Raw genomic sequence first — 135,694 nt, 5'->3', positions numbered from 1 at the left:
GTGCTAGCTCCTGAAGCAATTTTAGTGGTGCACACTGGGGGCCACGCCCCTTTAGTTGTGATACTCACACATCTGGTTGTGGTGCTGCCAGAAATTATTTATGGCTCTAGAGGTCACAACAGCAGAGTTTCTGGGCTCAAATAGCCGAACTGCCAGAATAGCACAGACAGCAGCACTGGGGACTGAATTTGCAGTTAAACTTACAAGATAAATGATTGGAAGCCACCACTAAAGGCTTTGGAAGCCACCAAAGCCTTTAACTTTTAGGAGGCATTGATCCATTGATTGTATTCTTTCTAATACTACAGCTGAGAATACAAAGCATTTTGGAGGGTTGTTACTGGAAGCTTTCAGGATCTTAGTTAAAATGCCAAGATTACACGCCTTGGTATGGTAATTTTTTAAACACTGGTCTAAGGTGTTTGTTTTATGTGCGGTATCATGTCCTTTAGACAACCGCTGGACTAGAGCCATTACTGATTGGATTCCATGAGACATCAAAAGATCACGTGGACGCCCACCTATAAGATGGTCAGACTTCTTCGTCAAGACCCTAAATGATCGGTTTGAGGCTCTACATGTTCCTAAAACGAACAGATACCATTGGGCTATGCTAGCACGCAACCGGGATGAATGGAGACGTTACTGGCACCCGCTCGAATAAATCGATGAATAATGGGGATTAAGTGATTAAGTGATTAAGTGATCATGTCCTTTAGTTCCAATAAATGCTCTTTTCTTTTTGAAATAAATGTCCTCCCCTCCATTTTCTTTAATTTCTCTTTTAGAATTACTATTATTTTTATGTTGATCACTCGATCACTTGACATCCCGTTACTCATCGATTTGCTCGAGTGGGTGCCAATAACGTCTCCATTTCCACGTCCCTGTCGCATGCTAGTGTAGCCCAACGGTGTCTGCTCGCTCCAAGAGCACGAAGAGCCTCAAACCAATCATTCAGGGTCTTGACAAAGAAGTCTGACTATCTTGTAGGTGGGAAGCCATGCGATATTTTGACATCCTGTGGAGTCCAGTTGTCGGCTCGAGTCCAGCGGTCATCTCCAAATCACATTACGTGTCCAGCCCATCTGATTTTTGATGACTTGGCAAATGAGACAGTGTCCCTGATTCTCAATTATTGACAGAGGTTGGAACTCCGGATTCTTTCTCTCAATTGAGTGAAGTGTGATACTCCAAGCATAGCTCTTTCAATTCCTCTTTGGGACACCTGAATAGCATTCTCATCCTGTTTTCATAGGACCCAGGTCTCTGAGGGGTATGTTAATGCAGGAAAAACAGTGGAATTGAAGAGATGTGGCCAGAGCCGGAGGTTCTTCATCCTCTTAGCTATTTCTTCGACGCTCTTAAAGGCGTTCCAAGCCGCTCTCTTCCTCCTGCACAACTCAGGTGCCAGGTCATTCATCATGTTGACTTGTCAACCTAGGTACACATAACTGTTGCATTTATGTTGAACCTCCTAAAATCTTCTTTTTATCTCATTCTTTTGTTCTACTTTATGGGAAATTTTGTATACTTTTTCTTTTAACTTTTCTCTCCATTTCTTTAACAATTATATCTCTATTTTCCAAGTATTCTTTCTTATTCTGATTAGTCCTTATTTTTATCTAGCAACTTTAGCTCACTTCTCGATATATTTACAGAGTCATCATTACTATCAATTCCTCCTATTGTATTACCACTCCTTTTCAGCATCTTTCATTACTGCTTATACCTCTGCACACCCTATGGTATATATATATACTATATATATCATATACCATATATATCAAGGGGATGCTCTTCTGGAAATTCTTGGTCAATTCTCTTCTGGAGAGTCTTGGTCAATTCTTGGGCCTGTGATTCAGTGCTAGCACTGAGAATATGGTGCTACCAAGGCCTTGCTTGCCGGGGATTACCTAGGTCACTACATCAGTGCTGGAGATTCCCTAGAGTCACACATAACAGTGCTCAGCGGCTTTCAGTGCTGAACTTGTTCAGGGTGACCAAGTGTATGGTCCCAGTGATCAGTCTGGGGTTAGCCATATTTAGTACATGTGCCTTGACCCTGTACTATCTCTCTGGCCCCTGCAGATATTTTTAATTCTAAAAGGTTACTATTTTTACTATTTACTATTTGGACTTTGGACTCTAGACTCAATGGGACTGGGAGCAGAGATCCTCTGCCTGCTTCCCCTAGTCTCTGGTGACCCAGGGATCACACCCATAAGCTACACCCTGCCGGCACCAGATAATCACCAGAAGAGGCCACACGACACATTATAAGACACTTCCTATCCATTTTCATAATTACCACACCATATTTGATGGGGTTCAGACAGTAGGCAACAAATCATAGAGAGAAATATATAAATATGTGCCTCTCAGAGAGCCCAGTAAGCTACCAAGAGTATCCCACCTGCATGGGCAGAACCTGGCAAACTCCCTGTGGCATATTTGATATGCTAAAACCAGTAACGACAACAGGTCTCATTCCCCTGACCCTCAAAGAGCCTCCAATCATAGGGAAAGATGAGAAGAAGAAGCTGTTGAAATCTCAAGACTGGAAGGAATAGAGATATTACTGGTGCCCGCTCAAGTAAACCAATGAACAAGGGGATGACAGTGATACAGTGATACAGTAATATTAATTTCAAGTGAATATTCCCAATTTTATCTAAGGATCCATTTCTCCTATTACAATTCAGAATGTAGAGTTTTTAGGCAGTGCCAGGGATCAAACCTAGGGCTTCAAACATGCAAGGCCATGTGACATGCACTCTCCCACTTATGCCACATTCCCTAGCCCCACCGCCCTAAGAATTAAAAGGCTGATTTATGTAAATCATCTATTCACCCAAGCAGGCACATCAACAGCTTCCTTACTTCCTTTACTATTTGTTTGAAATAACCAAAAATAAAATGAAAAGGCACAAAGATTTCTTTAGAATGTATTATCTATATTAAAATATTACTAATAGGAATTGGAGTGATAGTACAACGGATAGGGCACTTGCCTTGCATACTCTCCTTCCCATGTGGTCCCCAGAGCCCTGCCAGGAGTAATCCCTGACCACAGAGCCAGGAGTTAGCCCTGAGCACTGCCAGGTGTGGCCCATACACCAAATTTTATTTTAAAAATATCAGTAATAAATAATCTACAAAATTATCAACCCACTGATGACTTTCCTTGGCAGGGGCAGTGGAAGATGAAGTTGTGGGCACACACTATGTGGTACTTGGGGGATGCAATGGGGGATACACTGGGTAGAGCACAGTACTCAGGGGCTGTTCCAGTGTGGTGTGGGGGATCCAGTCCTTGAGATGCTTGAGGAACCATCTGGTGCCTGAGGATTGAACCCAGGGCTCCTGTATGCAAAACATGCACATCAACCCTTTAAGCCATTTCCTAGACCCTGGTTAATTTTTTCCAGAAATGTTAAGTGATTAAAGCATAAGGGAAAGAAAAAGTCTCCTGAACACTAATTAAAGCACTGTTACTCAGGGCATTACAAAGCTGAATAAAGAATGTTCATTCTTAAATAGGGACTTAAACGTTGTTTCAGACTGGTTTACTTTAGTCTGATTTTATTTTCTTTTTCAAACTACACCCTACTGCCAAATCTTACATTTTTTTCTTTTTCCTGTTGAACTGATGTTAAGATATAAGCACAAACATCTCATAAGTGTTTTAAATGCATCCAATTGTTTGAGAAGGCATACGTGCTGGGCTAATGAAGCCAAAACATTAGAGCTAGGAATTTTGATGAAGATAATAATTGCTTACAGACCAGCTTGTTTTAACTTGCTGAACAAAGAGCATGCTTTTATAGTACATCTCATCACAGGCTTTTTGCTCTACATAATCACCTGTAATGAGAGCTTTAAAAAGAAAGATTATCTATAGGTGAAAGAGTAAGGAAATTATCAATAAGATTTCATTATTTTCAAATTTTCACTTACTTCAACTTTCAAAATATTTCTTGCCAGAATAAGCACTGCTTTGAATTTTGATAAGCTAGTAGTCCACTGTGCATAGCATAAATTTAATTTTATCACTATCTAAATGATTCTAAAGTCTTTAATAAGTCAACTTCTTTGCACCTACTTTACTTCAAAGACATAGCAATACCTTTTCTGCTTAGCAATACATTTCTACTTTTCTCACATCTGAAAGCTGTGCTCAGACTCCTTGTGTATGCAGTTACTCCCCTTACTCATTCTTCTGTTCAGTTATTTCCATCACCTATAGATTCTAAATAAATATGCAACTACTATTTCTTAAGAACTTATTTCTCCATAACAGGTAATGCAATGTGGGTAGGGGTCAGCTCAGTCCCTGACAGAACACTAAGGTCTTCTGACTAATGGAAAGGACTGCCTCAGTAAATCTGTTACCTGTTCCACACTGATGCTGAATTTATTACTCTATTTCTTCTACAATATATAGCTGGAAGAGTTCTAAAAAATAAGATGGGGTAGATTCACAGAATTCAATTAAGGTAGTTGTTTGGTGATCAAGTGGTTACTGGATCAGGCAATCCAAAAGTAAACATGGTTTTAAGGCAGAGATAAGTTATGGAAGGAACTAAAATCAGCAATTCACAAGACCAAGATAAATCTTTGCATGTGGTATCAGTGGTGACCCTAGGATTTTTTGGTTTTGTTTTGTTTTTAAATCTTTTTGCCTTTAAAATAAAACTCTGTGCTGGAGCGATAGCACAGCAGGCAGGGGTCTGCCTTGACAGGCAGTGCCTTGACAGGCAATCGACCTGGGTTCGATTCCCAGCATCCCATATGGTCCTCTGAGCACCACCAGGAGTAATTCCTGAGTGCAGAGCCAGGAGTAACCCCGGAGCATCGCTGAGTGTGACCCAAAAAGCGAAAAATAAGACAAAATAAAAATAAAAAAATAAAATAAAACACTAAGGCAGAGTTCTGAGGAACTCAGCAAGCTATGTCCAGTTCTAATTCATTTAAAGCAGGGAGCCATTCATCTCAGTACATAAGCCTTCACTATCAGTCTATAAAGAAAGCAGCATCATTCTTTCTAGGTCTGAAACTATAAATTAGAGATGTGGAACCCAGAAATTCTAAGGAACCATATTTTTAATGTCAGACCTTAAATTTGAGACTCTAAACTCTAGACATTTACTACTCATCCTTCCCTATACACCCATCCTGTTGACATCTGTATGCTACTCTCCTATACTCTTTGTTTCTAACCTATTGCTTGCACTGATCCTTGGCATTTAGAGATTTTCCTTTTCTGATCCTTGGCCTTGCTCTAATTTTCAATCATGGATATTCTTCCAATCTGAAAAGTTTGTCTGGCTCTAGACTCTGGGCCTATATCACTGTCTGTCCACTGTCCTCCCGTTGTTCATCGATTTGCTTGAGCGGACCCAGTAACATCTCCATTGTGAGACTTCTTGTTACTGTGTTTGGCATACTCTCGGTAGCTTGCCAGGCTCTCCAAGAGGGGCAGAGGAATCAAACCCGGTTCGGCCGGGCTGGCTGCGCACAAGGCAAACGCCCTACCACTGTGCTATCACTCCAGCCCTATATCAGATCACAAAATAATTTTGTTCTCTTGCCACCTCCTCCAGTACTATTCATGTAGGTCTTATCACAGTTTGTGGCCTTTTTCACCATCCACTGCTGCCTATCATCCTGGTGCAGGCCAGAATTATAGACTCCTTTTTTAGCTCCATCTTGGCAGGAGAAAGAAGGGAAGAATTTGTTTAATGATACTATGCAGGGAAGACTTAAATTTGTTCATATTCAACTATAATATATACATAAAATTATTCTATCTTGCTGTACCTAGCTTCTCATCTTTAAATTAGTACATCTGTCACCACAGTCTCTCAAAGACATATTTATAGCTAATTAAAATAACATGCATTCAAGGATTACAACAAAGCTATAATATGCTCCTTCATTCTTAACTGAATCATGAGTATTAAAAACATCTAGAGGGCCAGAGGTATAGTTCAAGTGGTAAAGCACAGCTTTGCATGGAGATCCTTGGATTCCATCAACCACATACCACTATACCCTTGAGCACCATCATTTATATTCTTCATGGCTCTGAGTGCTGGGCCCTTACACAGCCAGAAGAATCCCTATACCCCTAGCACCTAGGTGTGGCCCCTCAAAATATTTAAAGTAAAACGATCTAGAAATAAATTGGCTCCTTAAAAGAAGTTTTTTAGAGTAATTTATTTATTAAATATAGTATCTATCACTTTGTAAATTGCTTTCAAAATGCTAAAAATAAATATATTATTTTTAATCAATTTAAGTATACTAATTTTTCATTTTCATTTCATCATCCTGTTAATCGTCGATTGCCTCGAGCAGGCCCCAGTAACGTCTCTTTCATCCTAGCCCTGAGATTATATTCACGGCTCTTTAGGAGAATGAGACTCATCATTGTTACTGGTATTTAGCATATTTGGTAGGCCACGGGGAGTTTGCCAGACTCTGCCCTGTGGACAGGCTACATTCGATAGCCTGCGAGTTTGTCCAAAGTAGGAATGAGATAAAAGATGTCATAAAGAAAAGTTCTGATAAGATGTTGCACGGCCGCGAATGCGGCCGCGCGGTTCTGGGATCTGGATTTTATAGTCTCTGAGTCTTGGCCGCTGATGGGATTACACGGCGCCAGGGGGCCAGGTGGTGGGTGTGACCCCCGCCTACTGGAATTTGGAGGATCTGGGTGGAAGATGCTCGACTCCAATTCGAGTAGGCTTGGAGGTCTCGGCCCGGGAACCCGCGTGGCTTTGTCCCTCTGCCAGTACCTTCAGGTGTGCGGAGAGTGGTCTCAGCATGGTGGTGGCTGGTCCTGGAGGTCTCCGGCTGCCGTAGCCCTGGCCGGGGCGGGGAGGAAAGCTCAACCCGCTCCCCTCCAAGGGACTCCGGGAAGGAACACCGAGGCGCGGGGGCAGAGACTGCACTGCTCTCGTCCGGGATCTGGATTTTATAGTCTCTGAGTCTTGGCCGCTGATGGGATTACACGGCGCCAGGGGGCCAGGTGGTGGGTGTGACCCCCGCCTACTGGAATTTGGAGGATCTGGGTGGAAGATGCTCGACTCCAAGTATACTAATATTTATAAGTATTTTTAAACTTGTAAGTATAGCAATATTTAAATGTATTTCAGTTTCTTCACTTAAATATAAATTAACTAAAGCAACTCAATAAAGGATTATTGATAAAGAGGATTATGAATATGTTAATGATTATTCTATAACTAATATATTCTATATATTCAGATATAATTACATTGAGTTTTCTGGAAAAGAGACTAATTGTAATCTTTTTTAAATTAAATCACTGTTAATTAAAAGACATTTATGATTGAGTTTCAGGTATATATTGCTCCAACTTCAATCTTTTTACCATAGTTCTAATCTTATGGGAAAGGAATCGCTTTTTAAGTACATTATATTGGGTGAATTTTTTCTAAAACTTTAACTTTTCTACTAGTTACTTACTATAACGGAAGCAAAAATTTTCATGATAGGGGCTGGAGCAATAGCACAGTGGGTAGGACGTTTGCCTTGCACGTGATCGACCCAGGTTCGATTCCCAGCATCCCATATAGTCCCCTGAGCACCGCCAGGGTTGATTCCTGAGTGCATGAGCCAGGAGTAACCCCTGTGCATTGCCGGATGTGACCCAAAAAACAAAAACAAAAGAAAAATAATTTCATTGTACCAGTATGAAGAGAATATTCTTCGGTGTTATATAAAGTGTGCTTCTGAAATTCTAAAGAGTTAAAGAAGATTCCTCATTTCAATTCCTAGGAGATTCTGTATGTGGAAAGGGTAAACAGAAGCAAATAGTTTCCTGAAACTATGCCAAAGCTCCGTGTCCACTGCCTGGCAGGAAATGCTTTTGGAGAGCCTAGATAAACAGACTATTATCTTGGTTTTTTTTTTTTTGAAAAATATTCTCCTTTGGTTTCTTACAAAGAAAATGCACTGAGTTCAACTACCATCATAAACACAACGAGCATAAAAGAGCATTGTGGAATTTGAAGTGATGTGAAACTATAGGATTTATGACAAAGGATCTTCATTTATAACACACTTGAACTCACTGTGCTACAAGTCTGTGTTAAGTATGTTATTCTTGAAGGTTTGCGGTAAATGAAAGCTTATCTTTATATTAATTTTTATAATTATTTTTGGTGAAGACTTACTAAAAATTTTGGCTTAGCAACAGCTCTTAATTTTACAGTCTTTTGCAGTTAAATAAGAAATAATTTTTTAAATATTTGACATCATCTTGTTAATTTTTATTCTTCTAACATCTCATTTTATAACTTCTAGAAAGTTTGTAAGGGGAAGAGACATAAAACAAACTAACCCAAAACATTTCCTAATACATATTTCTCTATCTCTCTGTCTCCACAAAGATATCAGAAAATAGATCCTAAAATCCTACTAGGTAGGCCCTGAAACCAGAGATAAATTAAAAGAATCAACAAAACGGACCAGAGAAAGAGAAAGAACAACAGGTAAAGTTCTTTTTTTTTTCATTTTTTATAATTTTATTTATTGAATCACCATGAGACCAGTTACAAAGCTTTTGGGTTTAAGTCTCAATCATACAGTGAAATACCCGTACCTTCAGCAGTGCCCATTATCCACCACCAAAAATCCCAGTATACCGCCATTCCACACCCTCCCCCTACTTGTGGGGCAGATGATTTCCACATTACTCTCTCTGTACTTTGATTACATTCAATATTTTGACACCAGATCCACCATTATTATTTACAATTTTACCCCAACACTCAGATCTGTTGAAAAGGCAACCATAAACAATTTGTTTTCTATTGCTGGTTATGAATAACATATGATGTCACGCGGCTGCAGTAGTGGCCACACAATTTTGAAATTCTGAAATTTTAACAATTAAATCTGGAGGGATTTCTGCCAAAATCTGCTGGGTTCCAAGATTTGTTCCTGAGTCTCTGGGATCATGGCCATTAAGCACCTTGATCAGGAGCCAGAGAGGCTGTTTGTGGGCAGTGACTTGGGGTCTTGTTGGGACAGGGAGGAAAGGGCCGGTTCCACCCCCATCCCATGAGGCCCCACGTGCCTCGTCACTGCAGGCCCAAATCTGAATGTCCAATGGCCTCTGGTGGATGGCGGCTACCGAGCTGCCAAGGGGGAGCAGATGGAGGGACAGCACCCTTTGCCCCCTGGGGTGGCCCGGTGACAGTAACCAACTGCGGGGTCTGGACGCATTTCTGCCAAAATCCACTGGGTTACGAGATTTATTTCTGAGTCTCTGGGATCATGGCCATTAAGCGGCTTGATCAGGAACCAGAGAGGCCATTTGTGGGCAGCGACTTGGGGTTTCATTGGGGTGGGGAGGAAAAGGCAGGCTCCACCCCCATCCCATGAGGCCCCATGTGTCTCGTCACTGAGGGCCCAAACCTGACTGTCCAATGGCCTCTGGAGGATGGTGGCCACCGGGGGGAAGAGAACAAGACACAAAACCTATTCCCACTTGGGGTAGCTTGGCACCGGTAACCTCCTGCAGGGACTAGATGCATTTCTGCAAAAAGCCATTGGGTTCTGAGATTTGTTTCTGAGCCTCTGGGATCATGGCCGTTAAGCAGTTCAATCAGGAACCAGAGAGGCCATGCCTCCAATTATATAGCTGAGCTGGAGGTGGTTTGTGGGTATGTCTCTCACATACCTAACTTTTGGTCATTTACTTTCTTGGTAAACATTGCCCCAAGTTTTTGGGGTCTGGCCAAAGGCCCAGTAGCAATTTTGGGGTATCTGGAAGTCTGAAGGCGCCATCAGGCTGCTTATGCACTTGCCTCACAGGTACAGATTGACCTGCTGGCAGCATCATACTCCCCAACTTGTAAAGTTCTTGCCTTCACAAGGCTGACCAAGTACAATCTGCAGCACAGCACACGAACCCAGAACCCTGAGAGGAGTGATCCCAAGCACAGAGCCCTGAGGACAGATGGATGTAGCCAAAAAAAAAAAAAATCCACAACTACTAATAAATGAATGCAATAAGATCACAAACATGTCAATATGCAAAAAACCCTCTAATTTATATTAGTAATGCAAAATTGAGAAAGCAATTTGATTCAGAATCAGCATTTTAAATATGCTTAATTCAGGGCTGGAGAAAGAGCACAGCAGTTAGGGTGTTTGCCTTGCACACAGATGACCCAAGCCCAATCCCTAGCACTACATATGGTCCATCAAGTCTGCCAGATGTGATCCCTGAGTGCAGAGCCAGGAGTAACTCTGGAATACCCCCAGTATGGCCCCTAAATAAAACAAAACAAAAACTTTATTTTAAAAACCGCAAGATGTATCCTCAATAAGTACATAATATTTCTAAAACTTAATATATTGATAGATAAAAAAAACACTGAAATATATATTCTATGAATTTAAAAACTTAATATCTTAAGATTCTAATTCTCCAAATTGATCTTAGTCTCTCTACTCAGCTCTAAGAGGAAGACATAATTTAAATCTGCGTAATGATCTTAATTCTGCTTACTGTGCTTAGCCTGTAACTTCCCTAAATGACCTTCCTTTTTTCCCTCTCAAAGCCCTTTTTGTTGAGCTACTTAAGATGGCATTTAAAACCTTGTAGGAGAGCTAATTCATTTATTTTGTTTTTATTTTGTTTTTTGTTTCTCCCATGTATACAAAAGATATACATGTTATCAGGAAAATTCACTTTCTTTTATTTAAAAAAAAAACAACAGGGCCAGAAAGATAGTTTAAATGTTAGAGCACATACCTATGCATGCAAGGTCCTGAGTTATATCCCCAGCACCACATAACCCCCACTCCTGGGAACTAGAGGGTTCAGCTCTGGTTCAGTTGTGCAGACCACAACTCAGGTACCCAAGCACTTGTATGATTGCTCTGAATATCACACGGGGTAGCATCTGGCTGCTGAATTCCTGAATGTGGCGCCAGGCTCCCTGGCACTGCTGGGTGTGGCCCCTATAAAAATATTTTTTTTCAACAAATCATCCTGGAACAATTGAACATCTAATTGCAAAAGGATGAATTAAGGGACAGGGATGTGGCTTAGTGGTACAACATCTGCCTTGCATATGTGTGCCCCTAGGTTTGATCCCCTAAACCAGAGGGGCCAGAGAAATAGAATAGGAGGTAAGACACATGCTTTGCATGTAACCAACGATGGTTCAATCCCCAGCACTATATGCAGGGTGCCCCAAGCATCACAGGGCCCTTGAATTGAAATGTTAGCCTGGTTGCTAGAGAATCACCAAGAGGACTCACTGGCCTCCTGAGCACCACTTGGGGTAGTCAGAAAAAAAGACTCTAACCTGATTGATAACATACATAACAAACGAATGAAAATGACATTAACCTAAATGTAAAACTAAAATATAAAACTTTGACCCTACCCTTTTTGTTGTTGTTGTTTGATTACCAAGGGTCACATACAAAATTGGTGCTTACATATCTATTTGCAGAGCTCACACAATAGGCTGTGGTGCTTGCAGAAGGTCATCACACACCTTTAGTTGCAACGCTTGCACATACCTGACTGTGGTTCTTCAGAGATCACACACACAAATGGTTGCTGTGCCGGGTTCCCAAACAGCAGAGCTGCCAGAACCACACCTCAAGCCTGTGGATAGCACCAGGAATAAAATTTGAGGCCTCATGCTCACAATACAGGTGTTTTTTGCAAATGGGTCACCCCCTGGTTCCTAAAAGACTTTTAGAATAAAATAAAGAAAAAAAAGTCTTCATGGCCTTAATTTAAGTAAAGATATATTAGGCATAATACAATCCACAACTCGGGAAAAAGACCCTTAAAGGTTGGACTTCATTAGATTTAAAACACTGCGGGGTCCAGAGTGATAGTACATTGAGTAGGGCACTAGCCTTGCATTCAGCTGACCCAGATTTGGTCCCCAGAACCAGGTCCCCTGAGCCCACCAGAAGTGATTCCTGAGTACAGAACCAAGGGTAAGTTCTGAGCACCATTAGGTGTGGCCCCAAAATTTTAAAAATAAATAAATAAATATTTAAAAATCAAAGACATTTTGACTTCAAAACACTATTAAGAAAATAAGACATGACACAGATTGGGAGAAAATATTTATAAATCACATATATGATAAGGAATTCTTATTCAGAACAAGAACTTTTATAATGTCATAATTTAAAAAATTCATTTGAAAAATTAAAAATCCATTTGAAAATGTACATATTTGCAAAAAAAGATAATTACAGGAAGATATCCTTGATGAACATGGATGAGAAGATCCTCAATAAAATATTAGCAAAGAGAATCCAACAACTCATCAAAAAGATCATACACCACAACCAAGTGGGATTCATACCTGGGGATGCAATGATGGTTTAACATTCACAAGTCAATGAACAATCTATCATATCAATAAAAGAAAAGATAAAAACCATATGATCATATCAATGGATGCAGAGAAAGCATTTAACAAGATCCAGCACCCATTTATGATTAAAACTCTCACCAAAATGGGAATTGAAGGAACTTTCCTCAATATAGTCAAAGCCATCTACCACAAGCCCTCAATGGAAAAAAACTAAAAGCCTTCCCGCTAAGATCAGGAACAAGACAAGGATGCCCACTCTCACCAATTCTATTCAATATAGTACTGGAAGTACTTACCATAGCAATTAGGCAAGAAAAAGATATTAAGGACATCTGGATAGGAAAGGAAGAAATCAAGCTCTCACTATTTGCAGATGACATGATACTACATTTAGAGACCACTAAAGCCTCTACCAAGGAGATCCTAGAAACAATAGACTTGTATAGTGAAGTCACAGGCTATAAAATCAATACCCAAAAGTCCATGGCTTTCCTATATGAAAATAATAAGAAAGAAAAAGGTGATATGAAAAAAAATCCCATTCACAATCATGCCTCAGAAAATCAAGTACCTTGGAATCAGCTTAACTAAGGAGGTAAAGGACCTGTACAAAGAAAACTACAAAATGTTACTTCAAGAAATCCCCTACTCATGGATTGGGAGAATTAACATTGTCAAGATGGCAATACTCCCCAACGCATTATACAGATTTAACATGATCCCTATAAGGTTACCCATGATATTCTTCAAAGAAATTAATCAAACACTCCTGAAATTCATATGGAACAATAAGCACCCACAAAAAGCTAAAGCATTTCTTGGGAAAAACTAGATGGATGGTATCACCTCTCCAACCTCAAACTGTACTACAAAGCAGTAATAATTAAAAAAGCATGGTATTGGAACAAAGAGATCCACAGACCAATGGAATAGGGTTGAATATACTTACACACACCCTCAAATATATGATTATATAACCTTTGATAAGGGAGAAAGAAATATAAAGTGGAGTAAAGAAAGCCTCTTTAACAAATGATGCTGTAAAGACTGGACAGCTACATGCAAAAGAATGGGCTCAGATCTCTAATACCATGCACAAAAGTCAGATCAAAATGGATTAAAGACCTTAACATCAGACCAGAATCCATAAGGTACATTGAAGAAAAAGTTGGCAAAACCCTCCACGACATTGAAGCTAAAGGTATCTTCAAAGATGAAACACCACTGACCAAACAAGTGGAAACAGAGATAAATGGGACTATGTTAAACTAAGAAGCTTCTATACCTCAAAAGAAACAGTGACCAGAATACAAAGACAATCTACACAATGGGAAAGGATATTCATCCAGTACACTTCTGATAAGGCGTTAACATCAAGGATATACAAGGCACTTGTTGAACTCTACAAGATGAAAACATCCAATCTCATCAGAAAATGGGGAGATGAAATGAACAGAAACCTTCTCAAAGAAGAAATCTGAATAGCCAAAAGACACATGAAAAAATGTTCTTCATCACTAATCATCAAGGATATGCAGATCAAAACAACAATGAGATATCATCTCACACCACAAAGACTGGCACACATCCAAAAGAACAAAGCCAACCAGTGCTGGCGTGGATGTAGGGATAAGGGGACTCTCTTTTACTGATGGTGGAAATGCCGACTGGATCCGCCTTTTTGGAAAACAATATGCACGTTTCTCAAAAAACTAGAAATTGAGCTCCCATTTGACCCAGCAATACACCTTCTGGGACTATATCGATTCCTCCGCCCCTCTCGGAGAGCCCGGCAAGCTGCCGAGAGTATCTCGCCCGCACGGCAGAGCCTGGCAAGCTCCCCATGACGTATTCGATATGCCAGACACAGTAACAACAAAGTCTCCAATGGAGACGTTACTGGGCCGCCTCGAGCAATATCCTGCAGATGCAAAAAAATACAGTAGAAATGACATCTTCACATGTATGTTTATTGCAGCACTATTTACAATGCCAAAATCTGGAAAACACCCGAGTGCCTGAGAACATATGGCTGGTTAAAGAAACTCTGGTATATCTACACTATGGAATACTATGCAGCTATTAGAAAAGATGAAATCAGGAAATTTGCATATAAGTGAATCAACATGGAGAGTATCATGCTAAGTGAAATGAATCAGAGTGATAGGGACAGACATAGAATGACTGCACTCAATTGTGGAACATAAAGTAACAGAATGGGAGACTAACATCCATGGATAATACCAAGGATATTAGAGATAAGGGTCAAGAGAATTGCTCCACAGCTTGGAAGCCAGATTCACATGCGGGAGGTAGGGGGGCAGCGGGGAGGCAGCAGGAATAGAGAAGGGACTAAGTGCAGGGCTCGCTCAGGATGGGAGATGAGTGCTGAAAGTAGACTATAGACTAAACATGATAGCCACTTACTATCTGCATTGCAAACCATAACACTCAAAATAAGAGAGAGATTAAAAGGGAATGTGCCTGCCACAGAGGTGGATGGAATGGGGATGGCGGGAGGGATACTGGGAACATTGGTGGTGGAGAATGGGCACTGGTAGAGGGATGGGTACTCGATCATTGTATGACTGAAATGTAATCACCAAAGTTTGTAAGTCTGAAACTGTATCTCACAGTGATTAATTTAAAAATATTTAAAAAATAAAATAATAGGATTAGGAAATACTTATCTGTTATTAAGAAATTATCATGATTTTGAATTTCTTCATGTTTGTCTCTGTTGATCATGAATACTGTTGAATTTTCAAATAAGTTTCTTCAGAATGTATGATGATAATCATCTGGTATTTGTTCTTAATTTTACTACTATGCTGACTGATACCAATGCAATTCCTAAAAGAACAAATATATATTAATAAAATAAGCTCTAAGTGGGAAAAAAAGAAAATGTGCATATTTAAATAGCAGTTTCACAAAAGAATAAGAATGGCTAATAACTAAATAAAATACAACCATACTTAACAGTATTAGTCATTAATAAAACACAATTCAAAATCATAGCAAGATATTATTTCATGCCCTTTCTGACAATAACAAATATTAGGGAGGATGTGGGAAAAATTGAACTTCATACAACAGTCATGGAAATATAAAATGCTAATCCACTTTAGAAAATAATTTTTTAGTTTCATAAAACGAAACTAATATTTACCATATGATCCAATAATTCCACTTCTAAGTGGAATTTCAAGAAAAATGTAAATGTGCATCTTCATAAAGTCTTGTACCCAATCTCTTTAGCAGCATTATTCCTAAGAGTTCCCCGATAGAACTAATTAAAGTGACAACCAATTGGTTATTGTATATATAAAATGTGGTAAATCCATATAACAGAATCAAAAGTAAAAAAGTAATATGACTGGAAATGTAGCTCAGTGCCAGAGATATACGAGGCCTGGGGATCAATCCCAGATCCCAGAAAACTGAAAAACATCAAAACACCTACACATCTAAAAAAGAATAAAGTACTGAAGCATGATAAAGGAAGAATGAGCCTCTTTTCACTTCATGTAGCATAAAAGAAGTCATAAAAAGGTGACTTCATGTTGATTGCCTTTTTTTAAAATTTGGTTTTGTTTTCTCAGTTTTATTTAGTTACCATGAAATCACAAAGTTATTCATGATTAGGTTTCAGGCATACAACGTTTCAATACCAAATGTCTGATTTTTCCCAGTCTGCTTTTATATACATGCACTGCACTGTAGCACTGTCCTCCTGTTGTTCATGGATTTGCTCGAGAGGGCACCAGTAACATCGCCATTGTGAGACTTGTTGTTACTGTTTTTTGACATATTAAATACTCCACAGGGGGCTTGCCAGGCTCTGCCGTGCAGGCGGGATACTCTCGGTAGCTTGCCGGTTTCTCCGAGAGGGACAGAGGAATCGAACCCGAGTCAGCTGTGTGCAAGGCAAATGTCCTACACTCTGTGCTATCACTCCAACCCACATACATACATATATATGTGTGCGTATACATGTAATGTATGCATATATGTATATATATTATTTGTTCATGCAGTGTGATTTACAGTACTGTTGCTGATAAGGTTTCAGACATAACACTTTACCATATTTCAGTACCACCTCCTCTTCTCTCCACCATGGATACTGCCCCCATGTCCCCACCCTGTCCTATACCCAGACCAACCAAGTGGCATGTTTCCTACTGAACACTAGTTCTCATGGGTTTTCTTCCACTGCTTGTGAGTATTCTTTACATGTATGATTACTTTTTATGAGCCATTCATCAAGACAGCAAACAGAATATTGGTGCCTGAGTTTAGATATTAGACGCAGCATACGGTAACACCAGACATCTTTTTCAAATAATGAAAATGTTCCCAAATTTATGAAATTGCTTGCACAATTTTGTAAATCTACTAAAAAGGTAGTAGAATAAGTGAATTTTATGATATGTAAATGATATATAAAGTAGTTTATTAAAAACTCTACATAGATATTTATAAGAATATAGCTCAGTGGCTGAGTGAGCTAAAATTGCCATCATACTTATTTTTGAATCCGAGGTTTTAAACCTTTTTTTCTCGCTCCCTTCATCTTCACTTGATCACTTGATCCCCTGTTATTCATCGATTTATTCGAGCGGGTATCAGTAACGTCTCCATTCATCCCTGTTGCGTGCTAGCGTAGCCCAATGGCATCTGTTCATTCTAGGAACATGCAGAGCCTCAAACCAATCATTCAGGGTCTTGACGAAGAAGTCTGACCATCTTGTAGTTGGGCGTCCACGCGATCTTTTGATGTCCCGTGGAATCCAGTCAGTAATGGCTCTAGTCCAGCGGTTGTCTGTAAACCTCATTACGTGTCCAGCCCATCTGATTTTTGATGCCTTGGCAAATGAGACAGCGTCCCTGATTCTTGAGCGTTGACGGAGATCAGAACTGTGGATTCTATCTCTCATTTGAGTGAAGCGTGATATTCCAAGCAGAGCTCTTTCGATTCCTCTTTGAGAGACCCGAATAGCGTTCTCATCCTGTTTTCGTAGGGCCCAGGTCTCTGAGGCATATGTTAATGCAGGAAGAACAGTGGAATCGAAGAGATGTGCTCGTAGCTGTAGGTTCTTTGTCCTCTTAGTTATTTCTTCAACGCTCTTGAAGGCATTCCAAGCCGCTCTCTTCCTCCTGCGCAACTCAGGTGCCAGGTCATTCATCATGTTGATTTCTTGACCTAGGTATATATAGCTGTTGCATTCTGAGATGGTGGTTCCGTTGAGAGTGAATGGAGCGTCAGGAACGAGGCTGTTTCTCATAAACATTGTCTTCGTAAGATTCAGCTGTAATCCGACCTTTCCACACTCACGGTCGAAGTTGGTCAGCATTTGTGCTGCTTGGCTGATGTCTGGTGTTATTAGAATGATGTCATCAGCAAAGCGGAGGTGGTGTAGTTGCCGACCATCTATCTTCACTCCCATTCTTTACCATTCCAGTCGTCGCATGATGTTCTCGAGGGTGGCACTGAAGAGTTTTGGTGAAATGGTATCACTCCCTTCATATAGAGAACAAAAATGATTTTTTTTTGTTTTTTTGGGTCACACCCAGCGATGCTCAGGTGTTACTCCTGGTTCTGCACTCAGGAGTTACTCCTGGCAGTGCTCAGGGGACCAGAGGGGATGCTGGGAATCGAACCTGGGTTGGCCGCCTGCAATGCAAATGTTCTACCCACTGTGCTATCACTCCAGCCCTCAACAACAAAAATGTTTTATTGAGCTAGAAGAATACCATGAAGTGGCTTAGAGAACCTGCTTTGCAAGCGTATGGATAGTCATGAGTTCAAATCCTCAGTGTCCCTTGTGCACTGAGTACAATCCAGCAGCTCTGCTTTCTGCAATGATAAAAGATATTTCTAGCTGAATCAAATCCAGGTTTGTGAAAGTTAAAAGGAGTACAACCCCTAGAGAGCACTACACCTTAAAATGTGCAACTACCACAGCCAAGTATGTGCACAACCTCTGGTCACTGCGATAATATCAACAATAACAATAAAACAGGGAAGAGGGGGGAAGAAAAAAGAAAACCTTTAAAAAAATTATTTTCTCTAACCCATCTACCCAAAACATAGCCTAGACAAGTAGTTTTGTTCTGTGTCATATACTTACTTGTGTGAAAGAGAAATCATGAAAGACATTATCAACAAACACTTTCTCCATCAATGACAAGTTACCTTCCTGGTTATTTGCCTTCTCTCTGTTTGCTGTTTCATTCCCAAATATCACTAATGGCTATTAAATGTCATTGGTATGGGTTGTGTTAGAACCATGGGAACTGATAGTAGGTCATTATTATTCCCATGCAATCTTTTTATTTTTTTTAAGGTTTTTGGGTCGGAGCGATAGCACAGCGGTAGGGTGTTTACCCTGCGCGCAGTCGGCCCAGGCTAGCCAGGTTCGATTCCTCCGCCCCTCTCGGAGAGCCTGGCAAGCTACCAAGAGTATTTACCAAGAGTATCTCGCCCGCATAAGCCTGGAAAGCTACCCGTGACGTATTCAATATAATTGGTTTATTAAGGTTTATTGGTTTATAAAGGTTTATTGTTACTGTGCCAAACACAGTAACAATAAACCTCACAAAAGAGACACTACAGGGCCCGCTCAAGTTCATCGAGTTAAATGAACAAAGGGAGGACAGTGCTACAGTGCTACAGTGCTGCAGCTTTTTGGGTCACACCCAGCAATGCACAGGGGTTACTCCTGGCGGTGCTCAGGGAACCATATGGGATGCTGGGAATCGAACCCGGGTCAGTTGCGTGCAAGCCAAATGCCCTACCTGCTTTACTATAACTCCAGCCCCTCCCATGCAATCTTAAAAGAGAAGAAAGTTGGAGAGATAGAATGAGGGTAAGATGTTTTCTTGTACATGCGACTGACCTCAGTTCAATCCCTAGAACCATATATACTCCCTTAAACACCACCAGGAGTGATCCATGAGCAGAAAGTCAGGAATAAGCCCTGAACTCTACTAAGTGTTAGGAAGAAAAACCCACCAGAAAGAAGCACTGTAGCACTGTCCTCCCATTGTTCACCGATTTGCTCGAATGGGAGCAACAGGGAGCTTGCCAGGCTCTGTCGTGCGGGCAGGATACTCTCGGTAGCTTGTGGGGCTCTCCGAGAGGGACGGAGGAATCGAACCCAGATCGGCCGCTGTGTAAACTCAAAACGAGCATAGCAACGGCAGCAGTCTATCTGTCCCGCCGCCCACGTTCGGTAGTTTCACACCGTTTCCCCCACCCCAGGGAGGTCGATGGCGATGGGCAGGCGAAGGAAGAAAACGAGGGCCAGGCTGGTTGGTTTTAGTCGCAGTGTATTCCAATACTCTCTCCATTCATTCCCGTCTCTCTCCTCTTCCTCCTCTCCTGCTTCTTCCTCCCCCATGCTACTTCATTCTCCTACTCAGTCCCCTTCATCCTCTTTCTCTGGAGTCTGGATTCTGATCCCCCAACCCACTCTTACATTACAGTTAAATCCCAAAGCATGAGGGGTTGGGGTAACAATTACACATAGGTGCGATCACAATCAATAGGGGTAGAATTCTTTCCCTCGGGGAAATCCGCTCCTAGGACAGATTCTCATTATCAGATCAATCCACCCTAGAGCGGAATCCCCTGGGTGTGTTTCTCCTCTCCTTGTCTAACAAACATATAAGCATATATAATATAAATCATTTTGTATGGATACAGTAAGAAATACCTTAAACTTATAGAATTGCCCTCCTAGGGCCATCTCTATCTCAGACTACAGTGCTCAGGCCAGATAGTCTTTCCTATCCCTAGCATGGTCCTCGTCTCGTTGTTACTTTTGGATCATGACAGCATTTGTCTACAATCAAACTCTTAATTTATAGTTAAGAATTGTGGCACTTTGGCCTGGCCCACTTCGATGACAGGATAGCTCACCACTTGCCCTGGGTCCATTCAGTCCCTCGTCAGGACCCTGCTTTTGGGGTGTTAGGAACCAAGGGTAACTGAGGCTTAAGTCGAGAAAGCAGATGCCCAGGAGTGAATAATATTCAAAGCCAATTAAATCCTAAGTTACAAAAGCATAATATTAACTGTCTTTCTGTATCTATACAAAAAGGACATTTCATTGAAGTAAACTATTCAAAAGACATAAGGAGAGGAGAAAGGCAATATTTCACTCATACATATAAAATCATAGATTTCTGAGGAATCTAACTTTACAAGTTAACAGAGTCTGATTAGGGGGAAAGCTGATTAACTGGTTGGGGAGGAGAGCAGAGAGAAGTGGTTACAGATAAACGAAGGAATGGGAGTGACTCAGGAGCACTGTGATGGGTGTAACCTGATAAACCTAAGCTCCTGTGGCAGGGGAGAAAGGACAAAGCAGTGTAATCCTACAAGCCTCCTGCAAGGCAAACACTCTACCTGCTGTGCTATAGCTCCAGCCCACCAAAAAGAAAACAAACAAAAAAGATTCTTTCAGTCTATAGTTGACAGTATTAAGTGTGAAACTATTTTAAATATATAAATATTTGTAAATATAAATAAAATGCAAATATTTAATGTGAGTTTTCAGACTTCAGTTTCTTTTCTTTAGGGAGGGAGCCACATCTGGCAGTTTTCAGGAACTATTCTTGACTCTGTGTTAGATGTGGCCCCTGGCAGTACTCATGGGCCCATATATAGTGCAGGAATTAGAAACGGGGCCAGTTACATGTAAGGCAAGCACCTTACCCATTGTACTATCTCTCTTGCCCTCTAGGCTTCAGTTTCATTTCAGCCTTTTACTTTCCCATTTATATCTAAATGTTAAATTATGATAAAAATTAGTCACAACTAAATATTGATTCTACTCATTTAAATGTATCACTGTATCACTGTCCTCCCGTCGTTCATTGATTTGCTCCAGCAGGCCCAGTAACATTGTGAGACTTGTAACTGTGTTTGGCATATCGAATACGTCACGGGGAGCTTGCCAGGCTTTGCCGTGCGGGCAAGATACTCTTGGTAGCTTGCTGGGCTCTCCGAGAGGGGCGGAGGAATCAAACTCAGGTCGGCCATATTGGCTGTGTGCAAGGCAAACGCCCTACCGCTGTGCTATCGCTCCAGCCCATTTAAATGTATAATAGATTTTTTTTAAAAAAAGGAAACAACTCTTAAACAATGATGTGTTAATATTGAAATCTGGGCTGGGAATCTGACACAATTGGCAGAACATGAACCTGGCATGTGTGAGGCCCTGGGTTTGATTCCTGGTACTAGGCCTTAGAGTTCAACTGGGTGAAGGTCCTAAGTCCTGGGACCATAATAACAATAATTAAATCAATGATCTATTGGAAAAAAGGTTCTGACTATGTAGGGACAAAAAATAAAAAAGAAGCTTTCACCTTCAAGTTCATAAACTGTTGAGTGAGAATAAACCATAATTACACACAATTTCAATAAGATAGGGATAAACTCTTTCTCACACACACACGTACACACAACAGACAACACACAATTTTTTATTTATATTTTTTGGGGGGGATTCCACATATCTATTCCCGGTTTTGTGCTAAGGTATCACTCCTGGCAGGGCTCTGGGACCATATGGAGTGACAGGGATTAAACCCAAGTCTGCTACAGGCAAGGTGTACCTCCTGTACTATTTCTCCAATCCCAACCATTTATTTTTTTTAAAGTCATGGAATCAGAGGCTGCACCTGAGAATAGCTGAAGATTTCAATTACAACAGAACAGAAAGGGAGTAGTAATAAGGGAAAGAACCAAGGGAACCTGTGATATGACTGTAGTTTCAAGGAAGTGAGCACATATAGACAGACTAGGCTTAAGTCTCCCAATTAAGTCTGATTACATTTCAAACTAAGTTTGTTTAAGATAATGATATCAATCTATATAGATAGAGCATATACTATGTGACAAATACTAATCAAAGTACTTTACGTTTATTAACTTATTCCATACAACCCTCTGCAGAATGTTCTATTATTTTCTCACTTTATAGATAATAAAACAATATAGAATGATTGAGCATTTGCTCATGGTTACAGAGACACAGATAAAAATTAAGGGGCTAGAGTGATAGCACAGCGGGTAGGGCATTTGCCTTGCACGCGGCCCAACCCTGGTTCGATCCCCAGCATCCCATATGGTCCCCTGAGCATGGCCAGGAGTCACTCCTGAGTGCATGAACCAGGAGTAACCCCTGAGCATCGCCGGGTGTGACCCAAAAAAGCAAAATAAATAAATAAATAAATAAAAATAAAATAATTAATTCTGTTTTGCTCCTAATCATATTCATAAGAACCTCTTTGGGTCATAAACCCTCAGATTATCCTTCAAAGTTGTGCTCAGGGATCCCCAACCGACAGCACTTATCCCAGTGATGTGGTTCAACGCGAGGGCCAAGGATGAGTATTGCTTGGGCTCTACAGTGCTGGGGATTACCAAAGCTTCTCAATGAAGTTGCAGCCTCATCTGAAGGTACTCTGGGGACCATGTGGTACTTATGATCAGACTGAGAAATGTACTTTAATGCCTGTACTATCTCCCAGCCCCAACAAAACCTTTCTTGATCCCATAAATTGAAGAGTATTTCTTTCTCTAAATTTCACAATACTTTTATCAGTTTTATTGTAAACCACTTAAGGACTAAACATTTACCCCCCACCAACACACACAACACAATACAGGGTTTATGTGCATTTCCCGCCCCCCACTTTTAAAAGTCTTTCTTTAGGCTGATCCACTTTATTTTTGCTTTTTGTGCCACACCCAGTGGCTCAAGGCTTACTCCTGGCTCTGCACTTAGGGATCACTCTTGGTGCTACTTGGAGGATCATATGGGGTGCCAGGATCCAACCCGGTGTCCCTGTGTGCAATGCAAGTGCCCTAGCCCCTGTATTACTGCTATCACTCCACAGTCTGATACACTTAATTTTTATTCTTCACAACTCCTAGGAAAGTGCTTGGCACATTTATAATTCTAGTTAAGTCTTTGGAGCCTGTATATCTGCAAGACAAGTGAAATAAGCATTTTGCAGGAATTCTCATATATATTCTCATTATAGCAACCCGCATTACACATTCAACAGCTATACTTAGTCACTTCTGTGACTGATAAGATACATCTTAAACTCAGAAAAACAAAATAGCTCTGGTTCCGAACCTAGGGAAAAAACTCAGTCTAGTGAGAGTCGGGCAATTGATATCCCTGAGTATAGCGATGAGGACAGCTAAAAAATCAAAGAATATGTTTGTCCAAAATCACACCACACGGCCCCCCCCCAAAAAAAACCCTTGGGAGAACTCAAATTCCAATCCACTTCTCACTAGTACTTGGAACTGCGTGCATATAACTCTGTGTTCTAAAGGAGACACATGACTAACACGTTGAATGAAAAGTCTTAGAACACCGCAGCGATGGCAGTGTCGCCAGGATAATGAAGACTTCCACGGGCTTGAGAGGAAAGACCCAGGAAAGACGCGAAGGCGCGCGCGCGGGCAGCGGGCGTCGGTCCCTCACCCACCCCGGGAGCTAATCAGGGTCCCTGTGGAGAACACCGACCGCGCGGTGAGCGTTTCCCGTGTCCCTGCGGGGCTTTCCCTTGCGGATCACCGCGCTGCCGCACCAGGGGGAGTGGAGTGGGCGGTCAAACCCAACGCGGCTCCAAATGCCAACCAGGTGCAGTCATCCTCGAAATCCCCAAGAGAGAGCGCTCTCCTCCTGAGGGGCCAGGATGCTGCCCTGAGGGGGATTAGTTGGTCCCTCGGACGACTCAGACTTCTCTCAGGCCCTGTGCCTTAGAGACCCCTGCCTGCCACTGAGGGCTGCGCGACTCCCCGCCGGCTTCCTCCCGGGGTGCTTCGACAGCTGCTCTGAGGCGTCGAGCTTAACCCTCCACAGGCAAAACGGCGATTTCGTCAAAATATCAGCGACATCTCCAAATAGAGTCCGGCCAGAAAGAGGCGCCGTGGAGGCACTTGTCTGGTTCCCCGCGATTCTTTAACCCCACAAGAGCCCACGCGAGCACACCAACTTCACCACCCCGGGCTTTCTGGACCGCGCGGGTCAGCTCCCCTGCCCCGCCTGCTGCCAGGCCACGCCCCGTCTCCCGCGCTCGGCGGTTGCTCGGTAAGCCGCGCGCAGGGGGCGTGGCCTCGGTCCACGGGGCGTGGCCAGATCAACCTCGCCCCGCCTCCTGCTCGTCTTCTTCCCGCCAATGGCTGGCGGCGTCACCCCGGAGCCCCAGGCCCAGCCCTTCCCATTCGGAGCGCGCGCGCACGTAGAGCGCATGCGTCTTGAGGAAGGCCGGGTGCGGGGCGGGAGGGGGAGAATGTTGCTCCAACGGAGGGACGGGAGGGCTCGGAAATGGTTGAAGGGGTCGGCTTGCAGCCGGCGTCCGCCAGAGAGCGCGTTGGGGGCGGATCGCGGGGTGGTGGCCCCCGGGGGAGTGGAAGGCCCGGTTCCCACCCGGAACTGGAGCGGCCCTGGGCTGCAGGTTGACCCGCCCGGGTTTGTGTGTCTGTGCCGGTGCAGGGAGACATGGACAACTGGTTGGTGGCGGCCGCGCTGAACGGGATGGACCGACGGAGCCTGCAGCGCTCTGCGAGGCTGGGTCGAGAAGTGCTGGAGCGCGCCAAGAGACGGGCGGTGAACTGGCATTCGCGGGAGCTGTCCGCGGGCAGTTTGGGGGTCCTTTCCCGCGAGCGGCCCCACCGAGAGAGCCGGCCCGCAGCCGCCTCCCAGCGCCCTCTCGCCCGAGAGGTGAGGAGCGGGTGCTGGGACCAGCCCGTTCATTGGCTCTGCGGAGGCCGTGGGAACCAGGGCGTGGCCCACTGAAGCATCTTCCCGTTCTGTCCTCCGCGGAGTAGACTGTAAAGTGGCTGGGACAGTGAACGGAAACGCCCTTTGAAAACTAACTTCGAGGGCTGGAGCAATAGCGCAGCGGGTAGGGCGTTTGCCTTGCACGCGGCCGACTAAGGTTCGATTTCCAGCATCCTATGTGGTCCCCCATCACCGCCAGGAGTAATTACTGAGTGCAGAGTCAGGAGTAATCCCTGTGCAACGCCGGGTGTGACCCAAAAAGAAAAAAAAAACTGACATTGGACACGCTCTGATTGGGTAGTTTTAGGGTACCGCATACTAGTTTTTACTCAGCCCTACTTAGTTGGTTTTTTTTTTAGTTTTATTTATTTATTAAAGTGTATGCGTTACCCTTTTCACAGAAAAGCCATTTCTTGGATAAATTGCACGCCCCTGTCTTCGTTTTCGGGTCGTAATTTTTAGTAAGAATTTATTCTTAATGAAAGAATTGGCAGAGGCCTTTCCCAGAGTAAGAAGGAAGCTCTTCCCTCTCCTGGGGGAATACCAGCTCTCACCCGTGACTTGTCATTTGTTCAAATAGAGGGAAGAACGACGCCCAACCCTCAGTGCTTCCTTCAGAACAATGGCTGAATTCATGGACTATACTTCGAGCCAGTGCGGCGTAAGTTGATGTGAGCCAAAGTCGTGCCCCTGATCTGCCTGCTGATGGATCAAGAGTAGATCTTTCTTTAAGTTCTGAACTAAAGTTGCCCCCAAACCCAAAAGGATCATTGTAAGCTGGGCCTGCTGTCAAAATAGGTTGACATTAAAACAGAATTCCTACACTGGATTTTAATTAACCTATGTGTCAAGATCCTGGTCACATAGTTTTTAAACATGTTTCTGTGGGTCCATGTCTGTTGGTGACAGATGTTCATGTGAAGCTGATGCTGCACCCATGTTGGAGGGAGGGGGCAAGAGCACCATGAGAGGAGCAGGCCTCCCAGGAAACAGGGAATGGACACCCATTTCTGTCTTTTACTGCCACATGCCATAGGCCATTTTTTCTCTTTCAGCCTTAACTTCCCCATCACAAAACACAGGTCTCAAGTCCTTTCCAGCCTTTTCTATCATTTTGGTTTCCATTGGAAAATGAACACCAGAAAGTTTTCGTAAACCATAGAAGCATAAGGAACTTCTGTGAAATTTGGGGGATTTTTTGGAGGGTTTTGGGGTGGGGGTTTGGGTTCACCCCCTGCAATGCTCAGGGGTTAATCCTGGAAAAAATATATAACTGCTTTCTGATCCTTTGACTTATTATAAAATCAGAGACCTTTTCTTTTCCTCCTCCATGTGAGTAGAAAAGCTGCATAATGATTAGATTTTTTATATTGCATTTCTGGGTGTGTGTGTGTGTGTGTGTGTGTGTGTTTTATCTCAAGGAGATGCAACCCTTTTGCCTTGACCTTATCTGAGACTTAAGGAACTGTGTTCATCAGAATTTGTCAGGAGAGATGGGAGGGCATTTGATACCAGGACAGAGATGGGAAAAATTTTAGTCTAGCTTTCATGGATTAAAATTCCTGCCCTACAGAGGCAGCAGATGGCAGCAAAGGAATGTCAAATGCAATTGCCTTCTCTGCTGCCTTGTACGTGGGCTCCAATCAATTAGCTGGATAGTTTATCTTTGCTTTCTTGCCTCGCCCTCTTAGCTAATTCACAGAGTGTTTGTTTTATTCATTTATCTGAAAATTTTATCTGATGATTTGGTTGCCCGATATCTTTCTAGAAATATTATTCATCCGTGCCAGAAGAAGGAGGGGCAACCCATGTCCACCGTTATCACAGAGGGAAGTCAGAGGTGCACAAGTGTTCAGACATAAGGAATAGTCATCAGGTATGTATCCTTGTTTGATCCACCCTTACCTTCAACCTCCCAAGAAAGCCTGTTGGCTGTGGAGCACCTGCTGAAGCTGTATTGTTGGATGTCTGCATGCTTCAGCGTGATGGTGCTCAGCAGAAATACTAGCTTTATCTCAAACCAGCAACAAACCCTAGACTTGAGAACTGAACAGCAATCCACACGGGATTCTTGGACAGGCTTAAAGAAATCTGAGCTTCAAAAAGTATCTTCTAGATTTAGATTTAGGGATGGGTATTTTAATCATCATATATTTTAATCATCATATATTTAGATTTAGAAATGAGTATTTTAATCATCATATATTTTACTTAAGATAGTGATAACTGTCATTACTATGTCATTACTACACACAAACGCAGGTAGGGCGTTTGCCTTGCACGTGGCCGATCTGGGTTCGTTTCCCAGCATCCCATATGGTCCCCTGAGCACTGCCAGGGGTAATTCCTGAGTGCATGAGCCAGGAGTAACCCTTGTGCATCGCCAGGTGTGACCCAAAAAGAAAAAAAAAAAAGTAAGCACAGGAGGGTGTCTCAACAAAATACATTTGCTAAAGGTTATTAACATTTTCATGCCACCCTTTACAAAATTACCTGTTTTTTGCACCTATCATTCTGAGGAAGCCAAAGATTCTGTTCTCTTGCACCAATGATCAGGACTCCTATATTGTTTCCGGGCGAGTGGGGGTGATGGGGGATGTGTGTTTTGTTTGTTTGAGGGGCACACCCAGTTGTGGTCAGGGTTTACTCCTGGTTCTGTGCACAGAAATCACTCCTGGTAGGGCTTGGGGATCATATGTGGTGCTAGGGACTGAAGGGGGAAGTTGGGGGGAAGCATGCAAGGCAAACACTTTACCCATGGTGCTATCTCTGAAGCCCATGTTATTGCTTTTGAGGAAGGTAAGTATTTGTGTGTGTGTGTACGTGTACACACACACACACGCCTGCATATATATATGTATAACTCTACTAGTTATACTCAAAGATAGCAAACTTAAGCAGAGTCTATCTACAAATTGGATTCCTGGCTTCTGTTAGGTTTAGAGAAGGAGAGAAGGATGGCCACAGGGAGCTGCATAAGGGCTGAATACGGAAGCCCATCCTGTTTCTCTGGCCTGGAATATGAAGGGCAACAGGAGTCAGTGGTTCCCTTTTCTGGCCTGACTTCAGACTCTGTAGTAGGTCAGCTTGATGTAAGGAAGGTGAGCAGGAGTCATTCTTGTCTCTTCTCTTTCTTGCCTGTTTATAATACCCCATAAAACGAAAGTTGATCCCTTAGAGGAAAATTTTCTTTGTCATTTCAACCTGTTCTCTTCTCTTTCCTCCACTCCTGAGAAACACAGAAGAGAATTCTATTTCTAAGAGACTGCTAGGGCTCAATTACTCTCTGTGGGAGGGACCTCGGGGTTGAGCTCAGGACCTCATACATGGCCACATCCCTGGCTCAAGTGTCAGTCTCTTTTGTCCCCTTTCCCCTGCAATCTAACATCCCTAAAAATATTAAGGCTCAAAAAAATTGAGCTGTCTCATTCAGTAAATTGCAAAGATAGCATTGAAAGCCCAGACTTCAAAGCCCAAATATGAATAAAATGTAATCATGTGGACATGTAGAGTGTCACGCTGTGTTCAATGAGTCAGGATGGGAGGGACAGGTATATAATGGCTGCATTCATTTGTGAGATACATGAGTGTGTGTATATTCAAGGCCAGAGTAAACGGGCCAGGAGGACTGGTTGGAAGACTGCCACAAGAGTGTGTGTGGGGTGAAGGGCAATTAGGATAGAGAAGGGACCAACATGACTATAATAGTTGGAAATGATCATTTTGGACAGGAATTGAGTGTTGAAAGTGGGTAAAGGGATATACCTGATAATCTTTCATTATCTGTTGCAAATAATAAGGCCAAAAGGAGAGCGGAGAGAAGAGAGAAGTGGGGTGGGGAGGGGTGAGGAAGAGAGAGAGGGAAGAAAAGTGCCTGCCATAGAGGCAGGCAGGGTTGGGAAATGGGAGGGAAACTGATACCATTGGTGGTGGGAAAAATACACTGGACAGATGTTATAACTTTATATGACTGAAATTCAATCATGAACAACTTTGTAACTGTGATTCAATAATTATTCTTATTTACAAAAGTAATAATAAAAAATTTTTTAACCTAAAAAAAATTAATCATGGATGGGCCAGAGTGATAGTACAGTGGGTAGGGCAATTTCCTTGCACACAGTCAACACAGGTTTGATTCCCAGCACTCCATATAGTACTTTGAGCCCTGCCACAATTGATCCCTGAGCACAGAGCCAGGAGTAAGTCCTGAGCACTGCAAGGTGTGTTCCAAACCCTCCTCCCCCCAAAAAGAAGAAGTAATCATGGGAAATATCTGACTAAATATATTTTACAGAATTTAAGAGCCTTAATATGTAGGTGATAAAGTGGTGTGTGGGGGCAGATGGGGTGAGGTGAGGGAAAGTGGGGGAGGGGTGGAGAGAGGTGATGTGGCAGGAGGTAAGGACCTGACAGAGCAATTGTCTATTCCTAATAAGATAGTAGAGTTCAAAAATCAAACTTGGGCACTAATCACTCTTCAATGTTCCAGTTGTCTTTTCAGAGAAAAGTCACATCTTTTGACCTTGGGAACATCTATCAACCATCTGAGTATGCTTCTGAGGCATCCCAGCCTGTGAGTGTAGAACTTTGCAATTCCATGAGCCACTTGACCTGATTTTATTATATAGGGCTCCTTGTATTAGGTCTGTAGGATTGTTGAGATGTTCTTACCCTTGGACAGAGTATAAATATTTTGCTTTAGGACTGGGGAGCTAGTTCCAAGGGCTAGACCGCATGCCTGGCATGCCCAGGGCTCTGGGTTTAATCCCCAGCACTGCATGGCTTCCCAGGCGCCCCCCAAGTATAGTCCTAGTGAACCCCAAGACCCCTGGGGAGACTGAAAAAAACAAACCAAGCAATATTTGGATTGGGTTTGCTACAAAATTGTTTTCTTAGTATCCTCCCTTCAACTGAAGCTCCAGGGTTATTCTTTTTGCCTGAACTCATAGTTGTGGTTAAAAAGAATGTTAAATATTCACATGTCAGTTCCTGCAGTTCAGCTGGGCTGGCACAAAGTCCTGCTGGAATTTCACCATCTGTTCAAGTATGAGAAGGAGCCCAACCTCCTGCTTTCGTAGTGAACCCCATGGCTGAACCTTTGAAACATATACATTGGGGCAGATCAGGTTCCAAAACAGTTGATGGAATTTATTCCTATTTTCCACAAATGTTTCTCTATAAAAACATAAATAGTGGTTAGTTCATGAACCCAGGGACTCTTTTGGAACATGGAAGGGCTGGAATTTTGATGGGGGGGGGCAGAGGGGAAGACCTACAGAATGTTGCTATAATAATTTGCTCAACTTTGTTTTTAGACAATGTGTTGCTAGTCAGTATTCACAATATTCTAGAGTTTGTAGCTACTAAGAGTATTCTGCTTTTAGTTCAAATATAAGTTGTTAGACTTCCAATACCATTAACACTTGCTGAGTTCTAGTAATATTGTTCATGGTGTTGGAATCATTGTTGTTATTCCTGATCTTTTTCCTCCTGAACTTCAATAAACTATGGTCTTTACTAAGATACCATAAAGTTATTTTATGAGGTATCATAATTTGCATGCTAGGGTCGTTATTTTATCATTGCAGAGCACTACACCAATTCCTCCACCAGTGTTTCCAGATCCTTCCACCATTATTTCACTGACCCTTCCCCCTCCCCCACCTCCCAGTATATTCTTGATGTCAGTAGGCATCCTTGACTTTTTGCAATTGATGTCTGTATTTCTTGAGACGTGCTTTTATTTATATAATTATATCCTATATGAATAGTGCCATTGACACATTCATGCCAATTAAACAATAAGAGCTCCAACTTTACAGTAAAGTTGGACCTGAAAGAATAGAATGTTTCGGGGCCCGAGTGATAGTACAGCAGGGAGTGTGTTTGCCTTGCATGCAGCCAACCTGGTTTCAATCCCTGGCATCCCATATGGTCCCCTAAGAACCACCAGGAGTAATTCCTTAGTGCAGAGCCAGGAATAACCCCTGAGCATTGCCACATGAGACCCAAAAAGAAAAAAAAGAAAAAAGGAAAAAAGAATATAATGTTCCAAAGCAGCTTTGGGAAAATCGACTTTGAAATCTATCAATCTATCAACAAGGTGAGAGGGAGAGAGAACTTTCATGAAAGTACAGATACCATATGTTCCTCCTAGTGGAATTTGATGGCTCAACCCCCCACCCAGTGTGGAGGTAGATAGGACACGTCAGCTATGGCTCCTCGGTCACACTGAGTGAGCCAATGCTGGTACCCAGCTGTGGTGCAGTTGCTGTTGCTCTTCACCACAGGCTCTTTTTAGTCTTTAACTTTGTTCTTGTGCCGCTTGCACTAAGGTCCCTTTTTTGGCCTGCACACCTGCCACAGCCTACTTCCTAACCCTGTGTCAGTTCCACCCTTTGACAGCTTGACATGACTTGTGCTCAGCCCAGCCCTAAACAGAAATCCATCAACTTTACCCCCAGTGTTTTATATATAGAAGGCCTCCGAGCAAGGGCTTGTGCCAGCAGCTGACTTGCTAGACAACATGGAATCTCCTTGGAATTTGAACACTTCTAATGATTCCAGTGTCTGACTATCACTGTTTACTTTCAGTCCTCCAAACAATGACTACTAGTGTTTATCACCCCAATTCTTATATTTTAATCCTTTTTTTTTTTTTGCTTTTTGGGTCACACTCGGCAATGCTCAGAGGTTACTCCTGGCTCTGCATTCAGAAATTATTCCTTGCAGTGCTTGGGGGATCATATGGGATGCTGGGGTTGGAACCCCAGTTGGCCACATGCACGGCAGATACCCTACCCGCTCTGGGCCCCTGTCCAACTATTCTTACAACCCTTCATATTTTCTATAGCACCTAAGCACCTAAGCATTTGCAAAGTGTTTTCGTACGTGTATGATGAGTCTCAGCAAGAAGGCACAAGAGAATTAAGCCTATCTGACAGTCCTATGGCGTGGCCCAGTAGAGCCTTGAAAGAAGGCCTTCCATCTCCCACTGTGGTACTTCGTTCCCTGGCACTCTGGCATCCAAAGCTAGCTGGCGGCAGCTGCTGACGGTGTAGGATGTAAGAGTCTGATCTCTGCTGTTACTCATTTTCCTTTCAGACTGAGACCATCTCTAAGGACCTCTACATAGAAGTATATCCAGGGACCTACTCTGTCACCGTGTGTTCAAAAGGCTTAACTGGGAAGACTCACGTGGTGGCAGTGGACTCAGGCCAGAGTGTGGACTTGGTCTTCCCCGCCTGACGTTGCTAATCAGAGCCGTCCTGTTACCTGTTTTCAAGTAGCAATAATAACCTCCTGTTCTGCTCTTCCTTACATGGTAATCCTGCTTAGTGCCGACTCTTGACGGTCAGCCTTCCTGAGAATGGAGTCTTGTCTTTGTCAAAAGTGCCTATTTTAACTTAAAAGTGTAGAAGTTACCCCCATCCTTCTTGTCCAAAAGTAATAATGTAATGATACTGTTTGTGCAGTTCTCACTGCTTGCTTTTTAAGGAAAGGTTAATTATGATAATAAAGGGAGAGATTTGGAAATGAACAAAATTTTCTTTTTATTGGTATTTAGGGGGAATAAAATGTCACTCAGGTACAACTGTAGGTTTTATGAAAGTAATGGCAGGAAGCTTGGGAACACGTTTGCCCACTGCAGGCCAGCATGCACTGTAGCTTCTGTGCAAGAGGATCCTCAGGCTGATCTCTCTGGTCTGTGGCGAGGCGTGAGTGCTGGCTACATGCTCTGGTCTCTCTTACACATGCAGGCAGGTGTTTTCCTGCTCTCAGATGTGAGGAAGTCTTGATGTTGCTTCTTACTCGTTGGTCACCTGTAGCCAGCTCTCCTATTCTCCATTATAGAAGGTCTTACTAGTCACTTTAACTCCTCGATAGTTCCGCCTCGCCCCCCCCCTTCATATTTAGCATCAAAACCTAGCACTGAGCTGCATCCCCAGCACATTCTCCCTCTCTCCCCCTCCCTTCGTTCCTCCCTCCACTTCTCTTTCTCTCTCTCTCTCTCTCTCTTTCCCTTCCTCCACCCCTCTCTTTCTCCCCTCCAACCCCTTCCCTCTCAGTTTCCAATGAGAACGGAAGGTTTTAAGGTCTAATTGTAAGGGGTGTCGCTCCCTTCTGCCTTTTCCCCCCTGCGTAGCAAGATGGCAGCCGCCTCGGAGCTTTTTGGAAAGCCAGGTATGAGCCGGCGGTGACGGGGCAACTGCAACCTCATGGGAAGTGGGGCGTTCCGGGCTCGTCCTTCACACCCTACCGAGGTCACGAGTTCCCCCGCCACGAGCGGCTCTCCTGCACGGCCATGGCTCCAGAGGCACAAGGACTTAATACAGAGCCCGGCAGCTTGGAGCAGAAAAGTGAACGGACTATGCATTAATCCATGGTACCATGCCTCCCCGGGAGGGAAGGGGTGTCGCCCCCTTCCGCCTTTTTCCCCCTGGGCAGCAAGATGGCAGCTGCCTCAAAGCTTATTGGAAAACCAGGTATGAGCCGGCAGTGTCGGGGCAACTGCAACCTCATGGGAAGGGGGGCATTCCCGGCTTGTCCTTCACACCCTACCGAGGTCACAAGTTGCCCCCCACGAGCGGCTCTCCGGCACGGCCATGGCTCCAGAGCCACAGAAACTAATCTCGTAATTATCTGGCTCCTGGGTGAAATCCCTCCAGGCCTAATAAGTAAAATATCAGAAATCCAAAATCATATGGTTCCCATAACCAGCTGTAGAAAACAAATTATTTCACAATGCTTTTTCAGCAGTTCTGCTTATTGGGTGTAAACTCTAAACAATTATGGTGCATCTTTTGTCGAACTAATGAATGTAATTAAAGTAGATAGAGAATTAAGCAGAATTCATCTGCCTCACAGGCATTGGGAAGGATGGGAGGGGCGGTATAGTGGGGTTCTTGGTGGTGAAAAATAAGTACTGGTAAAGGGAAAGGTGTTTAATCATTGCATGACAGAAACTTAAACCTGAAAGCTTTGTAACTTTTCCTACAATGATTCAATAAATAAATATAAAAAATTAAAAAAGGTCTAATTGTGACTTCAAGGATCAAAAATCAGGACCAGAGAGATAGCACAGGGGTTTAGGCATGCCATGCATGCCACCGACCCTGGTTCGTGGCACCCTTTAGTCCCATGACCATCACTAGGAATGAACCCCCCAACCCCAGCACTCCTAGGTGTAATCTAAATTTTAAAAATTGTTGAAAGCAAAAGTGGGGGGTCAAAGAATTTGCCTTGCACATTACTGACCCCAGTTCAATCCCAGGTATGACATATGGTCCCCTGAGTGCCACCAGGAGTTCCTGGGCAATGCAGGGTGTGGCTCAAAAAAAAAATAACCAATTTAAAAGTTACTGATGTGACCTAAAGATCTTTAAGCTATCATATCAACATTGTTACATTTCTGTTTTTTTGCCTGTTGATTCATGTTATTTTGAACACTAAAACAGCAGCAGCACAGGGGAGGGGAAAGAAAATGACTGGAGAGGTAAGAGGCTGAAGAGTGGTGATAAGAGCAGTGCAGGCTTCCAGCCAAGGACTTAAGTAGGTTTGGACCAGGCCAGAGAACTCTGGAGAAAGTCACTGTGGCCACCCAGACTTACACCCGGGGGCGTGTCCAACCACCATGGCCTCTCTGGTTACCCCCACTGGTATTCTTCTCTCTGGCATTGGGCCTGACATAGGCTCGGTTGCCCCCGCCCCCCCCCCCCCCACACACACACACATGCTCCACTCTCTATGGGGTAGGTACTACCTTTTGTTTTCCAAGCTGGGCTAAAGCAGAAGGCAGTGGACGCTATAGAGAATTTTGCATGGAAACAAAATTTTAGAACCATTTCCTCTACCACTAGATGAGGGCAACTCTGGTAGAAATTGCTGTTTCCACATAGTTTCTGCCAAGGCCTCCCACTATAAGACCCCATTGACACATCACAAAATCTTGAGATATCTTCCTATTTCTACTAAGAAAACCTCTCTCTTTTCAGTATAAAACTTCCACTGAAAGGGGAGGATGAGCTCAGTTGTCAGCTCCATTCTGGTTCCTCTAGTTATTTCCTCGTGGGGGTGGGGGTGAGGACGAGAGAGGGTGTTGGAGATCCCACATTTTCATCTTTCGCAGAAAAAAAAGAGCAGTGAACCTGGATCTATCCCCATCCTTATAGCCCAGGGGTGTAGGGAGTCACCTGAAAGTTTCTCTTTGTAGAAATAATTCCACTTTCTGGAAACCAAGACATATAAAATCCTTACCCCCTTACTAAAGCCCTCTGTCTGAGCAGCTGTCCTAGAAATGGGATTTGGGCTTTAAACAAGGACTCACAACAGGTCCCAATGTGATCAGTGCCTAGAATTTATTTTTCAATTTTTTTTTTTAAGAATTTCTTAAACCCTCGACTGTGTAGACTTTTTTGGGTGGGGGGTGTGGGCAGGGGGCTTCCCAAGCATTTCTCAGGAGGCCCAGGGCCTCACCAACCATTCTCAGCCAACGGGGCATTGGCTCAATGCAAGGGCCCAAGGTGTGATGCCACTTGGGTCCTGCTGTGGTGGGTATTCCTGGGCCTTTGCAGGAATACTGCAGCCTCCAGGACCACATCTAGTAATGCTCGGAGACCAGGTGATGCCAGGAATCAAACTACTGAGATATCTCCTTGCTCCTACAGTGGTAGATTTGAACCTTGCAGAGTGAGTAGTCCTGGCTTCGTTGAGCTTTAGTGTTCTCAGGGAGTCCAAGGAACTAGTCTCCAATCAGACTTATCAGAGCTGCTGCCCCTGCCTCCTCTGCCAGATGGCCCTGGCCGCTGCTCTTTCAAAGCCCCCCCTGGGAATTTAGACAGACAGGGCACCGGGTATATCATGACACACTCCGCAGCCTACGAGGCCTTATTCCATGGTGCTTAGTGAAAGGCAAAGAAGTGGAGGGGAAGGGCCAGTGAAATGTCTCGCGGAGCTTTGCACACGGGTGCCCCAAGTTCAATCTCTGGTGTACCATGGCCCCCTGAGACTTGGGACTAGCGTTTATGAGCCTCACTGTGAGATCTGCTCCCCTCCCCCAGCAATAAGTTTGAGGAACAGCTGCAGATTACCAATGACAGCTCCGCTCTGCCGTCCATTAAGTTGTAAAGGAGGAGCTTCCCAATGCAACACATTACTTTCCCAGCTCGTACTAAGGCCCCGTCTGGGAGAGAAAGACCAATTATTCATGTTTAAAAAACCAGTTTCTATGTTTCTAAGGTGCTTACTATATGAAGGTGCTTTGACTTCGTTTAGAGAGAAAAATCAAGCCTTCCCCTAAAAAAAGTGGGGACCCAGGAGAACCAACAAAAGTGGACAATAGCAGATCTGCCTGAGTCTAACAGACGAAAAGCAGCAGCTAAAAGCAGACATGACAGCAAACATCCGTCCATCCTTTCTGGAGCTTTATTGCCTACACGGGGAACTCCCACCTCCCTTCTAGACCAGCCCCTCCACCGGCCACCACCCAAAGGGTTCCTGCCAGTCCCCTCACGGTGGCTCTGCTCTGGGCATCCTCTTTGGAGCAGCGGGGCTCAGCCCTGCTTCGGGGAAGGTATGCCTGGCTTCCGCGGAGGCGGAGGCGGCTCAGGCCTGTTTCTCCTCCAGTACCTCCACTCGGGCTGGCGGAGGCCGCCCTGCCTGGCCGGCTTCTCCAGAAAGAGGGGGTCCGTGTTGACTGTGCTGTCCACCATCAGTCTCTGGGGGAGGCCCACTTCCAGATCATGCTCTAAGTCATCTTCATCCAAAGAGGAGGAAGAGGAAGAGGAGGAGGAGGAGGAGGAGGAGGAAATAGCCAAGGGTGCCATCGTTCCTTCCTCCTCTTGGAGGCTTCTGAGGGGCAACAGCTGTGCTAGGGGCTTTGGCGCCACCTCTGGGTGTTCTCTGGAGGTGACCCGTGGGGGCCTGCTTAGAGGCCACCAGCCAGGTCCCACCCAGGGACAGCAGCAGTGGCAGCCTTGGCACAGCAGCTGGCAGCACCTGGCAGGGGGGCCAGGGGAGCCCAGGAATGGAGGGCCCAGAGGCAGCCTGCTGGTGACACAGCCAGAGCAGCGAGGGGCCCAAGGGAGCGGGCCAGCGCCCCTGAGCAGCTTCTCCACAGCTCTCCTCCAGACGGCTGGGGGCACTCCCCGGACCCCAGCCACAGGCACTGTAGCTATCTTGCCATTCCAGAAGCAGACGGTAATATCTTCTGTAGTTGCTGCATAACACAAAAGGGCAATGATGACTATTTCTCAGCGGTGGGACTAGGGTCCTTCCCCCAAAGACAGAGCCTTGAGAGGTCCCCTCTCTGGAGCGCCCACCCGGAACATTCCCGCACTGGCTCCAGCCCCCCGTGTCCTTGCAGGAACCCTCCCGCTCAATGTTCATGTCACAAGGCCTCCCGGGGCTGGGGGAGACGCCTTCCTAGACACAGGGCATTTCTGTCGTTCTCTGGATGACAGCAGGGCTGACTGACTGAGGGAGGAAGCACCTGTTCTGTCCCAGTGCTCAGATCACTGGGTGGGGAGCAGGTTGAAGGAGGCCACCACCTCGAGGGTCAGCTGAGCAACCAGACGCAGAGCCTTAGGCGACCTTGTCCTTATAGTTAAGAAATATAAGGAAGCAGGGCTGGAGTGATAGTACAGCGGGCCTTGCACGCAGCCAACCCGGGTTCGAGTCCCAGCATCCCATACGGTCCCTGAGCACTGCCAGTAGTAATTCTTGAATGCAGAGCCAGGAGTAACCCCTGTGCATCACCAGTTGTGACCCAAAAAGAAAAAAACAAAAAAAACCCAGAAATACAAGGAAGCGGGTAGAGCGACACCTGGCGGTGCTCAGGGCTTATTCCTGGCTCTGCTCAGGGAGCACTCCTGGCAGAGCTGGAGAGATTATATGGGGTGCTGGGAATTGAACCTGGTTCAGTTGTGTGCAAGGCAAGTGGTGCAACCCCTATACTATTATCTCTCTAGCCCTTTGATTTATTTTTTTTAATTTATAATCCGAAAGAAAGATTTGTATATCCACTGATATCATTGTGTATCACCCTCAGGATCAAACTCCATGTAAGGACAACTTTCCCAGAACTGTGGCAGTCCCTGCTGCACCCTGCCACATGGCTCCTTCCCAAGACCGGGGCTGTCAGAACAGCCTCCCTCACCTCTGCGTGGGCCTTTTGCCTCCAGGTCCAAGAGAACGGTGCCGGGGCCATATCGCAGCTGGCCTGGCTCCCATGGGGCCATCACCTTGTCCCCAGGTTGCAGGGCGTATTCCAGGGGTGGTGAGAACCGAATGACATCTTCATCTAAGACCAAACCCCGCTGCTGGGCTGGCAGCTCTGGGGCTGGGACCAGGGGAGCTTCAAACTCCACCAGCATGATGCCCTGCCTCTCCAGCTGCGGAAAGAAGAGACTCAGACTGAGAGCTGGCGTCGAAAGGTACAAAAGTACAAAAAGCAAAAAAACGCCCCCAGCACCGAGCTCAAGAACTCCCTTCTGGACAGTGATGGTCATGGAGAGAATGATAAGGACAGGGGCCGAGGTAAACGCGCTTGGCTCTCAGCAGTCTCTTGTCATGGGCAGCTCCCATGTGGCACTTCCTGTCTTTCCCTTCCTTTACTCCCGGCTAGAGTTTTGGCCTGCAGTTTCCAGGAGCAGCTGGTTCTCTGCGGCTTTCCCTGACATGTATCGCACTCTCCACAGAAATGTCCTTGATGGTGAGATGCAGCAGCACTGACATATTCATCCCCCGTGGCCCACATGGGCAAGGAGTGGCTATGGCCCTCAGCAATGCCACAAAGCATGGGAGAAAAGGCAAGTGAAAGGCTTAAACCAACTGTAAATACAGATTTTTTTTTTGAAGAGAAAGTTTGGTTATACATTACTTTTTTGTCAAATGACTAGACAGAACCTACATTTGAGCAAAAGTCTACAAACATTTCATTTGAATTCACGTATTTGTTACATGAAAGATGACTTTCGATGGGAAATTTTGTAATTCATCCTTTTTTTTATCTTTTTGGTTTGGGGTCAAACCCAGCTCTACTCAGGGCTTACTCCTGGTTCTGTGCTCAGGGATTACTCGTGGCATAGCTCAGGGAACCATATGTGGTACTGGGGATAAGACCCAGATTGGCTGCGTGCAAGGCAAATAGTGATCTGCCCATTGTACTATCTCTCTGGGCCCTCATCAATATTTTTAAAAGTCACACAAATCTTCCTTCCATGTAACTGCATTTATAAGTCTGTTGGAGTGACCACAAGCAGAGTCGGGAGTAATTCCCAAAGAAGTCTGACTCTGAAAAGCAGATGGAAATGGCAGAGAAGTGAGGCCAGGCTGGCATGAGCCCCCCGGCAGCCCCCAGGTTTGCTTTTGTGTTCCAGGACAGACACATTCCTCTTTTCCTCCAGCTGCTGTCTAATATTCAACACCCTGAATTGTCCTAAACAAAGCACTTTAACTGAACATTTTCTTCATCGTTGCAGGTTGACTATGTGGTACAGACACACACATGTGTGCACAACACATACTTTTGTGTGTGTGTGTGTTTCTTTTTGCAGGGGGTCAAAAACTTCATAGAGTGCTCTACCACAGTGCCCCAGTCCCAACCCCCATGCCACCAAACCCCCAAATATTCCTGTGTTGAAGTCCTAATTCCAAATACATTTGAATGTGATCTTATTTGGGCATAGGGTCACCGCATATGCAATTACTCAGTACAAGGCCATACTGAGTATGACTGAGTTGTTTGGGCCCCTGACTCCAATGATTGATGTCTGGATCAAAAGGGGAAACTCGGGGGCCAGAGTGATAGTATAGTGAGTAAGACACTTGCCTGGTACATGGCCAACCTCTGGTCTATCCCTGGCACCATACATGGTCCCGTCCCCACCCCCAGCGCCATCAGGAGTGATCCCTGAGCAGAACCAGGAGTAAAGAACACCAGGTGAAGATGAGACAGAGGCAAGGGTGATCCACAAGCCTAGGAATACTGAAGATTGCCAGCAAACCACCAGAAACTCGGAAAGGTACATGGGACAGGTTCTCCTTCACATGACTCAGAAAGAAGCCACCCAGCTAACCTCAAGACTTGCAGTCTCAGTCGGGGCTGGAGCCATAGCATAGAGGGTAGGGTGTTTGCCTTGCACGTGACCGACCCGGGTTCGATTCCAGCACCCCATATGGTCTCCCTCAAGCACCTCCAAGAGTAATTCCTGAGTGCATGAGAGCCAGGAGTAACCTCTGTGCATTACCGGGTGTGAGCCAAAAAGCAAAAAAAAAAAAAAAAAAAGACTTGCGGTGTCCAGAACCAATAGGTCACAGTTTGCTGTCCTGTAGGCCACTCGGCTTGTTCTTGTTACACATCCCTAACCCACAAGCAAACTCAATGATACTGCATTGTGACTTTTACCTTCTGGTCCCAGAAGATCTGTGTTTAGCCAAGACACCTGCCAAGGCACACTGGGTACAAGAGGGACCCTCAGAGGAGTGTGCAGGGATGTGTGGGGAGCTAGGGACTCACCTCTGGAGCAGCCTTTATCTGAGCTGGGTAATAAAAGCCATCCGGCTCCCTCTGTGCCAAGACTCGTGTGTCAGCGACGTCTCCAGCTCTTCCCTGCCATGCTGGGTTAGCCATGTGGAGACAGGGATGATAGGATGCATCCCTGGGGTGAACAGAATTAGGGAGAAGGGGAGGCGAGTCTTACAATCATCAGATCTTGCCGTTGAAGCTGAGGAGCACCCCAGTGCATGGACGGCGTACACAGGCATGTGGACCAGATAGCACAGCCTCTGGGTTCTGGTGAGAACTGCCTTCGGGAGGCTGGGACAGGGAAGGGGATTGCTTCTAGGTCATCAAAAGAATGATGCACCTGGGGCTGGAGCGATAGCACAGTGGTAGGGCATTTGCCTAGCACGCGGCTGACCCAGGTTTGATTCCCATCATCCCATATGGTTCCCAAGCACCGCCAAGAGTAATTCCTGAGTGCAGAATCAGGAGTAACCCCTGTGCATCACTGGGTGTGACCCAAAAAGAAAAGGAAAAAAAAAAGAATGATGTGCCTGAACAGAGTTAAATTGATGAATGCTGCATCTGAGACTAGGCAGCAAGCAGGGAAAGAGGACCAAGGTGGTGTCATGTGGGACTGGGGATGAGGTGTGAGGTATGAGTGTTACTGGCTCAAGACGCGGTGGGGCCAGAGGGCAGAGGAAGTGATTGAGAGGGGAAGTGCAAAGGGGTTGACTAAAGGATGATGGAACAGGAAAGGGAGAAGCTAGTTCTGGGGAAGTATGTGGGCAGGGCCAAGCCAGAGGAACTGTTGAGTCAGGGTTTGCATTTCTCAAGCGGCTGTTTCCTACAGGAGGCAAACCTTGATAGAAGGTTGCTCAGGTCTGGCTTTGAATGAGGTACTCCCGATGAGTGAACCAAGAATGAGAGGCTGGGAACTGGTGTATCCCTAAACTTGGCAGACCGAATTACGGAGCTGAGTCCCTGAGATACACAAATCCTATGGGCTTCCAGGCTGCGGTTCCTGGTTCCTTCCCCCAACTGCCTTTCACACTTAATTGACAGAAACTCAATTGTATCATGTGGTTCTGGGTCAGTTCATAGCTGCCAGTAAAAGAAACTAGAACCACTGATGTACCTAAAGTAGCACACGTGTGTTTGGTTTTAACATACTTGCTTGTATTCTTGTAGAGATGAGCTTAGATGGCCCCAGAATGAAATACAACAACCTTCACACACTTCCCTCTTATTGTGGTGGGAAGATGCTCACTGGTTGGGTGGGTGTTTCAATATTATCTGTAATGAACTATTGTGAACTACTTTATGAAAATAAAATGTATAAAAATCATTTTTTAAAAAAAGAAGAAGCAGCTAGAAACTTCTTCACTGGGGCGAGGCCTAACTACCTTATACTTGTCAATTCTGAAATCTGCCACTCTAAGGTGGGGGACAAAAGTCAGGTGAACCTTGATATCACAGGGCGTTGCCTTGAGCCTGGGGTCCATAGGAAGGAGCCCTCTCAGCCTCCCCAGACGCCTCTTTCCCTCCCAGTACCTGTACCTGGTGAGGGGACTGTGTCTGCCGAGCCAGGGCGCTCGCAGGGCAAAAGGGCAGGTGAAGGAGAAGTCCCAGGGAGGAGCAGCGCCAGCCCAGGCGGGGGCCTTCAGGGTTGTGGCCACGCTGCAGTACTTGAGCAAAGGCATCTCAGACCTTGAGGAAGATTCCATGGCCTTGGAGAAAGCACCTGCGAACAAGCCCGAGCATCACGGCGCCGCAGCGCAACAGCCCAGCAGAGGGCGCTGTGTCGCCGTCCGCGCCGCCCGGCCCCGCCCCACCCGGCAACCCCGACGCGCAGGGCAGCTCAGCTCAGGGCTGGGGGCGTCGAGGGGTCAGGAACGAGGACGAGACCTGTGCGTGTAGACAGCTCCAGCCTTGCATCCTTCCCCCCAGCCTGCTGGCTGGGTGCTCACTTCCCCTCTGCACTTCGATTAGGCTCCGTTGGTAAAATATGGGAACCCCGGACCTGGCTCGTTCTCCCCTAGAGCAGGGACCCAGAGCGTGGAAGGACCCTGGTTCCTCTCACTCAGCCCTAAACCAGGATAAATTGGCCCCATCCCGAAGACCACCCTGCTCTCCCGACCCGTTAGCTGGGCGCGGAGGGCAGGGTGGCTGCCTCCGTAGACTTGTTGGTTCAGAGGTGGTGGCACGTATGTTGCCTCCCTCTCCAGCCTACTTACTGTCCTTGCCTGCCCGTGTCACAGGTCTGACCCCCAGGGGGACTTACCCACAGCCTTTCCTGCAGCCTCAGCCCGACCCTGCTGACAGTTGGGGCTCCAGGCCACAGCCCAACCGACTCCCCGTTGCCAAGCAGGTTGCCATGGATGTGGGGACGCTGCGGTCCCAGCGAGGGAAACTGAGCATGTGCAAAGAGGACCAGGGTGCCTGGAGGGGACTTCGGAAGTCCGGCGTGGGGTGGGGGTGCGGTTGAGGGTGGTTCTCCAAATTCAAGGCTACAGGTTAGCTTCCACGTGGGTAAGCTGGAGACTTGGGTGAGGGCAAAGTCTGCAAGATGGAATTTGACCACAGTTTGAACAAAATCACCTAAAGGTGTGGACATGTTTGTGTTCACAGGCTGGGCTGGCTCTGCTAAGAGCACAGGTCTGGTGACCCTGGTCGGTATTGAAGGGTTACTGGTCAGTAAGAGACAAGGGCCAGGAGGATCACTCCATGGTTTGGAAGTCTGCCTCACTTGCTGGGGGAGAAGGCAGTTGGGTAGAGAAGGGATCACTAAATCAATGACAGGTGAAGGGATCGCTCTGGATGGGAGATATGTGCTGAAAGTAGGCCAAACATGATGGACTCTCAGTATCTGTGTTGCAAACCATAATGCCCTAAAGTAGAGAGAAAGTAAGAAGGAAGGTGCCTGCCATAGAGTGGGGGAGGGTTGGGAAGGTGGGAGGGATATTGGGGACATTGGTGGTGGAGAATGTGCACTGGTGGAGGAATGGGTGTTTGATCATTGTATGATCATTGTATGACTGAAACTCAATCATGAAAGTTTAATAACTATCTCACGGTGATTCAGTTTAAAAGAGGGGGAGGTGGTCACTGGTGACCAAAGAAATCAACCCGCAGTCTGGATTCGGATCCTCTTTGAATTGAATTGAATTCAAGGGAGGAGCCGTAAGAAGTGTCTGTCAGCCCTTGAGCACCAGTGTGGCAGGACTGGGTTGGATGAGGACCACCACTGTGGGCGTCTGTCCTGTCCTTCTGGTTGCTGTTTGTTTGTGGATCCATGTGGTTAGCAGAGACCAACAGTACCGGGGGTGGAATGCATGTCAGTCAGCACATTCCATCGCCCTGACCGCAGGCGTGGGCTTGTTACCAAGCGTCTCCACTCAGAAGGAATCTCCTGACTATGTCGGGAGTGTAGGGTTCTAGACTTCCCCTTCCCTCCTAGGCTTAGATAAGAAAGCCCAGATTCTGGGAGCCTTCGGGGAATACCAGCGTGATTTCCACAGAAAGACAAGCTTCGACTAAAGAAAACAGGTTCTTGTTGACAGTATTGAACACTGCCTGAAGGAAGGCCTATTGCTGGTAACTTGAGTCATGTGAACCAAAATTTCTCTCTCTCATACAGACCAAGGCATCTTAACTGAGCAGAGCTTCGTGGGCAGGAGAATGTGTGTTGTCTGGGATCACATACCCATTTGTATAGAGCCCAAGTAAAACCAATAAAGTCTTTGGTTGTGAGAAAAGGGTTCTTGAGTAACACAGGCAAGATTTCAATGGTGGTGGGGGGAAAGAAAGACTATTCCAAGGCTAGGTAGGAAGAAGTAAGGGGAAAAGATGCACTTGCAAGACTAATTTTCGGGGGCAGAGGTGATGATAGAGTGTTATCGGAAAATCTAAGTTGTAGATATTGAAAAGAAAGCAGACTGGTGGGAGCCTGCAAAGCCACGGAGATATATTTGCAACATGGGATGGTCATCAAGTACTTGAGCAGCAAAAATAACATAAAATGGTTTAAGGAATCATTAGAGGGAGCATGGAGTTGGTTGATGACTGCACCCTGAGACCAGAGAGAAGACTGTCATTAGTGGCACAGAGACAAGGGTTGGAATATGAAAATAATTGCATTATCTATTGACTGACACAGCTGGGTGCTTGAATATAGGATTAATAAGACTGTTCCTCTTCAAAGAGCCTACAGTACACTGAAGAAGGCAGAAATGGGTGAGTAAAGGGAGCAGGAAATAATTTTTAAAAAAATCTTCCACAGATTCTGGAGCAATAGTACAGTGGGGAGGACATTTGCCTTGCATGAAGCCAACTTGGGTTTGATCCCTGGCATCCCATATGGTTCCCAGAGCACCACCAGGAGTAATTCCTGAGTGCAGAGCCAGGAGTAACCCCTGAGTATCACTGGGTATGACCCAAAAAGCCAAAATAAAGACTTCCCTTAGGAGCGGAGGACTTCACAGAGATGGAAATGGGCATGAAGAGCACAAGCCCTGACTGACCTTGGTGACAGGTGAGACCCAGAGTTAGGTCTGAGGAAGGCTAATGCTATCAGGGATTAGGAGTGGGGCTGGTCTGGAGGCCGCAGAAAGATGGGGAGTAGGGGCTGTCTTGGCCAGGAAGGAAGAGCTGCTCTAGGGCAAAGCTGGAGATGACAGCCACAGATAAAGGTTTTGAGTCCTTCTTACTCTCATCATCCTTCTCTGCGGTAGTTTGCTGTTTTCACTCTTTGCTTGCAGCCAGAAGGCTGTGAAAAAATTAAAGCTGGTTTCCCTAAAATCTCAGCTCCTGCTTCTGGACAAAAGGCAGCAGAATCATAATTTAAAGCACTGATTCCCCAAATGGGCAGTGTCCCCAGCCCACCCCAGGGGCAACTGGAAGGATTGGGGTAGCCATAGAAACCCAGGGTGCTTGGTAGGAGGGGCACTTCCTGTTTGTTCTCTTAAAGAAGGCAGATTTCCAGGGAAGCTCTGTGTGATTATTATTTTTATTATTATTTTTTAAAGAGAGCAGAAAGCCAAATAAGTTTGAATACCTCTGGTTTAATCAGAGGCAGCTTGACTCCAGAGCGATTGCCCTCTTCAAACTCTGCACTGAGCCTCTGAGGAGATCTTCAGCTTGCAGGAAAGACAAAGCTAAAATAACTTCAAAGGGAGACAGTTAGGTTGGAGAAGGGACCACTACATGGCAATAATAGTTGGAAATGATCACTCTGGACAAGGACTGAGTGCTGAAAGGAGGTAAAGGAATAAACATGATAACCTTTCAGTAACAGTATTGCAAATCATAGTGTACAAAAAGAAGGGTTGGGGGAGGGAAAAGTGAGAGAGAGAGCGAGAGAGAGAAAGAGAGAGAGAGCGAGTGAGAGAGAGAGAGAGAGAGAGATTAGGCCAGCTGGGGGTGGGGGAAGGGAAGGAGAGGGAAACTGGGAGCCTGGGGGCATCTGTGGCAGAAATTGTGCACTGGTGAAGAGATGGGTTGTTGGAATACTGTATGAGTGAAATCCAATCATGAACAACTTTGTAACTGTGTATCTCATGGTGATTCAATAAATAAAACATCCAAAGGCATCAGATTTGGTAACTCTTTGTGTTTCAGTGGCCTCATCCTGACATGGGTCAGGTGCAGAATTTTTATCAACTCCAGATCATAGAAACCACCAGTGTGGGGGCATCACCCAACGGTGGAGTCCCGGCTTGCATGTGTGAGGTCCTGGCACCATAAGAGTAAATAAGTAAATAAATAAGCTGGGATGTGGCTCCATGGAAGAGCTCATATCTTGCCTGGGGAAGGCCCTTGTCTGATCCATATATTGCACAACCCATAAATTCAATAACATAAATAAAGCCCACCAAGTTTAACAAAGCAAGGGCAGTTCACAGGGACTGCTTAGCATGCAACTGCCCAGTACAATGACAAGCATTGAGTAGTCATACTTTACAGGTCATACTTTACTTTTGTGAAAATGGCAAAATCCGAGAAGGGCAAGATGACAGGTCCAGAGAATGTTGTGTACTCCCGATCCCCAAAAGTGTTTCTAAAAAAAAAGTGTTTCTTTTTATCACACCCCCAGTGCTCAGAGCTTACTCCTGACTCTGTGCTCAGGAGACCATGTGCAGTGCTGGGGATTAAACTGGGGTTGGCTGCATGCCAGGAAAGTGTCTCATCCACTCTACTTTCTTGAGCCCCTTAGGGCCCTAAGGTTCTTGAAAGAAATTACCAAAGCTTAAGAAGCATCTTCTCAGTCTCTATAAAATCATGTTTCAATGCATCTGAGACCTCGATAAGAAATAGCATAGGTTAGCCTTTGATCTCCTACAAGCTCACACAGAAATCACACTCAGGAAAAGCTATTGAATATGCTGTAGAGACCTCATTTTGAGGAGGGAAAATTTTATTTCAGAAACACTGAATCAAATGATTCTAAAAATGGGGTCTGTGTGACGGTTGGGGTTGACAACGCTGGTGGGAGATTTCCCAGGGTTATTCTTGGTCTCAGCCTCTTTAGGGTACAGAAGAGACTGCAGGTAATTGATGTACTTAATGGCGGCTCTGAGGGTTTCCACCTTGCTCAGGCGTTTCTCCAGATACTCCTCCGGCAGGTGGTGTCGCAGCTGGGCGTAGCCTTCGTTGACGCACTTCACCCGCTGCCTCTCCCGCTCGTTCCTTTTCCGGATGAAGGCTGGCCCGTAGGAGTAGTCACACCTTCTGTAACTCGGGTAAGGCATCGGGAAGGGGTAGGGACACTGGTCACCGTAAGTGTCCATGAGCAGGGAGTCACTGGGGAAGGACAGCAACGGCAGCTCCTCAGAGTAGGGGCTTGGCACTGGGGCCTCGGGGTACAGGTGGAAAGTGACCATGGGGTCCAGATAGAAGGACCTGGTCAGGGGCAAGTGGGCCGGATCAGAGAAGACAGACAGTTTGTCTGGCAGAGTCGAGTAACTTCTATTGTCCATTTCCTCCGTAGCCTGGAAACAGAACCAAGTTTATTAATTTGGCCAGATGGAAAGAATGCAGCTGTCTCTGACTTTCTCAGGAATCTGTGTGTGTGTGTGTGTGTGTGTGTGTGTGTGTGTGTGTGTGTGTGTGTGTGTTTGATTGGGTGGGGGCAGGGGCAGCCCCCAGACAGTGCTGGATGACGGAAACCACTGGAGTCCACTCCCAGTGATCCTGAGTCTGGCAATCAGGGACCACCAAGGCTATGCCCCATAGTAGCCCAGAAGGCACGGAGTTTGAGGAATCACACTCAAGGTCTCACACATGCCAGGCATGACCCCCAGCCCTTTGTGCGAGCTTCCCAGCCCCCACATTAATGTTTGAAAGATTGTTCTACTTTGGGGAATAATCTCTGAGCTCATTCTGAAAGCTGGATGTGTCCAACAGTCCAACATTCTGTGAATAGTAACAGGGAGACTCACGTACATGGAATTCCCTTGTGAGAAATGGATTCCATTTGTTGGGCTACACGGAGAAGTCTTAAGTCTGGCAAGTGTCTTCAGTTCAGGAACGTTTTCTAACCCCCCTTAAAGGAGGTCTTCAAGTATCAAGTTAGAACTTAATAATACTTGTAGGGTTGTACCGATAATACGGTGGGTAGGGTCCTTTTGCCTTGATTGCGGCCAACCTGGGTTCTGTCCCCAGTATTCCATATTGTCCCCTGAGCACCAGCAGGAGTAATTCCAGAGTGCAGAGCCAGGAGTAACCCCTGAACACCACTGAATGTGAACACCACTGAATGTGACCCCAAACAAACAAAAATGTTTGCTGAACATTGCTATATTTTGTGAATTGTACTGAGGTCACATTTACCCATAGAGATATATGGCTCTTTTAAAAAAAATAAATCTATTGGAGAAATAAAACAAAGGGGAATTAATTTAGAGAAATATGGAAAGTGACTAACAGAACAGGCAGAACATGGAGATCATGAGGATGTATGCAAATAGTGAGGTTTGGGAAACCTGAAACACTGCAAGATTCAAATGAGTGTTGGAGAAATGTTAATGATTGTGCAGTAGCACATACAGAGCCTTCTTGAACCCTACCTGATATGCCAAAACAGAAAACAAATATCAGAAAGGAGCCTGATCACACCCAGTGGTGCTCAGGGGTTATTCTTGGCTCCGTGATTGGGGGTAGGGGTTGGGAGAAGTGGGGAGAGGATGGGAGTGGGGGGAGAATAAACATGGGTGGATCATATGCAGAGCAGCTCATTAACCATTCTTATTACCTTTCCAACTCATAGAAATTAGCCTTTTGTCCTTAAAAATTTGCTAGGAGTTTTAGAAAAGAGAAACTTCTCTAACATTTAAAAGCCAATTTACAGGGGCTGGAAATAGCTCCAAGAGCAAACCCACCGGGATTTTCATGCTGAGCACTGTAGTGTATGCTAACCACCCACCCCAAATAAAAGCAGATAGTTTAACTTAGAACTTCAAACATATTGAGTTAAGATAACCTGCATTAAGATTCTCTTTCATTTTTTCCTAATTTCTGTATCTTTTCTTTCTTTTTATTGAGATAATGAGTTTACAAAATGCTATACATTTTAGGGTACAATTTCAAACCTCTTCAAAATATCTTACCCTACCCACCACCAAAGTTCCAGGATTGTTTTCTCAAAAATGAAGTAGGTGTATTTTCCAAGATGTTCCACATCAACACATTTCCTTTTTCTACATCCAACTGACTCAACCCAGCACTATTTTTCACCTTTCAATGATTGTCATCTTAGATTTTCAGGGAAACTACAATTTCCAGTTAAGGGAAAGCAAGGTAGTACTTTAGAAAAAGAACACTTTCCCTGTTGCATTAACCTTGGTTTATGAAACAAAAAGTTTCAGTCTTGACTTATTCCCTTCTTAGCTATGCATTCATAGGTAAGTTTGTTAACCTCTCTGACCTCCAGTTTCTCTCTGTGACCAAATGAGTACTAACAACACTACGGTGATTGGATTAAAGAGAAAAAAATTAAAATAAAAACAAACCAAAAACCAATGCACCAGTCATTAGTACTCTTCTGTTTCCTGTAACAGATGGATATTTGGGCCGTATTTAATCTCTCAACTGCACCTGATAAAAAACCTCACATTTTCTCAAAAACTGGAAATCAGCCCCCATCCCCTTCATCCCATCCTGCCTCTGTGGTGGTGGGAATTGGGCACTGGTGGAGAGATGGGTATTTGATCATTGTATAACTGAAACCCAAGCACAAAATTTGTAAGTCTATAACTGTACCTCATGGTGTCTCACTAATAAAAATTAAAAAAACTGGAAATCAGAACAGTGAGAGGGTAGAGCAGACCTAAAACAGAACAGGAAAAGCAACATGAAATGCTCACTGTGACCCCCCAGAAAAATGACTTTCTTCCTCTGATAAAACAAAAACAAAACAAAAGAACAACAACAAAAACAGCCCTAACATTTATGAGAAAATTAGTGAATCAGTGAATTTCAAGTCTCAAGGAAAAGCCTGGCTAGTCTATCTTGGCTGACTTTGTTTTTGTGGTGATAGAAAAGGCAGCAGCAGGGGTGTATGTTGAGAAGAGAGGGTTGGAAGGGTTATAAGAAGTCACGGAGAAGAAGGAAGTAACTGGAAAAGAGCAAATGCCAGGAAAAAAGTTCACCCTAATAAGTGGGTGGGGGATGAGATAAGTGTGACTGGTCCAATTAAAAATCATAATAGAGGCACAGGAAATGAAAGATTCCAAATTACTGACCCAATGGCCTAAAATAACTAACATGAAACTAAAAAAATCTCTGGAAGCTGAAAAACTCGCCAAGATGCTGTCAAAAGAAAATGGCGAAATGTTGCTGAGAGAAAAGAGTCAGGAAATTCCCAAGCCAAGAATTCTAGAGGGTAAAGGGCATTTTTAGGGTGAAAACTACAAAAGTGGCACTTTTGGGTATGGAACCATATTACTCCAGTTCTGGCCACATCAGAGCTTCTCCAGCCTATAACTCACCAGTCTGAACAGAACTCCCATGGCAGGTCTCATTAAAACCAACCACACACACTATTAGGTATGGAAATAGCCTGATGATTTGTATATGATCTTAAGCTTTGATCCAGATGAAAACTCAGTCATTTGAGCTTGCCATGGGTAATTAAAAGGTTTTAATAAAAATTAGGAAATAATTTTTGGGAATTAATCTCAGAAAATGTATAAGCACACTTTTTAGGAAGAGAGACTAGTATCTCTGGAGAGCCACCAAATGAGTTTTTATCTATTAGGCATTTCTAATAAGTTCATCTAGCATTCACATAAGATCATCATGTGTTCACAGTAGCCATGTCACCACAACAGAAGGAGAGAGTGAAAACTGTATTAATCGGGTCAAAATCAGAAACCTCAGGCTGGAGTGATAGTACAGCTGGTAGGGCATTTGCCTTGCACATGGCCGATCCGGGTTCGATTCCCAGCATCCCATATGGTCCCCGGAGCACCGCCAGGAGTAATTCCTGAGTGCATGAGCCAGAAATGACCCCTGTGCATCACTGGGTGTGACCCAAAAATCAGAAAAAAAATTGGAAACCTCAAGAAGTCTGGCTGTCGTGCTCAAAACTGAGGATGTGGTTTTCAGATCAAGCAACTGCACGCTTAATGCCCAGCTCTGTGGGGACAGCTACATGCATGCTTGGCTAATGCTTCCATCTTGGGAAGACTTCAGGTTTCTGGATTTCAGCTTTTCTGGGAAATAAATGATTTTACCTTTAATGATGGGCTGGAGCGATAGCACAGCGGGTAGGGCATTTGCCTTGCATGCAGTCAACCCAGGTTCGATTCCTTCGCCCCTCTCGGAGAGCCTGGCAAGCTACCAGCATATCCCAACCACACGGCAGAGCCTGGCAAGCTCCCCATGGCATATTCGATATGCCAAAAATGGTAACAAGAAGTCTCACAATGGAGAGGTTGCCACTCGAGCAAATTGATGAACAACAGGAGGACAGTGCTACAGTGCTACCTTAATGATAAAATCTTAAGAGATTCCAGATACTCTGCTAAGCACAAACAATTCAACTCTCAGGGATGTCAGCGATTTGATACTGCATGTTAAAGACAAAAAGCTGCAACTGCACTCATGGTGATTGCATGATACAAATGTTAGGGCTGAAAGGGACTTTAGAAACCCAAGATTCAATCCCGCATAGGATGTGCCTGGGCAAGGTTGCAAAGCTCACAAGAGAGCAAGGAACATACCCCAGTCCTCTGACATCTAGACCTAAGCCATTTTCCCATGCCTCCAGATGATTAAATCATTTACAAATGCTCAATTATTTAGTCTTTGGGTGTATTTAATAGTTTAAGACAATGAAACCATCTAGTAACTCACAAAATGCATTATCAGCTTGATTAGTGATTTTCTTAAAAAAAAAAAATCATCTTAATCCCCCCCATGTGTCACCCTGGAGAAGTCTCTTACCTGAGTTTTACAGTCAAGATGCTGTATTTTGGGCTGGGTCAGACAATGTGATTTATAGGTGATCATTTAGTAACAATATGCAAAGCAGCTTACAGTTAAACAGAACTGCATAGTTCTGGTTTAGCTGTGTTTTTTTCCCCCTACCTAATAGATATGACAACACATAACAATACTAAGTAGAAAGGTTTGTTTACAAAACTCAAGTCTTGTAACAAATTTTTCTGTTAAAGGAAGGCTCCCTGATATGCATATAGATGATGTCATTTTATAACAAAATTATTCGTGGAAACTTAAGTTCAGTCTTAAAATGTACTAATCTTGTCAATAGTTAAGTAGATTAAGGGCAGAATTGATAAGGTTAATGTAAACCTACATTACAAAAAAAATATTAACTGACCTTGGACCCGAGAGATAGTGCAGGGGTTAAGACACTTACCTTGCAACAGCAGACACTGGTGCCCCTGTGTTCTCCTGAGCACCATCAGGAGAGATCTCTCTGCACAGTCCATGAGCAAGCCCTGAGCACCGCTGGTATCACCCCCAAACCAGTAAAACAAATAACATTTTAAATGCCTATTCAAAATAGTCTCTTCTAAATGGATTGCATTTTAGAGCAATTTTAGAACATAGGAAAACAGAACAGAAAGTACAAATTTCCCATGTACCTCCTCGCCCGATACATGTATATCCTCTTCTACTTTAACAACCCAATCCACAATGATACATTTGTTATCATTGATGAACCAATGTTAACACATCATTATCGAAGGTCACAGTTTACATTACATCCATCCTTAGTGCTCTACGTTCTATAGCTATTGACAAGTGTACAGTGACACGTCTTCACCACTATAGTGTCATATAGAAGAGTTTCCCTGCTCTAAAAAGCTTTGGTGTTCCACCCATTAATCCTTCCTTCCTCCCAAATCTGAGAACCAGTTTTTTTTACTCCAAAATTTAGCTTCTCTATAATGTCATAGGGACTGGAGCAATAGCACAGTGGTAGGGCATTTGCGTTGTATGCGGCTAGCCAGGCCGGCCCGAGTTCAATTCCTTTGCTCCTCTCGGAGAGCCCACACAGCAGAGCCTGGCAAGCTACCCGTGAAGTATTTGATATGCCAAACACAGTAACAACAAATCTCACAATGATGGAGACGTTACTGGGCCCGCTCAAGCAAATCGATGAACAACGGGAGGACAATGCTACAGTGCTATAGTGCTATAATGTCATATCATTTGAATCCTATAGTGCAACCTTTTTCAGATTGGCTCCCCTCACTTAATAATATACATTTCATATTCCTCTATATCTTTTATATTATTACTAATCACTCTAATTGTGCTCAGGCCCTGCAGTGTTAGGGCCCCCTGGGCACTCTGCAGTGTTGGATCAGGGTGGGCTTGTGGTGCTCTGGATTGAATTTAGGGCTTTGGACATGGTTGCCATGTGCTCTACACTTGAGCCCTATCCCTGTGGTGCGCCGAAGGTTGCATTTGGGGCACTGAGAAATCCTGCTGCAGTGCTAACAGTGAGCACGGAGAGGGCTGCTCTGGGGTTCTAGCCTGTGACCTCACACTTGCAAGGCAGATATCATTTCCGATTGGTACAGACTACTAATATGACCCATTCACCTGTTGAAGGCCATCTTATTGCTTCCAAGTTTTGGGAATTAAGAGGAAAAGCTGCTATAAATATTCATGAGCTGGTTTTTGTGTGGTAATAAGATTACCAAGCCTGCTCAGATTGGGACTGGGCCTTCTCCACCCAGACCCCCCCATCTTCCAGTAGGTAGGCGTCACACCCACCAGCTTCCGCCAGTGCCAGGTTGGTCCCATCAACAGCCAAGACGCAGAGACTATAAAATTCAGCTCCCAGAAGTGCATGGCCACAAATGCGGCCGCGCGACATCTTATTATTTCATTTTTCCTTTGGAGAAACTGGCAGGCCACCAAAAGTATCCTGCCCGCACGGCAGAGTCTGGCAAACTTCCCGTGTCGTACTCAATATGCCAAATACCAGTAACAATGATGGGTCTCATTCTCCTAACCCTGAAAAAGCATTGAAATGGCTCTTTTAAAATCTCAGGACTAGGAAGGAGATGTTACTGGTGCCTGCTCTAGGAAATCGACGAACAACAGGATGATTGTGATTGAATAAGATTTTAATTCATTTAGATATGTATCACCAGGCAGTACAATAGCTGGATCATATAGTAAATGTGTTCTGTAAGAAGCCTCTAAACTGCTGTCCAAAAAGTCTGCACCATTTTGCATGCCGTTTTGCATTCCCACCAGCCCACAGCTGTTGGCATTGTCAGTGTTAAAAATTTTGGCCATTCTGGGGGGCTGGAGCAATAGCACAGCAGGTAGGGTGTTTGCCTTGCACACAGCTGACCCAGGTTCGATTCTCAGCATCCCATATGGTCCCCCGAGCACTGCCAGGAGATTCCTGAGTGCATGAACCAGGAGTAACTCCTGTGCATCACCGGGTGTGACCCAAAAAAGAAAAAAAAATTGGCCATTCTAAGAGGTTTCTTGTGCATCGGTTTATATTTTCCTGATGATATGGAGCATCTTTTTATATACTTGTTATGTTTATCTTTCTTTGGTACATATCTCTTCAGATCCTTGCTTCATTTTTTAAAAATAAAGTTTTGGGGCTGGTAGGGCACTTGCCTTGCACATACCCAACCCAAGTTTGATCCCCAGCAACCTGTATGGTGCCCCAAACACCACCAGGAGTGATTCCTGAGTGTAGAGCCAGGAGTAACCACTGAGCATTGCCAGGTGTGACCCCAAAAACTAAACAAACATGTGGAGTTCATGCCCAATTCAATCAGCTAATCAGTGGCTGAATAAATAGCAGTACTCCTACAAAAAAAAAAAACTAAACAAACAAAAATATCAGGTGGTTTGTATTAGCATTGAATTTTAGGAGGTCTTTCTATAGAGATTGCAGACTTTATTGGAACACCCAGAACCCTAAACAGCAGAGTTACGGTTGCCCTTAGGCATGTGGGATGATTCCCAGGGTCAAACTCAAGTTTCATAATATGTGGCTTTAGGGAGTGAGCTTTCCCTGGGCCCTCTGATTCTTGTATGTTGTGTTTCACATTGAGGCTTACCACTCATTTTGAATTTATTTTTGTGAAGGGTGGAAGATTAACTTTTTTTTTTTTTGCCTGTGATATCTGGTTGTTCCAATACCATTTGTTGGAGACTAATCTTTTGCTGATACTATACTGACATTGATTATTTAGCTCAAGAGCAAGTCTCTAGGTCCAAGAGTGTGTCAATTCCCTGAGTGACTTCATTTCTCTAGAAGATTGGGTAGGCTTTTTCCTCCCTCTCCTCTTCAAACTTTTCAGTTAGCCAATCTCCACAAAACATGTTGGGATTTTGACTGGGGTTGTCTTTTGACTCTACAGATCGAAACGGGGAAGCACTGACAACACAGAACCTGATTTCATTTGTTAACTTGTCCTTATATACACTCCGTATACAGTGTTAGTTTATACTTAATTCATTTTGAGAGTGCTAAGACAAAAGGCATAGACATATGTACAGATGTATACCATATATATATATAAAAGGGGGGTTCCCATATGTGCCAGTCTATAGTACCTGCTGGAGGTCACACATCAGCTTGTGGTGCTTGCCAGGGGTTGCACTTTTTTTTTTTTTTTTGCTTTTTGGGTCACACCCAGCGATGCACAGGGGTTACTTCTGGCTCTGCACTCAGAAATCACTCCTGGCGGTGCTCAGGGGACCATGTGGGAAGCTGGGAATCGAACCTGGGTCGGCTGCGTGCAAGGCAAACGCCCTACCCGCTGTGCTATCTCTCCAGCCCCAAGGGTTGCACTTCTTTAAATTGTGCTGCTCGCACACATGCTCACTTGGTGGTGGTGGTGGTGGTGGTGGGGTCAAGCTTTTTAGTGGCGTGCTCAAGTTTACTTGTGCTGTGGCCAGAAATAATTTCCAGTGCAAGGGAACAGATAACAGCACTGCCAGGATTGTGCCTAGTACCTGTGGCAGCATGGAGAATTTAACTTGCAGCCTGATGTTTGCAAGATAGGTCCTAAGCCACTGAGCTATACCCAAGGTCCCTGATATCATAAACTTCATTTATTCATTGCTTGCAGATAGGAAAGCAATTAACTCTGGACCTTAACTTTCTATACTGTAACCTTACTATCACTTGTTCACTGCTTCTTTCCTTCCCTTGGTTATTTCAGATTTTCTATGTAATCATGTCATCTGTAAAGTTTTAGTCCTTCTTTTCTGGTCTGTATACTTTTTTTTTTTAATGTAGGAGTACTACAATTTATTCAGCCACTGATTAGGCTGATTGAATTGGGCATGAACCCCACCTTTTTTTTTAAAATTTTCTATGATTTTATTTATTTAATCACCGTGAAAGCAGTTACAAAGCTTTCGGGTTTAAGTCTCGGTCATACAATGAAACACCCATCCCTTCACCAGTGCCCATTCTCCACCACCAAAAACCCCAGTATACTCCTATCCCAAACCCTCTCCCTACCTGTGGGGCAGATGATTTCCACATTACTCTCTCTCTACTTTGATTACATTCAATATTTTGACACCAGACCCACCATTATTATTTGGGATTTTACCCCAACACTCAGGTGATCTGTATACCTTTTAATTCTTTCCTAATCTTAGTGCATTAGCGAGGACTTGCAGTATGATACTGAAAAGGTGTGATCGAAGACACATCATTTGTACATCTTGTTCTTTATCATTGTGGGAATCTTCTAATTTCTTACCATTAAGTATGGTGTTAGCTATGGGTATTTGCAGATATACTGCTTATCAAGTGAGGAGGCTCTTTATCTCTATTTTAAAGAAGGTGTTTATCATGAAAGGTTGTTGGGTTTTTTCAAAAGCCTTTTCTGCATCTATTGAAAAGATAATGGCATTTTCCCTTTTTACCCTTTCCATGTATTTCACTCACTGACTTTCAAATGTTCAGTTAGACATGCATATCCATTATAAATCTCACTGTGCTTAGTTGAGCTTTCATCTTTTAATACTATCAACCAAATCAATCACTTAGTTATATTTGATTTTATTTAAAAAAAATTTTGACTAAAGAACCCATCAACAGCCCTGATAAAGCTGATGTAATTTAATTCTAATATATCTTTAACCAAGAATTTCTTAGAACAAGCACTCCATTTTATTTTATTTATTTTGGTTTTAAAGCCACACAGTGCTTTGGGAAACTTGTGCAGCTAGGTATCAAACCTGGGCCTAATAATCAAAATATTTATATGCCTTCAGAGACTCTTCTAAGTCTCCATAAGTTGTCTCATCCACTTTCTCTACACTTATACACACACACACACACACATGCACGCACGCAAAGTTAGTACCGGTATTTGACAATGAGAGTGGTATAAAATTGGTCATACAAGGTACAAAACATCTTTGTATCTTCAAATCCAGGAACAGCAAAAGAAGGAGATAAAAGTTGAGATAAAAATACATTAGCATGTGTTTCAAAAATTACTTTTATTGTTACATTCCAAAGAGGCAGGAGAAGTAAAGCAGTCATTTATCCAGTAGCTGTTGTATCTTTCAGAGGAGGAACCCAGAACTCTTGTTGTCCCAAGTTCAAAGCTGAACATACCAGAGCTCCACTAGCTGCCTCTCAACATGACCAGAAATGCTAACAAATACACGTATGTCATCAGTGAGGGAGCCTTGGGTTTTAAAGAAAAATGTCTTTATTGCAAATGTCCAGGTCCTTATGATTCATCTGTAAAGATACTAGGAGAAAGATTATACACACCAAGACTATGTTTAGTCATTAAAACTAGCAAAGAGCCAGTTCATTCCAGGATGCATTGCATCAGACATCACAGTACGTGAAGAGAATCTGCATTTTGTGAAGAACCACCACGCATTTCAGACCCAGTTTACCATAAAGTACAGCCACAGGCTGACCATATACCTAGATATATAGAGTCAGTGCAAAATTCAAATGGGTAAATCCAGGCTCTGATGAGACAGGCTATGCTGTAAAATATAAATGAAACCTGAAAATAGGTAAAGGTAAAGTCTATTTACAAAATTTGACTTAGTAAAGTGCCTTGAGAAAAGTTAGGTTACACACTACCCACAAATCCCTCCCCTTCCCTGCCAGAAAACACCAAAAATCAACACTGAAAATTATCTTGAAAACCAAGTTACAACTGTGTGGTGAAAAGGAGTGTCTTCCAGGTGAAGAACTTCAAGATAATTTACAGGCAGATTTATTTTTATTAGTAAAATTCACATATAGGAAAAAGTTTATGGGGTGACTTGGAGGTGTGTGCTTTTAAAAACATTTGCATTAATACATGAACAAGAAAATAAAATACCAAGCATGGTTTGTTTCCAGTTTTGAATTTCCCAGCAAAAGATGGTAGAATCAATGGGGCACTAAAACAAAACCCAGGAAAGCTTAACTTTTTCCAGTTGTTTGCCTTGTTCCATTCTAGTGCCTTGAGTTTCGTTCCCAATTAGCTGAGGACAACATGACGGTCAAAGACGGATTTTCGCTGCTCTTGAACTTGAAGCTTCCAGCGCTGTTGGGCATATTCTACCTTATTCAGGACATTGGCGCGGCTGCGGGATCGGGCCAGGACATCGTGAGCATTTGCGAAAGGTTGGTGATCCTGAAAGTGCAGGAATGGAAAACATCAGAAAGAGTGTGATGGGTGTAAAAACATAAGCAGAAAACATTTATCCAACCATGGAGGTGACGGCAGCTCGATTCTCCCAGTAACAAGGTCAAGTACTATCAGGCACTCAACTGCCAGTAGTGGGATGAACTCAACTACAAAGATGCGATGTTTTTATAAAATGTTCCCATAAGTCAACATTTACAGACACATTTCCTTTAGGAATGGACTAATACAGTGGCTGTTCATGTTAAAAAGAGTCTTCTCTGACTAGTAGGAAAACGGAAACCTCTCTTGGGGGTGAGGGAGATGGTTTGTGGTCAGGGGCACACAGCAGAAACCTATGTTCAAATCCCAGCACCACTAGGTGTGGCCCTAGTGTTCCCGGAGAACCCTAGGGGGGGTGGGGGGGTGCCCTGGTAGCCCTCTGCATTGCTGGGCTGGGCTGGGCCTTGAACTGCTCATCCATTTTAGCCAAGCAGCACCAGGAGTGGCCCAGCCCAGTGATGCAGAGCATTACTTGGGAGTCCTGAGCATTACTTGGAAGTCCTCTCTCTGCCCCAAATTAAACAACCAAAAGTAGAAAAGACACTCATGTTAATATCTACGTGGTACAGATATAGGAAGTAGGGTTTTTCCTTGCTTTATTTAATATCATAGAGCTAATCAGTGGTAGAGGAGAGACCTATTTCTTAATATCCTGACTCCAATTATGTTAGAATCATTTAATTGTCATCACCCTGGAATATGAGCTTATAGGAACTCCTATTAGTACATTTTAATTTCTCTTGGCACCCTCAATATATGCACTAAATGGACTAGTTTCCAAAAATTTCCCATTGTACTCTCTCTCCATTATGCAATGAAAAAAAACAGCTCAAGTGTGATGAATACCTCTGCTACCAAGGAGAGCAGGAATCATCCTCTCAAACAGCATTTCTGATTGAGAAGGGATTGAACCTTTCATTGCTGAGCACCCAGAGGCTTTCATGTTTGGGGCTTCCCCAGGGAAGGGGCAACAGAAGGGTTACACCAGTATTTGTATAGAAACCAACCTACACTGGTCAAAGGAAACCCGTGCAGTTAAATGTTTGTAGTCATTACACAGAAAACCACTATGCTAATCTATCAATGAGATATAAACACAGCTGCTTAAATGACAAAAAGCATTCAATATTAATTTACTGTTTTTGTTTGCCTTCCCCTTGATCTTTCTTCCCAAATCCCAAGTTAGTAAAACTGCTGAAAGTTCCAAAATACCATCCAAGTAATAAGTCCTAAATCTTAAACTTCACCTCTAGGAAAGAAGCAATATTGTTCTGCTGCATGTCTCTGCAAGAGCTCTATTATATTTACCGGGCAGGAGCTGACATGTCTAAGAAAAGCTATACATGACCACGAGCTCTTTCTAGAACTAGAACTACATGTTATAACACTTGGTCTTCCTTTTAATAGCAAGACATTTATGCAACACCTGCATTTCAAAGACATCAAAGAGTTTTCTATATAGAACTATTGCTGCCTTCTTTACTAAAATTTTTCTCAACTTCTTACTGAATTTAGGTATTAGCTTACATAAAGCAGCTGCATTTATTTTTAACCTTATAAATGATAACTGTAAAAACAATTACACAAGCATTAAGTGTTTCAAATATGTAAAGAAAGAACGAAGAAGAAAGAAGGTGTCTAATGTTGCTGGATTTCCCATAAGGAAATAAAACAAATCCAAGGTCACTGAACAAATGAACATAAACACTAAAACTTAGTTCAACGAACCTTGACTTGGTGTCATATTCTCTTAATACACTGACTCTATTCAAGTAGACTAAAATAACACTATAGGAATAAGGTGCTTCAGTGAACTTGTATATAAAATCAGATTAACGTGGGTTTGTTTTGATATAAACAAGACCAGGAAGAAGGATGTACTTTATTAGCAGTGCCACCTCTCAATTTCATAGTCCTGTTATATATTCTTCAAAATAAGGAGAGGAAAAATCATAAGCAACAATGTTAAAGGACTAAACAATTTAATCCTTTACGTCTCTTTTCTCTTTTCTACCTATCAAACAAGATCAAACTAGCTGCTCATGGCCATGAATTCTGGGAGAATGCAAATAGAGATTTGTCCTTTTATCTGTTTATTCTTTTTACACTTGATAAAATTACAATAAATACAAAACATGTTTTAATGTAATGCTTTGATAACAGCAATGATGTGTCATGGATATCTGATACAGTAAATATTGTGATTACTTAGAGTGAACTTCTTAAGTATTTGTCCTAACTAAACAAAAATGGGAAAAGTGAAAAGAATTTAACAAAACTTTTAACAAAAGTTTCTGTAAAAGTATATTTTGGATAAGCAGCAACTATAGAAATTTATATTTAACTTATTTTTCTGTACAGAGTTGTTAATATAAATTCATAGCTTTGTTGAGAAACCTCACTCTGCCCTGAATCAATGAGCAAATCCCCAGGAGTCAGCTAGCTCCCTCAGAGACAAAGTCCTACACAGAATCCATTACTGGGGAACAAGTTTATAAGTACCTTACCACACCATCAATGGTGCCTTTTCTACCTGTTTTCATTTACACATTTGTGCATGAATTTCTTTTTTGCTTGGCATTATTACATTATTTATTCCTAAAATCAGGAATCAGATATTTAATGTTGTGAAATATATAGGTTAAGTCTGACTTTCTAGCTATGTGTCTAGAATGAAAAGATTTAAGTGGCCTTTGATAAAAAATATATTCATATTTTTGTGGTCCTCAACTATGGGTCATTTTGACCCCACCAACTGCCAAATGTTTGGATAATCTTATTGGCAAAACAAGGACGGACGTCGCTAGCATCCAGTAGGTGGCAGTCACAGAAGCTACTAAGCATTTACCAATGAACAGAATAGCCACCCGTACAGAGAATTATCCAACCCAAAATGTCAATACTGAGGAAACCTGTCAGATGTGAATGAAAATAACATGGGAACAGTTTGAGACTCTGTCACAGCTGGTGCAAAACTTCCGGTCTAGTTCACATCCCTGCTCTGGTTTTTTTTAACGACATCAGATCTCTAGTTTTGACTTTTCTCTCAGCATACCTTTGTTTCACTTCATAATTAGCACCATTGTGTAACTGTCGTGCTACTTTCTCAGAATACTGGCACAATTAGAAAAAAAAAATTCACATAATGACAGCACCTCAAGTTTGTTGTTGTGCCACACTGGACCACACCTCACTGTGCTCAGCACTTATATCTTACTCTGTGTTCAGGGATCACACCTAGTGGTGGCTGGGGACCACATGAGGCACTGTGGATTGAAATAGGGTCAATCACATGCAAGGGAAGCACCTTAACCCCTGTATTATCTCTGTAGCCCCTAAATTATTTGCAAAAAAATCATTAGAACAAAAACTGTGATGATGAGGTGGTGGTATCAATCCCTCTTCAGAACATTTCAAACATTAACAGGCATTTATATGTTATGGGTGGAGGAGTTTTGGGCCACACTTGGTGGTCCTCTCAGAGACTACTTCTGGCTACATGCTTACTGGATGTAAGTGCTCAAAGACCACATGATACACGGGATCCAACTGGGGTCTGCTGCACACAAGACAAGTGGTATGACCCCTCTATTATCTCTTCAGCCCCATACATTGGCATTTCTCATAAGATTAAAATTAAAGGTTTAATTAAAATTCAAAGTTAAACATATTTTTCTGAGTCATTTCTTTCCCAACTGTGTTTTTACTTCATCTCTTTTTTTTTCCCCTCGTACTAGGCACAATACCTAATATGGATAAGTTATTCATTACGTATTGATGAGTTAATGAAAGCAATAAGGGAGCAAGAGAAAAACAGAGGTGTTTCTAAAATAGTTCCTACAGTATGAAATTGTGGCCAGATAAGTTAAGAATTCATAATTGATATTAGGGGACAACAGTGTATTGATTCAAAAGTTCCATTTAATTATAACCTGAGTCAGCCAGAGACAGCCCCTTTCTCATCTTGCACCAGTGAGTCCAGAAGCCTTTCAAGGGTCAAAGAATTTCTGTCTGGGATTAGCAAGGGCTCGCTTTGGCTTTTGAAACTGGTTCTTGGAACTCTACTGAATTTTTCCACTTTAAGGAACACAGTCCATTAATTACAAAGTAATTAAAAATAGAAAAATTATATATAAAATAATGAAAAATTTAGAAAGAAGCCTAAAACAAGACAATACAAGTCAATACTAAATATATTTGCGGACTATGTCAACTGCTGAACATTTCTGAATGGAAGAATTTTAACACAATCCCCCCCCAACAAAAAAAAACTCAAATTATTTATGCACTCATTATAACAAATCTATGTGTAAAAAACATATATGGAAGACAGAGAGAGATTCTGAACTGCTTTTTCTTAGAATTAAAAAATTGGTTTCTTTTGTCTTTGAGAAGGAAGAAAACCATAGAGGATAATATCAGGTTATCAAGCTGTACTTGGTTTTAAAAAGAGCATCCCGGAGGCCAGGGGAAGATCTCAAACAGTAGAGCACTAGGCATGCACTCTAGGTTTAATCCCCAGCACATCATGGCCTGCAGAGCACGGACGGCCACAGCCCATAGGACAGTTAGAAAAGAACATCGTGATCTTTATGCATCCTTTCACTGAAGTCCTTTGGCTTCTAAAATATTTTCTTCTGGGGCTGGAGCAATAGCACAATGGGTAGGGCGTTTGCATGCAGCCAACATGGGTTCGATTCCCAGCATCCCATATGGTCCCCGGAGCACCGCCAGGAGTAATTCCTGAGTGCATGAGCCAGAAATGACCCCTGTGCATCACTGGGTGTGACCCAAAAAGAAAATCACTGTATTAAATAAATAAATCATTTTATTCTAAAATTTTTCATTCTTTCATTCATCATCCTGTTATTCGTCGATTGCCTCGAGCAGGCCCCAGTAACGTCTTTCATCCTAGCCCTGAGATTATATTCAAGGCTATTTAGGAGAATGAGACCCATCATTGTTACTGGTATTTGGCATATCTGGTACGCCACGGGGAGTTTGCCAGACTCTGCCCTGTGGGCAGGCTACATTCGATAGCCTGCAAGTTTGTCCAAAGTAGGAATGAGATAATAAGATGTCATAAAAAGATGTCCTGATAAGATGTTGCACAGCCGCAAATGCGGCTGTGTGGTTCCAGGAGCTGGATTTTTATAGTCTCTGAGTCTTGGCCGCTGATGGGATTACACGGCGCCAGGGGGCCAGGTGGTGGGTTTCTAAAATGCTAACAGGAAAAGTATTCCAACAGGAACATGGGGGGGGGGGGGGGAACTATCTCTTGATGCTTTTCTCACTGTAAAGAGGGAAAAGAAATTCAAAGTATGCCCTTAGTACTGAGAAGGCCTGGTAAAGTACACTCAGCAAGGATCATCACCATATTTATGACACTACAGCGCAATGTTCTTATAGAGACATAGATACTAAGCTTAGGACTGTTTTATGCTTCTCCAGCTGAGGAGCTGCCCCAGCACATGAACTTCTGTCCATGATTACTTTGCACAATACTTTACCTCTGTTGACAGAGACTGGCATGTGCAGACCAAGAACTTACCCCAACATCATCATCACTCTGTATCAACTGTGAGTGTCCAAAGAGGCGTCTCTTCAGAATGGGTTCAACCAGAGTAAGATACACCATGTACAGAAGCAGAAGGCCCAAAATGGAGAGATAAATTATAATGGTAACCTAAAAGATATTAAAAATAAGTTTCATCTCTATTTAAGCTAAGAAACCAGAGTTCTATATAATAGTAAAACCCTGTGAAGTCACAGGTATCTCATACAAACCATATTCTAATATAGGAAACAAAGTCAATATTCATTCGACTATTATTTAAAGAAAAAGAGACAAGAAGCATTTTGCCTTTGGGATCTTTTTTATGAGTCTTTAAAAGTCGCTTATCCTCACCTACTGCTAATCACATGTCATCACTGCTGGCAATTTTCTTCTCTTAAGTGCCCTAGATTCCACAGTACTGCTGTCAAAACAACTTAAGGGAACATTAACAGAAAAGTAATTTAGATGAATTTCAACAAAATATCCCTTTAGATCAACTGTGATATACAATACTTTTATACACATGATCTTGAGATTTTTTTGCTGATGTGCTTTGGGCCCTCACCCTGCAGTGTTGGGGTAACTCCCGTGGTGTTTGGGGGACTTCACTATGCAAGGGGTTGAACCCGACCTCCTGCACGCAAAGTATACACATAACCTGCCGAGCTATCCCTCTGGCCCAATTCTGAGACTTGAGTCGTGTGCCATCAAAAGTAAAGTGTGACAACTTCCACCATAATGTCTGTATTAAAAGACCGGCAATATCACACGTTGAACAAGAATGTGGAAAAACTGAGAATTTATACATTGCTGATGGGAATGTAAAATAGTATCACTTGATCACTTGACATCCCGTCACTCATTGATTTGCTTGAGCGGGTGCCAGTAACGTCTCCATTCGTCCCTGTTGCGTGCTAGCTACACTAGTCCAATGGTGTCTGCTCGCTCCAGGAAAACAAGGAACCTCAAACCAATCATTCAGGGTCTTGACAAAGAAGTCTGACCATCTCGTAGGTGGGCAGCCATGAGATCTTTTGACGTCCCGTGGAATCCAGTCGGTAACAGCTCTAGTCCAGCAGTTGTCTCCAAATCGCATTAAGTGTCCAGCCCATCTGATTTTCGACACCTTGGCAAAAGAGACAGCATTCCTGATTCTTGATCATTGATGGAGGTCAGAACTCCGGATTCTTTCTCTCACTTGAGTGAAGCGTGATACTCCAAGCACAGCTCTTTCGATTCCTCGTTGGGAAACCTGAATAGCAGTCTCATCCTGTTTTTGTAAGGCCCAGGTCTCTGAGGCGTATATTAATGCAGGAAGAACAGTGGAATTGAAGAGATCTGCCCAGAGCCAGAGGTTCTTCGTCCTCTTAGCTATTTCTTCGATACTCTTGAAGGCATTCCAAGCCACTCTCTTCCTCCTGTGCAATTCAGGTGCCAGGTCATTCGTCATGTTGACTTCTCGACCTTGGTACACATAACTGTTGCATTCGGAGATGTTCGTTCCATTGAGAGCGAATGGAGCATCAGGACCAAGACCGTTTCTCATAAACGTTGTCTTCATGAGATTCAGCTGTAGTCTGACCTTTCCACACTCACAGTCAAAGTCAACCAGCATTTGTGCCACTTGGCTAATGTTTGGTGTTATTAAAACGATATCATCAGTGAAACGGAGGTGGTACAGTTGCCGACCGCCTATCTTCACTCCCATTCCTTCCCATTCCAGTCATTGTATGACGTTCTTGAGGATGGCACTGAAGAGTTTCGGTGAAATGGTACCACCCTGCTGAACCCTTCTGTTGACATGGATGATCACTTCCTTGTAGAATGGTGAGATTCTGGTAGTGAATCCATAACACAGCTCACAGAGGATCCTGATGTATTGAGTTTGAACGCCCTGTTGGCTAGGGCTTCAATGACCACTTCAGTCTCAACAGAATCAAAGGCCTTCTTTAAATCAATGAACGTTAGACTGAGCAGCATCTTGAACTCCTGAGAAACCTTAATGAGCTTGGTTACCGTGTGGATATGGTCGATTGTGTTGAATCCTTTTCGGAACCTGGCTTGTTCACATGGTTGTCCTTCACCTAGTGTTCTGCCAATCCTATTCAGGATGACTTGAGTGAACAGCTTGTAGACAACAGACAACAGGCAGATCAGGTGATAGTTGCCAATGTCGTGGATGTCTCCCTTCTTGTACAGTAGTATAGTCCTGCTGGTTTTCCATTGGGACGGAACCTTGCATTCAGACAGGTAGCATGTGAAGAGCCGAGCCAGTGTATTGATGAGTACTAAAGGCAGGTTCTTCAGATGTTCGGGTCTGACCTTGTCTGGGCTGGGTGCTGTTCACTTCTTTACTGATGAAATGGCATGTGGGATTTTGGAAGGGAGAATGTTGGGAACAACATATCCATCCTGCAGAATTTGGTATGTGGGCAGGTGGATGTGGCTATCAAAGAGATCTGAGTAGAAGTCATGGATAATCTTCTCCACTGCCCTTCTGGAAGATGTGATAGATCCATCAGGACGTTGGAGGGCAGTCACCTTGGTCTTGTAGTTGGCGAAGGACAGGTGGGCATTGCGAATGCTTTTCACGGCTTCTGCTGTATCTGCCAGCACTGCTGCTCTTCTCTCTTTGAGGTCTTCCTTTATCACTTCTCTGCACTGCTTTCCAAGCTTGGACATTCGTTTGCAGTTGCCTGAAGCATGCCCCAAGCCACATTGGTGAATAAGCTCAAGAGTTTTTGAAGACAGGTGTCTTTTTGTGGCTATCTCTCTCTCAGCGTTCCTCGCACAATCCTGGAGATGCTGAACCAGTCGATCGTATTCTTTGTCAATGTTGTCAACGACAGCATCTTCCTATGTTGCCACAATAGTGCCAAAGAGCTCCCAGTTGGTGGTCATTCTGGGGGTTCTCTTCTTAAACTTTGCAGCCATTTCTCCCTGCTCTGTGAAGTAGAATTCTTCACGAAGGAGAAGGTGGTCCGATCTCATTTGGAATTTTGGGACAATAGCGACATAGGTCAGGCAAAAATCGTCAATTGAATATGACGTGGTCAATTTTATTGTGGAACCATCTGCCATGAGACTCCCATGTCCTATGTTTAGATTCGGCCTTCTGGAACTGTGAGTTACCATGGATGGTCTTGGTCGACATGATGAACTCAGACAGTCTGTTCCATTCTAGGCCATGGGTCCCAATGTGGAGTTCTTCAGCTGATCTTCTCGGTCCTATCTTGGCATTAAAATCACTGACAATGATCTTGTAGAAGGTGTGGTCTTCTTTATAGAACTTCTCTAGCTCCATGTAGAACTTCTCAATTTCTCCTTCATCACAATTGGATGTTGGTGCGTAGACAACGAAGATAGAAACTGGTGGCAGTGAGCCACATCTATTCAAGTGTAATAGTCCGATTCAGGTTATTAGGCATTCAAATGAATCAATGCTCATGGCCAAGTTCATGTTGACAAGGACACTGACACCACCGATGCCTCTTTTGTCCCATGTTCCGAGGAAAAGTTCTTCTCCAGTGTCGAAAATGGTGTGACGTGGTTCATGCCTTCTCGTCTCAGTCAAACCAGTGATGTCATTCTTGATCTTTTGCGCTTGCACCATCAGGTCCTCGATGGATGCATCCGATGCCAGTGTACATGCATTGAAAGTACAGTCATTTTGCCCTTCTTCATTTTGGCAGCCTAGTTAGGCCTTGAGATTTTATCAGCCTCTTCTCCTCTCCTTCCTCATCCTTCTTAACACTGCCATATTGGTGGCTCTTTCAAGGTCAGGGAAATGAGACCCATTGTATTTATTGGTTTTGGCAAATCGAATATGCCACGGATAGCTTGCCAGGCTCTGCCGTGTGGGCGGGATACTCTCAGTAGCATGCCACAAATGAATCAACACTCATGGCCAAGTTCGTGTTGACTATAAAGGAGTATAGCCACTGGAAAAACAATGTGGCAGTCTCTTAAAAAAGTTATACATAAAGTTACCTAGTAGATCGACCCAAATGAAAGGAAAACATATGCACACACAAAGATGTATGTGCAGATATTTGGGATATTATTATTTATAATAGCAAAAATCTGGAACTTTTAGCAACATCCAAATAGCAAAAAATTTTGATTATCTAAATGCCCATCAACTGATGAACAGATCATCAAAAGAAGGTAGATCCAGATGATAGGATACTATTCTGTAATAAAAGGGAATTCAGTACAGCAGTGATAAACCTCAAAAATAGTATGCTAAGTGGAAAAAAATCATAGAAGACCAAATACTGTATTATTTGATGGCACAGACATACATGTTGCATATCTGTGCATTTCCTGTATCACACCGATCTAATGCATTTGAATTAACCCACCAGGCCTCTCCATGGGGCAGAGAGCGAGCAGACCCACTGCTTTGAGATATGAAGGGAGGTTAGGGGGAGGGAAGAGGAGGGAAGAACAGCAGTTCAGGTAACGAAAACAGAATTTAGATGTCAAAACTTTCTCTCTCTTTAGATACCACCAAAAATATTCCAGAAGGTAGAAAGATTTTTCTGCCTCACCTTGATGGTCACAGAGCTCCTCTCCTCATATTTACATTCACAACGCAAACAGTATGCTTCGACATCAGGCCCCCGCACGGGCATCGGCTCTACAACATGAAGGCAGTCGCTGGAAAGAACAGAGATGAAATATTTCCTTCAGCCTGGCTAGGCTTCCAATGCACGCTAATACAGTCTCCTGAATTATTAAACAGTCAAATCATATAAGGAGCCAATATACTATTGCAGTATCAGGCCTTTGATAAGGTATAGCAATCTAAGAAACCCCATAAAGATGCACATAGAATTACTGTCCACTTTCAAAGTTGCTACTGTAAAGCTGAAATGTACCTGAACATTTTCAAAGGGATAGAAAACTACTTAAGAGACTCAAGTAATACTTGCATTTGATCAGTTCCTAAGTAAAACTGCTTTAAGTGACTTAAAGTGGTCTGGGACTTTATTTAAATAAACATTAACACTTTTTAAAACTGGTACAGTATGGTATATGACAATCGTTGTAAATTCTGAAACTAAACTAAACACTAAATATGCATTGCTATAGTAGAAACTATTATTTTTCTAACGAGAAACAGTCTTCTGTAAAAGCGCCAAGGGGCCAGAGGGCTAATACTGGGGATGAGGTACTTGCCTTGCAGTGTTCCTGTATAGTTTCCTGAGAACTGGCAGGGGGCACTCTGGAACAGTCAGGAATAGTCCCTGAGCACTGCTGGGTATGGTCCCCAGTAACCCCCACTTTCCCCCAAAGAAAAAAAAAGATGAAGTAGGGTTAAAATGACAAGTAAAATTTTTTTCTTTTTTTTTTCCTTTTTTTTGTGGGAGGGGGGCAGAAAGGGCACATCCAGCAGAACTCAGGGTTTCTCCTGGCTCTGTGTTCAGGAATCACTCCTGGCAATGCTCAGGGGAGAACTTGGGGTGCCGGGGATTAAACCCAGAGAGGTTGCTTACAAGGCTTGCCTTACCAGCTTTATGACTGCTCTGGCCCCAACAAAAATATAGCACAGCGGTCGGACATTTGCCTTGCACGCAGCCAACATGGCCGACCCAAGTTTGGTTCCTCCGCCCCTCTCGGAGAGCCCGGCAAGCTACCGAGAGTATCTTGCCCGCACGGCAGAGCCTGGCAAGCTCCACGTGACGTATTCGATATGCCAGACACAGTAACAACAAAGTCTCCAATGGAGACGTTACTGGGCCTGCTCGAGAAAATCGATGAACAACGGGAGGGCAGTGACAAATTTAAAAATTGATTACCTTGAAGATACACACACACATACACACACATTCAGCCTTTCATTCTTTATATTTATATGTAGCACTGCAGCACTGTCCTCCCGTTGTTCATCGATTTGCTCGAGTGGGCACCAGTAACGTCTTCATTGTGAGACTTGTTACTGTGTTTGGCATATCAAATACGTCACAGGTAGCTTGCCAAGCTTTGCTGTGCAGGTGCGATACTCTTGGTAGCTTGCTGGGCTCTCCGAGAGGGGCGGAGGAATCGAACCTGGGTCGGCCAGGGCCGGCTGTGTGAAAGGCAAGAAACCTACCCACTGTGCTATCGCTCCAGCCCATATGTAAATATATATATATTTATAAAGGCTGGAGCGATAGCACAGCAGGTAGGGCGTTCGCCTTACAAGCGGCCAACATGGCCGACCCGAGTTCGATTCCTCCGCCCCTCTCAGAGAGCCCGGCAAGCTACCGAGAGTATTCGATATGCCAGACACAGTAACAACAAAGTCTCCAATGGAGACGTTACTGGGCCCGCTCGAGCAAATCGACGATCAACGGGAGGGCCTTTACCTTTACCTTAAAGAATGAAAGGCTGAATGTTTTAATTGTTGGAAGTTCTGAATCCATGCTACTCCACCAATTTCTAAGCTACTTTTTTTTTTTTTTTCGCTTTTTGGGTCACACCCGGCAATGCTCAAGGGTTTCTCCTGGCTCTGCACTCAGGAATTACTCCTGGTGGTGCTCAGGGGACCATATGGGAATCAAACCCGGGTCAGCCGCGTGTAAGGCAAACGCCCTACCCGCTGTACTATTGCTCCGGCCCCTAAGCTACTTATTATGGCTTACAAAAAAAAATTTTAAACCAAACTCAACAAAAAATATTCTTCCTAAAAAAATCTATCAATTCTAGAAAAAAAAAATAGTAGTCTTCCCAGCTAGTAAGAGTCTACTATTCTGATCACCTTCAGTAGAAACCAGCAAAGCTTTCCTACCCTGCCAGCAGCCAGACAATTCTCTGCCTTTTGTCCCTCCTTCAGCATTTCTGGCTGCCTCAATAGCTCCTCTGCAATACTGAATTTCACTCCACCAGCCCTCCTGAGGGCACATAGTGCTCTACGCTTATTCTTTCACTTTGCCCTAGCAAAATGACATTTCAGTGTTCCATTCCTTTTTAATCGTGGCATTGGAAATAAAATTCAAACTGTAAAAATGGTAAAAATGTTCAATCATTTATCCTTAACAAGTAATTTAACAAAATAATGAAAATAAAACTCCACTTGCAGAATTTCAAATAAGGGCAAGTTTCCATGTCTCACACATGCCAGGGTGTGATATCCGCTCCAGGCATAAGACTGGGCAAGTTATCTAGCCTAGAACAGGCATTAAATGGACAAAGAAAGCTAAGTCCCAACACAGGGGCTTTTATCTCCTTGTCACAGGGGTTCCCCAGCCCAAAATTCTCAGAGGCGACTCGCACAGGTCCTTGTCAATCAGTAGCTACAAAGAACTAGCAGCCAGTTCTCCGCTTTGGTTCTGGTATCCCTCTGAGCCTCAGGAAAATGAACAAAGCTGTCTCCCATTTAGCTTCCTAGTTCACTTTCAGAAGCCCCAGCCACAGTACCTAAGAATCACTTGGGACACTAAGTGCTAGGTACTGGGTGTTTCTCCAGAACTACAAATACTGTTTAATAACAAAGACCTAGTGAATATCCTTATTTTGATCAATAAGAGCCGGCCAATAAGGAGAGGAAGAAAACGTTGGTTCCAGTAGGTCAACAGAACCCGGATACAGAAGCCAACCACCTCAGAAGCTAGACAACATCGCTCCCTAGTGTCCAAAGAAGGACATCATCATTTTTGTTTGGGGGCCAGGGTTTATGCCTGGCTCTGCCCAGGACGGACCTGGGATCAAATGTGGGTTTGGCAAAACAAGTGCCCTACCCACTGTACTACTGCTCTAGCTCCAACATCATCAGTTTTAAAGCACACCCTAACACAAACTATAGAACTACATTTCTTGGGTCAACCAGCATAAATCAAGGAAGAAGTAGTTTTAGACGGGAAGGTAAAAATCTATCTAATGCAACACAGATAATGGAGGTCTTGTAAAGCCACAACTTTCTGTTTAATTATACAGTGTGTATCTTTCTAATAGCAATTTAAAACTTTTCAGTGACAACTGGGAGAAAGCTACCCCAGTAAAAGGAAGGAAAGAAAATAAGAAGGGAAGGAAGATCCAAAAACAAGACTTGTTTATTTTTGAAGGTCCTTGTTTTGATAATAACCAATGATGAATGAAAACATGGTTCTGTATAAAGCTGAAATAAGAAGTCAGAGGAGCCTGAGAGAAAATGTCACAGGCTGAAGAGTGAGTATGTTTTACAAGCAGAAAGCCTTGGCACCCTGCATCATAGTGTGTATCCCCAAAACCAAAAAATAAAAAAGTCAGAGAAAAGATTGGCGCTAATCAAATGAATAGTGAATTCATCTGCTACTCAAATAATAGACATCAAATTTTATTACTGACATATAACAGCAGAGTAAACTGATTATAAGTATTCAATATGAAAAATATGTATCACTGTATCACTCTCATCCTGTTGTTCATCGATTGCCTTGAGCAAGCCCCAGTAACGTCTCCTTCGTCCTAGCCCTGAGATTTAAAAAAGTGCCACATTCGAGGCTCTTTCAGGGTCAGGAGAATGAGACCCATCATTGTTACTGGTTTTTGGCATATTGAATACGCCACGGGGAGTTTGCTAGACTCTGCCCTGTGGGCAGGATACTTTTGGTAGCCTGCCAGGTTCTCCAGAGTAAGAACTAGATTTATGGCCGCGCGCTTCCAGGAGCAGGGTTTTATAGTCTCTGGGTCTTGGCCGTTGATGGGATTACACAGCTCTGGGGGCAGTTGGTGGGTGTAACGCCTACATACTGGAAGATGGGGGATATGGGTGGAGGATGCTCAGCCCCGATCCGAGCAGGCTTGGAGATCTATGCCCTGGGTCCTGCACACCGGGGTTCCTCTGCCGCTTCCTTCATACGTGAGGCTCGTCCGAACGTGTGGAGAGTGGCCTTAAGCATGGCTGTGGCTGGAACCGGAGGTCCCATCAACGGTCAAGACCCAGAGACTATAAAACCCTGCTCCCGGAAGAGAACAGCGCAGAGTCTCCTACCTCCGCGCCTGACTGTCCTCACCGGGGTCCCTTGGAGGAGGGTGGGTTGAGTTTCCCTCCTCACCCCGAGCAGAGCCCCGGCAGCTGAAGACCTCTGGTTCCAGCCACAGCCATGCTTAAGACCACTCTCCACACGTTTGGATGAACCTCATGCATGAAGGAACTGGCAGAGGAACCCAGGTGTGCAGGACCCAGGGCGTAGATGAAAAATATCTAGGAGTAATTAAAAAATGATTTATGCTTTCTTCACTCCCTTCCCTTCCCATTGATGACAATTGTTGCTGCATGATGGGAGGTCACACACACCCGACTTAGTCCTTATGCATTTAGCTGTGGTGCTCACACCGGGTCATACCTTTATGCTTGCATACACTTGGCAGCAGTGTGGCTGGAAATGACTTTACCGTACCAGAGGTCCATCAGCAGAGTTGCCAGGTACAGCTGAATTGTCAAGACTGCACTCAGTGCATGGAGCCACACTGGATTTCGAACTCATAGTCTAACACTTGCAAAGCAGGTACCTTTTCCACTGAGCCATGTTCTATCCCCCCACCTCAAGCTGTCTTCTACTATGTGAAGCAACCTGTTGATATGAAACCTGTAAGAATGTAGAGGCTGGGAGACAGCACAATGGTTCGGAACCATGCCTGGCATGCACCTAGCTGGGTTTGACTCCTGGCCCTGCCTGGCCCTCAAGCATCTCTGGGTGCAGCCCTGGAGGTACCAGAGCACCTCTAGGCATGGCTCTGGAGGTCCCCAGCACCACTAGTAGCCTGGGTATCCCTGGCATTGCAGGGCCTGAGAGCATCATATCCTTGGGCCCTGACCTGATAGCTGGTTGACTGAGAATCTCTTTAGAACCCAGACTTCCTGAGTTTCTCTTTAGAACTCCCAGCCTGGGGAAAAACTTCTAAGAACACAGTTTTAACAGTTTATATTGCATGTCAACTTAAACTGGAATATGAAGTTCACAAGAACTTCTCAAGAATGTACTTATCTCATGAAATTTACATACAAGTGGAACTACATGGAAAGTATCATGTTAAGCGAAATGAGTCCGAAAGAGAGGGATAGACATAGAAAGAGTGCATTCATCTGGGGAACATAAAGTAACAAAATAGGAGACTAACACCCAAGAGTGGCCGAGATTAGTACCAGGAATTTTGCTCCATGGCTTGGAGGCCAGCCACATATGCTAGGGGAAAAGGGAGCTCAGATAGAGAAGGGAGCACCAAATAAAGAGTGTTGGGAGGATCCTCCCAGAATGGGAGAAGCATGCTGAAAGTAGACTATAGACCAAACATGATTGCCACTCAATGCCTCTTTTTCAAACCACAGCACCCAAAAGGAGAGAGAGAACAAAAGGGAATGCCCTGCCACAGAGGCAGGGTGGGATGGGGGATATGGGGGGTGGGAGGGATACTGGGATCCGTGGTGGTGGGAAATGGGCACTGGTGGAGGGATGGGTATTTGATCATTGTATAATTGAAACCCAAGCACAAAATTTGTAGGTCTACAACTGTACTTCACGGTGTTTCACTAATAAAAATTTTTAAAAAAAGAATGTACTTATCAAATATCAGATTGAACTGATGTGCATAATAGGAAGAAGAGACAATGACATTAGTGAAATTAAACATTTCCTTTTTTTTTTCAAAGTCAGCTTGGAATAATGTAACTGTGTGAATTTAATTTTGCCTTCAAACCTTTGCTGGTTATTTAGCTATGAAACCATATATGCACTGAAGTACATAGCACTTGGAGCTATTTCCTTATAGGCTTATCCTGGTAATCTTTCACTGTGGTTACAAGTCATTAAACATTAGTTCCGACAGAAGGAGCCAATCCTCTGCTGTACGACAACTGCTTTCCAACCATTTCTTGGCACAGGCAGAAGAAGCTATCATTTGTAAGGTCCACTGGGATAAACAAAGACACTTGCTGAGGCTGAGCCAGTCAGGATCTCAGTCATTCCTGGTATGCCTGATTACTCCAGGGACTGAAAAGATCAATATATGGTACACTGAAAATCTATTCAAGCCTCACCATTGGGAAACTCATATACTGGACTCATTTGGTTCCATCTGAACCTTCTGACACTCTGAAAGTGTTTTCTGAAAGTGGGTGATACTGCCCCACGGGAGCACTGGACAGATTCAGGTATTAGGAGTGGGGGTGAGGGGTACTTTCTGTTAGTTTAAACAAAGTAGATTTCCTGAGAGACACCAAGCAAGTTTTTTCCTCTGAAAAGGGGGTAATAGGTCAAATAAATTTGGGACCCTATGATTTCAAAGAATCGCCGGTATTTAACAATATGGCATCAAAACTACAAATTGGAAAAATTATATATAACCAAAATATAGTAGTCATATCATGCATCCTGGGCTTTAGTTTCACTTTTTAAAAATGAAAAATAGAATTATGTATTTTTACTTAAGAAGGAATACTTGAAAAGAACACATATTCTAGTCTTGCTTTTTGTTCTTTTAGTGCTGGGGATCAAACCAGGGGACTCACATATGCACATGAACTCTCTACAGCTGAGCCACCTCCCTGGCCTGGAGGAACATTCTGGGATAACAATGACAATCACAGAAAGAAAGTCAACAGGCTTTTCAATAATCCAGAATACTTACCAATCTTTTTGAGATATGTTCTTATTATAAATATGCCCAGAATTTTCTTTATAGGGTGGACAGATACACTTACATCGGACATCTTCGAAATTCTGCAACCAAAATGGAAACTTAGTATAGCTTATTGACAGTTTAACATCAATATTTTAAAAACCAGCAACAGATCCATTTTGCTAAGCATCCCCTGCCAAATATTCTAGCCTTTCAAGGCTTTCTTTTCAAGCTTAAAGCTCGAGAGAAATCATTTTTTAAGTCAGTTTTTTTGGTAATATTAATGAAACATTATATAACATTATTTTGAAATAATAGCTAACACATAATTTGTGACTTTCCTGGGCCACATGACTGTCACTGTGTGCTAAAGTCATCACCATCTACCTGACAGCAGAAAGACACACAGAAGACCGATTATTCAGCCGACAAATAAGAATGTTCTGTTCAGTACAAAAGGAAAGAAAAGCATCAAACTAAAAATTAATCATAACACAAGTCACAATTCTACCCAGTACCCTTCCACCCTTTGGTATAAAGGCATTGACAGAGATCAAAGGAGTTAGGCCAGAGTGCTATAGAAGGGATGAAATTTTAGAAGCATTTAGCTACAATTAGAAGGGAAGTGTTTGTCCAGCTGACATCATTTTGGTCTACTCTTTCCCAGGAAACTTTGCTTCTAATCTCTGAAGACAGATAGAATAACGAACAACAAAGTCAGTTTCTGGGGCCAGAGGAAGAAGTGACTAAATATATGAACAGAAAGAATAGCAGATGCCTCCTTAGCAAAGGGGGACCAGAGAAGGCAGGGGCTGATCCCTTCTCAGAGCACTGGCCCACTGCAACTGCTGACTACTCATTCATTCGGCAACCATTTGAGCATCCTCTTGGTGTCAGACATTGTGCTAAAGGAGATGGATTCTGATTAAGCCTAAAACACCTGTCCTGCCTGTAATTAGAACGCATCCTAGTCAAGAAGACAAATAAATACATGCATAGTTACAATACAGAACATAGGGTGGTAAAAGAACAGATGCAGAGGGTGCCAGCAATCGCTTAAAAGTAGGGAGGCTGGGGCTGAAAAGAGTTCAGTGGGGGCTAAGCGCAGACTATGCACGCCACCCACCCACCGGCAAGGGTTCCCAGCACCAGATGGAGGCGACTGATCTCAGGGCACAAAGCAGGGAGTAGCCCTTGAGCACCACTGGGTGTGGTCCAAACATCAAAACAAACATCCCCATTACCACACAGCTGAGAAACCTGTAGTTGCCCCCGTTTCTGGGGGACGGGGGGGGGGGGGGGGGCGACAGGGGAAACATCAACAGAGCAGCCTGTGACCTGTCTGCCCTAACCTATACTCAGAGACATTCCAGCTTTCAACTCCGATGTTTACCCATCACTTGTGGGGGGAGACTCGGAGCAAACAAGAAATACAGCTGGGGCCGTACTTTTGGGGGAGATGGACGAAACCTCGCTGCTCTCCCACTAAAAGCATCAGGAGAAGAGGCGAGGGAGGTGCGGCTCCTGGGCAGGTGAGGGGTGCGGTGGGCAGGACGGGAGGGCTGGGGCGGCGGGGGTCCCTGCAGAAGGAGGGAGAGGAGAGGAGAGAAGAGGGGCCAGGGGGTCCATCCAAGGGGGTGGAGGGTTCCGGAGCAGCAGGTCTTCCGCGAGCGGAGGCTTGAGGGGAAAGGGGGAGACAGTGAGCCTGCCAGAGGTGGAAGTCGGGGCCGGGAAGTGGCCAGGAGGTGGAGGAGTCGCTGTCCCGGCGGAGGGGAGCGGAAGGGTGCGGGAAGGCTGGCGGGCAAGCCCCGCGCGGAGCCGGGGCTGTCAGAGCGCTGGAGCCCTTGCGCCCGGCTCTGAGGGGGGCCGGGGGCAGCGAGGGGCGGCGCTCGCGGCGGGACTCACCTTGGCGGCCTCTGCCAGCTGCGCCAGCAGCAGCACGGCCAGCGCCAGGCCCGCGGCCACGCTCGCCATGGCTGCAAAGCCGCGCCGTGCCCCGCGCCCCGGGCCCCGGAGACCTGCTCCTGGCTGGGGCTCGGGCTCCTCCGGCCGCACTTCCGCCCGGGCCCCGCGTCACGATCCGCGCCGGGTCAGCCACCAGGCGCGCCCGCCCCGGAAACGGTTCCAGGCTGCGCGGGGCGGGCTGGCGGCCGGGCGGTGTGCGGGTGGCCGGGCCGTGGGGGAGGGCGGGGGGCGGCCGGTGCGGAGGCGGGACACCCGGCACCTGATGGGGCCGGTTTCTCCGGCTGTGGGGGGAAACCAGCCAGCCGCCCGCGGTGTGTTCTGACCTCGTGTCGGCCTTCCCGCGCCCCTCCCGCAGGGCCCGGGGTTTCTCAGGACCCCCCGGAGGGAGGCGGCCCCCGTTGTTTGGGGAACCGACCCGTGCATGTCAACCTCCGCCGACACTTTAACAGACCCTTTTGGACACGCACCTTGTCTCCAGTGAAAACCTTTTTCTTCTATTTGGGGGTGGGGGACGGCTCGGGAGTTGCCTGGTAGTGGAGCTCGACCCAGCCGAGGTGGATTTGTGGAATGGCTTTGGGCAAAACTCCGCCTTTCTTTTCCGGGCTTAGCTCAGTATCAGGGGATTGAACGCTTCGCTCTGGGCTTCGGATTCTGCTCTTGGAATAACCACGTTTCTTTAAACACATTTTATTTTGGATTTGGGCCACACCTGGCTGTGCTCAGGGCTTACTCCTGGCTCTGCGTTCAGGAATCACTCCGGATGGCACTTACAGACCATATGGGGTACCAGGATTGAACCTGGGTCAGCTGAGTGCAAAGCAAGCTCCCTACCAATATGTCTGATAATTCCATTAAATATATTTAGACACTGGGGCCAGACAGGCAGTACAGGGGTTAAGGCATGTTGCCTTGCATGTGTCTACGAAGGTTCACTCACCTGGTCCCCTAGCACTGCAACATGTAGTCCCCAACCCCCCAAATACTCTCCTTCATCCCCTTACCCCAAATATATATCCCTTTTAAGTTCCAGCTGGCAAGTTATGCCCAGTTTCAACCAGAGGAGGAGGATGCACCTTTGGCTAAGGCCTCCTCTGCTGCCCTGTGAAGAAGATAGGGTGGCATTATCAAATCTTTGTAGAAGGTGTTCTGCTGACCAGAGGACAGTATGGAGGAAAGAGGAGAGCAGCAGAATGTGGATTATTTCGGGCTATGAAGCTCTGGATCTGTTTTTAAAGGTAAAAGCTGATTCCGTAGCAAGTCTGAATTAATTTAGGGCTGTCTAGGTCTCAAATACAGGGAGTGCTCCTCTTTAGCTGAATCTTCAGGGGCCATCTTTTCCTTCCTCAAAATTATTTTCAGGCCTTGTTTGGGAGGCACACAAGACTTACAGGAAATACACAGTAATACACTGATGTGTTGGGTTTCATTTGTTTAACAGAAATACCAACAACACCCAGTTGGGTCATTAGAATTACACTGTCCAGTTTCTATCCACATATAGCAATTAAGAACTTGAAATGTAGCTATTTCTGAACCCGCTATGTGCTATAAATGTAAAATGTACTCTGGATTACAAAGAATACCCAAAAGAAATTTTTAAAATTTTAGGTTGAAATCTTTTGGATGCATTGTGTCAAAGTACATTATTAAAATAATTTCACCTGTTCCTTTCTACTACTTTACTGTGGTTACTAGAGGACCGGGAATGTAGCCCAGAGTAGAGTATTTACTTTTTTTGTAAGTGAAACCTGCATTTAATACCCTGACAAAATAAGAAGAACATAAATCTGGCCACAGTTTATGTTAAATAGGTAGTCTCCACTCCTATAGGTTGTGAAATACAGGTTGTGGTTGCCATAGTGAAATATGACAGATGTGACAGTTAGATGGCTGTCTGGCTTGAGACTGAATGTGACATAGGCCTGGTTAAGGAGAGGGGTGCCAGGGAGAAATGGCATAGCTGAGACAACGGTTGGGGAAACATACATACCCACCACAAAAGAAAATAAGTGTGATTGTAACTGGCGGTTTAGAGGGTTGAATCTTAATATGTAGTAAAATAAAACCTTTGTTTAACATTCCAAATGTATTTTACAGATGGTGAAAACTTATCTTTTAAGTGTTAATATTTTAAATATTTAAACACTGATTGGGCTGGAGATCTCGGGGCCGAGATCTCCCAGCCTACTCGGATTGGAGTCGAGCATCCTCCACCCAGATCCTCCAAATTCCAGTAGGCGGGGGTCACACCCACCACCTGGCCCCCTGGCGCCGTGTAATCCCATCAACGGCCAAGACTCAGAGACTATAAAATCCAGCTCCCGGAACCTCACAGCCGCATTCGTGGCCGCGCGACATCTTATCAGGACATCTTTTTATGACATCTTATTATCTCATTCCTACTTTGGACAAAGTTGCAGGCTATCGAATGTAGCCTGCCCACAGGGCAGAGTCTGGCAAACTCCCCGTGGCGTACCAAATATGCCAAATACCAGTAACAATGATGGGTCTCATTCTCCTAAAGAGCCTTGAATATAATCTCAGGGTTAGGATGAAAGAGATGTTACTGGGGCCTGCTCGAGGCAATCGACGAATAACAGGATGATGAAATGAAAAATTGAAATGACTGGGCTGGAGCGATAGCACAGTGGTAGGGCGTTTGCCTTGCACGCAGCCAACATGGCCGACTCGAGTTCAATTCCTCCGCCCCTCTTGGAGAGCCCGGCAAGCTACTGAGAGTATCTCGCCCACATGGCAGAGCCTGGCAAGCTCCCCTTGACGTATTCGATATGCCAAACACAGTAACAACAAGTCTCATGATGGAGGCGTTACTGGGCCCGCTCAAGCAAATCGATGAACAACGGGAGGACCTTGACTGTGAAACACTATGATTATATAGCATCCCATATGGTCCCCTGAGCCCTGCTAGAAATGATCCCTGAGTGTAGAGGCAGGAGTAAACCCTGAGCACTTCTGGGTATGGCCCCAACACACACACACACACACACACACACACACACACACACACACACACACACACCAGAAGAGCACTGCACTGTAGCACTGTCCTCCTATTGTCATCAATTTGCTCAACTGGGCACCAGTAATGTCCCCATTATGAGACTGGTTGTTACTGTTTTTGGTATATTGAATATGCCACAGGGAGCTTACCAGGCTTTGCCATGCAAGCAGGATACTCTCGGTAGCTTCCTGGACTCTCCAAGAGGGACGGAGGAATCAAACTTGGGTTGGTCGAGTGCAAGGCAAACACCCTACCCGCTGTAAATGTAAAGTCCAGCCCAGAAGAGATGGATAAAAAAAAAAAAAAGGGCGGGGGGGAGAATAGTACTGGAACAGGGTTTTCTATGAAATACTGGTTTTTAAAAATATACCATACTGGTAAAAATTTTAAAAATACAAGCAATGCAATGTTTCATTTATTTGAACATCTCAGCAGTGAGAGAGGAGTGTCTCTTCTCATTAAGTATTGTTAAGACACTGGGAGACCAACAATACTGATGCAGTACCCCTCTGAAAGAAACTTTACAAATTCTCTTGACTTTGGTATTGAACTTTGTAAGCCCTGTTGCAATGCCGTAGCACTGCTTTCCCATTGTTCATGGATTGGCTCGAGCTGGCACTAGTAATGTCTCCATTGTGAGACTTGTTGTTGCTGTTTTTGGCATATTGAATATGCCACAGGGAGCTTGCCAGGCTCTGCTGTGCAGGCGGAATACTCTTGGTAGCTTGCCGGGCTCTCCAAGAGGGACGGAGGAATCAAACCCAGGTTGGCTGCGTGCAAGGCAAACGCCCTACCTGCTGTGCTATTGCTCCAGGAACATAAAAATATTTCTGTTTTTGTTTTATTTTTAAAGCACATAAAATTTTTAATTTGTTCATGCAGAGCTTCTAATAACTTGTCAGAAATAGTGTTACCAGAATTTCTAAGAACAGAATCTTCTGGCCCCATATACTGCTGTTAACCTGGTGTGGACCAGCAGTGGTGGCATGACAACTTATGGCTTTGCATCATCATGGATGCTGTTCTTTACTCAACCAGAGAGCTATTTGATTAACTGAAGGGGACAGGAGAGAGAGAGAGGACTGCAGCTAGAGCAGGCAATGTGGTGGTCCCCAAAACATTTATCTTTGATAAATGGTCACTTCTGCTTCCTAACGCTCTGACTTCCACATTTAAGAGAAGGCTGTTGGCCTGTTCCCCCTGGCGGCCTGGTGACCACCATCCTCCAGAGGCCACCGGACAGTCAGATTTGGGCCTGCAGTGATGAGACACACAGGGTCTCACCACATAGAGGTAGAGCCGACTCTTTCTCCTGATCCCAACGAGACCCCGAGTCGCCGCCTACAAACGGCCTCTCTGGCTCCTGATCAAACTGATTAATAGCCATGATACTGGAGACTCAGAAACAAATATTGAAACCCAGCGGCTTTTGGCAGAAATGCATCTGGACTGCATACAAGGTGGCCGCCGGCTCAGAGCTTATTGGAAAGCCAGGTATGAGCCAGCAGTGATGGGGCAACTGCAGTCTCATGGGAAGGAGGGCGGCATCGGCTCGTCCTTCATGCCCTACCTAGGTCACGAGTTGCCCCCCACAAGCGACTCTCTGGCATGGCCATGGCTCCAGAGGCAAAAGGACTTAATCCAGAGCCCAGCAGCTTGCGGCAGAAAAGTGAATGGACCATGCGTTAAACTATGGCGCCATGCCTCCCCGGGAGAGAAAGGGTGTTGCTCCCTTCTGCCTTTTTCCCCCCTAGCAGCATGGTAGCCGCCACCTCACAGCTTATTGGAAAGCCAGGTATGAGCCGGCAGTGAAGGGGCAACTGCAGTCTCATGGGAAGGGGGACGGTACCAGCTTGTCCTTCACGCCCTACCGAGGTCATGAGTTGCCCCCCACAAGCGGCTCTCTGGCACGACCATGGCTCCAGAGGCAAAACAACTTAGTCCAGAGCCCAGCAGCTTGCAGAAGAAAAGTGAATGGACCATGCATTAAACTACGGCGCCATGCCTCCCCAGGGGGGAAAGGGTGTTGCTCCCTTCCGCCTACCCCCCCCCCCCCCCCCAGCAAGGTGGCCGCTGCCTCAGAGCTTATAGGAAAGTCAGGTATTAGCCGACGGTGACAGGGCAATTGCAGTCTCATGGGAAGGGGGGCGGTACTGGCACGTCCTTCACGCCCTACCGAGGTCACGAGTTACCCCCCACGAGAGGCTCTCCCGCATGGCAATAACACCAGACACACAGAAACCAATCTCGTAATTATCTGGCTCTTTGCAGAAATCCAAAATTGTGGCTGCGTGTCATTATATGATTCTCATAACCAGCTATAGAAAACAAAATATTTCACAATGCCTTTTCAGCAATTCTGATTGTTTTGGGGGAAATTCTAGACAATAATGGTGCATCTTTTGTCGAAATAATGAATGTAATCAACGTAGAGAAGAGTTAAGTAGAAATCATCTGTCTCAGGCATTTGGAGGGGTGTGAAGGGGGGTATACTGGTTCTTGGTGGTGAAAAATGAGTACTGGTGAAGGGAAAGGTGTTTGATCATTGTATGACCGAGACTTAAACCTGAAAACTTAGTAACTTTTCCCAAAGTGATTCAATAAATAAATATAAAAATTAAAAAAAATTAAGGTGGAGTTCATGCCCAATTCAATCAGCTAATCAGTGGCTGAATAAATAGCAGTACTCCTACAAAAAAAAAAGATTAGAGAAGGCTGTAATCTCCTAATCATTCCCAATCAAAAACATCTTCAGGCCTCATTAAGAGCGACTAGGCCAGATGTGAGGGTGCATCTAAAGCTGTGTTATTCCTTGAGAGGAATAAAGGAGGAAAACCTACTCAAGAAAAAGGGAGGTGGGAAGAGTGGGTACCAAGGCAAGTCTTGTTTGTTAAAATTTACTCTGATGTGATTGGTCAGAAATCTCCCCTTTTCTGTCTACTCTGGTACCCTAGATCTGGACATTTTTTGGCATCTACGTGTAGCCTCTTGTGGTCAGAAAGGACTCGAGACATTCAGGTAGGTGCTTGGTTCCTGGAGAGTGATGAGAGCTACTTTATTCCCCCTTTTCTTTTCCTGGGTTTATGGCTACAGCCAACATATCAATCCCGTTAAAGCAATGTCAGGATTGCACTCCTTTCTCTAAATATGGTAATTATATTTTCAAAAGGGACATAGACCCAGTAAAGAGTGTAACAAAAGTATTTGAAAGAAAGAAGCTTGTAGTCATTAGGTAACCATTAGACCTTTAGGGAAGTCACTACTAGGTAAAGGCCTAGATTTCTTTTCTCTATTCTAGTCAGGCATTTGGTAGTCCCAATCTTTCATACCACACCCCTTGACTAAAAATGTCTTTGAGAAAACAGATGTCACAATTCCCATGTATCTGACAATGTGAAACATGGCTGCAGGTAGGACACTGGCCAAATTATTGAACATAATAAGAGAGTAACATATTATAGTTTAGGATGCGACTATCCTAAACTTCCTTCTAGTATAAGTGGAAGGAAGAAGAGCAGTTTACAAAAGGCTACAAGCTATAAGAGACTAGTTTGTCTGATTTCTTGAAAGCAGCAGTCTTTCTGGGTTTAAAACTCGTATTTTCAAGTTAATAAGTCTATGTTCTTAGTGATTGCCAGGAGTCAGGAGGAAGTTAAAAATGACACTAAAGATCTGCTAAAATAAAAAACTGATAGAAATGATTTGTTGGAACTTTGGCAGTGTATGTGGTGATTCCTATATATCTATAGAAGTGCTGTTAAGCTATGCTCTGAAATTCTGTATCAATGACAAATAATAGGTCTCTTATGCAAATGTCTATCCTATGAAGAAATCTTTAGAACACTGCTAGGCAATAATTCCAACTTTTACATACATTAAAAAAATAATTAAGATAATCCATTTACTGATTCTAGTTTTTAAAATTTCTTTTTTTTTTTTAATTAATTTATTTATTTATTGAATCACCATGGGAAAGGTTACAAAGCTTTCAGGTTTAGGTCTCAGTCATGCAAATATCAAGCACATTTCCCTTTACCAAAACTTATTTTTTACCATGAAGAACCCCAATAAAACCCCACCCCCCACCCATAGTTTTTAAAATTTCTTATGCTGCTCAAGATCAAACAGGATCTCACAGAAGTAGGCATGCATTCTACCCTGAGCCACTTCCCAATTCCTCAGTTGTTTCCGTTTTATTACACTGAGTCTTTTTTTTTGGGGGGGGTCACACCCTTCAATGCTCAGGGGTAACTCCTGGCTCATGCACTCAGGAATTACTCCTGGTGGTGCTCGGGGGACCACATGGGATGCTGGGAATCGAACCCGGGTCGGCTGCATGCAAGGCAAATGCCCTACCCGCTGTGCTATTGCTCCAGCCCCTACTATACTGAGTCTGACAGCTTTTCCTTCTGAAAATTTATGAACAATACTACCCTTTTTGGTAGGCCTTAGTATAGTCCCTGGTTCACTGTATATTTCTCCCCTCCAGCTGAATCAGAATATACCTCTGTGAAACCTCCATGATTGGAAATACTATCTTCTGCTAAAAGCAATAATTTACATAGGATAGCTCTGAAGACAATAATCATGTTACCATCATCTTTTACCTATACTTCACATCTTTTTCTTATAGAGGATATCTCCTACTCACTGAGTCCTTAATATTCCTGTAGATATATTGATGCTCATCTAAAGCAACAATCATTTTCAGGAATTTCCATTAATCCAAAACTTCCTTGTATTATAAGTGGAAGGAAGAAGAACAGTTTACAGAAGAGCAGTTTACAGCAGTTTACAGAAATCAAACTAGTCTCTTTTATAGCATGGACTACAAGCTATAAAAGAGACTAGTTTGATTTCTCGAAAGCAGCAGTCTTTCTGGGTTTAAAACTCATATTTTCAAATTAATAAATCTATGTTCTTAGTGATTGCCAGGAGTCAGGAGGAAGTTAAAAATGACAATAAAGATCTGCTAAAATAAAACACTGGTATTAGAAATGATTTCTGTTGGAACTTTGGCAATTCTTTGCAACTATGTAAACACAATAGTTTTTTTTTTTTTAAATAAAAAGCCAGGAGCCAGAAAGACAGTACAGCAGTAATGTGCTATCTTGCATGTGGCTGACCCAGGTTCCATCCTTGGCTTCCCATAAGGTACCCCCACCAAGCACAGCCAGGAGTGATCCTTGAATGCAGAGCCAGGAGCAAGACCTGAGCACTGCCAGGTATGGCCCCCCTCAAAAAAAAAAGCCAAACTTAATTTCATTTTATTTTGATGACTATTAATTTTTATTCTGTTGCTTATTATTTAAGAGAGAGGTTCATTAAGTATTTTTAGACTTTTATATTTAGAATAAATGGGCAAAAATAACACAAAATCGTGAAGCAGAATGATGGTATCATTTGAGTAGAAGAACCACAATACTAGGTTATGGTAACTAATGTCATAATGTTTCTTGCTATCAAACCACAGTGTTTAAATAATTTAAATATTAACACTTAAAAGAAAAGCTTCTACCAACTGTAAAACGCATTTGGAATGTTATTTAAACAAAGGCTTTACTTTAGTATATATTAAAGTTTATCCAACCCTTTCCAAATCTCTACTGTTCGTTTAAACTAAATATTTCCCTTCTAGAAATATTCTCTCATACATTCCACACTATAAAAGAGTGTTATATAAAGTCTTTGAGGGAATACAATCTGCTCACCACTTTATGTTAATTATCTCATTTGGTACTTCAAAGTAAGTCTTAAAATCATTTCTGTTTACAGGTCACAAAATCAAGCTCACAACAGCCCTAATTGCCCAAGAACAGAGCCAATTAGAGAGCACTATTTGGTTTATAGCAAAGACGCAAATGAGGGTTACAAAGTCTTGTGTTCAGAAAGCTCTAGGAGAAAAAAATAATGACGAAGTTTCATTAGGTTTCCCCTCCTTCCAAGGACCCTGATATAGAAACTTTATCAGACAAACACAGGAGAATATTTGACTTTATTATTACATTAGTCTCACAAATAAACCAAATACAGCTAGAAACACAGCAGATAAAGTGCCAATGCAGAGGCCTGGAAACAGAAGGAGGGAAGAATCCAGTTCATTTCCTCCATGTTCCCAGCCTGAAAAAATATTTCTATTATACAAGAGTGAGGAGAGCTAACATACTAATAAATTCATTCTACAGATACTTTGAGCTAAGGAATAGAAAATCTTACCAGGTGGGAATCTGTGCAGGTCAAGGAAATAGAAAAGTCAGAAAACATCTGTTTCTCAAATGAGTCAGGCATAGAAATGACAAAATCAGAATATTTTTTCAAATTCCCTATATTTGAGATGAATCTAACAAGGAATGATAGTGGTTCTACAGTCTTACTTTTTGCTACTGTCTTCAAGTCTGTGGCCTGCATAGACACTCTTTCCCCACACCCTCATTCAGGAATGCTAGAGAGAATTTTCTATGATTCTTGGAGGAAATAATTATATCTGCTTACCTGTCTTATCCCTAATAAGTAGACCTAGTGCTCCCTTAAGAATATCAGGGAGAAGAGGTTATCAGCTTAATCAAGTTGGCAGCATTTAAAGATTAATGGTGCCCAAGATTTGCCATGATTGTCTTTGGACACTTTTAAATACCTCTATCAAGGCTGAAAGTTAAATCACAAATCACAATTACTGACTGAATTCACACGACTTGGCTGAACTGAATGAGATTATGATTCCCTAAGCTCAGATCATACCAACTGTTTCAATTACAAAATTAGAAAATCACTGATTCCGACATGCCAGAAATATCACTAACAGTCATCTGGTCATCCCCTTGATTTGAACTCAAAGGGCCAAATCAGACACATCTTCCAGCAACAGAAAATTCCTGGCTTTACTGGGTCGGTCCATAAAGAATCCAAATAAGGATTATCCATGCTAAGGATTTCCAACAAGCCTCATTTATGACCAAGTTAAGGCTCAGGCTAGAATTTTTGACTATGGAATAAAGGGGTGAAGTATTTCACTCAGTCCTAAGAAGCAATCAAAATGGTGTCATGGTTAGTAAGGGAACAGTGTAGAAAGGAGTCCTATACAAGATAATGGGGTGAAGCTGGAAGGAACACTGAAAGCTGGCTGGTAATCCTGGGATCACTCTGCTGAGGTTCAGGCACGGCCATCCCTACTGTATTTAGCTCCCATCCTGCTTCCTCTATAGACTGGAGGAAGGAGATCTGGGGCTTACTGACAACAAGCTGCACAGTTCTTCAAATGGAGGTCAAGTTCCTAGTCTTATAAAAGTTTCTGTGAGATTAAAAACGCTATGTAGGGTCAGCAGATAACACAAGATTATAGGTTGGACCTGGCAACATTCTAAGTAGGATTCTTTGAATATTCTGGGAACTACAATTATGAACCAAGGACAAATTTAGGAAATCTCTAAAGGGATGTGAACAGCACAGTATTTTTCTGACTTCACTGAGCACTTCTGTGACCAAATTAAAGGGGAGGTTACATTACAGGAATCTTCACCTGACATCCCAACATAAAAGGTTCAACAGATCCCTGTGATTACCTAACTTTTTGAGTAGAATCAGAAAATACTGAACAGTTGTCTGTCACTGTCACTGTCACTGTCCTCCCGTTGTTCATTGATTTTCTCAAGTGGGCCCAGTAACGTCTCCAGTGTAAGACTTTGTTGTTACTGTGTTTGGCATATCAAATACGTCACAGGTAGCCTGCCAGGCTTTGCTGTGCAGGCGAGATACTCTTGGTAGCTTGCTGGTCTCTCTGAGAGGGGTGGAGAAATCGAACTTGGGTTGGCCATGTTGACTGCGTGCAAGGCAAATGCCCTACCCGCTGTGCTATCATAGTTAAAAAAAAAAAATTGTCCTTAACATGACAGCCCCTAGCTCCATCTCTTTACTTGGTACCATGACAGAATCCAATCCTCAGATATTGACAGGCTTTCTTCTCTGTGTGGTCTCTTCACCTGCCACTCCTCCAAGAAGTCCAAGATGAGAGACCATGCCATTGATCTTTGCACTCTCAACTTTTAGGAACCAAGTGGAAGGTCTACTTGTGACAGTTTACAGGTTTATAGACTTAGCATACAGGAAAAAGAGCTATATAGAACTCCTTAGCATTCATCCCCAAATCATGTTCTTCTACACTAAATTTCTACAAATCCTATTTTGGTCCCCCTAGAAAGTCTTTAAGACAAAGAAAATGAAAAGTGCCTGGGTTTGTGAGGCCTGAGTTCCAGGTCCTTATGTCATGGCTCACTATATAAACTATTCAACACTGGTCTGTGGATCCACTGTCTTAAACAATTCACTTACCTCTTAGGATTTTTTTTTGCATGTTTTGAGCTTTTTGCTTTTTCATTTCTTGGGCCTCCCAAGCACTGCTGGGGATTACCAAGGTGAAAAACAATATGGTTTAGAGCCCTGTCTGCCAGGAATATGATTTAGCCCTTTGAGCTATCTTCCCAGCCATTTCTGGCCCTTTAAATTAAAAAGTTGGTAGATTATCTCTCAGCAATTTCATATCAATTTGTATTTGAGAAATTAATGAATGAATTAGAAGAAATTCTAATTCTGAGACACAGGCAACCCATGTCTCTCTGAAAGAGATGAAAGGAGGTAAAGGTCAGGTTCCTGTTTATTATACATTTTAACTACAAGAAAAGAAGCAATTGTGTCTAGAAGTAGTACCTGGGAAGCTTCTATATGTGACTAATAAAAGCAAATTCCTGGAAGAAGCAGAGAAAGAGGCCACAGTGAGAGCTGGCAGTGTCACATTAAGTGATCAAAGAAGTAAAAAAAAAAATGGCTATAACCAGACAAGATCTCTAAGCAAAGACTAAAGTCTAGAGAAGTCTGGGTGGGAAGGCGCCCCTAGAGCTTCTATTAAGTGAAAGGACTTGGTCCACAGCAAGCTGCTACTGCATTTGATTCAAACCCGATTTCCCAATCTGTCAACCTGGTGTGTGTAACCGTGCAGACAAACTGCAGGCAGTAGTTATGCTTCTGAAGTGCTGAAATGAGAAAGAAAGAGAATTAATGATATTAAGTTCAAAGAGAGACAAAAAATCAGTTCAATTTCAGTTTTAAAGCTACTTATTTTCCTATCACTCTCCGCAGAATCATACTTGCTTATTCTGAAATGAGGGTAGAGGATTTTACGAGAGATAAACTCTGAAGAACAGGAGGCAAGTATGTACGGTTTGAGTAGAAGCCAAAGGAAGAACACAAGCCTATATCCAAGTTTCTCTACCTCATAAACTATGGATTTAACTTAACTTGATGCACTGGACACTCACTTGTCTTCATTCAAAGAAAGTGTCTCCACAAAAGGTATTTCTTCCTTGTCTGTCTTCCCCATGATCAGTCGGTGCTTATCCAAGTTTATGATGCACTGAAAACAAAGGAGAATATTTGTTCACTATCAATGATACTACCATGTAGTCTTCGTGGAAAAGGACTCTTGCCTTAAAGAGAAAGGATCAAAGGTAAACTTAACTTAATCCTACCTTGAGTGATCGGAGAGTCTGGAGACCCAGGGACAAATTTTTCTCATTATCATCTAATTAAAAAGATAAGATTCAGTCAATTGCAATTTCTAGTTTAAAAAAGTCTCATAATCCTAACGTTCCATTCAACCACCATCTCTATAAATTCATTCAGGCAGTCAGCCTCTAGTAACTAATTTTCCCAGATATTTGTAGTCAAAAGTGACAGAACCAAGATTAAAATCTACATTATTTTACTCTCGAATTATAAAAGACTGGTAGATAAAAATCCAGAAAAGTAGTCTATAATAGAATTTATGAAAGGAAGTGGTAGGAAATGGTAGGAAATATTGTACTCTGCTTCCAAATAGCTCATGGAAAACTTTCAAGAGCCTTAATTTTTACCTAGACACAAAAAATTGGGATATTTTGCCCCCTGGGTTCTTTTTTTTAAGAGTTCTTATTTTTTTAAATCACAACTAGTAGTGTTTGGAACCACATACCTCTTGTGGTATGTGATGGACCATGTGATACTAAGGATCAAACTTAGGGCTTTAACATGCAAAAATATGTGTTCTAGCTCTTTAGGCCAACTCCCTGGCCAGCCCCTTAATTTTTTTTTTTTTTTTTTTTTTTTTTTGCTTTTTGGGTCATACCTGGTGATGCTCAGGGGTTACTCCTGGCTCATGCACTCAGTAATTACTCCTGGCGGTGCTCGGGGGACCATATGGGATGCTGGGAATCGAACCCGGGTCGGCCGTGTTGGCTGTGTGCAAGGCAAACGCCCTACCGGTCGTGCTATCGCTCCAGCCCCAGCCCCTTAAATTTTTTATAGGGAAAACTCCAAAGGAATTCGACTAGTCTGGGGGGCCACTCCTGATGACGCCTGCCGCCAAACTGGCAACATGTCAGTACAGGGGATTATGTGATGCTGAGGACTGAAACTCAGCACTTCATGCAGGCTAGGCAAGTGCTCTAACACTTGAGCTCTTTTCCTGGATGCTCTTCTTCGAATTTTTAAAAAAATTTTAAAAACTAAATCACATGAATTAAAAAATTATTCATGATTAATGAATTACAAAGTTATTCATGATTGAATTTCAAGCATCCAATATTCCAACATCAATCCCTTCACTAGTGTCCAGTTCCCTCCACCAATGTTTCTGGGGTGACAATTTCTTTCTGCCCCACAGCCTGCCTCTATGGCAGGTATTTGCCACTTGAATTTTTTTTATTGTGAATTATACACTCCTTTTTTTCTGAATGATTATCAACATGTCTCGATTGTAGCTCAAAATCCATCCAGTACTTTAGAAAAAAAAACAGGCAAGATCTAAAATACTGCAAAACAGAATCCTAAAACTTAAGAAGTCAGTACTTAGAGACAGAAGATTTCGTGAGGGTTTGGTGGAAGTTGGGAGAGTGCATCCATAGACAAGACTTGTTGGAGTACAAGGAGCTTAGGTTTATCAAGTTGCACCTATCACAGTGCTCCCGAGTCACTCCCATTACTTTGTTTGTCTGTAACTACTTCTATGCTCTTTTCCCCATCCAATTTGTAAGGTCTCATCCTTTTAGGACACTGAACTTGTACTGTAAGTTAATATTGCTTTTCTCCTCTCCTTATGTCTTTTGAATAGTTTGAAGCAATGCCCTTTTTGTATAGATACAGGAAGACAATTAATATTATGCTTTATAACTTAGGACTTAATTGGCTTTGAATATTATTCACTCCTGGGCATCTGCTTTCTCAACTTAAGCCTCAGTTGCCCTCACTTCCTAGCACCCCAAAAGCAGGGTCCTGACATGGGACTGGATGGAACCAGGGCAAGCCAGTAAGTTATGTGCTACCCTGGCATCGTGATGGGCCAGGCCAAGGTGCCACGATTCTTAACTATAGGTTAAGAGTTTGATCATAGGCAAATGCTGTCATGATCCAAAGGTAATGACGAGACTAGGACCCTGCTGCTAGGAATAGGAAAGATATCTGACCTGAGCACTGCAGTCTGAGATCGAGATGGCCCTAGGAGAGCAATTCTATAAGCTCAAAGTATTTCTTACTGTGTCCATACAAAGTGAATTAAATTATATATATCCTTATATGTTGGTCGGACAAGGAGAGGAGAAACACATCCAGGGAAATCTGTTCTAGGGTGGGTTGATCTGCTAAATGAGAATATGTCCTAGAAGCAGTTTTCCTGTGTGTCCTGACTAGCTTGGATGAAACTGAACCTTTCTCCCCTTCAAACTGCCTTCAGTAAATGATTTCAGTATATTGAGGCAGTTTCCCTTATCTCACAGGAACCTAGCTGGTCTTAGGTATGCAGATCCCAGGTGCTAAACCAGGCCTGATCTTTGGGATGTAGATGCCTGGCTCCAAGCAGGCTGATCTTGGAGATGTAGATTCCAAGCTCTAGCAGACTGGTCTTTGTTTTCCTAATCCAAGTGCTTGTAGTTTGTAAAAGGTGAGGCCAGGATTACTGACCTGCGGATGTAAAGAAACAATGTATGTTTTGCCTCAATGTTCTTTATGTAACTCCTCTTGATGACACCACTATATTGCGCCCTTTAGAGGTACTATGATCTATATAAGGGAGATTTCAGGGCTCTCTGGGGGACACGTGGGAAGATAGGGCTGAGGACAGAAGCTGAGAGAACAAAGGAGCACGTGCTTGAGAGATCCTGGGACCTCCATGACATACATCTCTTCCATGTAATAAATTGCTACTAAGACCAACCAGCCTGGCCCTTGTTTCCTTCCTCCTCCTGACCATTACCATCGACCTCGTGGAGTGGGGAAACGGCCTGAGACTACTGAACGTGGTTCCCCTTGCTGTCCTTTTTGTGTGTTTACACAAAGACTCTCGTTTTACTCACCAATCACGGCTGCTGGGCAGTCTAGACGGAGGGAGCCCAGTGTGATCACTAAGTGTTCAATGTGGCCCACCACTTTTAGATGTCGGGGTAGAGAAAGTTTCTCTCCTTCATGCTTGTGAGATTTGACATGTTCCTTGAGTCTGCATCAGAGAGGGAGACAGCAGAATCTCTTTGGTGAAATATGGAAATGCTTAACTTTTGATCATTAGAATTTTTCAAGGATATTCTGGGATTAATTTTACCAAAGAGATGTGCTAGTTGGCTATTTTACCAATACTTCCTGTTTTATCACTTAGACCTAAATATACATGGGAATACAAAAAAAAAAAACATAAAACCTCACTCCTACCTCAAAAATTGATATGATATCATGACTTTCATGGGTGAAGGACAACAAACACACACAGAGAATTCTATACTATATCATAAACATACCTACATATAAGACTGTTTACTTAACAAGTCTTTCTGCTCATCTATGAATAACATCTAAAATAGGGCAGGTTAATTTTAAATGTTTTGTATAATATCTCCTTTTTTTTCTTTTTTCCTATTTCAGTCTACCCGTGGTAGGTTGTTTCAGGCTGAAAGGTTAGTGGAGTTTATTTAGTATTTGCATAAAGTTTATTTAGTAATTGCACTGATACTGGTATCATGAAAAAATATGGAGAAAGTTCTAATTAATTTAACTTGTCTGTGCAGGGGAGGACAGAAAGGAACAGTACCAAGGTTTCACGCAGTTATATAAGCTGATTGGAACAGTGAGCACTAGAACTATTATTATGGGTTAGTGGATAAATAATTATGGATTTTCTGTGCCAATACTTTTGCTTTACTCCATTTTCCTTCTTTGTATTACAGCCCATCCAAAAGCAAAATTGCAGTTTTACAGATGGTTATTAATGCCTCTGGTATAATGGCAATCTGCTGCCTAATTATGCACCAGGACATTATTAATCTTTCTGGAACCTTCATGTTGTACTATATTTCATCTTTCCAATACGTAAAGATTAGGATTCTTTTCACAACAGTACTTACCTCCTAACAAAGAATAATGTAGAAAACCCTCAGTGCCAAATAGTTGTGAAGGATGAGTACAGTGCAAAAAATGAGAAGGAACAGATCATTCAGCAGGGATAACTTATTACATAAAGCCCAATGAATGTCATATCTAAGAAAATGAACATCTTGAAAATAAATTAAAAATGAGCCACTGTATCTTTTCTACTGATAGTTTTGAAGGATCTGAGCTACAGGATGAACTATTGCACCCAGGGAAAAAGGTGTAGAAAAGAAAATTGGGTTGACCCTCCTGATTTTGGGCTACACCTCTGAGCCTATCTTGTATTTTGGCTGGAAGAGAATGAAACCAATAATACAAAATGAGTGAAAAGGAGGGAAAAACACAAAATTATTCTCTGACTGAAAAAGGGAGGATGAAATTTCAGCTGTTGGAGAACTAAAAATATTCAATATACAGGGTGTCTCACATCCAGTTCTGAGTAAGGGCAGCAGAAAGATCTGTCAGAGAAGTATGGCATTAAGCAAAAATTGATCAACTATTACCCCTTTGATGGTTCAGGCCCAGCAACAATAGTAGATAATAGCCCTATTCCAAGTCCCGATTTTTCACAGGACAGCCTATATAACCATAAGAATAAACCTGAATAAGCTAATGCTAAGCAAATTCCTGTTTTTGCTCATCTTGAGTATACCTATAGGACAACAACTTTTAATCTGTTGATTAAAAGATCCCAAACCAGGAACTGGGTGAGGTACACAGTAAGCCACAGACCTCTCCCAGCTGTCCCTTCACTGAGGACTGGTTCCTGAAGATAGTCGAACTCTATATAATTCTTTGGGGGCTCTTTGAAGATATTTAGCATCTTAAATCTCAAAATACATAAAGACTGCATTAGCCCCTGGCTTCCAACCAACACAAATGACTACTTACCCCAGTCTGTCCACACAGGCTGAAGAGATAAGATTATACTGACAGCCTGTGTCAACCAAGGCTTTCACATCCTTGCCAGCACACTATGGAGAAGAAAAAATACCGTTCAACAGAAGCCAAAGAAGCAAAAGGGAGGGGAGGTCCAGAGAATAAGCAGATGTCATATGAAAGGAGAAGTTGGAGAGCATTCTCACAGTTCTGAGTTAGCAGTATGGCATCTTAATGAAAGTATTGCTCTTCCCATAAAGGTGTACATACATACAAAATATTACATACACTCCAAGGGTTGCATACAGCACTCCCTGAAGACTCATTTATGAACTCCATGGTAAGACCCAAACTCTATAGAGTTTGGAGAGGCCCCACTATTTGGATAATTAGCTATTAGTGATCTGTCACTGTCACTGTTCTCCCATTGTTCATCGATTTTCTCAAGCAGGTCCAGTAACTTCTCCATTGTGAGACTTTGTTGTTACTGTGTTTGGCATCTCGAATACGTCACGGGTAGCTTGCCAGGCTTTGTCGTGCAGGCGAGATACTCTTGGTAGCTTGCCAGGCTCTCCGAGAGGGACTGAGGAATAGAACTAGGGTCAGCCATGTTGGCTGCATACAAGGCAAACACCCTGCCCGCTGTAAAAGCCCAAATTATACTCTCCAGAAAGTTTTGAAAAACTGCTCTTAGAAACTTACCTGGCAAGAAACCAAAATCATGTCATCATCCTCAGACTTTTTTGGCCCCTCTGACTTAGAATGATTGAGTTTGTTGGTCTTGGATGCCCAAGGGACACGGCTACTTCGAAGCTTAGACAGATTGGTTTCCATGAGGCGCCTTTGCAGAATGTTATGAGGTTGCTTGAGGAAAAGAAAACAGGTTTCTTAGAGACATATCACATCTCTCTTCTCCCTCTGTCCCCAAGGTACCATGGAAACAAATAATGAATAAGCCACATATTACTGAGTTTGACCTTAGTTTCTTATTAATTCTTCCTTCAATTAGGGACTTCATTGGTATTTTTAGAGCAGGTAATATAAATTAATGCAGTAGGGCATCTTAATTGGATGGAACAGCAAGGTGGGACACTAGCAAATATAGATAGGCCAATGATCAGGACTACCTATGTTTTCTTCATTTCCTTCCCTAACCAGGGCATTGCAGGAGATAAAGTGACTTTTGTCTATGTGAACTATTTCTATATTCCCAGAAGACTTACACGAAGCAGTCTCATAGGTAGTTACCCGACAATAGCTTATTACTATTACTTGAAATAGTAGTAAGTATAATACTTCCTATAGTGTTATCTTTTTGATCAAAGTCTGTGTATGGGTGGTGGCCTGACCTTCTTGTGGGCTGTGAACAATTAGGTTGGATGCAATATATAGGAGTGAAAGATAAGAATTAATGTCTGCTGAGGAACGTGTCAAGAGACACTTTGAAACCTAGAAGAACCCACAGAAATTATGCTTATTAACCTTCAGAATTAAAGCATAGTTTTCTCCCTCCATATGTGTCTTATCAATTCCCCTTTTCTTCAGTTGGTCAAAAGTGAGAGTATAAAATGGGCAGATGTGTAACTACCACAACCAAGTGTAGGAGCATAGTAACCAAATGTATGCAAGACCTGGTTACGACAACAACCAAACAATAGGGAAGGGATGGAGGGAGGAATGTGTGTGAATAAAATAGGTAGACACTAACCAAGAATAAAGAACTTAATTAGGCTCTATATATGTGTCCAAATATTTAATGTTAGAAAGCAGAATGAAGAATTTGAACTAATTTGTTCTTTGATACAGCTTAAACAAATTTATCATTGTCACTGTATCACTGTCATCTCATTCGTAGATTTATTCGAGTGGGTGCCAATAATGTCTTTATTCGTCCCAGCCCTGAGATTTTTCTTTTTTTTTATTAGTGAAACACCATGAGGTACAGTTGTAGATTTACAAATTTTTGTGCTTGGGTTTCGTTTATACACTGATCAAATACCCACCCCTCCACCAGTGCCCATTTTCCGCCACCATGGATAATATCCCTCCCCCCCAACCCCCCATCCCACCCTGCCACTGTGGCAGGGCATTCCCCCCTGTTCTCTCTCTCCTTTTGGGTGTCGTGGTCAGCAAAAGAGGCATTGAGTGGCAAACATGTTCAGTCCATAGTCTACTTTCAGCCTGCATCTCCTCTCCTGGGAGTATCCTCCAAACACCCTTTATTTGGTGCTCCCTTCTCTATCTGAACTGTGCTTTCCCCTAGAATACCCGGCTGGCCTCTAAGCTATGGAGTAATCCTCCTGGTGTTGATCTCAGCTATTCTTGGGTATTAATCTCATATTTTGTTATTTTATATCCCCCAGATGAATGTAATATTTCTATGTCTATCCCTCTCTTTCTGACTCATTTCGCTTAGCATGATACTTTCCATATTGTACCACTTGTATGTAAATTTCATGACTTCATCTTTTCTAAGAGCTACATAGTACTCCATTGTGTAGATGTACCAAAGTTTTTTTAACCAGTCATCTGTTCTTGGGCACTCAGGTTTCTTCCAGTTTCTGGCTATTGTAAAGAGTGTTGCAATGAACAAACAAGTGCAGATGTCACTTCTACTATACATTTTTGCCTCTTTGGGATATATTCCCAGGAGTGGTATTGCTGGGTCAAATGGGAGCTCAATTTCTAATTTTTTGAGAAACGTCCATATTGTTTTCCAAAAGGGCTGAACCAGTCGGCATTCCCACCAGCAGTGGAGGAGTGTCCCTTTCTCACCACATCCGCGCCAGCATCGGTTGCTTTTGTTCTTTTGAATGAGCCCTGAGATTTTACTAGCCTCTCCTTACTCGTCTTTCCCCATGATTAGAGGTGCTTTCAAGGTCAGGAGAATGAGACCTGTTATTGTTACTGGCTTTGGCATATCAAATACACCATGGGAGCTTTCCAGGCTCTGCCCATGCGGGCAGGATACTCTAGGTAACTTGCCAGGCTACTCGAGAGGCATATATATTTTTTCTCTATGAAATATAATTTATATTATATAATTTATAAAACAAATTTATAAGAAAGATAAATAAATGTTCATACTTTTTTTTTTACTAGAGTATTGCCAAAGTGACTTCCAGAAACAATCAGTTACTTCTTGAGAAGAAATCAATTGATGGGAAATTTCTTTATAAATCCCTCAAAGGATGAAGTCTAACTCCAAGTTTTTATGTAATATAAACTAGATAATACTCCACCATCTAGTTGAGAGGAATGTTGCTGTTCGAAGCCCAGAGACTAGTAACTTCCTAGGGAAGTGAGAAAAACTGGAGACAGTCTTCATTATCCATCACCCTAGAGATTTCTGAGGAAGACCGGAGTCAGAGCCATGACTCACTGTAACCCTGGGGAGGTGAAGAAATGGATTCCCAAAATACACTGATTCTTGGCAAAGCAGAGCATAAATTAGTATCTTTGGGAAAAGGAGAAAGAGGGGCACTTACAAGAAATAAGAGCTTCTTAACTTGATAAGGAGCTAGAGGAAGTGTTATCAAATTTCCGAATGTGACACTGGGAGTATTCACTTCTCAAAAGAAATTTTTGTGTCTCTACAAAGCCTGAATTCCTTCCTTAAGTCACTTTAAAGCTGGCTGTTTGTTTTTTTCAAGTTCCGGTCTAACTCAGAGAACGTGGACTTTCAGACAGGAAGGGTCTTCAAAATTCATCTAACCAAAGTCTTCTTAACCTAAAGCTTGAGGCGGTCCTTCTTCATTCACTTTATTAACCACTACTCTACCTGATTGTACCTAATCATGCTGACTAATATAATCATCAATAGTGAGAGAGGACAAAGTAAAGTTTAAAATCATATGCCTTGTCATATTCGGTTCTAAATCTTACTCTCCCTTCTAGATTCCACTTTCACAAGCTATACTCAGAGTTCTCATATATTAGGAAGAAAACTCTTCCACAAAATCTCAGACCCTGCCACCTTTTTACAGTCCTCTAATCAGTCTTGTTTTTAGTGGTCTTTAAAATGCATGTGTGCATGCGCGCGCACACACACACACACACAGACAACAATATTTATTATGATAGCCAGTATTTTCTTCACCAACACCTCATAACACTAATAATGATTTCCATGGGCCTTTGGAAAGAGTACAGGGGGCAGGACGCTTGCCTTGTCCAAGGTCAACCACCTGGGTTAGATCCCTAGCACCCCATATGGTACCCTGACCATCACCAAGAGAATTGCCACATGTCCCCCTCTCCCTGAAAAAATAATATATATAATGCTCTCATAAATCTGAAATCTGATAGGCATTTTCCCAGGCACCCTTTTACTTGACTAGGTCATTTGGTCCTGTTTACTATTCCTCGATTTATTCTTTTCTTTAGTTATCAAAACATGTTCAAACACAAACTCAATGTAAAATATTCAAATGTCATTAAAAGGGGGGAAATTAAATTAACCTTTCAGCCACCAACAAATTTATAAGTATATCCTTCAAAAAAATTTTAACACATTCATCAACTTATAAAAATAGAAACATATAACACTGTTCTAAATTTCTCTATATTTATTTATTTTAAAATTTTTATTAGTGAGACACCATGAGGTATAGTTGTAGACTTCTGTGCTTGGGTTTCAATTATACAAAAATACCCATCTTTCCACCAGTGCCCATTTTCCACCATCACGGGTCCCAGTATCCCTCCCACCTCCCATCCCCCCATCCCCCCTGCCTCTGTGGCAGGGCATTCCCTTTTGTTCTCTCTCTCCTCTTGGGTGTTATGGTTTGCAAAAGAGGCATTGAGTGGCAATCATGTTTGGTCTATAGTCTACTTTCAGCATGCTTCTCCCATCCTGGGAGGATCCTCCCAACATCCTTTATTTGGTGCTCCCTTCTCTATCTGAGCTCCCTTTTCCCCTAGCATGTGTGGTTGGCCTCCAAGCCAGGGAGCAAACCTCCTGGTACTAATCTCGGCCACTCTTTTCTCTATATTTAACATTAAAGATACTTTTCTATGTTCACATAATTTTCACCACTTACATTTAAAAGGATAATTAAAAAATCAAAATTTTACAGAAAATAAAAACAAGTGAACTTCTGAGATGCTTTTTATGATCATTTTATTATGCCTATATGTTCTATATTTTTATTTTAGTTTTTTTAATATTTATTTTACTTTATTTCAGTCTTTGGTCCACACCCAGTGGTGCTAATGGCTTACTCTTGGCTCTGGGTGGGTATCACTCCTGGCAATGCTCAGATGCCAGTGACTGAACCATGACTGGCCATGTGAAAGGCAAATGTCTTATCCACTGTACTATATTTCTGGCCCTAAAACAATTACTTATATTGTACTTTAGGTGATGTGGTTACTAATGTTAAAAGCCATGTTTTTGTTGTTTTTGGTGGTGGTGGTGGTTGGTGGGGTGTGTGCGTGTGTGTGTGTGTGTGTGTGTGTGTGTGTGTGTGTGTAAGGGGATGGCTGGGTCACAGTCAGGTGTACTTAATTGTGATCCTGCTGTGCTCCAATACTTGGAGGAGCACATGCAGTGTCAGAGTTTTAAACCAGGTCTGCTGCATGCAAGGCAAGCACCCTACCTGCTTTTCTATTTCTCTAGTCCCAATATTTATGGTATTGATACACAAAGTTATTGCACCTTCAGCACCACCAAAATATCCAAGATCTTCCACCACTGTTTTTTCTGTTTGTCTGTTTTGGTTCTTGGAGCCATACCAGTTGTGCTAAGGGTTTGCTCCTGGCTCTGTGCTCAAGGATCACTTCTGGCAGGTTTAGGAGATCATATCTGGTGCAGGAGATCAAACCCAGATTGGACATGTGCAAGGACAACACGACCTGTTATGATCTCTCTTAAGCTCCACCACCATTGTTCAGGTATCAGTTCTAGTCTACCTTTTCCTCCACACCCCTCTAGGCCACCTTCTCCTCCAAAACCGCCTTACCCCCACTAAGAAGTTCACCCAACCACTACTGCTTGGAGCCTTAGTTTTGTAGTCAATATCCAAAGATTTGTGATCATTTGATAGCATTAGTCTCATTTTGTTTCTCTACATACCATAAAAGAGTGAAGATCATCTGGTATTTGTCCCCTCTATCAGACTGATTTTGCTTAATCCCCTGTTTTATCCAAGTTGCAGTTTTCATCTGCAACATTTTATTTTTTGTAAGCTTGTGTAGTATTACATTATACAGACACCACACTGCTTTATCTATTCATCAATCATTCATCAGGTTGTTCCATATCCCAGCTATTGTACTTGGTGCTGCAATGAACTAGCTATGCATATGATTTTTCAACTTAATGTTTATCGGCTCTTCATGTAAATATCAAGAAGTGGAATTCCTGTGTAATACCGAAGCTCTATTTCTACTATTTTGAGAAGTCTCCACATCGTTTTACAGAGGCTGAATCATACATTATTCTACCAAACAATGAATAAGAACTCCTTTTTCATCACATCCCTGCCAACTCTGGCTAGTATCAGTTTTTTAAATAGGTAATTCTCACAGGTATGAAATGATACCCATGATTGAAATTCTGACTTGCATTTCTTTAATAAGTGATACTGAACAATTTTTCACTGATTATTTGTCATTCATGTTTTCTTTGGAAAGTGTTCATTTCCTTTCCATTTCTTGAGGTTATTTTTTTTAATTGTTGAGCATTGTTAGTGCTTTATATAGCTTGGATATTTTTCTACTGTATGGCATGTAAATATTTTCTCCCATTTAGTAGGGTGTCTTTTTTATTGTAGCCTATTTCACCATGCAAAAACTTTTAAACTTAATATAGTCTTATTCTACCACTGAACCACCTATGCAAGGCAACTTTTTTTTTTTTAGCTTTTTGGGTCACACCTGGCGATGCTCAGGGGTTACTCCTGGCTCTGCATTCAGGAACCAGCCCTGGTGATGCTCAGGGGACCATATGGGATGCTGGGAATCGAACCCAGGTCGGCCTCGTGCAAGGAAAATGCCCTACCTGCTGTGCTATCGCTCAATTATTTTGTCTTCTTTGCCAATGAAATTAAACATTATAGACACCTTTAAGGTCTATATCCTGGAGAATTCCACGTTTCCCTGGATGTTTCTTCTTTAATCCAATTTTTACTTTAAAAGGGCTGGAGTGATAGCACAGTGGTAGGGCATTTGCCTTACAAGCAGTCAACATGGCCAATCCGAGTTCGATTCCTCTGCCCCTCTTGGAGAGCCCGGCAAGCTACTGAGAGTATCTAGCCGCACGGCAGAGCCTGGCAAGCTGCCCGTGATGTATTTGATATGCCAAACACAGTAACAACAAGTCTCACGATGGAGACGTTACTGGGCCAGCTCGAGCAAATCGATGAACAATGGGAGGACTGTGACCATGACCGTGACTTTAAAAAAACTGGGCCACACCCAGCTATGCTCAGGGCTCACCCCTGGCTCTTAGTCAAGAATCATTCCTGGCAGAACTCGGGAAACCATGTGTAGTCCTGGGGATCAAACCCAAGTTGGCTGCATACAAAGCAAGTATCTTATCCACTGTACTATCTCTCTAGTCCTATTTTGTACTAACTTTTATGTATAATATAACAGATCCAATTTTATTTTTTGCATATAGCTACCCAGTTATCCTGATGTCATCAAGGTTGAAAAGACTTTATACCTACATGTTTTAAATGGCAATGTAACTAAAATTACCTCTCCTCTCATGCAAAATTTCACTAAAATGATAGTCAAGGAATAAAAAAGGCCAACAAGAACCTAAGACGAAAAAAATAATAGTAAAGGAAACAAGAGAAAGAGAAATGTTGACAAAATTTGGGAATGTGAAAAGCTGACAGAAAAAGTGATAAATGATATACAAGAAGCTAGCTGTTTCACACTCTTTGACTTTGCCAAATGCTGGAGTGGCAGAGACTGATAGTTCTCATAAATAAATCCATATTTGTCTCTTCTTTCTGGGTAGATATCCAGATTTTGTTTCCCAGCTTTCTATGTAGTTAGGCATAGACAAAATGACCAAGTTCTACCAAATGGAATGTGAGCTGAAGCAACTTATAGGCTTGTTCCATTAAGGGAAAAAAAAGTGTTTTCTTCCATATTTTCTTCCTCTTCTGATTTTCTTTGTGCAACCCTCACAGAAGTCATATGCTGAAGAGAAAAGAACCTCTGTTAGCCTGAATTCCTAAGTACACTGAAACAAGTACACTGAAAAATGTTGTCTTTTTGACATTTACTTAAGAAATGCTAATTTAAAAACAAACTCCAATGGCCTTGCTCAGGGTTTAGTCATAAAAGCAGTTTTCCTGCTTAAATGACAAGAAAAAAAAAACTAACACAGAGAGAAGTTAAAGGTATTAGAAATTTTCAGTGGGAGGGTAGGAAAGGTTGGGAAAACAGATTAGTCTAAGACCTGCAAAAAAGATTCCCACTTAGACAACTGGGGAAAATGCCAAAAGTTTACTTTTTCTATAAGTTAAAAGATTAGCTGGTCCCTGTCTAAGGATTTACCAAGCTGCTTGTTGCTAGTTGAGACCTCTGTGTTACTGTTTTTGTTTGTTGAGCTTAGTTGGCTTCCCATCAAATTTGGTGTGCTCCTACTGGGACATCAGTATTGTGGACTTTGGAGTGTCCAGAAACTCTAAGATCTATCTGTAGAACTGGATGGAAGAGTTGACATGGCAGTTGTGGAATGTGGGAATGGCTACTGGGACTTCCAGAAGTACAGGGAGAAGGGGTAGGAGAAGCTGCCCAACCCAATCCAAGACGCCAGAGTTCTCAGCCTGAAAAATGTTGTGCCTGCAATTTTCATGGTTTGGTGTCTCTCCGAAGATCAGTCATGAATCTGTGAGTTGAGCCACTGGTGTGCCTTCCTCTGAGTAAGTATTCCATCTCAATGAAGTTGTGGCATATATACACAAAGGAATATTATGGAGCTGCAAAAAATGATGAAATCATGCAATTTGCTATAACTTAGATGGAACTGAAGGATCTCATGTTAAGTAAAGTAAGAAGGATAGACACCAAATGTTAACAGACAACAAATCCCAAATGTTTTCAACTAATCTGTGGTATATAGAATATGACAAGGGAATAAAAGGTATTAAATATGGGAAAAAATATTGGTTATAGATTACAGAAACAAAAAAGCCAAAGAATGAGATAAATGGAGAGGGTAAGCAAGAAGAGGGGGTTTGGAAGTAACAAGGACAAGGTACACTGTCTCATTTGCAGCACAGAAATGAAGTACTGTATAGATCTAAACCACTAGACCCAACACTACATGGGACATAAACTACAATAATTAAATTTTAAATGCATTAATTAAATGTATTAATTATTAAATATAAAATATTAAATTTAAAATGTATCTGTCAATTATTTGAAGGGGGAATGGGAGAGAAACTAGGGTCATAGGTGGAGGAATGGGGTTTCAGGGTGGTGGGATCAGAGGTGGGAGTAAAACGCATGCCTAAAACACTATTACAACAATTTTTTAAATCATAGCATCTAAATAAAACTTAAAAAGCAAATTACCACGCAGGGCTTTTGTAATAAATGAAATAATCTACATAAAGCATTAAATGCTATCAGATACAAATGTTAATATTAGTAGTATATTATATATTTTAAGTTTTCAAATTCAGCCTTATCAAAACTTATTACCATTTTTATGACCCACATAGGGTCCCCCAAATCCCAAAATGGGTTATAAATGATCCTATTCTGATTTAGCCCTCAAACATAGTTTGTGGGCAAACAGTCACTTCAATACATGTATACATATCTATTCTGGCCTTAGAAATAAAAAAAGAGCACTAACATCTTTGCCTTCTTTGCTTACTAGCTGAATACACAAGATATGACCCATTCTACCCCCATGGGAATACAGATTGTCCCCTGGATTTGTAGCTGCTCAAAAACATGGTAATCTAAGGCAATCTGTTACACTGCCACAGGACTTCTGTCTCTTTACCTTTGCCTTGTGACTCAATAGAAATGTTTTGTTTTCTTAATTTTTAATTTTAAAGTATTATGATTTACAAAGTTATTGATAGTTGAGTTTGAGGCATGTAATATTTCATTCCCACCACTGTGTCAACTTCCTTCCACCAGCGTTTCCATACTCCATCATCCTCCTCCACACCAGCCACTTTGACTTGCAGATTACAAAGTTAGATGGTTGCAGCTCAGATCTCATGTTTTCAGTGTTGTTGAGTTTGTGCTTTGGGTGTAAAACGATACTACCTTCCCACATCATTAGTATAACCGAAGCCCCAACCCGTTTTCTATTATTTCCCTTTCTTATCTTCTTCCTACCTTGATTTTTTTTGTCTCCTTCCTAAGCTTTACTATATTATGTATCTTCATCCAGTTATTCTATAGACCACAGATAAGTGAGATCATCTTGTTTGTGTTCCTTTTTCTGGCTCACTAAAGTCAACATGGTATCTTCAAGTTCTAATCAGGTTGCAGCAAATTGCATGATTTCGTCATTTCTTGCAGCTGCATAATATTCAATTGGGCATTTATACAACATTTTCATAATTATTCATGTTGTCGGACACCTGGGCTGATTCCATCTTAGCTGTTGTACTAAGTGCAGCACTGAATAATGGTGTGCATATGTCCTTTTGAAAGAATATTTTTAAGTCCTGGGGGTGGATGCCCAAAAGTGGTATTACTGGGTCATGTGACAGTTTAAGTCTTATTGAGGACTCTCTATATTGTTTTCCACAAGGGTTGAAACCCACCAGCAGTGGATGAGAGTTCCTTTGTCACCAAATCCCTGCGAGCACAAATTGTTTCTACTATTTTTGATGTGTGTGACTCTCACTGGTGGGAGATGGTATCTCATTGATTTTTTTATTTGAATTCCCTTAATGGTAAGTGATGCTGAGAACTTTTTCATGTGTCTGTTGACCATCCACCTCTCTTCCTCTGAGAATTGTCTGTTTCCTCTCCCCATTTTTGGATTGGGTATTTGAGATTTTTTTTATTGCTGTTGATCTCTGAGTACTTTTTATATGCTGGATATCAACTCTGCTTCTGCTTGGGGGGTCCTATCAGGTCCCTTCGAAGCATCAGGAGAATGCTGGTTTGGCAGTCTGTGAAGCGTGGTGACTTTCCAGTGTCACTGCCCATCGTGTGGTTGGCTGTGCTGATTTAAGTTAATAATTGCTGCCTGCCAGGTCCCCCTTCACCTCTCGTGACCAATGGAATGGGTTCTGTGCTTGATCTTAATACACATTTACTACGTCTCACGTGGATGACTCTTTGTATCACAAACCTGCTTTTCTGAAACGTGTTCTTTGGTATGGTAGAGCAAATTATTTCAACTGAAAACTCCTGTCCCATCAGGCGAACTGGGTGAAAAAAAATCTTCTATATTCTACACAGGCACATTTAAATAATTGGAAGATTGCTTTCTAAATTGGAACCTTTGTTTTAAAATCTGCAGAGAAGTCAGAGCAATTGTGTTTCTTTCCAGTTACTTTTATGTACGTGTTGTCTTTGGAAGGTGAAAAACACACTAGAAAGAAGCCCATTATATTTGAGATTTTATTGAATTTTGGGTCTCCCAAGGGTTGCTCTGGGGCCACATGGTGTCAGCTTGCTGAAGAGACTGAATAGCGTGAAGACTGAAAGGTAAGAAAACTCCTTCCAGGGGATAGCGGCTTGTTCCCTTGTGGGCAGCAGACAGTAATCTGTGGGATCTTGTCGGCCAGGGGCTGGAGCGATAGCACAGCAGGTAGGGTGTTTGCCTTGCATGCGGCAGAGCTGGGTTCGATTCCTCTGTCCTCTCGGAGAGCCCAGCAAGCTATCAAGAGTATCCTGTCTGCACAGCAAAGCCTGGCAAGCTCCCTGTGGCGTATTCAATATGCCAAACACAGTAACAACAAATCTCACAATGGAGATGTTACTGGTGCCCGCTCGAGCAAATTGATGAACAATGCTATCAACAGTGCTATCAACTCTTTATCTGATGTGTTGGATGTAAAAATTTTTTCCCATTCAATTAGCTGCCTTTTAGTTTCAGCCCATGTTTCTTTGGCCATGCATACATTCTTTAATTAGTCAAGAGACATGTTATTTCAAAGATAATTTATTCTGTCTTGTGGATTGGTCTGAGATGAAATAGTTTCTTGGTTGCCCATGGCAGAACGTTCTTACCCTGAGGTTATTTATAGGGCACACATATTCCTGCGGTGGTATCATTTCTATACCATCTCATAGTCTGCTGACTCACCAGGAAATGATGAATCTGTAATCAGATTTTGATCTTCATCATTATCATCACACCAGGCAAGTAATCACAGTTTCCACTGAATTTCTCTAATGCTTAATGATTGTAACATCTTGTCAAGAAACATAGGTGTCTTGGTGGTATATTTATTTTCTCATGAACATTTTACTCAACATCTATACCTGAATAAACAACAGATATCTCAAACTTAATTTGTTCAAAAAATTCCTTATTATTATTCTATATTCTCTGGTTCTTTTGGAATCTAACCCATTTTACAAATGATAAATTTATTCTTCCAACTACTAAATCAAAAATATTGAAGTTATCCTTTACTATCCCTTTTTCAATCCCTTAATCTAATACATCATCTTTAATGTTGGCTCTGCCTTTTAAATATTCTAAAACCAGGACTGGAGAGATAGTACAGTGGGGTATGGTCTTTGCCTTGTATGAAGCTGGCCCAGGTTCGATCCCTGACATCCCATATGGTCCCCCAAGCTCGCCATGAGTGATTCCTAAGTGCAGAGCCAGGAATAATGCCTGTCCACTGCTGGGTGTGTCCAATAAATAAATAAATAAATAAATAAATAAATAAATGACATTCTATAATTTTTTTTTCCTTTTTTCAATTTATTGCTGGGCTGGAGTGATAGCACAGCGGGTAGGGTGTTTGCCTTGCATGCAGCCAACCTGGGTTCGATTCCTCTGTCCCTCTCGGAGAGCCCAGCAAGCTATCGAGAGTATCCCACCCGCATGGCAAAGCCTGGCAAGCTCCCCGTGATGTACTCAATATGCCAAACACAGTAAAAACAAGTCTCACAATGGAGACATTACTGGTGCCCGCTTGAGCAAATCCATGAACAATAGGAGGACAGTGCTAGAGTGCTATTTACTGCTATCACATTCCACTGAGCTACAATTATCTTTCACCTGATTACTGTAAATAGTCTCCTAATCAAACTTTCTGCTTCCACCCTTGCTCCTTTACAATTCAATCTTCTAAATTTCCTGAGTTATTTTTTTTAATAAAATAACTCACTTTGTATCACCCGCTTTGCACAGTCTTTAACTATTTTCCTGTATCAGATAAAAATCCAACTATTGTAGGCTGCAGAGAGGTGGTGGGAGAGAAACTGGGGGCACTGGTGATGGGGAATATACACTGGTGATAGGACAGGTATTGGAACATTGTATGACTGAAACCTAATAATGAACAACTCTGTAACTGTGCATCATGGTGATTCAATTTTTTTTTAAAAGGGAAAAAATCCAATGATTACTGGGTTTTATAATCAACAATGACTGCAAGATTATTAGTTTCCCATTCTCCAATATTATTTCCGATCACTTCCCACCTTGCTTCATTTTGTTTTGGCACAATGGTCATTTTCTGCTTCTTCAATCACATTAATACTGATATTTATACTTGCTGTTATACAGACCTATAAACTTTTCTGTTCTTTCTTTCTGGAACATTTCCCCCTAGTATAATAATCCCTCATTTATTTATCTCCTAAAATGTAAACTTTAACAGAGAGGCATTCCCTTACTATCCTGTACTTAATAGCAGCTCCAACTCTATCCTATCTAACCACTGCACTCTCTCTTTATTTTGGTTTATTTTCTCCAGGCACCAATTATTCCTTGATACGTATTTCAGTGTTTTTATTTTCTACCTTTTCCCTGCATAATAATGCAAGTTACATAAGAGCATTTTGGTTCATTAATATAACTTCAATGCTTAGATTAACCCTGACCAACAATAAACATTCAATAAATATTTGTAGAATTAATTAATCTGACTTTCCACATAATCTATAGATTCACTACAGAAATTCTGCTATCTTCATTTTTTTGGTTCTAGCACTACAACTATGTCCCGATTATAGCAAGCATTCATACTATGTATACTATAAATAATGACACAATATAGTTCTGGAAATATTCAGTTTGCATCAGATCCTGTTATTGTAGTGGACTTCATTCTCATTTTATTTTCCCCTTCTTTTCTTTCGGGTGGGGTTAAAGAGGGATTCACACTAGGCACTGCTTGAGGGCTAATCGAGGTGTGGTGCTTGAGGGTTGCTCTCTTTAGTTCTTTAGTCCCAAGGATCAAACCCAAGCCTCCCACATTCTTTTCATGCACTCAGCCTGCTGAACTATCTCTCTGGACCCATGCTCCAAAATTCTCTAAGACTCCAAAAGGCTCTTGTCCAAAATCTGTGTGTAGTAGTATCAATATCATGTACCATTATAAATGGCTAACCTCTACGATACCACACAGGGCTGTTCTGGTAGAGCAAATAATCAGAGTATCACAAATATTATTTCATGATCAGGTGGGTTTGCTGTTTTCACCATTCTTTCTCCTGTCTTCATTCCTAAATGTAGTGAGTTTTACTGAAATATTTGGCTATAAGAATCACTACCTCTGACTACAGGTAGTGAAACAAACCTATTGCTGAACCATTAACCACATGGTCTTTATATTATCCCACTGGAAAAACAACATACTATCCTATGGCATGACTGCTTTTTTTTTTTCCCTTTATTTTATTTTATTTTTTTTTAAGTTGTAGATTTACAATTTTTTGTGCTTTGGTTTCAATTATACAATGATCAGATACCCATCCCTCCACCAGTGCCCATTTTCCACCACCATAGATAATATCCCTCCCACCCCCATCCTCCCATCCCCCCTGTCTCTGTGGCAGGGCAATCCCCTGTGTTCTCTCTCTCCTTTTGGGTGTTGTGGGGCATGACTGCTTTTTAAAAATTGAGTCATTAAATTTATATGAGAAGAAAACTTATGAAAATGGTGTCTGAAACAAAAGAAATTAGGTAAAATTCAAAGTAGAGATTTTCTTCTCATTTCACCTAAAAAAAAAAAAATCAAATTAAGGGCTGGAGGGATAGTACAGCAGGTAGGGAGCTTGCCTTGCACACAGCCAACCTAGGTTCAATTCCCCAAATTCCATGTGTTCCCCTGAGCACTGCAAGGAGTAATTCTTTTTTTTTTTCTTGCTTTTTATGGGTCATACCCGATGTTGCACAGGGGTTACTTCTGGCTCATGCACTCAGGAATTACTCCTGGTGGTGCTCGGGGGACCATATGAGATGCTGGGAATTGAACCTGGGTTGGCCACAAGCAAGGCAAACACTCTACCTGCTGTGCTATTGCTCCAGTCCCAGAGTAATTCTTAAGTGCAGAGCCAGGAGTAATCCTGAGCATCCCTGGTGTTGCCCAAAAACAAAAGCAACAGCAAAGTCAAATTTTTACTCCTATTTCTAATTTTAGTTCTTAATCTAATAGATTTAAAAGCACTAAATGAAAGAATAAAATAAGAACCAGACATAAAAAATAAAATTAATTTCCATAGTAGACTTTGTCGCAAACAAGGACACACAAACAAAAATAGGGCAAAGGCATTTTTCCTTGGGCCAAGAGAACCTTTGATTTACTATGATGGTCTTAACAAATTCAAAAATAAGGACAGGTATTAAATAACGAACATTATAGAAACAGCATGAAAAATATTTCTATAATATTTTCCAGACAGATAATTCAGAAAAATGTAGCCATATAATGGGGTCATAGAATAATTTAAAAAAAAATCACAATCTCTCACTACGAACTTCACAGTTAATTAAAAGTAATCTGTGGGCCAGAGAGACAGTTACAGGGGTTGACACTTGCCTTACTTGCATCTGACCATGGGTTCAATCTCCAGCACCACATATGGCCCCCAGAGTGCCACCAGGAGTGATCCCCGAGCACAGAGCCAGGAGAAAGCTCTAAACACTGCCAGGTGTGATAACACTCCTAACCACCCCCCCAAAAAAAGACAAAAACAACTAATCTGTGCCCACTCCCTGTGTCCTCCTCTCCCTTTTCTTACCCTTGTTCTTCCGAATTTGTTATAACCTCCTTCAAGGAAGAACTATCTAATCCTAATTGACAATCTATAAATTTCACTTTAGTGAGAAAAAGTGAGTCAACATTGACACACATTACCAGATGTATCTATAAAGTGGTAAGAAAGCATTCCTAAGATTATTCCTAAAAAATTGTTGAGGCAGCAAGGTCAGTTCCAAAAGTTTAATCACACTGCCTCACGCCTGTGTTCACAGCTCCCCTAGCTCTAGCTCACTCTGCCTTGATTTGTGACCTGTTACAGCTCTTCCATGCAGTCACTTGCACATTGAAGGTGCTAGAACAGTGAGAGAGGGATAGCAACACTGAGGCAATGGGGGTGAGGGAGAAAGTGTGAACCATGACTCACAGGCTCATAGTCAACTGCTACATCCATGACAATAACCTGCTTCCTCATTCCAGCTAACTGCCTATACTCTATCCTATCAAACCAGTGAGGATCAATGGATTTTAACTGGAGTCAGAAAAGCAGATGAAATGCTTACTAATACAGGATTAAGCAGTATGTAAAATGGCAGCCAGAAGGATGGGAAGATATTTTCTCAGGGCTTGGGGAATCTGTGGCTGACTAAGACAACCAAATGTCAATCATATATTAAATCTAGCACAAATGAAGAAAAATAGTCTATATTTTAATTCTCCTAATACGTCCTTCTTAATTGGTTCCCAAATCTTCCAGGAACTAGGATTATTTTGGCTTGAAGATGAGACTTAGATGTGATTTGCTAAATGAATCTAGACTGCTTTAAAGTGAAAGAACTGATTTCTTTTCTAGGAATATACTTCATTACCTCGCCACTCTGAGTTAGCATAAATCAGACCTATCATGGGGCTTGAACAAGAGCACAAGCCCCATGATAGGTCTGTTTCTGAAAACACAGCAAGAGATCTGGATAGACATTTCCCCAGCACACCAAAAAAACGATTTTGCATCGCAGTTGGGGGTGGCGGGGTGGAAGGAGGGGCGGGCAAATCTGACATTAGCATTGCATTGGTGCCATTCTAGATGCTCTGCTTTTTGCTTTTTTTTTTTTTTAAAGTAGATTCATAAACTCTGCCCTCCAGCAGACATGCTCAAGCTGAAACTGGCAATTTCAATGAACTAAGCTGACCCCCACATCCTCCCTGCCTTGTTAAATTAAAAACACCCAAGAGCGGAGAAAGAAACCTGGAAAAATGCTGCAGAGCATTTAATTCACTTATACAAAATTTAATGCTCCATGAGTCACTGCCCAGATGAATACACTGGCCATTAAATTCAAGAGAACAAGTGAACCACAAGAAAACTTCAGATAAAACTACCAGGCTAAACATAAATTTGGCTCAGCACCGCTACAGTAACTGGAAGATGAGACTCGGATACCGTTCTTTGAGTCAGTAATTCTCGGCCAGCCCTTCCCTTCCTGCGGCTGGAGGGCAACAGCATCTTTGAACCCAGGACCCCCACCCCCCTCCCACCCCCAGACCTGGTGCTTTTCCTTCCTGCCAAGAACTACCGTGCGGGGGGGGGGGGGGGGGGACAGACTGCGCCATCCCCGGTTCCCCAGACGAACTGGTGAGTGAGCCGGAACGGCCCCACTCCCTCCCCTGCTCCCTGCTCCTTGGGGGCAGAGTGGCGAGATGAGAGAGACGTTTAGGGTTCACATTTGATGCCCTTGTCTCTCTCCGCCACCCACACCCCCCCCCCCCATCGGGATGGATGCTCAAAGATAGAGAAGACCCCGATCAAAGGGCGTAGCTCTTGCATAAAGGAGGGGGTGGGGTGGGGGCAAAAGGGGTCCACAAAGGTCACGAGGATCGAGGGTCTGCCAAGCCCCGCCACCCCCTCCCTCCCCGCCGCGAACTCCCTTCACACCCGTTTAGGCGGTCGCCCCCCTGTCAGGGTCACGGGACCGGCCGGGCGGACAGCGACGCTCACGTCCCACCCACTCAGGTGACTCCTTCGGGGAGGAAAAGGCGACCTGCGGGCAAGAAGACCGGCAAGGGGCTCCCGGGTGGAGTCCCCTGAGGAGGGCGGTGAGGGGCCGCCGGGTGGGGAGGACCGCGAGACGCAGGGCGCCGGCGGGCGGCGGGTCGGGGCCCCGCGCCGTGACTCAGTGAAAGCGGCCCCGGGTGGGGCCTCGGGCGCCGGCGCGGCTGGAAGGTGACCGGCAGCCGCGGCGGCGGGGGCTCACCGTGTCCTTGGACGAGCCCAGCTTCTTGAGGCCGTCCAGGGGCAGCAGGTCGGCGGAGTCTTTGTGAATGAACTGCACGGCCTGCTTCATCCGGCGCTGCTGCCGTAGCGACGCCGCTTCCCGCAGGTCGGGCTCCTTGCGGCCGCTCTCGGTGAGGAGCCCTGAGTAAAACATCGTGAGAGGCGCCCGCCGCGCGTCGCTCCCCGCTGCCCGGCTCTGCCTCGCGCTCCTCCGGCGCCGCCGGAGCCGCGCGCCGCGGCTTTTATAGCCGAGCGTGACGTCACGCGGAGCAGCCAGTGCGCGCGCAGGAGGCGGGGCCGACGCGCCGCCCGGCTCCGACGCGCGCGTCTCGGCTGGCTCTGGCGGGCGCCGCCGCTGCCCTTCTTGACGCCACCGGGGCTGGGGGGGAGCCGAGATTATTGGCACTGGTGGGACCGACCCCCGAGCTCCAAGGGTGCGCCGCGGCCGCTTTACCCAGTCTCGCCCGCCTCCTGTGGGGGAGCCCTCCCGCGGGGATGCGGAGTGGGGAGTCCGGTGCTCCAGCAGCCTCTCCCACTCCAGACGGCACCTCGGGGGTCCCCCGCTCACCTGTCCACGCCGTGGCCGACCCCGGGATCACCGACAACTGAGCCATTGCCCGGAGCCCAGCCCAGCGCGCCTGCCGCTCCACTTTGCAAATTGCCACCTCCTCGCCTCCTCCCGGAGCTCGGGCGCCTACAGTCCGGGCTCGGGAGGACAGGTGGCGCACTCCGAAGTTGGGATCGCTCGGGATTTCTCCCATTTCAGGTCGATCCCCACCCACACGGCCACGTGACTGAGGAGGGGGCAGCCGCCGCGGCGGCCGGGCTGGAGTCCGGCCCTGCCGGGACCCTCCCTCCTGCTGCCACCCTCGGCGGGGGCCCTGGCACCTGCGCGTCTGTGGGCGGCCGGCGGCTCAGCCTGGGGCTGAGGGCTGGCAAGGGTCGCCGCCTCCGCGCTATGACACCTGGAATTTGGAACAGCTGGCAGGAAAGCTGGGTTTTCTCAGCCAATACAAGGGTTTCTCTTTGGGAAGATTTTTCACTTTCTCTCCACCAAGCTTTCAGGAGCAATCAGAACCCGGTTTTCTTCATACGTCTTTCATACCCACATGTCATTCCAATGAGGCCTTCGGACAGTCTGGGTTTTGGCCTCGACGTCGTGAATTTGTACAAGCTCTGTGTGTGTGTGTGTGTGTGTGTGTGTGTGTGTGTGTGTTGTGTGTGTGTGTCTGCTTATAGGAGGTAGCATCACCATTCTCATCTTCCAAGAGCAGGCTCAAAGCAGAAAGATCTAAGCTTTGAAGAGAACTAATGATAAAAGTAGCAGTAATGACGTTTACTGAGCCTTTCTGTGCCAGGTATCAGAATGAATACTTAGCATACAGTGCTTTTGAATTCTGGCAACAAATTAGGAGCTAGTTTTAGCATTTTACATGGCAATTTTTGAGATCTAAGGCATCTTCTGAATGTGACCTGGTTTGGTTTCTTTCCAGGGCCTTGTTCTTGTCTGACTGCCAGGGTAATCTTTCCAAACAAGAGTTATCGGCTCACTTCCCTGTGAGGCTTCCTACTGCTATTAAGATAAAGACCTGCATTCTTGTATTGTCTACCTGTTACCTGCCTCTCCGCCCTACTCCAGCTTCATAAGCCTTCTTTCAGATCTTTGGGGGAGCTATTCTCCTCCCTCTTGCAGACTGGCCAAACCTTTGAATATTCTGGTCTCTTTGCAAGGAATGCCCTCTCCTTCCTGTTCAGTAAACAGAGGTCAGCTTATTATTTCCTTGAGACTACATCTCTGCTATCATTCCTTTGAGAAATCCTTCTGCCACTGCCAAGAGTGAGTGAATTCTTCCCAAGTAAAAATTCTACATCTCAGCATGGAGAGATAGTAGTGCTTGCTCACATGTGGCTTTCCCAGATTCAAATCCCCAGCTTTGCCAGGAGTGATTCCCTTATATGATTGCTTCTCTTGTTCAGTTTATCTACTATAAAAGAAATACTTTAATCCTGGGACATTAAAAGATGAAGAAGAAGCCAGGAGTAAGCCCTGAGATGGCCAGGTATAACCCCCAAACAGGGAGGAGGAATGGTAGGGGGAAGGTGGAGAAACCCTCTACATCTCTCCTGGACAATTCACTTGTTTTAGTTAGTTTGGTTTTTTATTTTGGGGGTAGTGGTGGTGGTGGTGGTGATGGTTGTCTGTGAGTCCTTGGGGGAGGTGTTGGGTGTGTTATTCATAAACTAGTATCTATGTCCCTAACTAACTGTAAGTTCCAAGAAGATGATCAAGTTTTTCTTTTACTTTTTTTCCCATTGATGCCCTAGCTTGTAGAAGGTATTCATTGTGTACTGATTTAAGGATGGCATGAAATTAAGGTGCTGTCCAAGAAAAACAAGCTGGGAGTTTAAACCCAGACTCTCTGCCCCCAGAGCATGTGTCAGAGCTCCCCTGCCTGAAAAGCCAGGTTTGATCTCCTGAACTCACTTCTTTCCCTCCATTGCTCCCTCCAACACTTGCCTTAGATCCAAGGCTCACAGACCACTTGTCAGATGAACCCTGAGATCAGAGGACACTCACCTGACTTCAAGGAAGGTCCAGCTGCCTCCGTCACCACACCAGCCACCAAGGGCAAGGTCTCTGGGATAGGAAGAGGATGCAATTGCAGCTCACCTTCAGTCTGGGCACACGTCCAGTGGTGAACAACAGTGGCTGCCCTGGCAGCTTCTGTCCTGTCGCCTGGATCCCTGCCTGATCATTTCTCTAGACTAGAGTTGCCCAGGGAACACTGAAAGACAGACTTGCCTTGTCTCTCGAGGACAGGTGCCTCTGAGTTCAGCAAAGCATACTCCTCCCAGAGGACAGTCCCTGCAGTTTGGACTGAGACAGCCACCGTCTGCTGCAAGCTTCCAGTATCCCACTCCTTAACTGCCTGGCTATCCTTTTGTTTTCTGCTGAAGATGGTCAGTGGAAGAAAGAGGCTTCATTCATAGCTTTATTCTCCATCCCCCAGGAATACCAGACAATGACTCTGTAGTTTCTTTGGAACCTCTCCTTATCAAGTGCTGCTGAAAAAAAAAAAATAGGGCCTTTACTGCAGCTGGGACTTATTTTGTCAATGCATAGCTTGTTCTAGTGAGATTTGGGTTCTCCTATTGGATCTGTGGCCAGAATGCCTATTGGTTTCCTCATTTCTCAGTGGTCTTCCTCAACCAGCCTGAAACCATTACTGCCCTAAAGCATGGGTCTGTGCACTGAGATCAGTTCCCTGTTCAGATGCAGACAGTGTAAATTTCTGCAGACTGAAGCCCTGAAGTCTGGTTCTGCATACTGATTTGAGGTGCAACTTCTCTGGACAGTTTAATGCAGTTTATCCAAGTGACCGAATAAATCACTTCCAACCTCTCAGCCTCATCTTCCTGTCTATAAAATTAATGAACTAAGATTGCATATAGGGGGCTGGAGTGATAGTACAGCAGACAGGGCATTTGCCTTGCATATAGCTGACTGGGTTCAATCCCCGGCATCCCATACATTTCCATCTCTCAAGCACTGCCAGGAGTAATTCCTGAGTGCAGAGCCAGGAGTAACCCCTGAGCATTACTGGGTATGACCCAAAAAGGCAAAAAAAAAAAAAAAAAAAAAGATTGTATATAAAATTTGGCTTTGTAAACTCTTGAGACCTGTACCAATGAAAGGTCATTATTAAATATGCATAATAAAATATAGACTTAAGCAGGACATAAACAACCTTCTCTGCCCTATTACTCATCTTGCCAGATTGGAAGAAGAATGATATTGTTGTTAAAAGCCTGGGTTTGGGGTCCAGTAACTAGGATTGAATCCCTGCTTTGCCGCTTACTATTTCTAGGACTGGTTACTTTGTCTTTCAGTTCCTCATTTAGGGCATAATGCTAGTAAACTATCCACTTCTCTGAATTACCATGAAATGTGACACCTAGTAAGTGCTCAGCAAAAGGTAAGCACATCATCACTTGGAATAGCCTCAGGAAACCTTTTCTATCCCTGAGTCTCAGCTGGTTGTAACCCTTGCTTTCTCCAAGCCTCCCTACAGAACTCTACCCAATACACACAGATATGAGCATCATAACCCCACTCTGGAACTGAGGCCTTCAAGGAGGGTGCTAGGCAGCTCCTTTCCTCTGCCTGTTGTCTCTGGATTCTGATTTTACCTTGTAAAGTGGCTCTATCAACATTATGTACATCCTACGTTGGCAGGCATCAAGGCTCAATCCTTGAACATTGTTATAGGGGCTGGATATATGGCCCAAAGTACTGGAACACTTTCCTTGCATGTGGGATCACCTGGGTTTGATCTCCTGAGCACTCCTTGGTAGCACTCTCCCCTCTAAATCAGTAAAACAAAATTGAAATTTAGTAGACAAGATGGTACTGTTTAAAATTGAATTTTATTTGTGAATGCTTGTGAATTCACAAGGGCTGGAGCGATAGCACAGTGGGTAGGGCATTTGCCTTGCACGTGGCCAACCCGACCAACCCCGGTTCAATTCCTCTGCTCCTCTCAGAGAGCCTGGTGAGCTACCGAGAGTATCTTGTCCGCATGGCAAAGCCTGGCAAGCTACCTGTGACGTATTCGATATACCAAACACAGTAACAACAAGTCTCACAATGGAGACATTATTGGGCCCATTCGAGTAAATCGATGAACAACAGGAGGACAGTGACAGTGACAGTGAATTCTTGTGATGACTTTTTTTTCAAAAATTCTAAATAACAAAGAAACCTGTTGGTCTCCTGAATTAGAATGTGAAGGGCAGAGGTCAGCGATGGCTGGATTCTAGGACTTGAATGATACAATCACTGTTTAAGCTCTGAGCTGCTCGCCTTGGTAGGCTGACTCTGTCTCATGGCTATCAGCAGCTCTACACTAAGTCTCTTCTCCCAGTGACTCTCCTTTGGGTCCTCAGTTAACAAGGAGACCTTTAGAATAGGATACAAGATGAGTGCCAAGACTGAGAGGACAGAAAAGTAGATGGGAAATGCAGAAGAATGAAAGACAGGTTGGAAAATTCCAGGGAATGTTCACTCCTCCTTTCCTTTGGTACTCATACATATTTTCTTGCTATTTCTCTGCCCTTGGACATACCGTGAAAGTAATTTCCACCACCTATATTTTGTATCTGCAGAGTACCCTTCCTCTCTTGGTGCCTCCCCAGCACCCCACTTTATCACAGGAAGATTCCGTAGCCTTTGCTGCAGGTGCCATATGTGTGCCGGGATGTCTGGCTACCCAGTGCCCACACTTTGGCACGTGACCTGAAGACAGTGTCTGCTTTGGCAGGTTAAAGCAAAAACAAGATATTTCGGTCCGCTTCCTTCTGAGTGATTCCCAGCATCACCATATTCATAAAACAGGGCTGTTGGCAGCTCCGCTGGTGTTTTCCAAAGTTGGCTGGGACTTTTGGATCCATTCCTGTCAGCAGTGATTTTGACTCCTGGGGTAAGGACAAGGTATGACCTCAAATCAGACAGCAAGAGAGGAGAGAAAGGTGGCAGGGGAGAGAGACCTCAGACTCTGAAGCAAAAGCACCTGGTGAAAAGAGGGGATTCCAGGTTGGCTTTCAAACTTGGCTCTGCTCCTTGCTCACTGTGCTACCTCAGCCGAGTTCCTTCAGCTCTGAGCCTCAGTTTATCCTTTGGGCATAGCGCTGTGTGGTTTAAATCAGATAACAAATAAAGTGCCAGACCTGTCACTAAGCCAACCTTCAGTGCATTCTCTTCTTCATTTCTTCCCTCTCCTCAGCAGAGGAAGTGAACAGAGAGAGAGAGAGAGAGAGAGAGAGAGAGAGAGAGAGAGAGAGAGAGAGAGAGAAGAGGGAGGGAGAGAGAGAGGGAAAGGGAGGGAGAGAAAGGGGAGAGGAGGGGGGAGAAAGAAAGAGAGAGAAAGAGAGAGAGGGAGGGAGATGGAGGGAGAGAGAGGAGAGGAGGGAGGGAGAGAGAGAGAGAGAGAGAGAGAGAGGTTTCTGAGGCCAGGAGAGTTCCAGAAGCAGGCTGATCATAGATCTCTGAAGACTGGAGCCTTCTCTGAATGTGGCTGTTTCTTTGGCTTTTCACATCAGATGAGGGCAGGAGCGAGAAGGGGCAGGGCAGCTCATACTGGTGTTCAGAGGGTTCCGCAGCCTTCCCTCGGGAGAAATGGGCCTTTTGGGAATAAGGTAAATAGTCAGAAAGTCTCAGGCCTGGAAACTAGTGGCAACAGTAAAGTGAGGCAGTGAAGCGCTGTGTGGGAGGTGGGGGGGCGCTGGACGTGCAGATATGTACATACCAGTCCCCACTGGCCTGTTTACTCTCATTTCTGCACTGCCCAAGGAGAAAGTCACAGGTGATTATTATAGAACTTTTGCTTTGGAAACAACTTGGAACTTGCAAGATGTTGCAAAAATAAAAATAAAAGAAACCATATATCCCTGAGCCAAATTGTTAACATTTTACTCCATATGCAGTATCATTTACTTTTTTCCCAACATAAACACATTCAAACATAGACGCTTTTTTCCTCTTTGATTTGGAGCCACATCCTGCAGTACTCAGAGCTTACCTCTGGCTCTGTCTTGGTCAGGCTCAGGGGAGCATATACAGTGCCAGAGATTGAACCCGGGTCAGCACCGTGCAAGGTGAGTGCCCTAATTTACTATCTCTCTGTACTATCTCTCAGACCTCCATGCTCACTTTCTCCCCCACCCACCAACATTTGAGGATAATTACATTGTGATTCTTTATAACTAATACTTAGTTGTGTATTTTCCAAAAATAGGGACTTTTTTTCTCTTACCTAAGCATAGTACTGATATAAACTTCATAAATTCACACTAATACTATATGTAGTTGTTTGTATGTTTTGTGTGTATGTGATACTGGACATCAAACTCAGAGACGGGTAGCATTTCCAAAGCTTTGTCTTAATGATATTTGCAGTTTTGAGAAATAATACATTTTTGAGTCATCCAGCATTAAAAAACAAATAAACAAACTAGGGCCAGAGAGATAGCATAGAGGCCAAGAAGCTTGCCAACCGGTGTTCAATCTCTGGCACCCCAAATCCCACCAGTAGTGATCCCTGAGCATTGAGCCAGAAATAAGTCCTGAGCAAAGCCAGGTGTGGCCCCAAAACAAACAAAAAACTTACTGAGATTCAATTTACACAGCTGACCCAGGTTTGATCTCCAACATTGCATGTGGTTCCCTCCTCCTCCCATCAAGAACCTCCAGGAGTGATCCCTGAGCACAGAGCCAGGAGTAAGCCCTGGTCACCAACTGGTATGGTCCCAAAACAAACAAAAAATATACAAAACCACCAATTCAGGGCCAGGAAGATAGTCCAAGTGGTTAAATCATGCCTACCACGCTGAAGACCCTGAGTTTGGTCCCCAACACCACATGATCCTACATGATCCTTGCCCCCACCACCTTCCACCTGGAGCACCTCTGATCTTGGCAGCACTGCAACACTAGACATAAGCTCTATATTTCAGAGATCCTATTAAAAATAAAAAAATAAATAAATACATAAATTGTACTTGGCGATTTTTTTTAAATACATCCATAGAATGGTTGAGAGATAACTCAATGGGCTGGAACACATGCTTGACATGTGGGAAGCCCAGGTTCCATGCTCGGCACCATGTGGTTCTCCAAGCACCATTAGGAGTGATTCCTGAGCACAAAGCTGGGATTGGCCTCAGTGTACTGTTGGGTTTGGACCCTAAAACCAAAACAAAATATTTTTCGGTCCATTTCCCACAGTGGCCACCATGTCAACTCATCAGCGCAGTTCTACAGATTCTAGAGTTTCTGGACATCTCCAAATTCCACAATACTAACATCCCAGTAGAAGCACACAAAATTAGATAGAAAAGAAACAGAATCCAACTAGACTCAACAAACAAAAACGATAACAAGGAAGTCTTGACCAGCAACAAACAGCTTAGTAAATCCTCAGACGAGGACTTAAAGACCCCGACAGTGAGGTATGACAATTTTCATAAATTTTCTTTTATTGGAGTATTTTTTTAATTTTGTTAGTCATTTAGTTGTAACAAGCAGTATAAAATTATTTGTGTGCCTGCTCGGAGGGCTTAGGATCTGGCTGGGAAAATGGGGGCCATGGTGGAGAGAAGGCTACTCTGGTGGTGGGATTGGTATTGGAACACCGAAAACCTATAACAATTGTGTTATGAACAACTTTTTAAGCCGTGGTGTTTAAATAATTTTATTTAAAAATCATTTTTCCCAAAGAGTTTTGAAACCTTCACTACACTAAACTTCAGGATATTTTTTAATGAAACACCATGAGCTATAGTTACAAATCTTTGATGTATGAGTTTCAGTCATACAATGATCGAACACCTGTCCCTTCACCAGTGTGCATTTCCACCACCAATGACCCCAGTATCTCTCCCCCACCCAGTTACACCCCTCCCCCTGCCTCTATGGCAGACAATTTCCCTCTTAATCTCTACTTTTGGGTATAATGGTTTGCAATACAGATACTGAGAGGAGAGGTCATCATGTTTGTTTCTTTATCTACTTTCAGCACACATCTCCCATCCTGAGCGATCCCTCCAACCACCATTAATTTAGTGATCCCTTCTCTATCATGGCTGCCTTTTCCCCAGCTCATAAGGGAGGCTTCCAACCAAGGAACAATCTTCCTTCCCCCCATCTCTACTAAACTTAGGATATTTTCATCACTCCAAATAAAACTTTTTGTCCTTTTTTAAGTGTCCAAGCACTTCCCATTTCCTCCCAAATTTGTTTGCCCCGGGGCAACCTATAATGTCTAGGATTTGCCTATTCTAGACATTTCATATAACTAGAACCATATATTTATTAGTTTTATTATTTATTTTTTAATTGAGGTAGTGGGCTGGAGCGACAGCACATTGGTAGGGCGTTTGCCTTGCACATGGCCGCCCAGCCGACCAGGGTTCGATTCCTCTGCCCCTCTCTGAGAGCCCAGCAAGCTACCGAGAGTATCTCGCCCACAGAGCAAAGCCTGGCAAGCTACCTGTGACGTATTCGATATGCCAAACACAGTAACAACAAATCTCACAATGGAGATGTTACTGGGTCCGCCCGAGCAACTGAGATAGTATTGGTTTCATAGATTGTAAATGTTTATGTTCTAGGGAGTTAGTGTCGCTACACCATGCTTACAACCATGTATTGATGTTCGTTGACTACGGTCTATTGGCCCCTTTCAGTCTTTCGCCATATCCGAGCCATATACCCCAGTTATACTTCATCCCCCAGGCCCCAGCCATGGTAACCTCAGTTCTACCATCAGAATCTAAAATTTTGCTTTTGTTGAACTTTGTTCCTTTGCTTTGTTTCTTTGTATACCACATAGATCTGAGATCATCTGGTATTTGTCTTTCTCCTTCTGACTTATCTTGCTCAGAAAACTTCCAGCTTCAGCCATGTTGTAGAAAAGGCAGTATCTCATCTTTTCTTATACCTGTGTAGTACTCCACTGTGTATATATACTATAACTTCTTTATCCACTCATGGCATTAGATACTTGAGTTAATTCCAGTTCTTCACTATGTTTCTATATTTGTATGTTCATTATGTTTGTATATTTGTATACATAATGTTTGTATATTTTAGAAATTGTGCTTCTGTGTTCCTTGAATAGATATAGAAGAGTGGACTTGCTGGGATCATATAGTTTTTAATTTTTGTGAGAGGGAAGCCTTCCAAATAGGGCTCAAGGGATGTGGGACCCCTACTCACAATTCTGGGTCAACCAAGCCAGTGGTTCAATGCAAATATTCAAAGTCTAGGCAGTGCCGCCTAGACTTTGTGGTACAGGGGTTATCTGGGCCACACTCAGAGGTACTCAGGAACCTCCAGGGTCACACACCTAGCTGTGCTCAGGAGTTTATACCTGGCAGTGCTCAAGGGAACACAGAATGCCAGGAATCAAACTGGGATCAGCTTCATGCAAAGTATACTTCTTAGCCCTATACTAACTCTTAGCCTCTAATTTAAATGTTTGCTTGTATGGGGGGGGGCACTCTCAGTGGTATTCTGAGTTTACTCCTGGCTCTGTGCTCAGGGATCACTCCTGACAGGCTTGGGGGAATCATATGAGGTACTGGTATTGATCCTTGGGTTGGCCACATGCAAGACAAATACCCAACCCACTGAACTATCCTACCTCTGATTTAACGTATTGAGAAGTCTTCATAGTGTTTTCCCTAGAGACTGACCAATTTTCATTCTCTCTCAAAAAGGAATGAGGTGAGGGTGCTTTTCTCCACTCATAAGCACTTGTTGTTTCTGGCCTTTTGATCTAGGTCTTTCTCATAGGTGTGAGGTCTAATTATAATTTTGATTTTCACTTTCCTGATAATCAGTGATAACAACAATTTTCCCATGTGTATGATGGCCACCAGTATGTCTTCCTTGAGAGGATTGTCTGTTCAGTAGAAAGTACCTTTTTTTTATGAGTTGTTTGTTGATGGTTGGTGATTTTTGCAAGTTCTTTATGTATACCAATTATTAGCTTTTTGTCATATGCATAATTTGTGAATATTTTCTCCCATTCTGTCATTATATGGTCTTTTGTGACTGACTCTTTTAGCATAATGTTTTTAAGGTTCATCCATGTTGTACCATGTCTAAGTATGTCATTTCTTTTTATGACAGAATAACTTTTTTTATGTGAACATGTTACATTTGTTTCTCTTAATTTTTCAGTTCTGAGGATCAAATCTAGGATCTTCCACTGCGAGGCATGTGCTTGATCACTGAACCAAACCACAGTTTGTTTTTCTTTAATGTCCAGTTGATGAACATTAACTCGTTTTCCCTTTCCCCTTTTTGGCTCTCATCAGGAGATAATGTGTGATTTTTTGTGAACATACACATTTTCATTTCTCTTGAAGTAGAATTCAAGAGAGTCATGTAGATTAGATGTGAGAATGCTTAACCTTTTGAGAAAATAACAGATTGCTTTGTAAAGTTTATGAACCATTTTATATTCCTACCAGTGATATGTGAGGATTTCAGCTTTTCCATATCTTCACTAATATTTGCCGTGGTCTGTCTGGTCTGTCTCTTTTTAGGGGGCATAAAATGCTGTCTTATTGTGGCTGTTTAAAATTTTTCCCTAATGGCTAATGATGATGAGCATCTTCATGTCTTATTAGCCATTTTCTATTTTTAGAATCCTTATTTACTTACTTTTAATGTATTTTTGTATAATTTTCCCCTTCCTACTCTCCATTGTTATTGTTGTATTAAGCACACATTTGACTGTGGTGCATGTCCAGGATCACATTCCTTTAGTTATAGTGCTCACATACACACACACACACACACACGTATACACAAACACATACACACACACACACACCTTGCTGTGGTGCATCTAGAATCTAGAAATTACTTCCAGCACCAGGGATCATGGACAGCAGAGCTGCCATGCATGGAGTAGCCAGGATTGAACACGTAGCACCGGGGATTGAACACGCAGCTATGCAGCCCTGGTTGCAAAGCAGACACATGAGCCACTGAGATACCTCCTGGGCCTGACTGTTTTCCTTCAGAAAATGTCTTCTCATTTATGAAAATCCCTCACAGGGAGCTGCATAAATTCTTTCGCTCGGGGATTACACATAAAAGGATGTTCGCGGGCTCTCCAGGCGGCTCTCTCTTGCCACCCGTGTTCGGTGCTCTCGACCCGCTTCCCCACCTGGGACAGCTGTTGCCTTGAATGGATGAAGGAATGAAGGAAGGACAAGGGCCAAGCTGGTTACTGATTAGTTGCCTTTTATTCAATCTCTGTCTCTCCCAGCTCTCTCCAACCCTCTCTGTAACTTGCTCTACAGCACTCTCTGTGACTCCTCTCCAATCTCCCCAGCCGCTCTTACTCTCAGCTCTCAGCCTTCTCTTTAACTCACAACCTTCTCCTCTAACTCTGTGTCTCCCGCAGTCTTCTGTCTCTCTGTCACCCTCACTCCTCCAACCCCCACCCTTCTCTCCCCGCAGCAGCCGCTCCTTCTCTCATCTCTCTCACCACGCCTCCCCAACCACGCCTCCCCACGGGAAACGCAATCAAAATGTTTTTCCAGTCTTCCCGACCACCTGCAGCCCACAAGGGCAAAACAACCCTTCAGGTGTGTTTCTCCTCTCCTTAGACCAGCAACTTAATTAACATCTTTAATTCTACTTCCTAATATTTACCATTCTGTGTGGACACAGTAATAGACACTTTTAGACTTGTAGGGTGACTCTCCAGGGGACATCTAGCTATAGACTCAGACTACAGTGCTCAGGCCAGATTAATCATTCCTAACCCCAGCAGGGTCCAAATCTAGTTCTTACTTTTTGGATCATGACAGGATTTGTTTGTCCATGACCATGCTCTTAATTTATAGTTAAGCATTATGGCACTTTGGCTAGGCCCATTTCAATGCCAGGGTGGCTAGCTCACTGCTTGCCCTGGGTCTATCCAGTCCCTTGTTGGGACCCTGCTTTTGGGGAGTGAGGGAAACTGAGGCTTAAGTCGAGAGACCAGATGTCCAGGAGGTATATTTTCTGGAGTCAATCAACTGTCAAGCCTCAGGCTTGTCTTTTTAATTGTCATCCTGTATCCATACAAAAAGCAATTGCTCTGAAATAACTAACCATGCTAAGGACATGCTAAGGAGAATAGAAAGTCAATATTTACAAGTCAGCAGAGTCTAATCAGGAGACAAAGGTAACGGACAAGTTGGGGGAACAATCAACAAACACAAGCTCCAGGTGGCCAGGGAGGAAGGGCAAACCAATTTTATCCTACACTCATTTTCTTTGGAAAAATGATCCCTTGCTTCTTTATTATTTGCCTTTTCATCTTTTGGTAAAAGGGGTTGAAGACACACTGTACAGTGCTCAGAAATTTTTGCTGGCTCTGTGCTCAGAGCATTTTCCTGGCCCTGTACTCAGGGATCACTCCTGGTGGTGCTAAGGAGACCAAATATGGTGCCAGGGATCAAACTGGGGTCAGACATGTGTAAGGCAAGTGACTTAACCCTTGTACAATCTCTCGGGTCCCAGTTATTTGTCTCTTTATCTTTGAGTTGTAAATTTTTTTTTATAAAGTCTAGCTACGTGTCTCTTGTCAGCTATATGGTTTGAAATTTTTTCTACCATTTTATGGCTTATGCTTTTAGTTTCTTAACAGCGTTCTTTGAAACACAAATGTTTTGTTGTTTGGGGCTTTGTTGTTTGCTTGCTTTTAGGTCATACCTGGCAGTGTTTAGGCCTTATTCCTGGTTCTATGTTCAAAAGTCACATGCCTGGTAGGGCTTGGGAAACTGTGGTGCTGGGAATCAAACTGGGGTTGGTTACACCAAGGCAAGTTCCTTGATAATTCCTATATTGTCTCCCTGAATAACTCCAACTTTTTAATATGATTGATAGACAAGTTATTTGAGATTAAGGTTATAGTTTATTGACCTGTGTACCATATGGATAATGCTATGTTCTTCTCAGGTTATCACATTTGGAACCAAAGATATCCATATGTTCTTTCCATTTTTTTTTTTTTTGGTGGGGGTCAGGGGAGATTATCAAGTAGTTCTCTGGAGACTCAGGGCCATTGGCAACGATACTCAGCCAACCAGATCAGATGTTCAATGCTAAGACTTGACAATGCGGAGCTGCTTGGACCCAGTGGTGCTGGGGGGGTTGGGGGGGTAGGGACACATGGTTCCAGGAATTGGATTTGACATCCTATAAATGCAAAGCATGTGCCCCTGTGTCCTGAGCTCTCTCCCTCTCTCTAGCCCCAGATCCATCTTTTATTGGAACTGCTAATTTTGCTCATCTCGTTAGGGTATTGCTTGATTACTATGATTACTGGTTTATTTTCTCTCCGTTCATGGTTTTTTAAAAAAGATGGCACTTCATGCTGTCTGAACCCCTTTGAGTTCTATGCTCTTTCAGGCACACACTTCATGGTGCTCAGACCTCCCCCACACCCCAGCCTGCTCTGGATCCTCATATATTGCCAAGGGCTTCATGCCCCGACCTTGAGGACTCATGCAAATTTCCCTGTATTTCCTCTGGGATCCTGAATTTACGTCATGCCTAAATGAATATCTACAGCAATCTCATTTTCCCACATCCCTGAGCACTGCCACCAGGAAGTCCGAAGGCGGACTTGGCCATGTGAGAAACATCAAGCATGGGTATGCAGTTTGGAACTATGTGTGAATTAGAGCTCAGCAAAGAGCTAGATTTCCATCCTTACACAGAAGGAGCTGAAGACAGGAAACAAGCAGGGATAAAAGACTGGCAGGTCTCATGTCCATATCTGAACCTCACTGGAGTGGGGCAGTCTCTGGAGAACATAGATTAGGCACATGACCTTTCATTCCAGCTTCAAGCTTGTAAATATTCTGTTTCTAGAACACATCCCTCAAGAAAGCCTGTGATTAAAGGACTTTTTGTTTCAGTGAAATGTAGAAATCCAGCAGTGTGAACCCATTTAAGGAACCAAAGTGGGGGGTGGGGCATGGGGAGGAGGTAAGGTAGTGACTCAGTGGTTAAAGCAAGGCCTTGCATGACTCTGAGTTTGATTCCCTGAAGAGAGAGAGAGAAGGAATCTGTATTTAACTTCCCAAGTCCACGAATTGGAAGATAATATTAATGCTAATAGGTAACATTTATTTAGCTTTACTATATCCACACAGTGTTCTAAGAGTTTTCCATGTGTGATCTCAGTTAGGGTTGAAGCAATAGCACAGCGGGTAGGGCATTTGCCTTGCACGCAGCCGACCCAGGTTCAATTCCTCTGTCTCCCTTGAAGAGTCTGGCAAGCTACCGAGAGTATCCCACCCTCACAGCAGGGCCTGGCAAGCTCCCCATAGTGTATTCGATATGGTAAAAACAGTAACAACAAGTCTCACAGTAGAGACATTACTGGTGCCCGCTCGAGCAAATCGATGAACAATGGGAAGACAGTGCTACAGTGCTACAAATCTCAGTTAATTCTCACAACCACCCTCTCTGATAGGTTCTCTCCATGACCTTTATTTACCATAGGAGGAAAAGGACACAGAAAATCTAAGTACTATGTTCAAGGTCACTCAGTTAATAAGTGGAGAGCTGGAACACAAACCCAGGTACCACAGATTTTTTTCTGGAGTCTTAGAGAAAACAAGCATCATAAACTTTAGAGAACCTGTTCTCTTTCACAGAGAGGACTGTTGTAAGGAAAGTAAGTTAGGAACACGGGAGGGGATTACTGGTGAATAGTGTTGCTGAGTGACCTCATATTTTTCATGAGAAGGGTCTACAAAGCATTGTATTCTTGTACCTGTATCACCCAACACCCCAACTTTTGTGCCTGATGTGGTCCCTAAAGGCTGCCTTCCTCAAGCCAAGTTACTGGGTCTTACATTGGACTCATGGGTCTGTGAACTTGTTACATTGCTGTTCAAACCAGTGGGCAGGTAACATGCACCCAGACAGCACAGGCTGCAGAGGGCTGTGCACGGCCTGGTCTGGGTTCTGCACATACCCACGCTGCCCCAGCACAGGCATTTGTTCACCAGGGTTGTGTTGGCTGTGGCTTCCTGGGGCATTGGGAGCCACACCCTTCCTGGTAGAGACTCCCCTTCCCAGTAATGATCCCCAATTACAAGCATATATAATGTGACAAAGCCAACACCCAAATAGATTTCAGGTTTAGATATGCCTGTAATTTTTTTTCATTGTGTAGGAAAATAACAAAAAATCCCAAACTGTGACTTAAAATTGTCCTTCATTCCACAAGTAGAATAAAGAATCAGAGAATAGACGTATGTCAGGGCATGTGAGACCTCTAAGAACTACATGTGGTGAAACATGCAAGATTACAGCTTGGGGGTGAGTTTCTCCTTCATTTTTCAACTCCTTTTTCCTTCTGTCTTACTAATTTTTAACCCAATTTCTATGATGCCTAGAATATAACAATGAATGAATAGATGTAATGGTGTTGTATATGTGTGTGCATGTATGCTTTTGTGTATATTATTTGAAAGCACTTAAATCAGTCACTTTCCACTTGGTAGTCATCAGGCCAGAAAAAAGAAAGGAAAATATATAAACAGATATATTCTATATATTCTGAGAGCAATCTGATACAAACAAACAAAAAACAAACCAACAAAAAACCCATTCAATCAGGGCTGGAGAAATAGAACTGGGGGGCAAGGTCCTTGGGTTGGGCCTACCTGAGTTTGATCCCTACCACTGTGTTGGGTCCCTTGAGCACCACCAGGAGTGATCCCTGAGCAGGGGTCAGAGCCAGGAGTGAGCCCTGAATACTTTTGGTGTGGCCCAAACCACCCACCCTCCCCCCTTAAGCCCCCATGGCCTCGGTCCCCAATAGATTGGTATTCGTTCTGAATTAAAGACATTAAACTCTGAGGCGTTGGGATAACGAAAACATGGCTGGATGTCACTGTATAACCACTAGATGGCGCTTGTTCCAGGAATGATGAAACGAGATGTGGAATCCCTGCTGAGTGGGTAGAAGAGCTTGCAAGAGCCAGGGCTGCCAAGCTTGATTGATTCGGGAGTCTGGTGTTCTCAGGGAACGTGACTCCGGTGCTGAGCTCACCCTCTCTAAACTAACCACTCCCTCCCCTACCCTCTTCATTTTCTTCGTAAAAGTTATCACATTTGACTTTACAATATGTTTGTTGGGGGTGCTGGGTGGCCATGTGGAATTTTAATTCTACAAGAACAAAAACTTAATTTTGCTTTCTACAGTATCCCTAGCCCCTGCATAGTCTGTACTTAATAAACCCTCAATAAATCCATTGCATAAATGAATGAAGGAACAAGAACATACCAAAGAATTATGAGTAACTATAGTCTCATCCCTCTAATGGGATACTTTAAAAACCAAAGTCAGTCACTGTCATTGTTTATAGCAAGAGGGACTCAGTGAGAACAACCTGCCTGCGAATTAGAGTGGTCTCAATTTCTAAGTCTACCCGAGTACCTCTTAACCTCTTATTTCCTATGGTTTCAGTTACCTGCAGTTATCACAGCAAAAAGCATTCTGGATAACAAGGCATTTGTCAGGATATGGGGAAGCTGATGTCATACTCAACGATGCTCAGGAGTTACTGCTGGCTCTGTGCTCAGTTTTCTCTCCTGGTGGTAAGGAGGGACCATATGTGGTGGTGGGGGTGGTGATGGAGGGTGTCTAACGCAGGTTGGCTGTGTGCATGGCAAGCATCTGAACTCCTGGATTGCTTCTCCAGCCTCTCAATAGGAATTTTAAGAGAACACACAGACATATTCACAAACTTTTTATTAAGTATATTATTATTTTTATTCTAGTTTATTATTGGCATTGTTGTCCATCTCTTGCTATACCTCATTTATAATATATCACTTATAGATCCTATATTATTCTATTCTCTGCACACTGCATAGTATATGGGGCTAGAGGCATCCCACTGCAGCTTGGGGCAGGGGAAGATTCTGGATTCTGAACCTAGTGTGCTTTCCGGAAGTGATCCCTGCCACTAGTTATCACTTTGTGGCTCTTGATGACAGGAGCAGCCTTACTGCTGCTTATTTCCCAAGCCTGGGCAGAGCTGCCTGAAGGGAGAAGAAAGCCTGAGTCGGATTAATAAACCCCATGAGTAGAAAATATAAAAAGCCAAGACTTCTAATTTCTCACCTAGGCTCTGATTTCCTGTTTACGGGACCATACTTAAGACCTGGATTCCAAGCAGCTGATAGCTTGGCTACTGAGAAGGCCAAAATGTCCTCAGTTTGACAAGGAACCATTTTATTCCAAGATTTACCTCCCCAGTGCTCGCTATCAATGACATAGACTTGGGCCCTGAGGCGCTAAGACCCAGGTCTGCTGTGTGAAAGGAAGCAGAGATGCTGACTGCCTGAATAACGGTTTTACTCGGGGTCGAGTGGAGAGGAAGGCTAGGCCTGCTGTGGTTCCCAGGGAATCCCAGTGTACTGGCCCACTGGATGCTGGGGCCTGCAGCCTGCAACAGCCCACAGGCAGCTTCCGGCAAGGGCCTCCCTCGGGCAGAAGCAAGTCCTTGCTCTGTGCAGTGCAGCCTCCGACTTTCTCGAGTTCTCACATGACAATTTTAAAATCACCTGCAAACCTAAATCCAGTGAGTGCCTACAGACGAGACACTTAACAGTTTAGAGAATGATTCAGAGGAAGCAATTTTCCAAAGTGGAGATAATCATCTGTTAGTGTGAAAAGGCAAACACTCTTTTATTAGCACTGGAAACTCAAGGGAAGCGTTGCTAAAGGCATCAATGCAGCCGCTTCACTAAAAGGCTCAAGAACAATAGCCACAGCTGGAAGGAAGGACTTGTACAGATTTTCCTCCCACTCAGAGTTCCTCCCAGAACCAACTCTTCCATTAGAGAAGGTGACGCTTCCCTCTGGCCTTCTTCCTATTTCCTTTGTAAGCAGCAGCAGCTAAGTCCTGGCCCTGAGCCTACACAGGAATCCCAGAATTCAGAGCTCCTTGATCCTTCAGCTACAGACTCTCCCCAGGTGACCTCATCTTTATTTTGTAATATTATACTGCTCATTTCAGCCCTGATCTCTCCTGTGACTTTCTGTCATTTTGAATCCTCCCTCAAGATATTGAATAGGCAATTCATCTTTAGAATGACCAAAGTGGAATCTTTTCTCCAGTGTCAAGCATGAGACCACCTCAGGGGTCCTGAAGTCCTGGAAAGTTGCCTTGGTAAAAGCACCTGTCTCGAAAGCATGAGGATCCAACTGTTTGTTTGGGAAGCCCAGTGCTGCATTGGAGTGTGCCACCTCCTGCCCACCTCAGCCAGGCATGAGCCAGCACCTTGCTAAATGATACCAACCTCAGGAATTCTGTGAGAAATATGCCAAGACCACAGCCAACTGAGGTCATTGCAATGACCCCCAGTCATTGCAACAACTAAACACCAACAAAGGAAAAAAAGGGAAGAAGGCTGGAGAGATAGTACAGTGGATAGGGTGCTTGCCTTGCATATAGCCCACCCAGGTCGATCCCAGGCATGCTATATGGTCCCTTGAGCACTGCCAGGAGTAATTCCTGAGTGCAGAGCCAGGAGTAACCTCTAAGCATTGCTCAGAATGGCAAAAACAACAAACAAACAAACAAACAAACAAACAAAAAAACCAGAAAAGGATGGGAAGGAAGGAAGGAAGGAAGGAAGGAAGGAAGGAAGGGTGAGATGGAAGGAGGGAGGGAGGAAGGGAGGGAGGATTTCAATAAGAGAGAAATCACCCCCAAACCTAACGACGTACAATGATTATTGATTCTGCTCCCAAGTTCTGTGGTTTAGTGATTGCTTTGCAAAGCATAGCAGGGGCAGCTCCCTCCCACTTGTGACTAGAGAATCCATTCCCAAGAAGGCTCACACAGAGAGCTGGAAAGTTCTTTTAAGCTGTCACTAGGAGCTCAGCAGACTGTAGGTGGGGCTCGGTTCCTTTCCATGTGATTCCTCCACCGGCTGCTACAGCTTTCTCAGGGAATAGTGACTGAGTTCCCAGCGTGGGCTTCTCAAGCAAAGGAAGTGCAAATTGTCAGTTTGTTAGGACCTGACCCAGAGATTATTAAAACTCTATCTTTCTCTCTCTCTCCTCCCTCCACAGCCCCCCCGCCCTCCCCCGCCCCCCACACACACACTCAAGAAAAATATACAGATTTAATTCAAGGGGAAGAAGGAAAGATCCCAACTTTTCATGGAAACATCATCCAAAAAATTGCAGACTTTTAAAAGTGTCTCATGTCCCAAATCTGCTTCCCTGCCAACCTTCTCCAGTTGCCCAGGAAAACAAGAATCCTCTTCAGTAACTGCCTTTCCATACCCCTCTACCCAGTCCTTTTCCACAAGTTCTGCTGACTCTCTTCCCAAATGTGATCCAAATCCTTCTCCTTCTGTCATTGCTACTATCATCATAACCCAAACAACCTCATCTACCACCTGGCAGCTGTGTGATTGGTTGCAAAGGCTCACCAACAGATCTCTGCCTCCAAACCCTGATTTTCTAAAACTATTCTTCATACAGGAACCAGGGTTATCCTTGGAAACATACATCAATGACTGGAGAGATAATACTGGGGTTTAGACACTCACCTTGCGCTCGGTTTGATAACTGGCACCACATGTAATCCCCCAAGACCCACCAGGAGTGATCCCTGAGTACAGAACCATGAGTAAGCCCTAAGCACCATCAGGTGGCCCAGCCCCCCACCCCAAAAAGAAAAACCTGCATCAGATCATTCCATTCTTCTGCTTAAAGCCCTCCCAATCTTGACAGCCTCTGTAAAATCGAGGAGAAACCCCGATTCTGGATAGCAAAGTCCGGTGTGTTCTAACTCCCACACACTGCCTGCACCTCATTTTGTGCCCCCACACCTTTGTGTAGTTGGGATCCACATAGCTACTTGTTCTGCGGGCTGACTTTGCACACGGGTTCTCTCTAGCGGAAATGTGTTTACCCTAATGTTCCCAAGGCTGGTTCCTTCTTGCACTCTCATATGAAATATTCCCTCAGAAAACCCATCTACAACCCACAACCCCAAGGCAACCACTCAGCTCCCCATGGTACTGAGCAATTTTACTTTTCCACAAAATATTCATCACTAGCTCAACACTTCTGTTGGTTTATTTGTACACGGCCCATCGCCTTCCTCTACACCGGGGGAGCTCCTGGAGCGCAGGATGTTTTCTGCTCTCCCGCTGTGTATCCTGGGAGCCCAGAATAGTGCCTGCACATAGCAGATGTTCAATGAATATTGACGGATTCAGCCCCAGTGGGCCTTCCTCCAGGATGGAGGCACTTCTTAGAGGGGGTGTAGGAGGAGAGAGAAACTGCAGAAAGGCCTTCGAGGATTGTGCTAATATGGGCAGCACAGCTCTGGGGCAGGTCCAGCTCCTGGGGGGAGGATGCCCACCCCCATCCCACCCCCAAAGCACTCCCATTCCTTCCCTCCTGTGGAGTCAGAAGTACCTAATCACACAGTCCTCAGCAGAAAGTGACTGATGTGCTTAGACAGAGAGGGGGAGCTCAGCTGGCACCAACCCCCACATCAGCTGGGTCCCCAACTCTCATGTCATATATGTTACATGTGAATTGTTATGTCACAAAACATTTGAATTATGCTACATTTGAATTTTCAGTTTATGGCTAGATTTAAGAACATAGGCCAGGTTCTGGTATTGCAAATACCACGTGCTTGTTTTTTATGGTGAAGGTGTTAAAATTTCTTTATTTGGGTTTGGGTTCAGAGATGGTGGTGCTCTGGGACTTCTCCTGGATTTGTGCTTGGAGGGTTGTGCTGGCAGTATTTGGGGAACCATATAGTACCGGAGATTGAATCTGGACATTGGGCCTGCAAACACTTTTGACCCTTTGGGTCACTCTTTCCTGTCCAGATATTCCCCTATCCCACTTTTTTTTTCCAGAAAATTTGAAAATTTAAAAAATTTCCTCTAATTGCTTTAGAGCTATTTTTTTTTTTTGCTTTTTGGGTCACACCCAGCGATGCACAGGGGTTACTCCTGGCTCTTCACTCAGGAATTCCTCCTGCTGGTGCTCAGGGGACCATATGGGATGCTGGGAATCGAACCGGGTCAGCTGCATGCAAGGCAAATGCCCTACCTGCTGTGCTATCCCTTCAGCCCCTAATTGCTTTAGAACTTTTGAAAAAAACCTCAATGTTATTAACAAGTTAAACACACACACACACACACACACACACACACACACACACACACACACGGGGCTGGAGAGATAGCACAGCGGGTAGGTCATTTGCCTTGCACGTGGCCGACCTGGATTCGATTCCCAGCATCCCATATGGTCCCTTGAGCACCGCCAGGAGTAACTCCTGAGTGCAGAGCCAGGAGTAACCCCTGTGCATCGCCGGGTGT

At 43.6% G+C, this 135,694-nt stretch overlaps 5 protein-coding genes across 5 annotated transcripts; 1 reads left to right on the top strand and 4 right to left on the bottom strand.

The window, feature by feature from the left end:
• Positions 1-24,727: 24,727 nt before the first annotated feature.
• AKIP1 (A-kinase interacting protein 1) lies at positions 24,728-32,761 on the top strand. The gene is made up of 5 exons (XM_056116112.1): positions 24,728-25,159; positions 25,800-25,880; positions 26,988-27,095; positions 29,724-29,795; positions 32,327-32,761. The coding sequence occupies exons 1-5, from the start codon at positions 24,938-24,940 to the stop codon at positions 32,468-32,470; spliced, it is 627 nt and encodes a 208-aa protein (XP_055972087.1). The 5' UTR covers positions 24,728-24,937; the 3' UTR covers positions 32,471-32,761.
• Positions 32,762-36,774: 4,013 nt separating this feature from the next.
• CUNH11orf16 (chromosome unknown C11orf16 homolog) lies at positions 36,775-43,100 on the bottom strand. Its single transcript, XM_056116335.1, has 5 exons — positions 43,009-43,100; positions 42,285-42,468; positions 40,740-40,881; positions 38,379-38,613; positions 36,775-37,439 (listed from the first exon to the last, which is right to left on the bottom strand). The coding sequence occupies exons 2-5, from the start codon at positions 42,449-42,451 to the stop codon at positions 36,775-36,777; spliced, it is 1,209 nt and encodes a 402-aa protein (XP_055972310.1). The 5' UTR covers positions 42,452-42,468; positions 43,009-43,100.
• Positions 43,101-47,158: 4,058 nt separating this feature from the next.
• ASCL3 (achaete-scute family bHLH transcription factor 3) lies at positions 47,159-47,701 on the bottom strand. The gene has a single exon (XM_056116438.1). It carries the CDS (start codon positions 47,699-47,701, stop codon positions 47,159-47,161), a length of 543 nt encoding a protein of 180 aa, XP_055972413.1.
• A 9,984-nt stretch (positions 47,702-57,685) lies between these two features.
• On the bottom strand, positions 57,686-78,115 carry TMEM9B (TMEM9 domain family member B). The gene is made up of 5 exons (XM_056115911.1): positions 77,952-78,115; positions 76,056-76,147; positions 69,017-69,125; positions 64,458-64,592; positions 57,686-58,852 (listed from the first exon to the last, which is right to left on the bottom strand). Exons 1-5 carry the CDS (start codon positions 78,018-78,020, stop codon positions 58,697-58,699), a joined length of 561 nt encoding a protein of 186 aa, XP_055971886.1. The 5' UTR covers positions 78,021-78,115; the 3' UTR covers positions 57,686-58,696.
• Positions 78,116-89,130: 11,015 nt separating this feature from the next.
• On the bottom strand, positions 89,131-113,900 carry NRIP3 (nuclear receptor interacting protein 3). Its single transcript, XM_056115934.1, has 7 exons — positions 113,714-113,900; positions 96,052-96,213; positions 95,362-95,444; positions 93,408-93,547; positions 90,552-90,604; positions 90,342-90,436; positions 89,131-90,056 (listed from the first exon to the last, which is right to left on the bottom strand). Exons 1-7 carry the CDS (start codon positions 113,885-113,887, stop codon positions 90,041-90,043), a joined length of 723 nt encoding a protein of 240 aa, XP_055971909.1. The 5' UTR covers positions 113,888-113,900; the 3' UTR covers positions 89,131-90,040.
• Between the last annotated feature and the right edge of the window lie 21,794 nt (positions 113,901-135,694).

The sequence above is a fragment of the Sorex fumeus genome, unplaced genomic scaffold (assembly GCF_029834395.1).
Source record: "Sorex fumeus unplaced genomic scaffold, SorFum_2.1 ptg000030l, whole genome shotgun sequence".
In the NCBI taxonomy this organism is placed as follows: domain Eukaryota; kingdom Metazoa; phylum Chordata; class Mammalia; order Eulipotyphla; family Soricidae; genus Sorex; species Sorex fumeus.
This window is presented reverse-complemented; position numbering and strand designations above follow the sequence as displayed.

Bases quoted from the DNA above. Each gene is read 5' to 3' on its own strand.
- AKIP1 (XM_056116112.1), top strand. From the start codon at position 24,938: ATGGACAACTGGTTGGTGGCGGCCGCGCTGAACGGGATGGACCGACGG. The intron at 25,160-25,799 runs GTGAGGAGCGGG...TTGTTCAAATAG, and splicing joins AGCGCCCTCTCGCCCGAGAG to AGGGAAGAACGACGCCCAAC. The intron at 25,881-26,987 runs GTAAGTTGATGT...ATATCTTTCTAG, and splicing joins ATACTTCGAGCCAGTGCGGC to AAATATTATTCATCCGTGCC.
- CUNH11orf16 (XM_056116335.1), bottom strand. From the start codon at position 42,451: ATGGAATCTTCCTCAAGGTCTGAGATGCCTTTGCTCAAGTACTGCAGC. The intron at 40,882-42,284 runs GTACAGGTACTG...TGTTCACCCCAG, and splicing joins AGACACAGTCCCCTCACCAG to GGATGCATCCTATCATCCCT. The intron at 37,440-38,378 runs GTGAGGGAGGCT...TGTGTTATGCAG, and splicing joins GGCAAAAGGCCCACGCAGAG to CAACTACAGAAGATATTACC.
- NRIP3 (XM_056115934.1), bottom strand. From the start codon at position 113,887: ATGTTTTACTCAGGGCTCCTCACCGAGAGCGGCCGCAAGGAGCCCGAC. The intron at 95,445-96,051 runs GTAAGTTTCTAA...TCTTCTCCATAG, and splicing joins TGATTTTGGTTTCTTGCCAG to TGTGCTGGCAAGGATGTGAA. The intron at 90,437-90,551 runs GTAGGATTAAGT...CTTTGTTTTCAG, and splicing joins AGACTCTCCGATCACTCAAG to TGCATCATAAACTTGGATAA.
- TMEM9B (XM_056115911.1), bottom strand. From the start codon at position 78,020: ATGGCGAGCGTGGCCGCGGGCCTGGCGCTGGCCGTGCTGCTGCTGGCG. The intron at 69,126-76,055 runs GTAAGTATTCTG...TGTTCTTTCCAG, and splicing joins AACATATCTCAAAAAGATTG to CGACTGCCTTCATGTTGTAG. The intron at 64,593-69,016 runs GTGAGGCAGAAA...AATATCTTTTAG, and splicing joins GGAGCTCTGTGACCATCAAG to GTTACCATTATAATTTATCT.
- ASCL3 (XM_056116438.1), bottom strand. From the start codon at position 47,701: ATGGACAATAGAAGTTACTCGACTCTGCCAGACAAACTGTCTGTCTTC.